The 121896-nt window shown below is 28.5% G+C and overlaps 12 protein-coding genes across 21 annotated transcripts; 7 read left to right on the top strand and 5 right to left on the bottom strand.

Moving 5' to 3' along the window:
* Positions 1 to 3831: 3831 nt before the first annotated feature.
* Positions 3832 to 7207, bottom strand: LOC114121750 (exonuclease 3'-5' domain-containing protein 2). 2 transcript variants are annotated; one of them, XM_027984200.2, is made up of 8 exons: positions 6858 to 7207; positions 6633 to 6789; positions 6246 to 6557; positions 5942 to 6192; positions 5668 to 5864; positions 5458 to 5603; positions 5215 to 5399; positions 3832 to 5094 (listed from the first exon to the last, which is right to left on the bottom strand). In XM_027984200.2, exons 1-8 carry the CDS (start codon positions 7001 to 7003, stop codon positions 4929 to 4931), a joined length of 1560 nt encoding a protein of 519 aa, XP_027840001.2. In that variant the 5' UTR covers positions 7004 to 7207; the 3' UTR covers positions 3832 to 4928. The 2 variants fall into 2 exon arrangements, with proteins under 2 accessions (XP_027840001.2, XP_050057373.1); XM_050201416.1 differs by having other exon boundaries at positions 6633 to 6757; positions 6858 to 7003.
* A 3606-nt stretch (positions 7208 to 10813) lies between these two features.
* On the top strand, positions 10814 to 29074 carry LOC114121751 (serine/threonine-protein kinase Warts). Its single transcript, XM_027984201.2, has 7 exons — positions 10814 to 11420; positions 13524 to 14021; positions 24829 to 24943; positions 25041 to 26775; positions 26844 to 27019; positions 27087 to 27376; positions 27445 to 29074. The coding sequence occupies exons 2-7, from the start codon at positions 13728 to 13730 to the stop codon at positions 27874 to 27876; spliced, it is 3042 nt and encodes a 1013-aa protein (XP_027840002.1). The 5' UTR covers positions 10814 to 11420; positions 13524 to 13727; the 3' UTR covers positions 27877 to 29074.
* On the bottom strand, positions 29020 to 29351 carry LOC114121746 (small lysine-rich protein 1). The gene has a single exon (XM_050202373.1). It carries the CDS (start codon positions 29349 to 29351, stop codon positions 29091 to 29093), a length of 261 nt encoding a protein of 86 aa, XP_050058330.1. The 3' UTR covers positions 29020 to 29090.
* Positions 29352 to 30943: 1592 nt separating this feature from the next.
* On the top strand, positions 30944 to 34439 carry LOC114121726 (mitochondrial folate transporter/carrier). Of its 3 annotated transcripts, none has more exons than XM_027984173.2 (7): positions 30944 to 31251; positions 31472 to 31702; positions 31779 to 31929; positions 31996 to 32242; positions 32682 to 32795; positions 32926 to 33071; positions 34123 to 34439. In XM_027984173.2, exons 2-7 carry the CDS (start codon positions 31495 to 31497, stop codon positions 34253 to 34255), a joined length of 999 nt encoding a protein of 332 aa, XP_027839974.1. In that variant the 5' UTR covers positions 30944 to 31251; positions 31472 to 31494; the 3' UTR covers positions 34256 to 34439. The 3 variants fall into 3 exon arrangements, with proteins under 3 accessions (XP_027839974.1, XP_027839975.1, XP_050058329.1); XM_027984174.2 differs by having other exon boundaries at positions 31515 to 31702; XM_050202372.1 differs by lacking the exon at positions 30944 to 31251 and having other exon boundaries at positions 31275 to 31702.
* Positions 34440 to 43020: 8581 nt separating this feature from the next.
* Positions 43021 to 60744, top strand: LOC114121733 (NPC intracellular cholesterol transporter 1-like). Its single transcript, XM_027984181.2, has 21 exons — positions 43021 to 43286; positions 46273 to 46432; positions 52404 to 52592; positions 52781 to 52928; positions 53077 to 53200; positions 53261 to 53435; positions 54992 to 55108; positions 55245 to 55462; positions 55525 to 55623; positions 55692 to 55879; positions 56774 to 56974; positions 57043 to 57331; positions 57454 to 57756; positions 57827 to 58045; positions 58111 to 58274; positions 58337 to 58598; positions 58692 to 58870; positions 58936 to 59167; positions 59244 to 59357; positions 59604 to 59766; positions 59836 to 60744. Exons 1-21 carry the CDS (start codon positions 43215 to 43217, stop codon positions 59925 to 59927), a joined length of 3708 nt encoding a protein of 1235 aa, XP_027839982.2. The 5' UTR covers positions 43021 to 43214; the 3' UTR covers positions 59928 to 60744.
* A 9431-nt stretch (positions 60745 to 70175) lies between these two features.
* Positions 70176 to 74231, top strand: LOC114121749 (S-phase kinase-associated protein 2). Its single transcript, XM_027984199.2, has 9 exons — positions 70176 to 70501; positions 70570 to 70693; positions 71794 to 71866; positions 71929 to 72152; positions 72213 to 72303; positions 72376 to 72553; positions 73291 to 73418; positions 73539 to 73704; positions 73772 to 74231. Exons 1-9 carry the CDS (start codon positions 70461 to 70463, stop codon positions 73986 to 73988), a joined length of 1242 nt encoding a protein of 413 aa, XP_027840000.1. The 5' UTR covers positions 70176 to 70460; the 3' UTR covers positions 73989 to 74231.
* Positions 74232 to 76045: 1814 nt separating this feature from the next.
* Positions 76046 to 77394, bottom strand: LOC114121737 (eukaryotic translation initiation factor 3 subunit G-1-like). Its single transcript, XM_027984186.2, has 3 exons — positions 77197 to 77394; positions 76628 to 77133; positions 76046 to 76555 (listed from the first exon to the last, which is right to left on the bottom strand). The coding sequence occupies exons 2-3, from the start codon at positions 77131 to 77133 to the stop codon at positions 76216 to 76218; spliced, it is 846 nt and encodes a 281-aa protein (XP_027839987.1). The 5' UTR covers positions 77197 to 77394; the 3' UTR covers positions 76046 to 76215.
* Positions 77395 to 77532: 138 nt separating this feature from the next.
* LOC114121735 (calcium homeostasis endoplasmic reticulum protein) lies at positions 77533 to 84148 on the top strand. 2 transcript variants are annotated; one of them, XM_027984184.2, is made up of 16 exons: positions 77533 to 77857; positions 77960 to 78130; positions 78476 to 78702; positions 78778 to 79013; positions 79089 to 79163; positions 79232 to 79343; positions 79415 to 79630; positions 80023 to 80098; positions 81559 to 81804; positions 81876 to 82033; positions 82134 to 82267; positions 82327 to 82500; positions 82560 to 82727; positions 82791 to 82929; positions 83069 to 83209; positions 83956 to 84148. In XM_027984184.2, the coding sequence occupies exons 1-15, from the start codon at positions 77833 to 77835 to the stop codon at positions 83207 to 83209; spliced, it is 2298 nt and encodes a 765-aa protein (XP_027839985.2). In that variant the 5' UTR covers positions 77533 to 77832; the 3' UTR covers positions 83956 to 84148. The 2 variants fall into 2 exon arrangements, with proteins under 2 accessions (XP_027839985.2, XP_027839984.2); XM_027984183.2 differs by having other exon boundaries at positions 83069 to 83205.
* A 2438-nt stretch (positions 84149 to 86586) lies between these two features.
* LOC114121736 (acyl-CoA Delta-9 desaturase-like) lies at positions 86587 to 96037 on the bottom strand. Of its 3 annotated transcripts, none has more exons than XM_050198978.1 (7): positions 95873 to 96037; positions 95375 to 95408; positions 89579 to 89794; positions 89377 to 89507; positions 88932 to 89137; positions 88028 to 88213; positions 86587 to 87132 (listed from the first exon to the last, which is right to left on the bottom strand). In XM_050198978.1, exons 3-7 carry the CDS (start codon positions 89760 to 89762, stop codon positions 86796 to 86798), a joined length of 1044 nt encoding a protein of 347 aa, XP_050054935.1. In that variant the 5' UTR covers positions 89763 to 89794; positions 95375 to 95408; positions 95873 to 96037; the 3' UTR covers positions 86587 to 86795. The 3 variants fall into 3 exon arrangements, with proteins under 3 accessions (XP_050054935.1, XP_050054934.1, XP_050054936.1); XM_050198977.1 differs by having other exon boundaries at positions 95291 to 95408; positions 95873 to 96036; XM_050198979.1 differs by lacking the exon at positions 95375 to 95408.
* A 1135-nt stretch (positions 96038 to 97172) lies between these two features.
* On the top strand, positions 97173 to 102428 carry LOC114122825 (uncharacterized). Its single transcript, XM_027985596.2, has one exon. It carries the CDS (start codon positions 97173 to 97175, stop codon positions 102426 to 102428), a length of 5256 nt encoding a protein of 1751 aa, XP_027841397.2.
* Positions 102429 to 107934: 5506 nt separating this feature from the next.
* Positions 107935 to 113676, bottom strand: LOC114123594 (chondroitin sulfate synthase 2). 3 transcript variants are annotated; one of them, XM_050199735.1, is made up of 9 exons: positions 113470 to 113676; positions 110504 to 111153; positions 110290 to 110441; positions 109835 to 110233; positions 109583 to 109749; positions 109275 to 109455; positions 108918 to 109196; positions 108628 to 108805; positions 107935 to 108569 (listed from the first exon to the last, which is right to left on the bottom strand). In XM_050199735.1, exons 2-9 carry the CDS (start codon positions 111144 to 111146, stop codon positions 108226 to 108228), a joined length of 2343 nt encoding a protein of 780 aa, XP_050055692.1. In that variant the 5' UTR covers positions 111147 to 111153; positions 113470 to 113676; the 3' UTR covers positions 107935 to 108225. The 3 variants fall into 3 exon arrangements, with proteins under 3 accessions (XP_050055692.1, XP_027842429.2, XP_027842430.2); XM_027986628.2 differs by lacking the exon at positions 113470 to 113676 and adding an exon at positions 111935 to 112219; XM_027986629.2 differs by lacking the exon at positions 113470 to 113676 and adding an exon at positions 111950 to 112218.
* A 256-nt stretch (positions 113677 to 113932) lies between these two features.
* LOC114123595 (polycomb group protein Psc-like) lies at positions 113933 to 119991 on the top strand. 2 transcript variants are annotated; one of them, XM_027986630.2, is made up of 6 exons: positions 113933 to 114227; positions 114291 to 114453; positions 114889 to 115041; positions 115129 to 115289; positions 115363 to 115554; positions 115626 to 119991. In XM_027986630.2, exons 2-6 carry the CDS (start codon positions 114345 to 114347, stop codon positions 116829 to 116831), a joined length of 1821 nt encoding a protein of 606 aa, XP_027842431.2. In that variant the 5' UTR covers positions 113933 to 114227; positions 114291 to 114344; the 3' UTR covers positions 116832 to 119991. The 2 variants fall into 2 exon arrangements, with proteins under 2 accessions (XP_027842431.2, XP_027842432.2); XM_027986631.2 differs by having other exon boundaries at positions 114295 to 114453.
* The last annotated feature ends 1905 nt before the right edge of the window (positions 119992 to 121896 follow it).

A 121896-nucleotide genomic window follows, 5' to 3' on the forward strand; every position in this document is an offset into this window, starting at 1 on the left:
AATCACCTCTTTTTCGGTCTTCCTCTTCCTCTTTTTCAATCCACACTCATTTTCTTTGTCACTAACTGCCTCAGTTTTTTCTCTTCTTAAAACATAATCCTAGCCATCTCAAACTATTCTCATGCATTTTATCAACTATTGGAACCACTCTACTACCTCTTATATACAAATTTCTTATTCTATCCTCTCTCGTCACTCCACTCATCCACCTTAAAATCTTAATCACCGTAACACTCATTTTAATCTACATTGTTTCACCTGTAGGTCTGTAATTGAACATTCCGATTCATACATCATCACCGTTCTTAATACTGTCTTATAAAATCTACCTTTTAACCTGATTGCGAGTCTTCTATCGCATAAAATACCTGATGTTTCTCTCCACTTCATCAATCCACACTTAATACTATGCATAATATTTTCGTCAAAACTACCATTTTTTTTTAATACAGATCCTAAGTGCTTGAAACTATTCGTTCACTACCTCGCCCACCATATTCACTACATGCCTATTCTGATTTACTCTTTGGACTCTCTATCTCCAAAATGAAAATTAAACTCGATATACACAGTTTTACTCCTACTAATTTTTAACCCTTTACTCTCTAGTGCTTCCCTCCATTCTTCCAGTCTATAATTCACCTTCTCCAGACTCTCCAACCAACACTACATCATCTGCAAACAACATGCACTTCACTTTGTATACTTTTTGTAATTTCGTCTATTACTAAAGAAAACAAGTAATGACTCAATGCTGAACCTTGGTGCACTCCAACTCCAACTCAGTTTCACCAATAAGGCTTTTTTTTTAACTTTTGTGATCGCTCCTTCATACGTGTCTTCAATCATATTTACATATGCCTTAGGTAAACCTTTCTTCATCAATGCCCATTTCAAAACCTCTATAGGATCACTATCGTAGGCCTTTTCTAGATCAATAAAAATCACACATAACTTCCTTTTTTTCTCTCTATACTTTTCTATCATTTTTCTTACACAAAATATCGGCTCCGTTGTCGACTTGCCGGGCATAAAACCAAACTGATTCTTTAAAACAGATGTCTCGCCTCTAATCTTTAAATCAATTACCTTTTCTAAAATCTTCATAGTGAGATTCGTAAGTTTTATTCCTCTATAGTTTCCATATTCCTGTACATCTTCTTTTCCTTTGAAAATTGGTATCACATAATTCTTTCTCTAAGCGTCTGGAATTTTTCCTCCGACTAATAACCTGTTGAAAAATCTCGTAAACCAGTTTACTCCTAATCTCCCTAAAACTTTCCAAGCTTCTACTGGTATTCCATCTAGTGCTTTTCTATTTTTCATTTTTCTAACATCATTCCATATTTCTTCTTCTCTTATTAAATTGGCCATACCTAAGTTCAATCTTCATTGAACTCGCACTTCCTCGCTCAAAAATTTTTCATTTAACAATTTTTCAAAATACTTTTTCCATCTATTCATTATCTCTTGTCATTTGTTAACACCTTTTTGTCTTCGTATTTTATGCACCTCACATGTAGTGCATCTCTGATTTGTTTTTCTCTACTCTGAGCTAGCTTGTACACTTCAATTTCCTTTTCTCTTGTTCCTAATCTCTCATACAACTCATCATATTTATCGAATTTTGTTTTACTTACTGCCTAACATACATTTTTGTACTCAACCCAATCCTCTCCTAGATTTTTGACAAACTTTACCCCAGGTATTTTCTTTGAAATTATGGCTTGTTCTTCCTTTTCCCACCACCATGTTTGTTTATCTTGTGGAATTTTACCTCTGTTTTCACCTAATACATCCTTAGCCACACTTCTTATAATATTATCCGCTATACTTTCCCACACTTCGCTTATACTCCCTTCTAAATTCACTATACCTATCTCTCTTATCTTCTGTGTACATACTTTTTCATTTTCACCACCTAATTCTTGCTTCTTTATTTACTATTTCTCTTCTAGTCGCCCTTTTTTATTGTACCAGATCTCCAAAACCATAAGTCTATGCTGTGTTGTCACACTTCCTCATGGAATTACTTTGAAATCCTTACACTGTTTCGCATTACCTCTTCTCACCATAAAATAATCTATTTGAGACTTATTCCTTCCACTTTTATAGGTAACACAATGTTCTTCTCTCTTTCTAAAATATGTATTCACAATGGCCAAATCATACGCTGTAGCGAAATCAAGAACTTTTCCTCCTGCATCATATCTGAGACCAAATCCACACCCTCCATGTACTCTATCGTAGCCAGTTCTATCACAGCCTACATAACCATTCATTTCACCACCAATCACAATTTCCTCTACTCCGGGTATTCTCTATATTACTTCATCCATCCTCCTCCAAAACTCTTCTTTCTGACTTTCCTCAGACCCTATTTGTGGAGCGTAAGCACTAACTATATTCCATACCTTTTCTTCCACCATCACTTTCACAACAATTACTCTATCGCTTTTCATGAAAACCTCTACTAGTCTACTACTTTTCCTATTATGTCTTTATCTCATATTATTCCTACGCCATTCTTTGTATTTGTTTTTCCCGAGTAAAAGATTTTGTACCCTTAACCAATTTTCTTGCTTTTCTCCCTTCCACTTTGTTTCTTGCATACAACAGACATTCACATTTATTTTCTCCTCCTCAGAACTTCTGCTAATTATCTAGATCTACCTTTCAGCGTTCCCACATTCCACGTATCATACCTCACTTTAAACCTATTCTTAGTACTTAGGCATGGATCTATCTCCAAAATTTATGATGCTTTCCCTACACTGTTGACATCACGAGCATTGGATAGCCCCACACATAAGGTTGATTATCTAAAACAATAAATGTCGACCCATTTTGATTCTCTGAATTTATAATATGATGGGACCAATAATTTCTCAGCATCTACAACTTCACTTATTTCATTATAGAAACAAAAACATGCATTTAAATTCAATACTAGTAAGCTGGGAATGGGCGAATACCGTGCTATGACATAACTAAAATTATTTTAACCACCTTTTTACTAAATTTATATTTCGGTATTTATTTGTTTGTTTATATTACCTATACAGTATTATTAATTATTTATATTGGCATATATGATCATATGATCAAAACCTAATCTTGATAATATCTATATTCTATATTAATTATTATTTATTAAAGTCACGATTGGTGTTCACGCATTCTTGCTTACGATGTGGATTAGGCCTAATGGGGACACCACAATAAAAAAAACGCGCCTTGTGTAATACCTCATAAACGACATGGACGACGTAATAGTATGTCGTTTAACAATTAAAGGTGGTGAGGAAAATTACACAATACTGTATTAGAATTTTACAATAAAATATTTATATCTAAGGTTAAAAAATTCAACACAAAGTTTTCGACGAGGTTTTCGATTAGTTTTCCTTCAAATAGCTTTAGAGAAAACTTTAGTGTTATTATAGAAAATATGATACGAGCATCTAATTTAAAATTTTTACAAAATTGCGCAAATAACGATGATTTATACTTCAACGAATTTAAATATTTGCTATTATTCAAAAAAGTATAAGCCGTAGATATTTGAGAATTTTACCAGTCATTTAGATTGACCTTATCTTTACATACTTTAATTTTCAAAAGATTTCACCTATTTTAAGGCTATTTATAGAGTTTTTTTTTTATCAATGTTGATAAAAATTTTTTGGCTAAGTAAAAATACTTGAAATTTTAATTCAAAGTTTTTTTAAGTTAGTCTTATAGTGATTCAAAAAATTATAAGAATTCATAAGCACAATTTTAATTTTATGCACAAGTTCAAATATTAATAAAATTCGTCAAAATCATGAATATTTGCAAATAATTTTGTATAATTAGCTTAGAATTGAAAATGTAATACAAGGTTTTCCTTAAGTTTGGCTTACAATAGTTATAAAAGAAGTTGATCACTGACCAAATAAAAAAAAAATTATCTTAAGCTTAAATTTTCACAAAATTAAAAATTCACGGGTAAAATTACAATTTACTATCAAATATCTAATTTTAGATTTTTGTTAAAGGTAAAAATTACTAGTCGTAAAAACTTGAAATACACACCAGTTGTTAAATTGCCATTTTCTGTACATGATTTAATTTTGAGGTATTCAGATTTCAGGTCATTGGTCATTAAAACATAAACTACCTTTTTCACCACCCACTGGAATATATATCCGAGGTCCACTTGTTACCTACTGTACAGCAGAGCATTACACTTGACCGTTTTTTTTTTTTTTTGTACGAATGCAGTCAAACACAAGTTGACTTAAAAGTAAATGTATAATTTATCTATTAGTATTATGGTATTTAATTTTAATTTTTTCATTTTGTGTAGACTTAATATATTGTATGGTTTATTGATTATGTATATCTATATTTTTCAGTATTGTCATTTTAACATTAAATTGTATTTAGATTAAAATATATATTATATACTGTTATATATTTTTTTCTCATCAAAATTACTAATTAACAACGGAGGCGCAAACTAATTCAAATTATGGGGGGAAGGAAGGACAAAACAAAAGTATTCAATACCCACTTATTAAAAAAAAATTTTGGAGTACTCATTTATGTATAAATAATAATAAAATGTATCAAATACAAATAGAAAATATAATTTACATTGTGAGTTAACAGTATGAAGGGGAAAAGTTGCCCCTCCTGCTCCCCTAGATTTGCGCCACTGATTAACACTATAGTAAAGTGAGAGCAACAAGAACTTACAGAGGAATAAAAATTGGTAAGATAAGTAACTTAAATATCTTTTGCTTTTTTTCTTGTATAATATAGTAAATAATTTTAAACTGTATAACTAATTAAAATGTAAAATAAAACTTTTAAAAATGTATATACTTATATATTTTTAAATTTAAATTATTAACATTATCTTCAGTTTTGTATAATTTCTTTTACCCATCATAATTAACTGACCATAAAGGAGGTAAATGTTTTGGTTTCATTGTATCGAGGAAATGCTGTCTCCATATTGCTTTTAATTCACTTATTGCATCTCGTTCCAAAAAATGTTTTACTACTTTTTCTGCAGCACTGTTATGTTGGCAGTCATTTTCATACCTTTAACAGCATCAATTTAGTATTTAGGAAATATATATGTATTTAATTTAATTTAATTTATAAATACTAGTTCTCAGTATAATAGTAATTATTAAATATTTAAACTATTCTAAAACTGACTTTATAGATTTGATGGTGAGTAAAGTTTCAAGAAATGTATCAAACACTCGATTTGGTTTCATATTATATGTTTCTGCAATTTCCAGTCTTAATTCATTTGCTATTTTATCTGGTAATGAATGTCGAGATTTTAAAAGAGTTTTAGCAAGACTTTTTGATCTCATTATTTTCACATATGCTGGAATCTAAAATAAATAAATATATTGAGAGTATTGAAAACAACTTTTGGCTTAGTAAAATTACTTTTTGGTTTTCATTAGGATTTTGTTCTTCAATTTGACATATATTAAATATTTTTTTACGTATTATGAAATCAAAAGCATTTGATTTGATATGACACCAATAACACAAAAGCAATGTATCGTGAGGTATATGACTTTTGTATTCAGCTAAAATGAAAATTTATTCATGTTAGATAAAAAACTAAAAATAAAATTTGAAAATGATACATACTTGGCATATGTCGAACAAATTCTTTTGGTATGATACTTTTCTTGCGAAAATGTTCGGAACGACCACAAACTGTACAAATATTTTCCCGAGGAAGAACAGAAAAATCGTCTTTTCTATTTTTCAAGTCAGCTGGGAAGTTAAGTCTTATAGTTTTTGGATCATCATTAACCAATTTAGCTAAACCTTGAGATATATACCTATATATGACAATGCAAAGGGTATAAGTATCTACTGTAAACAATGGCTTATTATAATAATTAGTGCAATACTTAACCAATCAACTTTTTTATGACTACAAGTTGACATCACAGTTCCGTCAACATTTTCCATCAAGCAATTATCATACACTTTAGTAGATTTAATTGTTGAAGTTGAATATGAACGAACATTAGATTTAGGTTTAAATTTTGTGTTTCCATTACTTCGAACATTTTGATATGGTAGATCTTTATAATTAGAGTATATATTAGTAACCATATCCCATTTTTGTTTGTCTGATAAAAATAACCAATTCCACCATGATATCTATTAAAAATGAATATACATACATTGATTCAAATATTTTTCTGTAAAATTACTTTTTTATTTCTCAATTGTTCAAAAATCTTGACAGCTACATAAGCATCCAATGCTGCATATTCAGTTTGTCGATCATTCAATTCTTCAGCTTCCCAATCACTAGCTCGAACTTGCCAATCTTTATCCAATGTACATCCCAGCAATTTATACGCAAGAGCTGCCAAACTTCTTTCTTCTACACAACATTCTTGAGCTAAGTATCTTAAATCAATGCATCCAGATACATTGATATTATAATCGCTCATTAGTAGATGAGCATCGTCCATAATAGCAACACCAACTTTAATTATATTAGAGTTGCTCAGAATGTCCTAAGTATTTAATAAAAATGATCAATATTAGGTATAATGAGAAGTTTAAATTTAATTGTGCAGTATTATACCTACAGATAAAGATGATGGAATAGTTTTGAACTTAGACAATCTAATCAAAGAACACATTCCATTGTTGTCAGAAATTTGTAACAATGCCACAGGATGACGAATTCCATTTTGTGTCACCCATTCACAATCTAGTCCGAGAATTGGCAAGTAAGTGGTAGATCTAATTATGAGTTATTTTTATTAAATTAATAGGTAGATAGTATAATTAGTTAAGTAATATTTACTTACTTTTCAAATTTGACAGCTATTTGTTCACATTGTTCAATTGTATCCACAATATCAATTTGTCGAGCTCGTAATTTCATATATGATCCAAGTAATGGTACTCTTGTAATTATTTTAATCATTATTAATTTAAATACAGAAAAGAACATTTTCACTGTTACATGGCCATTAAAATTTGAATTAATAAAAGTTGATGAATTAGTATTTACTTTGCAGATGGTAGAAGCCTATGTTTATACTGTATATATATTTTTAAAAAATAGCAAGAGCTATGAAAGCTGAAAACCAAAATGTCCAATATCAACCATCGATATTTTTATTTTTTTTTTAACGGTTATCATAGATAATATATATTATAATTTGACTAGTGTGATGATAGAATAAATACACCTTGTCACATTCACATTGATAGTACCTACTTGTGATAATAATATTATAATATTATGTCACGGTCTTAACTCTTAGATTAATGTAGACTGTAGTCATCAGTCATCACAAATTCACGTAGTATAGGGACCAAAATGAGGACCGTTGTAACTGGTGTGTGGTATTTTTTGAACCTTGTACCTATATTACAATTATTATATTTTACTTTAGGCTTTTGACTATGGTATTCGGTAGATATTCACTATAATCAATGGTAGTCTGTAGTCACGACTCATAAATGTAATTCACAAGAGTCACAAGACACGAATTGAACACGACAAAATAAATTTGTTTTTCCAACTACGAAAGATTAATAATTAGTTTTCCATGCTGGTCTATAAAACAATTTGACTAATTTAGATATTGTAGGTGTCGTATATCTTTTTTTTGGTCGTACCTAAAGGCGTGAGTAGCAAGAGCAATTCATGTTCATTATAGAATACCATTATAGAATTATATAGATATTTGCATAAATAACTCAGTTTCCGACATTGCCCCACCATTATATTTTATTTTGTTCAATTATTGTTGAATTATCGATATCTATTTTAGAACCTATTTTATTTATTCAGATCATTTAAATTCTTTTTAACAATTTTTAAATTGTTGGCTTTTCAATTATAGTATTTAAACAACTATACAAGAACAAAATAATACTCTTATGTAAAGTTATAAGTATTAGTAGATTAACTATTAGTTTATAATAATTAATGTTTAATAAATAATAATAATTATCATTTATCTGAACTCTGTAGTGGACAATAAGTAATATTTGACTATTGAGTGTTTCACGTCATCTTTATGTACTAAAAAAAAAATAAAATATGTACATAGAATGCGGTATTATGATATAATTAATAAATAATAGGTATTTATAGAGACTATGGAATATAGATAGAGTATAGAATATTTTATAGTCATTATAGGTAAGGTAAGAAAATATTAGTCTTATACTCTTGTTTATTTAAATAGTTAAACAGGCAGTTGATGTGTAGTGCATAATATAAAAATACCAACTACTTACGACTCAAAATTTAATAACAGCTTTCTGTAAAAACTGTAAAACAGTAAAATAGGTTCATAGTGTAAATAGATTCATAATAATAAATATATATGTAAAACTTTTAAGTTCCCACGAATAATGTTTTTTTAATTATATAACAAAATAATTAATGTAGTTATTTATCCTTAAATAAGTAATTTCGTCAAAATTGAAATTAAAATGTCTATAAAAATGATTACCTTTATATTATATTCATTAGATTTTATGGTTTTAGTATGAACTACTTATGAAAAATTTTTTATTAAATATTCATCACTTAGATATAAAAAGAAAAGTATTTACGAATTTCTAACTACAAAATAGATTGGAATTTTTTGAATTTTGACCAGTTAGGAAAGTACCAACTTCAAATGCATATAAAAAAAATGTTCCATGTATTTCAGAAAAATTTTTGAAGCATTTTGTATTGATTTTTTAAAAAATTTAGATGAATAATTTTTATCAACATTTATAAGCAGTTAAAAAAAACTAAATAAAATTGAAAATTTGTTATATCTGTAATAACTCAATAAGAGTTGAAAATTCTGAAAATATTATCATAAAATGAAAATTTTAATATGAACATTTGGTGAAAATTTCAAGTGATACCTACTGTTACTTTTTATTTTGAATATATCAAAATTTGTTTAATAAAAAATGATTATTTTACGGGAAAATTGTGAAAAATGGAAAGCTGCATTATACATAATGTTATTGTTATCTAAAAGTTAATAAATTACTATTTATTTATATAGATTATAGATATTAATCAATTTTAATACATACAATACTGATACTGAATTACTGTGGTACCTATCGTACTTATCATTTGTTAAAAAAAAAAAAAACCATTAGCTCATACGACAAAATATTACATTGTCATTATAAACTATTTTAATGTCGTTACCTATTACCATTGATTATAAATAGTATAAATACTATTTATAGCCGACGCTATTTACCTATATGAATCGCGCGCGGCCGCCCGGTGTTGCCGTGACGACGCCACCACGAGAGATGGGCTCAACTGTTGCGCCAGGGCTTATCGCGATTGCGACGGCGATCACGTGCGTTTCGCCATTAGCTGGCGGCAAAGACCGCGCCGAAATTTCGCCATTTCGAGTGACGGCGGTGGCGAATGGTGAGATTTTCGCTCTCGGTCTAGTTTAAAAAATCAGATACCCATGTTTACTTATTTTTTACCTCTCTCCCGTATAGGTACTTTATTTCCCAGTTTCCCGCCGGTCGCGCTCTCATTTACAAAACACCTCTATACGTAGGCACACAAACGTATAACATATTATAATGAAATATTATATATATATAATATTTTATATGCACACAAAATAATATATTATATATTTTAATATTCATAAAATATCTGGTGCCGAGTGCGTGTACATGGATGTGCGCGCGTGTATCGCGTAGTTGTCGTCGTGTACGAACGCACACTTAAAGACGGGAGCAATGCATACGAGTATATACGACTATATACGAGAGCCGAGAGGTTGCACAATATAATAGTAATAATAATAATATTTCGTATATATCGTACGTTGGTTTCACGTCAACATTCCCGTCGCAGCCGCCGGCATTCCGCGCATTCTTCGACATACATATATACATATTATAATACGAGGCGGAGCTCGAGCCGTAACAAAACATTTTAATATATAATACATATATATATATATAATACGAACGTCCGGACGGCGACGATCCGAGCGAGCCATCGTCCGAGTGCATAATAATAATAATAATAATAATCGTAATACCGTGGTGATACACTGATACACACTTAAAGCGGATCGGACTTGAGATCCGGTTCTCGAGATCCGTACGACGACGACGACTTAAAGAAATATTTCAGGTATCGCATTGGATGTATAAGAAGATATAATATCATTATTATTATTATTATCATCATCCTTACTACTATCATAATACACGCGAATACACAATATCATACCTAAACCTATACGTCATATAATATTATTTAGTGTCACGGCGAGGCTAAGCTGGTCCGGAGATACTATTATCTCAAAAGTCTCGGGTTTAGGTAGTATATTATAATATGTACGTTCGGTAGACGGTAGTTCTCGTCATTTACTGCAGGTCTACAGGAGAAACAATGCCCAGGTGGTCCAGGTGAAATCGAGAAAAATAATTACGTTTTTGGGTAGTAATAATACCTATATACGGTCGCGCGTACACCCTACCTGTCTACCTCTAAAAAAAAAAAAATTATTTACGGTTTTAGTTTCATTTTCCTATCATCCCGTTCAATACGTTTGACCGTTTTTATATAGTTTGTTTACTGTTTGGATTTGAAAATAAAAAAGAATGCGCGTCTCTTCTTAATCGAAAATTTTCCGACTCCCATTCGTGGTCCCGGATTTGTAGCCCGTAGGCGACACCGTCACACCGACGTAGCGGGTACGTGCACGCCGCACGGTGCACCACTCACCACACACACACACACACACACACACATTCACTCGGCCGCCGCAGAACGATACGCCGACACCGCAGTGTGATATTATTGTTGTTGGATTTTTTTTTTTCGGTAATAAAAATACGAATTTATTAATATATTAAAACGATAAAGAAAATACCGAAAAAGGCCGGGACGTGAGAAATGAACAGAAAAAAAATGAAAGAAGATTTATTTACGATCGTTCTTGTGTATTTGTGTTAATTAACCGTGCAGTTATTTTTCGACTAGTTTTAATTATCTCCCGTTGGTGGGGGGGACATCGGAATGTTGTAGCAATATGGCGGCGGCCATGATAATGGCACATTCGACAACGTAGACTCTTTGTTTTCGTTTCTCGATAATACTGTTTTATGATACTTTTTATTATTTTTTTCACCGCAACCGTGCCCACCAACTCGACGTCCGACGGTCGCCTTTGCGCGAGCCCCGCTCGTGTGTGCTTCGTCCCGTGGAAACGACGATCCGCATTCGTTCTAAATGTGCGAAAAGTGTCGCGAGTTCTCTGTTCATCGTCCAAAGGCTGCATTGGTGGGTACGTGCATTGAACACGGACACCGAAGACCCTCCAATGACGGGTTAACGATGCGCTGCCGGTCCTGAGGTTAGTACCCACATGATAATTCGTACATAGGTAACAATTTTAGGTGCCCGATCATGTTCGGGTGTCCTGCTATGGTAATCTGTCTTATTCCAATTTTATCTTGAGTCACGGGTAGGCACATCCGACATTTCAAAAGTTTTAGACATTTATTATGTATCATGTAGTTTGTAGATACTAGCCTTGTCCGATTTAATGATTAATGTTATACTATTGATAAATCTATTATTCAATGGTAGGTATACATTGAAAAACATTTGTGATCGACTGACAAGCATGTTAATTATCGGACCAAATCATGTGTGTTTTTATGAATAATTTAGGAAGGACATTAAATATTGTAGGTATGTTGGATAGGTTGATCTTTAGTATTAATTACAATTATCTGTATGTGGTTACTTTTTGTTTGTATTAATTCGTTTAGATTTTTCTAAGTATTTTTTTTTTCCTTTGAACGCTGAGTCTTTATTTGTTTATTGAATCTGAATAAATATATTTGGGTACATTATTATCTATTCAAGAAGGTTACTTTAGGGTTTTTATTATCATTCCACAGTAAATTTGGTAAATCCAATGAAAACATTAATAGTGTTATATTATGGAAAACCACCACTATATTTTGAATTTGAAATTTAGTAATTTAATAATATTTACCAACTTGTGTAAACTATATCGCTATTTACTACATTTACTAAACATTTTAAGGGGGGATATTTTTTAAGTTATACAACTCAAAATATTTAAAAATTGGAGAGAAATAAAATCTTTTATGCATATATAAGTAGTGTTCCTGTAATAGGTCTTTACTCTTTATCATAAATTATTTTTTCATTGTCCAATATGTTGTTGCTATCATAAAAATTAATTATTTATGTGTATTACATTTAAGTTTTTAAATTCTGATAGGTATTACCACATATTATGTCTATAATATTGTTTGTGGTCATTGAGTTATTTGGTAATTAATAATTAGTCTGTTATAAGTGTGTTATTTTAAGTATCTTGTCTACTAATTTATTTATATGTATAGGTACTTAAGTATAATAGGTATGTGGTATGTCACATATTATTACCATAATATTGATTATACAAAATTTCAAAGTGTTTAATCACTAGTGTACATAGTGGTATAGGTAATCCTTTATTTAGTATTAATATCACTAAAATATTAAAAGATCAACATTTTAATTTCTTTATTTTAAGAAATAATTGTATTCAAATATTTAAATTTAATTTTTGTTGCTAAGAATTTAATACAGTTTTGAATTTTATTGTTTTATTTAATTACTACAAATTATTATGTTAATAAAATATTAGGTATCTATTACTTATCATTTTATTTAGCAGTAAATTAACTAACTATCTATTTTTATTGATTTATTTTACTATTTAAATAGAATAAAATTAATAGGCTTATTATTGATAGAAATTTTAATTTGATATATAAATATAGCACGTATTTAATAATTTATTGTATATTAAAAAAATAGTACCTAACTAACTTAATTATCTAGGTAGATGTTTTAGATAGAATTTTATAGAAATAATTATTGTAGGTATTGTACCTATTGTAGAATATATTTTATTAATCATACAAAATATTTTATTTTAACAGCAAGATACATTTAATTTTTAAATATTATAAATGTTATTCTATTATTACCTACTTAAAAAGTACCTAGCAAAATATAATAAAAGTATTTTATAAATTTAATTAGCTGTGATATGTAATTATGATGTCTTAAGATACTCAAATAAATGTGGTATTAATTTGTAAGGAATTTGAATATAGTATACTTCGTATACTTAGTTTGGTCACATATGAGGTACTTAGATTTTAAGATAAGAAATCAATAATTTACCTGTAGGTATATAAACTTCTTTTTTATCTAACTAAATTTATATTAACATTTTTTGTTTTAATGAAACCATTTTAATCTTGTACTTATTTATATTTTAATAAAAGTTTGCTTTTATTTCATAGTATTAATAATATTTATACAATATGAATATTATTAAAAATAATATTAAAGAAAAAGACATTCCTAAAAGTTGCACTATTTATTACTTTAGCATTTATCTTTATAATTTGTTTTTATATTTCAGGTGTTTATTTTCATCGGCAAAGATTTGGATATTTTACTTTTTATTAAGTAACTTCAGTTGTTTGTACCAACCATGTGATTGTTATTTAAGTTGATCTATATACCAACACATGTTGTGTTCAAAATTGCCATGTGTGTGAGTGTGTAGTCTGTGTGTCCTCGGCCCCCAGTTAGTCATGGGCCGCCCGAGGAAGCCGTCGCCAGCATGAACTCTGCGGCGCCTGCATCGGGCAAACCATCTACCCGATCATCATCTTCGGGCTACCGCCAGAAGGCATTGGCAGAAATCCGCAATTCACTATTGCCCTTCGCAAATATTGGTGGCTGCGACAGCAGCGCTGCCAGCTGCGTGTCAAGCATCTCAAGTGCTTCAGGATCAGCCACCTCTGGTATTGGGTCTGTATCTGGCCTTAGTTCTCTTTCGAATAACTGTGTCGATAAAGAACTTAACGCATTACGGCAGACACTTACTCAATTAATCGCAATGGGGTACACTGAAGTAAGAACTGTTTGAATTATTAATTTAATACTTTAAAACATTTATCTAAAAATACTAATAAATAAAATAATATTATTAATTTATAACATAAACCTTAATTCTTTATGTTATTATGATTATATCAAATCTACATAGATTATTTTTTTATAAAGAAAAATATTTAAATATACTAAAAGATTTGAATGAGTTATAGATGTATATTATTTATATTATTGCATATCTATATTAAATCATTTAAGTGAGTCACTTATACATAATTTTTATTATGAAACATGAATAGCTTATTATTGCTAATCATAATTTAAATATAAAATCTAAACAATTAAGCTCAAACTTTATTGCATTCAAATGTGACTAAAATGTATTGTGTTATTGCTCTGAAAATATCTTAAAATGCATTTAAAAAATGTCCTGTTCATTAAATATACGATAAAATTTAATGTTTTTAAAAAATATAAATTTTGTATATAATAGTTTAAAAATGCATTAGTTATAGTTAATAGCACATTTAATTAAAAATTTATCTAAATTTGTCAGATTTGTCTGTTGTATTGTAATACAACATTTTTTTAAAGTTTTTGAAATATTTTTAAAAAACATTTTCCTATCTTTTTCCTTTTGAAATAACACAAGTTAAATATTTTTAAAAACTATAAATCTATTATTTTTATTTAAAATATATTTTAGTTTTTTAGTTAAAACTTTAAGTGGTGTGTTTTATAATTTATTGAATTCTATTTATTTTACAACGTAGTATGAGACAAATTGCCATCTAATGTCACTGCTTGCCATAAAAAAAAATTATATTTTTCATTTATTGTCCATTAAAATGAGCCTACTTTAAAATATATAAAATTACACTAAAACCTAAATTTTTATTAAAATGTGTGTATTATCAAAATATTTAAACATTTTTCTTTAAAAAGTAAAATGTATAAAAGCTATAAATGTTGAGCCTTACTATTTAATGTTCGCTGAAAATTAACCTTTTAAAATGTTTATAAATTAATTAAAATTAGTTAAATGAGTATAGTTTGTACAAAAAACAAACCCTCGCAAGTTAATATTATATTTTAATTTATAATAGAAGTGATAAAACAAAATACATTTTTTTTTCTAGTTCATATTAATTTAGCATTTTTTAGTAGGTATTCTTTTATTAAAAAAATAATGATATTTATTGCATTGTGTCATTGGCACTAAACATCAATTTTTTTTTTTTTTTTTTTTTTGATAGCAATGAACATAACTTATACTCACTTACTTTAACAGAGTGGTAATCTTAATGGAGAGGAGTAAAGCCTCTCACATCCCCCATTAATTTCTTAAATTACAAAATATTGCATAATGTTTGCATTTTAACTTTTTAAAACTTAAATATAACCAAAATATATACATAAAATTTCTAACCTCGCAACATTGTATTTATAAAAAAAGGAATTAGTTAAAAAAAAAATGATATAATATATATATACAAAATATAATTTCTTTAAGCAAAATGCAGTCAATGGGTGGCCTCTTATCCAACATTTCATGATTTATTATTACATTTACTACATGAATTTATTGTGCTTAAACTGTGTGATTGTTTACGTACCTATTTCCAGTGGTGTTACTAGGACTACTCTGTGGGGGGTGATATAGATATTTTTTATTTGTAAAAAAAAAACATTTATAGGTACCTCACAAATTATAATTCATTATATCATAAAAAAAAGGTCTAGGGGGTGATATATCACCTACATCACCCCCCATAGTTATGCCACTGACTATGTCTAATAAAAACAAACAAAAAAATAAATAATAAATAGCATTATTTAATATTTTAATACATAGCATTTTAATTTTTATAAATAGATACTATATTTTTAATTAGCATGGGAATTATTTTTAGGATCATTTAAAAGTGATATTAACAATGACTATTTTTTTCTACATTCATCATGTACTCAAATATAAGTATAATATATTTTATACAATCTTTTTTTGTTTAACATAATACCTTTTATTAGATATTATTGTTTATTTATTGCAAAACTATTAATTAAGTAGTTATTAGCTATTTCTAATGCAATCACCTTTTAATGCACACTAGGACATTTTAAGAGAGACCAATTGACATTATTTGTAATGAATAATAATATTATACTAGTGGCATACCAAAAAATATAGGCCCCTAAAATATTGTTATACCAAATATAACCCTATAACCAAAGGCCCCAAATTACTGCTCTCCGTACTGCTCTTTATTTAAATTATTACAAGTGTTAGGATCATTTACTAATGCTTAGGGGCTATTATAGTAAATGTACCCTAACCCACCTAATATAGTAATATATAAGTTCAGCGACATTGACTTACCTATGTTAAAAAAAATGGACAAATAGACTAAAAATACTTACACAATTTATTTATGCTGTATTATTCAAATAATGTTGTATTATCCACAATCAAAAATCCTTAAATATATTTTTTATCTATTCAAAATTATACTGTGCACATAAACTATTATGATAACTACCAAATCAAGTGGCTTTAAATTCATCAACTCTTGTTGAAACACAAATGGTCTTTAAGGTTCAACACTTATAATATCTAATTTCTATTAAAAATACATTTCTCTTGTGTTAGAATATCTAGTGGTTAAGTTATTTACAAGTTTATTTAATAATACAAAATTTTAATTTCATTATTGTATACATATTTATTAAGCATTTGTTATTATTTATTATCATTTATATACAGTACAAATTTTCTATAATGAATCTTAAGGGACCAACATTTTTTTTTCATTATAATGAATTTTTTTTTAATAAATAGGGGTTTAAAAAAACAACATTTACCGAGACATTTACTGATACAAAAATTATACTTAGATGGAATTTATTATTTATCGGTTTTTTATATTATACACATCTTATTATATTATCTTATGTATGCAGTAATTATTTAAAATAGTCCGTCATCTTTGTTTGAACTTGTTTGCTAGATCAATACTTTTTCAGTATTTTTCTATGAATTTTGTCCATTAATTGGCCATGTCCTGGGATTATTTGGTATCATATTTGTGAAAAAATAAAAATTTGTACAATATACTCATTGGTTATAGATACTTAATGAACTAAATGTATCATAGTAAATAGATTGTATAGAAAACCAACAATTTTCAATTACATTTCACATTATATAAAGTTTTTCATTAAAAATAGTTTTGTTATAGACTATTAGACTATAGAGTATTAACTATAATTTAAATTTTAGATAATAGAAGTTACTATCACTGTTAGGATATACGTCTGTCATCAATATAGGGATAAGTACATGAAATTGTACTCCTTGTTTTTTTTTTGAAAATATGGGCTAATACGGGGGCTAATACATGTTAATGCTTTTTTTACAATTTGGTTATTAATTTATATTTTATTGTTCTACCTAATGCATTCTGGTTGGTTGGTAGCATGGTAAAATAATAATATTTATTATTTACCCATACTTAAGTTTAAGTTAACTTTAATTTAAAAGTATTTTAATCATAAAGATACATGCCAAATGAGTTGACATTATAATTTAAAAATAATAAGTTTTTATACCTCGTTTTATATCTAATAGATAATAATAAAAACGAAAAAAAAAATTTTTATAGAGGGAGATCACCTATGAGCAAAATGAGTAACAGTATATACATTGGGCAATTACGACAAAGGACTTAAGTTCTACATAAAAACGTACTTTTTTAAAAATTATATCTGGTCGTGATAATATTATATCCCACAGAATTTTAGGTGCACTATTATATTCATCTAAATTATACAATAAATACCTAATTTATATATTATAAAAATACTAAAAAAAGAATACTATAAATTATAGAATCCTATTAAATACTTTGTATTAATAAATAAAACTATTTATGCATGATCAGTGGCGGCGCGAATTTGTGGAAGCTTTAAAGCACATTGTATATTTTAAATATTTTTACCATCACCCTTAATAAGTAGCAGTGGCCAAAAGCTTAAAGCAATTGCTTTAAATAATCCTACATCCCACCGCCACTGTTCATGATACTCAATACTCATTATATCTATATGTGATAATTTTAGAGAAGTATTCTGTTATATATATATAAATATATAAATACCTATTTAAATCTTTTAACAATAATTCCCTGAGAAAATTTTATCCTCGATTATATCTAAAATAATAAGTTTAGGTAGCTAGAAAATAACAAGATAAAACAAGTCTAGTTGAATTTAGAGTTATTGGAAATCAGTAATCACATTGTCTCTTTTATGTGAATTATTTTCAGAAAAGTTACCTAATGGACTTTCATTAATTGTTGAATTAATTTTACTAAGTATCATTTCAATATCCAACCTTTTCTGACTTAAAAATAATCCAAGTCATTTTTTTCCTTTTTAGAGCGGTAAACGGTCCTTTTATTTGTGTTGGGTATATATTAGTACAATTAAGTTTGAATATCACACATAAAAAATATTAATTTTAAACAAACATTGTAGTTGTTAAATTGTGCACTTAGATATTATATTAGATACTAGGTTATAGGTATATAATATACTACCTTTATAGGTAGTTTATTTAATACTCTGAAGTAAATTCTAGACTGATATAATTATAAAAAAAGTTAATATTTTGAATTTATAGAATGATAATGTAACAATACAAGAATTTGCTTTAGGTCATCATTAAAGATATTATTTTTTAATATTATAACGGACATAATTTATACTACTAATAAATTAATAAACATCTTTAGGTATTACTTATTATTCTCGTTATTATTTAAATAAAAATTTCTTTTTTAATTTTAGGCTGAACCAGTAATTTAATTAGTCTTACACCCTTATACTACAACGTTTTGTCTCAGTCTTACTGACATAAAACATGGAAATCTTACGTTCAGAATAATCCATTGAACTGTTATTTATTAGAGTATATTAATTTATTGACTATTATTAAATTTAAAGATTAGTATGTTAGTTAGGCCTTGTGTAAGTTATTTAAATTTTAAATTTACATATGTTGCTCAAAGTGAAATTTAAAATTAAAGTATAAAAAAACCTTCATAAGAAATATTCTTACATTTAATAATAGATTATTAAGTCAATTTAGTCTTATATTAAAAATAGCACATGTTAAATGGATAATTTATTTTGGTGTATTATTACGTTTGTAAGACAAAAGACACGTCATGCAGGTAATATCTCATTAGTTAATATTGAGTATTGACTATTGACTAAAGGAAATTATCCAATATTCTAAAAATAAATTTTAATTTTATTTCCTTAATTTTTCCCATCTATTTTTGATAAATATTAAGTACTAATTTTATAATATTATATAATTATTATCAAAGCTAATATTATTATTTTATTATTTTTGTTTGATGAATTATGAAACTTACTACTGCAGTCATACTTTCAATTATAGTGATCATACAAAGCTACAAATAGAAAAAATAGTCTTCTTTTTTTCCTGACCAATTACTTTAATAGTTTTAGTTGTTATCAAGAATATTCTGCATCTTTTATCTGTCTTGAACAATTTTATACTAATTGTGTATGCCAATTGCTTTCATATCCTTCGTCAATTCTTATTTTTGGGTAGTCGGTATGAACCTAACCTCTTTATTGTTCGTGCTTAACATTCATAATACTCGTATGTCATTTTAGTTCTTAACATTTTCATATAATCTGATTTTAGATCTAAAATAATTGAGTAAGTTATTGTAATCTATGTTAATTGTTAATTTTGAGTATCATTGCACTTAAAAATGATTCTGTGAGTGGGTCTCAGCCCATATTACTAATATATATTTTATGTCTTACTACTTATTAAATAAGTTATTTTACTATTGGTATTACAACAAAGCGATATAATTAGTGTCAATGCCGAAAATATTGCATTTATTTAATTATTATGAGTATAATATTATCGAGAATATTATTGACGAGATCATTGATATTAAGTTTTGAGTGAGGACCGCCCTACCATGAATAGAGACGTAGTTTTATAAATAAGAAATAACATAAAATAGTTAAGTAAATCTATTTATTATCAAAATGCCATAATGTAGTTGTAATAAAATTTAATAATTTATGTAAATTTTTATAGATAATATTTTTGAATTAAGGTAAAACTTAATTAAAAGTTATTGTTATTCATTGTTTAATATTTAATTTTGTCAACATTTGAAAATTTCAAATGAAAAGAAACGAGTATAATATCTAACTTCAATATTTTTAATAGCTAAGTAACTACTTCATGAACGTTATACTTAATTATCAAGTTATTTGACCTAACAATAATATTATTTTATTGATATATTATACCTATTTAAAAAGAAAAATTGAAAATTTTTATAAATAACTAAAAAAAATAATCAATATTTTAATAAATAGCTTGTATAATATAGAAATCATAAAGATGACTAAAGATATAAGATTTTTTTTTATCGAAAATTAATGAAAATTTCTTGAGTTATTCACAAAATTAAATAAATTGTTTTGTCAAAAATTGCTTTTACGTAGAAATTATAGCTTTCCTATTTTTTTTTTTACCGTTTATTTAGTGAAGTATAATGGAAATATTTACCTTGACCTTTCAAAGGTCCATCTAGATTCTCTTCTAGATGAACAAAAGTATTGATATTGAAAATTGAAGCAAATTTTTTTGCTGTAAAAAGTAAAACCAATACATTCATCTTTTCCTCGATCTTTTCTCTCAGAATATAAAATTATTATTATGTACACTATGAATTAAGTATATAAAAATATTGTTATAACTTCTAAAATTTTAAGATTTCACATTTAAACTTGGAAGTACCTATATAATAGAGTATATCCATTTTAACAAGATCAAAAAACTATATTTTACGATATCTTATGACTCAAAATTAGTATTTTACAGTCTAAATCGAGGTATAAATATAAAATAATATAATGATATACAAAATAAATAATTAATGTATATATAATAATTTGTTATGTATACATAACATGTTCAATCATTGAACTATTCTTATCTTTTTTTTTTATTATTAGTATTTTGTTATTTTTTATGTAATATTTATCAATAAATCTAATTTTTCGTTTTGAACTAAAATATTAACAAGCCAATACATTTCTAGTTCGTTTTTTTTTTACTAAAAAATTTAGGAATGTAGAAAGTAACCTTACTTAATCTACAAACTTATTATAGTTATTAGTTTTATGGATTCGTTCTAGCTTGCATTACTTTAGTAACCACTGTTGGATGAATGCATAGACACATGTTTCTAGAATGTAAGATCCAATAAAGAGGTGTAAATGACCTTGTTCCAATCCTCTGAGGGTGATGTCTTACTGAGACCTTTCGAACGTAAAAAAAAATATGAACAAATTATAATCATAAAATATATTTTTCTAAATTTTTATAAAGATATAATAATCCGTTTTTAATTTATTTAATAGGTATTACCTAATATTATAATTATTAATTTTTATACTTTTGCCACATTTCTTGAAGTACCTACAATTAACTATATTTGTATACTTATATACCTAACCGTTTTTTTTTTTTTTAATGTAAAATATTTAAGTATATCTAAATTATGAAGATTTTATCATAATTTGATAAAATGCAAACTTGATAGTTATTGTAGTTTATATAAATTATAAATGCATTAATATTTCTGCACTTGGTAAACCATGCAAATGGGTAAACCCCGTTAATACCAAACAGGTTTACTGGTTTACATGAATTTTTATTGTAAAAAAAAAAGATAAAAGATTTGATTATAGTTTAGATTTTTTTATGTATATTGAGGATCTCCGGTAAGGTAATTATATTCCCATGAATTGGTACTTTGTATAGAAGTATGTGTATTATCCTTGTTGTTATTATGATCGATCGAGTTAGAAGGATATACGAAACCGGTCCGTGTAATTGCAAAAGTATAGACACGTTTTTCGAGTTTAATTACATTTAATTATAAAAATCTATTCGTCTGTGTGTGTGAAATTGGGTATTTTGGTATGTTCGCGTATTTTTAGTTTTAGATTAGAGCTGCTTATTATTTATTATTACACGACGTCGCGACATGTGCTGAAATGATATGGGAAAAAATAATTCTGATTTAAATTGAAATTAAATTTTTTTAGATCAAGTAGAGGGACCAACCCAGTATTACCGTGCTACTTTCACTAAACATCATTATATATTCATTAATATTCTTGGTTTGGTTAACTCGATGAATAAAGCCCCTCTAGATTCTAAAATAAGGCCATTTTAAATATTATTCTCTTCAAATTTTATTTGTAATTATATTGGTTTAACATTTTAAAGATATTATGATAGACAATATCATTCAGTAATTTTCATTCAAATACGTTCGGAGGTTTGGAACACCATTTTGGCATATCGGTTGTAATCTTATAATATATTCATTGTTTTTATTTTATTCATTTGGTAGATAATTTATTGGAAATTTCATATATGAATTTAAGATTTATTGGATAACATCTATGTACTAATGTTTTTTTTATTTTCATTGTGGTTTCTATATTTTTAATTTTTTCACATTCGATGAAAAGAGCTTAATCAATTCAAAAATGAATAAATAATAAATCTAAAAAACATTTTATTTTAAATAAAAATATTTTAGATACATTGGTAATCTTTTACCTAAATTAGGTAGGTACTAATATTATGGGGTATATTATAAATCAGCGGTTCCCAAACTTTTTTTTCCGTTGTACCTCTTTTTGGACCAAATTCTACCGTGAATACGATGAATGACAAAACAAAAGGAAATTCTATAAGTTTTAAATTATTTATTATGAGCCGTAGCCTGTAGATCGCGGTGCCCTTTAAAAGTGTTCGCAGTGCCACAGTGGACCACGATGCACAGTTTGCGAATCGCTGTTATAAATAGGTACTATTTGTTTACTTTTGATCTCGTATACATTTTGTAGAAATGCGATCGCGCATATCTTATTTCCAAGCATTAGATGCTAAGCTCAATGCTAAGCCTTAGTCGACGAGAGTTTGCTAAAATAATAAAGCTACCAATCATGAAAATATGTGATACTTACTGTACTTACTGTTTACTGTATCTATTTTTAAGTTATGTTAAGTATTTGAGGTGATAATGATTTTTTATAAAATTGTAGAGGGTAAAAAATTGATAAGACTAAAAAAAAATACGTAAACACGTGCAAACTATATAAATTAGTAATTATAAAAGTAAAAATATACCTAGTACAGTAGTAGTATTGTAGTAAATATGCTATGCCTATAGTGTGATTGCTGATAATCATTATAATTATTAGTTAAATTATTATTCATGATATGCGCGCTTCACACATGATAATAAAGTTAAGTTTATAGACTGAGATAGGATGGAATAGTCCGTGGTTTATAATCTATTTCGAACCAATAATAATCAGTATAATTACTAATAACATGTAGACAATTTTAAAAGAAGGTTACCCATCCCCTTTAAGATATAGCCGGTGTTATAGAAACATAGTACGAGGGCTGATCAAAAACAACGGATTTTCTTCATATACATTTATTTTTAATAGTTAAAAATTACTAAACTGTAGTTCCTTCAAAGTACTCTCCTTGTGTGGCAATACACTTCTCCGGTGATTTTTTTTTTTTAGTCCATAACATCGTCAAACTTTCTCTTTTCATGGGCCTTTTTATTTTCGGGAACAAAAATGAGTCTTGCTGTTTTTCTTTGAACCTTTTAAACCATTCGTGACACTTTGAACTACTTAAACATTCATCCTCAAAAGCTTTTGTAACATCTGAAAAGTTTCAGTAAACGTTTTCCCCAACTTGGCACAAAATTTGATTCAAACGCGATGCTCTTCTTTTCCTTTCATCGCAAACAAAGCTACGAAATTACCCTGTTTTTTTTTTTGATTCTCTGTTATTCAAAAAGTCCCGGAACTTTTTGATCAGCCCTCGTTTGATAATTATTTCGCACTTTAATAATTGTGTTACCGTGACTTAACATGATATTAATATTGTTTCCTTTATCTCTAATTATTTACCTCATTATTTACTTTTTGGTGTATGGTATTAAAAGACAATTTTTATAGGCAAATTTTAATGTTCAAAATTGTTGTTTTTGTATTTCATAAGGTGGTTATTAATAATGGTTTGGTTTACAATTGAAAATATATCTAATGGTTGCATTTTCTTTTTGTAAAATTATTTAAAAATAACAAAAACGCATTTTTGTAACTCTTATGTATGTAAGTGCAATTAAGATGCAACAGAGACATATTTTAATCAGGCATGAAGCAGTATACTATTTTAGATATGATATTTTATAACCTAAAATATTAATAATAAAATAATCAGTTGTCTGTGTTATTAATTTAACACTATAATAATAGTTGTTTGTGTGTAATACAAGAACAAGGTAAAATAGTCCTTAGCTATTTCAATTACTGTTTATTTTATTAAGTTATTCCAATGAAATATGAGATACTACTTAACTTTTAGTTAATAGACTTTTATATTAACATGAAAATATTTAAGACATTTTTTTGGTACTTGTTGCTAACTGAATAATTAAATAATTGGTTCAAAATTTAAGGTGTTAATTAATTTATAAAAATTTTAATTGACTATTAAAAAAATCTTTTTGGTCATACCTAGTAATGAATTTAAAATATATTACATTTATTTACTTTAATTTGGTGTTCCATCATACTTTTCAATTTTGGTATTATACCTAAATTTATTTTACATAATTTAATAAATTATTTATTTATTTTTTTTATTTTTTTAGGAAGCATCATTAAGAGCACTTAAAGTATCTGGAGGACGGTGTGAAGGAGCTCTAGATTTTTTAGCTAAGCAACAGCAATGTGAACTGTCTAATGGATGCAGCAAATCTTCATCTGGTTATTATTATTATTATTATATCATTATTTTTTTAAGAACATAATAAATAATTTATAATACCTAGTACTTAATTATATGCATACTATTATTTTACAGGATTATGTGGTAGTAATAAATTGATCAGAAAATCAAGTTTAGAAAGAAGTGGAGTTGGTCCAAGGAGCAGTCCAGGTCAAGATAGTGGTGCAGGAAGCTCAAGGTCAGATAGCCCAAGACAATCGGACCTAGTCATACACTCTCATCCACCTTTATCTCGTCAATATTCTCCTTCTGCTTATTCAGAAACTCCTCCACCACCTCCGCCCAGAAACAATACTACACCACCACCTCCTCATGTACCGACACACATGCAACAGTTGCTTAAGCGCATGTCACCAGCCCCTGCTGTTCCTTCAAGGCCACCTGCCCCTACACCAGGAACTTCATGTAGTTCCAATCAAAGAGGTACTTCACCAATGGTTGTTCAAAATGGTCCACAAGCACAACAACAATTATCTCAACAGATGCAAGCCTTAAGTATGACTACCACCGAACCCCCGCCGCCTTATCCAATAGTCGGAGCTCCACCACCACCACCCTCATACTCTGTTTCAATTCAAGAGTACCGGAAATCGCCGTCTTCTGGAGTGTTTTCAAATGCAGGGTCATCTAGCCCTATATCTGGATCAACAAATGGAAGTATGTCATCCTTAACTCGACCTACACCATTACAAGCTTGGGGAGCTAGACAAACTAAGACTCAGTCACCAATTATAATGCAGTCTGTACGAAGTACTTTAGTCCAAAAACCTATACTTCAAACTGCTGTTGCACCGCAAGCTCCAGTACCTACTTCTCCCTCCCCAGTTCCACCACCATCTTATGCATCGTCTATTCAACATAAACAACAAGCTCAAAAAGCAGTCCAACAACCTCAGCAAGCGTCATTGTCTTCACCCTCTTCACCCTCTGTTGTACCAACAACTGAACCTCCTAGCTATGCAAGTACTATGCAAGCGCTTGCTGCCCAACGAGTAATTACTAATCCATTACCACCACCACCACCATATGCTGAGGACCATCAACATAGGAAACCTACTCCTCCATTACCACCAATCCCATCATCATCCATTGCTAAGAACAAAATGATGAATTGCATTAATTATCATCATCCTTTTAGTAATAATAACAATAATAATAATAATGGCATTACTAATGGACATGATGAAGAAGATGATAATCAGTCTAAAATTGATCACCAGTCCCCTATTCCAGAGCGAAAACATATTAGCAAAGAGAAAGAAGAAGAAAGACGAGAGTGTAAAGTAAAAAATTATTCTCCTCAAGCTTTTAAATTCTTCATGGAACAACATGTAGAAAATGTTATTAAGTCACACAAACAAAGAGTGTTTAGACGTGTTCAGCTTGAAACGGAAATGGCTAAAATAGGTTTGAGTGAAGAAGCTCAATGTCAAATGAGAAAAATGTTATCACAAAAAGAATCAAATTACATACGTCTTAAACGAGCAAAAATGGACAAATCAATGTTTACAAAAATCAAACCGATTGGAGTTGGTGCTTTTGGCGAGGTTACTTTAGTTAGGAAAATTGATACAAACCATTTATATGCCATGAAAACATTAAAAAAAGCACATGTACTTAAGCGTAATCAAGTTGCTCATGTAAAAGCTGAAAGAGATATACTAGCAGAAGCTGATAATGAGTGGGTTGTTAAACTATATTATTCGTTTCAAGATAAAGATCATTTATACTTTGTTATGGATTATATACCTGGTGGAGATTTAATGTCATTGTTAATCAAATTGGGAATATTTGAAGAACATTTGGCAAGGTGAGTTGCTTTATTATATACTATGATTTATTTTATACTTATTATCTAAATAATATAAATGTTTTTAGGTTTTACATTGCTGAATTAACTTGTGCTGTAGAGAGTGTACATAAAATGGGTTTTATTCATCGAGATATCAAACCAGATAATATATTGATTGATAGAGATGGTCACATTAAACTCACAGACTTTGGATTATGCACTGGATTTAGATGGACTCATAATTCAAAATATTATCAAGATGGTAAATATTTAAGGATTTTTCACGTATTTAAATATTTAAAAATTCTTATTAAAAAAAAATATTTAAGGTGAACACTGTAGACAAGACTCCATGGGTGGTGGTGAAGAATGGGGTGTAAATGGTGCAGAATGCCGATGTCACCAGTTAAAACCTTTAGAGAGGCGACGTCGGCGAGAACATCAAAGGTGTGAAGCCCATTCATTAGTCGGAACACCAAACTATATAGCCCCTGAAGTATTACTTCGAACTGGTTACACACAATTATGTGATTGGTGGAGTGTTGGTGTCATCCTTTATGAAATGTTGGTTGGATCGCCTCCATTTCTTGCTAACACCCCCGCAGAGACTCAATACAAGGTATATACATCATTTTTTTACAAACTATGAAGTGATATTTTGTAATTTTTTTAATTAATTTGTTACAGGTTATACATTGGGAAAATACTCTACAAATACCAACATCTGCTAACCTATCACCGGAAGGTGCTGATCTTATACTTAAGTTATGCACTAGTAAAGATAATCGCTTGGGTAAGAATGCTGATGAAATCAAAAATCATCCATTCTTCCAAGATATAGATTTTGAGAGAGGAATGAGACGTCATAATCCTCCACATGTACCACGTATTCAGTTTTCAACTGATACATCTAATTTTGATCCTATCGATCCAGAACGTCTTCAGAACTCTGATTCTTCTGATCCTGACAATAGGAGTTCTGACTCTGATGGTAATCGTCCATTCCATGGATTCTTTGAGTTTACCTTTAGGCGTTTTTTTGATGATGGCGGTGGACCATCATTCCCTACTAGAATCAGTTTGGATGATAATGATGGACAAGGCGCTGTCTATGTTTGATCTAAGTAAATTCTGTGATGGTTGAACTTTGGTATATGTGGGGACATTAATGAATGCTCAATTAAAGCCATTTTAATAGTTTAAATAAAGCATTCATAGTGTATAAGGAAAGAAGTAAATCTATAAAAATTTCATTAATATAAAATAAAAAAATTTTAATCATGATGAAAACTAGGAATAAGGTGATAAAAAAAACGAAAGGATAAAATAATGTTCATTAAACAAAAAGGTATGCCACATATTGTACTGAGTATAGCTTGTTTTCAGCTTTTTTATTGCAACACAATTATTTGTGGCCAAAAGCTCAGTTTGAGGTGTTAGCCTCCCTTAGAACATAAGCTTTATTTAGTTACCAAAATTGTCTTTGTATTTTAATAATTTTAGTTCCCTGCTATTTATAAATTAATACCCTTTTCCAAATTCTAACATCCTCTTTTCCTGTTATATTTATCTCTTTTAAAATTAAACTACTTTTAAGTTTATTTTAGGATTTAATGTGTTTCATCAATCATCTTATTATTATTATCTTGAAAAAAGAACCAATTATGGGCTGTGCAAAATGACAGGGATTAACTTACTGAGCTTAAAAACGAATTTAACATATTTATATAAATTTATATATTTATACAAATTTATCATCTTTCTACGCAGTTACCAAATTTTATTTAAAAAAAAAAAAAAATAATAATAACTAATTTTTTTGTAATTTCAAATAACTTAAGATACCTGCTCTCTTTATTTCTCTCTGATTATTATTAATACTACTATTATTATAATTATTATTATTATTATTATTATTATTTTTGTTTGTTTGTTTTAATGATCTAGTTGAATTTGCTCATTTCAATAATGTTTCGGCGTCATTTTAGTTGACTTGTCTGTGATAAACGATTATTTAGAGAAATAAAATCTAAAAACAATTCGGCCAAAATGACGCCAGGCTTGTTTATTACAGATCTGCTTAGTGTTTTTTTTTTTTTTTTTTATTATTATTATTATTTGTAAGTAATATTGAATTCATTGTATTATATTATACTCATGTGTATTGTACAAGTCGATTTAAAGTTATACTTTTGTCACAGTGTATATTTTATTATTATTATTTTTTTTTTTTTTAGGAAAAGTGATATGTAAACATAAATGTAATGTATATTTTTTTATTACAAAAAGTCAATAACATATTTTTATTGCAATTTTACTGATCCATTTTATTCTTATTTGCCTTTTTTGCCACCTTTCTTTTTCTTCTTCTTTTGCGCCTGTGGCCATGGAAAGCCTCGACACTTCAGCAGATCTTGTACATTATGACATGTATGATATGCATTATCCATAGCACATTCATTGAACACATCCACTAAGTTCCTCGACTTTTTACCCTCTTTCCGCGTCTTTATTGTTGTTGGTGTCTGCTTCTTTGTTTTTTTGTCATCTTTAGAATTTATCTCTTTTTTCTTTTCGCTTCCTTGTTTGCTCATTTTTCCTGAAATTCACTTTGAACACCTAAATTTTAGTGTATAAATATTTAAGTTGAAATATTCATTTAAGATTAACCGTTAGTTATTATTCAGTGATCTGTGTACAACTATTGATCAAACATCTAGTTCCATAGAAACCATATTACATCACATCAGGGTCAGGGCACCATGTTCATGTACAAGATCAATAAAGAAGACCCCCTACCTTCTTACTTAAAAAATATTCGTATTTATCTAAGTTTAGAGGGTATCTAAAGACATATTTAGAAAGTTATTATTTTTTGAGCTATGGTTAGATTAATATACCCACAGTTTAAATTTATACCATTACCCAATTACTTCAATCTACAGCACTGAATAACTTGGTACTATGGAGTAATCATGACAGATAGTACATTTACTTTTTGTTTAGATGATTCTGTCCACTCATATTTTAAGAAAAAATGCTCCAGGTTTATATTGATAACTTTTTCTAAATTTAAGTATGTATAACTAAAACGTAGCTTAAAACAATTTATTTATTCATTTTTTATTAACTTTAAAGAAAAACCTTCTTGAGTAAATTATAATTTTATTAATAATACATTATTACCTTATACCTATGTCCTACCTGTATAAGTTATACCTACTGGTTAATGGACATTGGTGGACTTAGGGTTTGAATTTTTCAGAGGTCCTTAGTTAAATGAGTTAATGAGTATACAGTAATTCGCCGACTTTGAGGATAGGAAATATTAGTGAAATTTTATAATAGATATGAATACATGATAACTTTTATTTATATATAATACAGTATTCCTAATGTTGAGAGTTGTGGCTATCTTAAGTTCACAGTTAATAGTTTAAACTTGATATAATACATTGTAGGTACTGAATTACTGTTTAATATTATAAGTGAATTGCTTCGCTGAAAATCAATCAAGAGAATATAGGTTAATTCTGTGGTTCTACTTTTTGTAACCATTTTCTTGAGTGTGATTAAAATGTATTTAAATAGGTACCTATTAATTATTTTCTCAGGAATATTATGTGAGATAGTGAGACACCCATAATATGCAATTATTACCAGTAGGTACTATTTTACATATTAGATTATTTATTAATCAAAGGTTAAAAGGTCAATATTTGCTTCGCTATATTATAATATTGTGTACTATAGTGATTAGTAGGTAGTTATGAATGAGAAGAATAGTCAATTTACTCAATTAAATTGAGTCTATTTGTGAATTATGTATGTTGCGGCGTTTTATATTATATTCTGTGGTTGTAGTACATCGGAGTACAATATTATTGTATATTCACCGACCGACCGTCCACGCATCCAAGGTTAATAGATTATCTATAAACCTAGCCGATCGTCGTCCAATTCCCATACCTAATCACTTTTCTATGCCTGAGCCCTATACCGTTACCGTGGAAAGTGCCGAACGTGGAAAAGCTCGACAGGACAACAGCCCAACTGCCCTATGTCCGCGGAAAACTGGAAACCGCTGTTAACCAGCATTGCCAATAGATAAATTAGGGGAAATTGTATAGTCTGAAAGTAGGGTCGCACTGGTGCCGCTGGCCTTGTGATAAAAATAATCTGACGAAATCAATTTTCTCTTTTGTTCCCTCTAATACAAGTTAAAACGTTTCTCAGTTTCTCTAAAGTTTTAAGTTTATTCACTCAATTTGCTGTGCGGCTAAGATTTCGTATTCGATTAATAATTTCGTTCCTGAAGCTCTTCAATTAGAATAATGTGGACGTCATTCAAACCAGAAAGTTTTTTCGATCGGTAGAATACTAGAACTGGTGGAAGGCATCGAATACCTTCACCCTATACTTCACCATCAACGACATGTCGTCGAACAAAATCCTATGTGATAGTCAATTGTGATAAATACCTAATATCTATAAGTTAGTTAATTCAATTATTTATAATATATTATATTTATTTTGTTATTATATTTTATGCATTAGAATATTATGTACACAAATAAACATTCCATTAATTAAGTGTTTGAAGAGTTTAATTTAATTTGGTTAATACACGGTAGCTTTTTTTATTTTATCAATTTATTTCTTCATCATACAACTATTCTATACAATTTCTTGAACCGTCCGTGTGTATTAAAAGTTTGGCCGTATAGCGGTGTGACAATGAACGTTCTTGGCTCTAGAACAGCAACAACAGTCAATCGTGTACCTGATATGGGACAACCAACCAAGCCGCTGACAAACAGTCCTCCAGTAAAAAAGTCTTTGTTTCCACATGTAAAAATAGAACATTTGGTGGCTGGATTTTCAGGCGGTGTCGCATCTACACTCATACTTCATCCCCTAGATTTATTAAAAATTCGATTTGCTGGTGAGTAATTGATGTTATTTTCATCTTTATTCAATTTTAATTTTAATCTAATGCATATTTATGTCTTATTTCTCAGTCAATGATGGACGAAATGCAATACCAAATTATGCTGGATTGGGAAATGCTGTCACTACAATATTTAGACAAGAAGGAATTAAAGGACTTTATAAAGGAGTTACACCAAATGTTTGGGGATCAGGAAGCGCATGGGGTTTTTATTTCCTATTGTTAGCAAATCTAATATTAGAAAATAAAATAAATATAACTAAAAGTCTATCAATTTTTATTTTTAGTTATAATTCAATTAAAGCTTGGATTCAAGGTGATAATACTAAAAAACCTTTGGGTCCAGCACTACATATGACAGCTGCAGCAGAAGCAGGAATTCTCACATTAATGATAACCAATCCAGTGTGGGTTGTCAAGACTCGTTTGTGTTTGCAGTTTGATAAGCCCATTGACCCAACCAAGTCATACAGTGGCATGTGGGATGCATTTCGCAAGATCTATGGTGCTGAGGGTGTACGAGGCCTGTACAAGGTATCTACAATACCTGACCATTTGATGAATGAATTAAAAAACATTTATTGTGTGGGCTAGATTTATATATTTTGTTCTTTTTGTTCTTCTTAATTTAAATTAAAGATAAATTCATTAGATGGAGTTTAATATTAAAGTCACTAAAGTAATATAAAAGATAAATGGAAATATATTTCACCAAATTTGAAAACTAGGAAACTATTTTAAAAGTTAAAAAATTTAAGCTAAATTGTTTAACGTATACTCACTGTTTATTTTAAATTTCTAAATATGTATTTTAAATAAACTTTTAAGTATATTTAAATTTATAATCTAATTCCATGTGGTTTGATAGATGATGGGTGTAATACTTTTGTATTGGTTTAAGTAATAAATAACAGATGGGTGTAATAAATACCCTTTCCCATAAAGAAGTAGTTGGTCATGTACATTATTGTAGGGCTTTGTTCCTGGCATGTTTGGCGTATCTCATGGTGCTCTGCAGTTCATGACTTACGAAGAGATGAAGACTTTTTACAATGAATACAGAAGATTACCAATTGATGCTAAATTGGTAAGTTATAAATAAAAGGTGATTGATTTAACATCAGGAACTTGAATTTAAGTGTCTTTGTTAAATCAATCATTCTTTGTATTCAAGGTGTAAATATTTATTACTAATTACGTTTAATTATTTATCACAGGAAACATCCGAATACATTGTATTTGCAGCATTTTCAAAATTAATTGCAGCTGGTCTGACATATCCATATCAAGTAATTCGAGCAAGGCTTCAAGATCAACACCGTGAATATCGAGGCACTTGGCATTGTATAACCCAAACATGGAGGTACGAAGGTGCTGGTGGATTCTATAAGGGATTATCGCCATATTTATTACATGTGCTTCCAAATATTTGTCTTGTGTTGTTGATATATGAGAAATTTACAAACACTTAATATTCTATTTCATCAATATGAGTAAATAATATAAACAAAACTTATCAGTCCTGTGTTAGTTTTTTTGATTCCAAGTATTTTTATTTTCTTTATATTTAGTATTAATAAAATGTTTTATTCTATATGTTAAAAATAAAATTATTTGCCCCTTATATTTATATATTTTATATAAATATAAATATGTATATATTATACACATCAATTGTGCAATATTCAAAATTATAATTCTCTAATTCAAAATTTAATGACAACTGAATAAGTTAATAAAAATTAACAGTTATCAGTCTACATTTATTTCATATTTGATTTTTATTCATATAACATGATTATTGCCTTTTGACAAATACTTGCCCCTGTCAAAACTATTTCTCTTGTAGACAGAATTATACTATGACAATACTCCTCTTAGTTGTATATGTATTAATAGATGTAATGTAATATATGTTATATTTCTTTGTTTTCAATATTTTTATTTCTTGACAATTAATCCTAATCGCTCAAATTTATTTCACAGTTGATATTTTGTTTTGTTTTTAATATATTATACAATTTCAACGATGTGATGAAATAATATTATATTTATTTTATACCGTATTATGATAAAGTAATATTTTCCGAAAGTTAGTTTTTAAAGTTTGTTCTGTCGTCGCGATACACTGATAATTGCAGTTAAAATAAACTAAGTTTTTTTTTTATTGTTTCTATTAATTTGGTTTACGTTTAAAGAAATATTTTGTACAAATATATTCTTTTATATCATGTTCATTGTTATTAACTTGTAAAATATAAATATAGATCACGTGATTAATATATTTGTAGTTCGTTTTAACATGTCATTTAACAGTGTGTTGCGGTGCTGCCAGTAGCATAACAAAAAAATTGGTAAGATATATTTGATTATGTATTAAATGTATTGATTTCAATAATTTTATTTATTTTCAGGTATGAAAGTATGCGAGGATTTTATAAAGGAATTGGGCCTAATCTATTGAGAGTTATACCGGCAACTATCATCACATTTGCAGTTTTTGAAAACTTATCTTCATACTTAATTAAGTTGAATAGCATACCTTAAATAGGTAAATTTAAAAATAGTCATTATTTATTGCCATTGATTTTGTGATATTTTATTTTACAAACCTCATTTGTAATATCAAACAATGTATACAATATATTAAGAGTTAGTAATTAGTAACTGTTGACTACTATAGTACTTAAAAATGTTAATTCTTGTTTGAGTAAATGAACTTGAGTTATAATATTTGTGTATTTTATTTAATTAATTTTTTTATTTTGTACAATTTATTGCGTTATTAATTCCTAATGAAATGTACATAACACTATTAATTTAAAGTATAAAATATTATTTAAATTTACTTTGGACCAAAAATATGAATTAAGAGTTAATTTATATAATATTGTATAATGTATTGTATATAGTATATTATTCAATGTATTAATTTTACTTTCGATTAGGTTATGTTAATTCTCATAGTTTTATAACCCTAGTTCAATGCAATATCTTAGTTCTTGTAACCTAACAACCAAGTTATTAAGACTGTATTTATTTTGGACAAGGTATGTTACTTGTTGCTACTTGCTTGTGTTATTGAGTGAATGCGTTTTATAATTGAAGTGACTGGTGTTTTCACCAGTCTCCTAAGTTTTATATTTTCTTTTAACTAAAAGACTAGAGTCGAATTCTTATTTAAAATATATGAAATGATGCCATACCATTATAAAAGTATTAATATATTATACTATATTATTGCATACTTCTCAAATGATGAATGTGCTTTAAGAATTTCAAGATATAAACAGCACTAGTATAATATGCTATAATGAGATACTTGTTATGTGGAATCTTTTTGATATCATAACAGTTAATTGGTATAGTAACGTAATGTTAATCTATATTTTCCATTTAATCAAATTCAAAATTATTAATTTAGTATACTTTTTACATTTATGCAGCTGTAATTATTTGCCTTATGATCAGATTTCAAATCTTAATAATTATAAGTTGACTTCGTTTCTTCAATTTATAGAATTTGTTAGAACTCTGATTAAAACAGTGTGTGTTCTTGTTTAAATGTATAAATAATTAAATGAATTGTAAAAACTAATTTTGGTTAAGAAATCATGATTTATTTTTAAGCGTAGAAGGGATAGCACTAATTATATGTTGTTAGCATAAAAAATTATAGTGTATTGATCTATTATCAAAGTTAAGATTGGTAAGCACATTATTTATGCTTAAACTTTGGCTTTTTTTTGATATAATATTAAACTATATAATATATAATACGAGTATATACTTATAATCATTAATCATTTTAGTTTGTAATATTTTTAATACTCATAATATCTTGTTTAAATATTTAGAAAAATCAACGTTTAAGCATAGGTACTATTTTACTTTTGGTAGTAGAGATCAATTCTCTTTAAATATTAAAGCTAACAACATGCAATTAGTTCTACTGAATGCAAATTTACTACACGTATTTGTGCGTGTAGACAGAATGCGTGCGGGAGTCGATGACGGAATTGCCCCTCTGAAATTTTTTGTAGGAAGCAAAGGACCCTTCTCAGCACAAATCTTTGAATCTTTTTGAATCAAGTAAGATAACTATATATTTAAAGTATTATTAAAATATGGTAAAAAATAAATATATTTTTCCTCAAATTATTTCATAACAGCATGCATTTATTTCATGTTTCTTCTGTTGTATACATTATCATATTATCAGGATTAAATAAATCCTATATAAAATATTGACAATCCCTTAATACTTATTATGCTAGTGTAAATATAAATCGGATACAAAATTCGATAAGACTTGAACAAATGAAAGAACATTTTTATACTTAAAAGTTAAAACGTTTAAAAAGTTATTTAAGAACCAACTTAGGCCAAGAGTATTTAAGTAACTTAGTATTAATTCAACAATCAGTCGATCACCGCCTATTGATTTTGATAAAATAATTGATGAATTTGTTTTAAATGAAGTAAAACTAAAAGGTAATAGAAAACTAATATTAAAATTATAATATGTTCTTTAATTAATTTTTTAAGCGTAGGTATAATAAATACGTGTATAGTGTATTTAAATAATATTTAAAATAATTCATAGTTAATTTTTTGTACAATTATTTATAGAACTTTTTTATTCATGAACTCGTGTTCTGCTTTCATATAATAAGTGTCTTATGTTAAATAAATCATATTTTATCAAGTAGTTCAACAATTAATGATGTGCAATTATTACCTACAGGCTAAATGTGTATGTGTTTCTTTTTTAAATAATATACAGGCATGAGTCTATAATTTTAATGAAATGTGTTATGGGTACCTGCTATTTGTTCGAACATAAGATCTTGGCACCTTTCATTAAATATATATAAGGATTTCTATTTTCTAACTTAGTACCTTAGGGTGGAAAGTAAACAGGCGATTCACTGTAAAATATTGTAGAGTACCTAGCTGGTAGTAGATACCACTAGGTACCTATAGGTTATACCTAAAAATTCTTATTTTTCTCTTACATTTTCCATCGGCGTCCCTGTGTCTAGAAAATTGGTTGTGAAAGTACATTTTAGATGAATGAATATTTAAGTGAAAATATTTTACAAGCAATTAAGTAGGTAATTCATGTGAATAAATACGTAATAACTAATAAATTTAATATTATATTATTGGTTTTTATTTTTAGTGATTAACTTCGAATGTAAAGTACCTATAATCAAGGCTGGGCAAGTTAACTATTTTTTTTAACTCGTTAAGTTAAGTTAATATAGAAAAAAGTAAGTTAAGTTTAAAGTTAAAAGTTACTTCCTATTTTTTTTTAACTTGCAAAAGTTACAAGTTAATTAGAAAATAAAAGTAACTTAACTTAGTTAAAAATAAGTTACTTTTTTTTAGTATAAAATTAATAATTATTCCTGCCTACCTTTTTTTAAGCTAACAAATAACATATTAATGAAGAGGTTACCCCTATAAAATTTCTGTTTATAATTAACTTTATAGTTATATAATATTTTCTGTGAATATGCAATATTATTTCATATGATAATTATTTTTATAAATTATTGTCTAATAATTATTAATTAATATATTTAAAATTTCAGATTTTTTTTTTATAAAATTAATTTGTACAAAATTGAATTTCTTTTAAATCTGTGGTTTAGGAAAAAAATTAACTTACCGTACCAATAAAATTTATTAACTCGCTAGTTACTGAATAACTTCGGAAAAAATGTAACTCGTTAAGTTAGAAGTTACTTCTAAAAAAAAAAGTAACTCGTTAATTAACTTAGTTAAAAGTAACTTAACTTTTTAACTCAACTTTAACTTATTAACTCGTTAATGCCCAGCCTTGCCTATAATAATATTCTATAGGAAATAGTTATAGGTAGGTACTAATTAACCAATGACGATGATGTTCATTTTTTAGTTTTTACTATACATATTATATTATTATATTATATACCTAATACCTATATAAATATTACCTACCTATTAACTTAGCATTTTCTAAGTATAGATCAAGTGATCTAAACATTTCTTATAGCTGTTAAATATAGTTTAGAAATTGATCGCAACTCATCATACATTTTTTAATCTACTATTTTAGATTGACTTTATTTTTAATTTTCGGAAATCGATAAGTACTTAGGTGGCTGGGTACCAACTACCAAGTTGAATCACTGTATTACTGTAATTATAACTAAAGTGTATCAATTAATTCTTTAAAACCAATATTTACGTACTACAAATAAGCGAAAAATATAATTGGGCTGGTTTTTCAATCTGGTACCTATATATACTAATACTAATTGGTAGGTACCTACCTATTGTTTATATAATATATTGTCAAAAACTCGCAATAACAATATATTTTGTTACTAAATTGGTAATTCAAATATGTGAATTACGAAGTAAGAAACGGAGATAATGTAGGATCTACGAGATGTAAAAATATGATTATTTTGTTTGAATTTATTCAATCTATCAACTACCTGTATAACGTTCAAAATCAAAAATGTTGTCGATTTATGAAATCAAGGTTAAAAAATTCAATAAAATAATAGCCATGATACTCAATGACTGCGATTAGGTACTTATTCCTTATATATCTATATATATTTATAAAAGCTTCTATATAGTGACTACATTTGTAAATCGAATACAATTGTATAATAATATGTATTTTTGTGTTATGAATTATTTAAATTTAATAAATTCTCAAATGTTGGTATATATTATAGGCATTTTAATATGAGACTAAATTCTAGGTACCTACTTATATATAATAAAATAAAAAATTATGAAATCGCATTCATATAAATATTTATTTTTTTAGTTAAAGGTAACCTTTAAAAATTAATACCTATTCATTTATTATTTTACATCCATAACAGCAATGGCTCTTAATATTTTGGTCCAAGGCTATATTTCTATTAGGTTATTATAGAAATTAAAATTATGTATGTACGATACTACGATGTACCTATTGCTTACATTCCCTATAGCAATTATACCTATCCAAAGAATTTGACCTGAATTTGATAGAACTACATAATTTTGTAATCTCACAGTTATTTTTAATGCAATTATATTATATACCTATTACTTGCTTATATTGTTATTTCTTTTTAGATCGTGTATAACACTAGTATAAAATATTTTAATTTATTTAACTGATATACTTACACTGAGGTGCACACATTATTATTGTCGAATGCATAAATACTTATCAGTTATCATACACGTCAATCCTTAGATGTAAGTCATTTGCTATTTATTTAGATGACGAAACATTGAAAATAAAATCAAATAGACTTCAAATTTTTAAATTTAATAGTACTGAATAATTCATTGATCGTATTATGTAAATTATTGGAAAATCCATTACGTTATTCGTAAAACACAAATCAATGTATATAGACATAAAAAATGAATATTTTAATAGTCATAAATTGTCTGGAGAAAACAATTTGTACTGTATCTATAATATCATCACTTCTATTAGAATATACTGCTTATTTACTAATCTAAATAAATAAATATGTTTTATTCATAACACAACGTAATACGTTACCTATGCTTTATTTTTTGTTTTTACAAAAATAATAATATTTACCTATGTTTTAGTTTTACTTTTAACGAATAAAAGAATTTTGAGCAGGTTTCGTTTTCATAGCTTCTGTTCTAGATTTCTATATGTGTATCTGTATGTCGTATATAGTTATAAAAATTACATACCTACCCATTTTTTCTACATAAGCTTTTTATTAAATAGATATACTAGATATTTATGTAATTATAAGTCATTTATAATAGGTACTTTTTGTAAATATATCTTCAAAATAACGTGAATTATCACCTGTATAATTATTTAATTATAATTAGTGCAAATACTAATTAATTGTTAATATGTATTATAATCTTATGCATACAAATACAAAATTTGTGTATCAAATTATTTTATACAATTTTAACAACATAATTATAAATAATAATTCTAATTAGTTATTTCTAATATTCCTATTTCTTAAACATAATTATTGTATGTATAGGTTATTTATTTGTTATTATTAACCTATATTAAACAGCCATCCATACTGATCTACTATGTGTCCAAATCACGTATATATATATATATATATACATCAATTTGAATTATTTATATCTATCTAACAAAGTTTTTTGGAAGTCTTTAATTTTTCAAATATATTGGGAGGATTTAACTTTTTTAGCTCTTCATACTATCAATTATTGATTCCATCTTCCTTGCTCTTAAAATATCCAATAATTATAAATTTATTTATTTGTTTATTTTATTAATTTTAATAATTTTAAATTTGTTTTTTAATGATTTGAATATTTATCTTCTATAGTTTTATATAAGTATTAAGTATACAGTTTTTCGTTCGTCCCAAAAAGATTGTATCACTGTAAGTATCTCTGTGACACATTATATTATATTAAAATGTAGATTTCTTTTCGCAATAATAAGTAAAAAAAATTTAATTAAATAGCACATTTCCAAATTCTTTTTTTTTTTTGATAATTCAAAAGTTAAAAAAATAATGTTACGCAGTTTTGTTGCTTTAATTTTCATAACAGCCATTTTCTTATCAAATTGTTTAAAACAGTGTAAACAGTGTATTAGAATTGAATGAAAATTTGAAACATATCATTCAATAAGAATTATCTTACTTATTACTGAAAAAATGATACTTAAATAATGTATTGATTTACCACGGGGATGCAAAGAGTAATTATACGAGACTTTGGGGATGTACGAGTATAGGTACCTACTTGTTACTGTATATAATTATTTTATAATACCGCGTATTGAATACATAAACTATATTATTATAATATATTATCATAATATTGAAGCAGGTCATTCTCCGTTTAAATTTTGTATTGCACAATGGTGATGGTTATTGGTTAGGCTTATTACTTATAAGGACATTAATCATTGTCCACTTATAGTATAAAAGGTATACATAAAATGAGATATTATATATTATTAGATATTTACATAATACGCTCTCTTTATTTGTAATTTACTAGTTATCTATAATTATCATCTAACGACTAGTTATTATGTTGAAAGTTGATATTCAAAAAACAATATTTAAACTCTGAGGTACTTGCAACTTTCCGTCTCTGGTGTATATTTTATTTTCTATAGATATTAGTGCCAATGGGATATTATAATATTATATTCTAATGTGGTTGTGTTAATAAAGGTTTTTTAAAAATGACATACTATTGATACTTTAACGATTTCTTAGTTTGACAACATCCAATTGATCGACAATTAGTATTTACCTTAATTCGTTTAAATTTATTGAAAATATTCAAGTGTAAATTAAATATTTTCTAAATATATAAAAAAAAATCATTTCTACATAGGTAAATTTAAGAATCATTATTTTGAATGATTAAATGGCCATTAAACATGTTTTAAAAATGTTTCTTGAATAAATTATAAACATTATTCAAGTAGATAAAAAATTTGTTTTCATCTTTGGCGACTCAGTAGTTTTTGAGCACACTGCAGAGGACAAAGAAAGAACATTCTTTTATATAGGTAGATATTATGTGACTTATTATTTGTAAAAATTGTACTAGTAATACAGGTAATAAAATATTTAAAAAATATATAAATGAAATAAGTGTACCCTCAAAATGAATCAATGAAATTCCACTTGGTGTAAGATTAAAATAAATTCAATGCGGAGAGATTAATATTCATTTTTATTTAGTTATTATTTCGGTACACCTACCTTATAATTATCTCTATTTTATAATATAGTACACACTACATCAATTTATAAAACTATTTTTAATTCAAAAACATCTTATAAATTATAATTTATATCATATTATGCATGGTATTAAATTACATATAGTTAACAAAAACTCAGCAGGGCAATGTCCCTTTTAGCCACGTTCCCCCTGTCCAACAAGCGCCCTTGAAACAATAAGCTGACAAGACATAATTATTATTTTTTTTTTTTTTGTATACAATGATTAAAATATTTCATTTTATTGAACTCAAATTTAGCACAATTTTGATAAGGTTCAAACGACATCTACTATATAGCAAAAAATACTTAACATTTTTATGTTTTACATTTATTTATTTTAAATTTTGTATCCAAAAATTTTTGAAGTAAAAAATTTGATCCGATTGCCAACATTGAGAAAAAATTAAAAATTTAACATAATGTTTTGTATAAAATGTAGGTATTAGAGGTTAGGTTAATTCTTCGAAGATTTTTATTCCTAACTACCTATCTAAGTGTTCAAAGTTTAAATGTTGATATTGGATATTAAAATTTTAAACGAACACGGAACAATAACCATTTTTTCTCCAAAAAGTTTAACTAGACAATTATTTTGTAAACTGCAGTAATTCAATAAAATATATCACTTAACACTATTATTTTCGTTATTAAATGTATTATTGTTTTCTATACAATGTGCAGTTTTAAAATATTTACTCCAAGTTACATGAAAAACTTATTAGTTTAATGGATCATTTATGGGTATCTACTGGATATCAAAATAAATTTGTCTACTAAGCTCTTCTTCGTCACATTTTTAACATTTTAACAAATCGAAACTTGCACTGGTTTTTCATAAAAATTGTTTTTTTCTTCTACACTTGACGTCATCATACAGTACACTACGCGATATCGCGTTCGTAATTGTTTATTCACGGGGTAAACTGGAGTAAGAATATTTATATAAACATTAAAACATTATTATCGAGAATGGCATTTTACACAGTAGGTACATAGGTAGGTAGGTATATAGTCTTTCAGGGCTCTATTCAAAGGTTTTTCTTTAAAACCTGTGATAGTTTTTATCCCCGTTTAATATTATGTATTGTCGATGAGCAAGAGGCGTATGTTTTATTTTGATACGCGCAGACTGGCAGCAGGTACCTTGTTATTTCACGCGGCGTGTATAGCCGGTATAGGTACAAACGGTATTACAATGAGTGCGTGAAACGTCAAAACACTGAACACGCATCTTAAGCCGACGGTCGGTCTCGCCACACACGGCGGGAGAACGGTCATCATTAATATCATTCCGCACACATTATTGTCGTTACTCGTTGGCGTCGACCGTCGTGTATTACACGCAGCACAATAATATTATTACATGACGTACGATGTATACCACATAGGTATAATACTTACGAGGCCGCCGCACAGGACTGTACAGAGCGCGTTTCCGATCGGTTCGGTCGAAATAATAAAATATTATTATCTCGGCGCATACACCTGTCGTCGTTGCCCCGAGATGGCGGTACTTGGCGCTTGGTAAATCGCGCACTACAAGAGCGATACCACCCGACTCGCCGCCCGAAAACGTTCGTGAACATCTCCCGACCAGTCGTGGGACCGGTTGATCGTCGTCGCAGACCGCGTTCATTGTGCCCGCAGACACTGCACGGGACGCACGTCTTCGCGGCCGCCTCTGTACCGCTACCGTCTTCGCGGCGATGATAATGTCGCCAATAATGCTGATCACGACGACCGTCGCCGTCGTCTTGTCCGTCATCCCGTCAACGCGGGTGAGTATCGCGACGACCAGCGTCGATCGTTTTACGCATTTTATTTTTTATTTAATTTTTTTTTAAAAACGTCTCGAAAGTTTTTATATTCGGCAAAATCGCGATCCGCCGACTGCGCGCATAGATATCAGCTATGTTATACATCGTTTTCGTAGATTAGGTATGCGCGTATATTATCTCTCGGCGTGTTTCTGATCGCGCCTCCCTCAATTAGCTGCCGGTACACCTACCTATATTATAATACCTGTCCGTTAGGTACACCGATTCACTCGACCCGCACCGCATATTTATTATAAATATAATATAATATAATTGGGAATTCGTTTTGTTATTTTACCGTATAACTTCGTAGATATTATAATAAATACCTACAAATGCAAATATAGACGGTATGCGGTAATACTGTAACTACCTATGTATAGATAGGTGGTATCGTATTCTTGATGTGGTATACGGCATATTAGAAGGTATATTATTATAGATTGTTTATCTCGAGAGTTTGTCATTGTACAGCTGTTATGTGCATAATATTTTTAATTTTCGATGAATACACCACTAGGGTTTAGATAAGTCGATCAATTTGTTCTCAGTGTATTCGTTGTTATTTTAAATCCTAGCTTGCTGTGGCCTATAGGGGAACTGCGAGATCCCGTTAGTGATTTTTTTCTTCTCTTAAAATGCACTAATATTCGTAACTACACCAGTATTCGTTGTATGTTAGGTCGTTGTAAAGTACCTATTATACAAATTTACCTGTCTAGTATTTTAAATAATCTAATAAATAAAACATAATTATATAATACCTAGGTTTTAAAGAAAATTGTGTTTTAATATTTTGAATAAGAGCCTTGATTCTTGAATAATTTGAATTTTTGATACCTTGATCAAAAAATGGAATATTCCGAGAATAGTGAATTGTCAACAATACAATATACATTCTATATAGATTACTTTTTGTAAACAAATAATTATGTTTAAGAAATTGGTGTTATTACTTGTTAACTCTGCAAAATGGTTTTAGTATGTGAAATGTATGTGTTTTTTTCTTACGTTTTTGATAAAACTCATAGTTGAATGCTTATTTTATTTATTTTTTCTACGTAAATGTCAATTATATATTTAACGTAATAATCTTATACATGGGTATACTGGGTGATTCATTTAATACAAGATACTCATACTCATTATATTAGGTATATTTTTCCTAATATAAATTTTCAAGTACGTATTTTTTTGCTTTTTTAATGACAATATGCATTTGTAGTTACTATTATTATTCTAAATCAGTATAGTTTTTGGAGTATTTCTTTATTGTGTAAAAATTGAATTTCGGTCGAATAATAGTTTAGTTTATAAGATATAATAATAACTAATTATAATAGTATTAAACGTTTTGATGAACGAAGTTAAAATTATCATAAATAGTCATATATATATATGATTTTTATATTTTCAATACTCCAAATAATATTCTGTTACAGACAGTTACAGTAATGAGATTAAAAATTATTATTGTTATCAAAAAGAATAAAAAGCTTAAAAAATTATAACGAAAAAAATATTTTTTTCTAAACGCATAATTTTGTAAGAAAGAAATTAAAATTAGGTAAAAGAAATATTTTTTAAAACTTAAGTGTTTTTTAAAATAATTAGTCTTAGATTAAGAAGATCACCCCGTATATTTTAAAAAAATTATAATGATTCATAATAATACGTATCTGCAGTGAATCTAAGAACATTTTAAATACCTACGTATTATTTAAATAATTTTGTAATCATTATTTTTAATTTGTATTTTGTTTTATCTAAATTAAAATAAATTAAATAAATTGTATATTTTAATTGCATGTACTTTTTTTATTTTAATGCTGCCAAATGGCGAGTTTAGATATTATGACAATTGTTAATATGGCATCAACTACTTTAACGGTATTATAGAATTTCAAAATTATAAAGTTATATTAAACTTAATTTTTTTTGTCTTAGCTGTGACTATTAGGCCCTATAGTTATGAGTATTAGGCGTATATTGTTTTCACAAATATGTAAATACTATGAATATATATAATATTATAAGTGTGCATTATAACTATAGTTTTATAATTGTAGGTATATATTTTAAAATTGAGGTTTGTGTAATGTTGTTTGAATAATATTTTTATGGAACGGAGTATTATAATAGTGTTTTTACGCCGTGAAAAATATATGAGTTAATTTCTTTTTCCATATTATGTTTGTGAACCTGTGAAGAAAAACTTTTCATATTATCATGTATTTTAGTATAGCTTATTTGGTTATTAAATACGTTTGCTTGTAAATTTGTTTGTAATTTAAACTAAACATTTTTAGTACACTGAATTATATAATTGATGGTCTAATATATAGTATCTACTACTTAGCTAGTTGTTAATATTCAAAATCAAAGTTTATGTAAATCAAGTGTATGAAATAAATAAGTTGAAAAAATTAGAAACATGTAAAACTGTTTAGTAATAATAATTGACCAAAATAAGTATTAATATCATATAATATCATACTATGTTAAAATACAATAATCAATTACCCACTACACAATTCTTAAGTAGTAATTTGTATATTAAAATGTATATCTATTGGTAATTTGAAAATTAAATTACAATAGGTAGTATTGTGGTAATCATTTACTATGCTTTTCTGTGGCTTATATCCAACATTTTACATGGTTTGTAGTATCATAATAAATCGTTTTTTGAAATTTATGTATATTTTAAACGCGCAATTTTTTTTTTTTAATGCATTGTATAGATTACCAATAATTAAAACATTTTTACATGTATATAGATCGTAAGTACTTAAATTTGTAAAGGGGTGGATAATTTAAATTTCACCACGCACCATAATAAATTATATCCTTTTTATGGTGTACGCGCAATGGATAGAAAACACACACATAATATATGTATTATATTTTTATCTGATTGTTTCTAAATTATTTTTTTTTATTTTAGGCTAACGATACTTGCATATGGTACGGTGAATGTGAAAAAGAAAACGAATTTCGTGTATTTAATTGCCCTTATAATGGACCTCCAAAACCGATGACCGACCCTAAGTCTATAGATATTCTTAAAACGTGGTGTCCTGATTTCATACAAGACCATTCCAAAGGTAAGTGGTATTATTATTGTTTTTAAATATTTAATTTATTATTTGAATTTATTTATTAAAATTTGAAACAATGTATGCCGTAAAATATGATTCAAATAATTTTAATATATGTGTCAAATTTTGTAAATCTACCTAAAAAATAAAAGTTATATAGACGTCATAGATAATAATATTTTTCTAGGTAAAACATTTATAGGTATTACAAAAAAAATTGTTCTTACAATAAAAAAAATAAAAATGATTAGGAATATACGAATAATAAAAAACCTTGAAACAAATAACTTAAGTTTATATGTACAAACTATAGAAGCATAAGCCATGAGTATATCTTTATTTGTATTGTGTGTATCATACCAAATTATTAGTTAATTAGATATACCATCTTTATAAACCTAACCTACAGTTAAAAGAAACGAATACTCATTTAAAAATATTTTTTATCTAATTAATCATCTATATACAATAGGTATTTATTGTTGTTTGAAGATTTTTTAATTAGCTATATTTTATATTTAAACACAATAAAAATATTATTAAATAAATTATTCTCAAATATAAGTTATTTTTCAATATAGATATATATTTCAATGAAATTATTGAATTATGCAATTAATAGTAATATAGTATTGCTTAATGAGTAATAAGTAATGAGTAATGACCTATTAAGTATTCAGGTTAATTTTAAAGATTTTTTTCATAAAACCAGTTACTCTTTTATAATAGCGAACAACTTTACAGAAGTAACTACCTAATTTAGATATTTCATAATACATTGAAAGTACAATGTAAATTAAATGGCTTAATTTATCTATTTCATAGTTTCATACTATGGATAATATACTTGTATCCATAAGTATAAACAAGTCTGGAATTAATGCTGTATACTAGGTAGAATATTGTTGTATTTATGCAGGTTCGGATGGATCAACACTGGTTGAAAAATGTACCAAGGGTTAGGTACCTTTTGTCTACAACAAATCCAGTTATTATTATATACCTCAAACTTGTTTAAAATTAATTTCATACCCTTAGAAAAAAAATGTATTTTTATTTTATAGGTCTAAGAAGGGTAGCTTAAAAATACAATTAAAACAACATATATATACAAATATAGGTGGCCTTCAATAAAAACAATGGATATGTATTTTATTTTACTTTTAACCCTATATTATAGTATAGTTATTGATAAGTATTAGTTAAATTAGGTTAAGATTTTATTTTACATTCAACATTAAATTATACCTTTAATTTTAGAATTTAATAATTTAATATTACTTTATTGGTGCAAGATATGAATACTATAAAATATATTATAGTCCAATAAATTAGTTTAATAAAATTATGAGAATTATAAAGTATTTGAATTTGAATAAGGTGAATAAGGTTATATAAGGTGTTAATTTTTATTAAATTTTTTTTTTTAAATACAATTGGGTTGTATTTGATCAGTAGTTCTCAACCTTTTTTGATTTATATCACCTTTAACCACTAGAATCAAACACTGCGTCACTCTAACATCAAAATAATAAACAATTTTAGTTTTATATTTAAAAATTATTCTATTATTAAAAAAAAAAATAATACAGTACACACTAAAAAGCGTTCAAAACGTTGATATTATGAGTGTATACAATATGATTTTTTTCGCAAAATGTTATTTATTTTTAAATTTTTTCTAGGACCCCAAGCTGGGTCCATGTCACCCCGGTTGAGATTTCACTCTTATGCAATAGCGTATATACTATATAGGTTTTTATTTTGAAGGGGGTCGATTATATTTTTGAATTTCTAACTTTTGGGAAATGTTAAGTCGTTCCATGTTAAAAATAACAATTTTTAATAATTGCGTTTTTCATCTCGGGAGGCACCCGGGCCCTCTCGGCTACCCTATAAATATGCCCCTGCCCCCAATAAATACACCCCTGCACATAGGTGACATGTCACCTCGGTTAAGAACTACTGTATTAGATGATAATCAATATAATTAATCATTGTTATTTTTAGTTAACTAGATAAGAATAAGATTTAAAGGTGAATATTTTTTAAGAACTTTAGATTTTCAAAAAAAATTGAAACTAAAGTTCAAAGAATATGCTTGTTGCTAATATAACTTAAATATGTTCAGTCGTTCAAAGAACGAAAAATACTTAGTATAGAAACTTTATTACAATAAAATTGTCTTATATAGTTTAAAAATCATATAGATTATTATTTTTACTATTATAATGGACCTTATATTTATCTAGTACAGATGTCATATTGTCATTGTAAGTATTTAAATATTTATGTATAAATGTATTATGTATGAAATGTTTAAAGTAGGTACGGCTATAATAGGTACCTGTATACATTGAATTCAATTTTAATAAATTCACTTGTTGTTTATATGACATAAATATTAAATATTACAATATGAATTCTATCCATAATTTAAGGCTAACATTTAATGTATTTTAATGTTTTATGATAAATTTAATTTTATTATTATAAAGCAAATATTATAATATTATATGCATCCCAATTGAAAATAATGTTTACTTGATAATTTATGATTTTTCAATATAAGACAAAAAAAAATGTGTTGAATTTCTGAAAAATGTATTAGAACTACTAAAAATTACAAGTATACCTATACTTTATGGCTTACTCTTACTTTAATCATGAAATTAAATATATATTTAATATATCTATACATACGAATTTTGATAGGTATATTTGATTTTGTATAAAATTTTAGCTTCCTCGCAATTTTCCAAAAATAGTTAAAAATGTTAACTCGATAATATTTGTTGGATAAAGTAAGAACTGTTATTGCAATTTCAGACTAATACAATTATACATTTATACATCGCATATTTATTCTTGGAAATATAATATATTAAAAATGTCGAGTTCGTAAATGTGTTATGAAAATTTATAATACACACATTAGTATAGGTATCATATTACTCGTTTGAGAAAAGTTTCCGTTGAAAAGTGAATACGTATTAATTCAATTAACCTATTTAAATGGGATTATTTATAACGATTGATGTTGCAAAATGTCTATAAAATTATTTTAATTATAACTGATCAAACACTTGTTAATTATTATTAATGAAATATATTCAACAAAAATACACGTCATAAAAATTGACATTTTAGCTAATTTACATCATAAATTTTAAGTTATTAATGTAAATACAGTGGCTAGTACCGGCTGTGCCACCTATAGACATTATGAGACACGTGTTTATTTGTCAATCATCGCGAGGTATATTAAAGATATAAATACTCAAGTCTATAAGTTACACTTAGCCACATAGGTAATGCATATACTTGAGCATTCATTTCTGTTGATATCACGTTAAAAATCAAGTGTCAATGTCGTATTTTAATTTATTTTGAATTTTAGCTTATTACATTTAACTTCAGTAAAAAATATAGAGTGCTGATGAAAATACTTTTTAACAACATTAAAGTAAAATATTATTATTTGAGTACATTCTATTACATTATTAACTATTCTAAATAGATCTTTATTAAAAAGATAATCTTATTATTTTCGTTTAATTGTGTTTGAATTTAAGTATAGATCAAACTAACAATGCTTTGATAAATAGTAATTATAGAGGATTATTATGCAAATATTAAGACGTTATGGGCGATATCTATATATGTTTACGACAAATATTAACACTGATTTAATTTAAGTGCCTACTAACTGATTTGTGTGATCAAAATATAAGCTATAGTTTATTGGCTTTAATGATTTATCCATAAATACTCAAATAGACATAGTCAATACTACGCAGTCATATATTTTACCTTAGAACAAATGCCATTGTAACTACCTATATTTTTCCTATTTTAAAATTAATTTACATAATTTGAAATTATTTCCAAATATTTTAAAAATCAATTGTTTTGTACCTATGGCTATTGACTACTAATAAAAATTTGATTTAGTATAAATATAGGTTGATAGATTATATAGGTATAATATATTATAAGGGTCCCCATTGATCCATTTGTTGGGGAATGAGCCGAAAATTGAAGATATAAATTTTTAAATTGCATGTTATAAAATATGATATTATACATTATATTTATATTTATATTTTTTAAAGGCATGTATACAGTATATACTTTACAGGATGGCTTTTTTTATCATAACATGACTAATTATTTCAAAATCTATTAACGTTTTTGAACATTTTCCTTATAATTTCAAGTCGATTTCTCCTTTTTTGAATAATGACATATATTTAAATTTAATTTTCTAATATTATAAAATATATTTATCTTTATAAAAATATATTTTTTACGTAATTTCAGTCAAAATAAGAAAATATTTCTTAAAAAAAGAAATGTATTTTTATTGCTATAAATTTATAATGTTTTATGTTTTTTATCTTTTTTAATGACAATAGGTATATACATTTTTAATTTCATATCCTAAACTTCAGTAAAATATTTATTTGGTGTATTTCGATGCATAGAAATTGAAATTTTGAACAAATAGTTAATATATAACTTAAAAAGTTATTATAAATGTTTAAAGTTTAGGTGTGCGGAGTGGACTGATATGAGGATGCCCTGTAAAATATTAGCTTACTACTCCCATCATTTAAATTTTGATAAATAATGACTCATAAATTATCTGTTTGAATTTTGATTTTTATGTCTCGAAGTAGGTACTCCGAAAAATATTATACTTCAGGATATGAAATTAAAAATGTTTATATTGTCATTCAAAATTGCAAAAAAACACATATAAAATATTATATAATAAAAAATTATTACTTTACATATGCATTTATTTTTTTTAAAAATATTGTCTTATTTCGACTTATAATATATGAAATATCTTTTTTTATATTTTATGAGTGTTATTCCTGCATAAAAGAATCACCAGCTATAGGTTGTTACTTATTATACTTAATATATTGATACAAAGTATATTTTTAAATTCAAATTATTAAATTTATACTTAAAATCACAAAACCCATACAGTTAATTTTGTATTAAATTATTTATTGACTAAAGTAATAGAAATTAAAAATTGCATAGTAATAAAATTACAAATATTCTATGATTAACACTAAAACTATCTCATTATAGTTAATTTATTTTGAAAAATAAATCACGGTACTAAAATTGAATGGATTTTTTGTAATTTATTACACTTCGTATTTTTTTTTTTTTTTATATAATCATTTAGGTATAATTAAAAAAATTGGGCGATTACTTCTTTAAAATACCAATTAAATACAATTTTCAATCTTTATAGGCAGATCAGTAAGTTCTAAGAGAAATTTTTGAAGAATATTTGTTATTTTTAATCTTTAATTATTAATAGCAACTCTTCCTAAGGAATAAAATAACTCACTTTTTATAGTAATTTATATTGAAATGATTTTTTGTCATAATGGAAAATTATGCTTTTAAGCGTTTTTTATAATAAACTAATTTATTACCTGATATGAATGTAAAATAATATTTAAGACACCATGTAAGCTTTTTTTTGATATTTCAATTTTGAAGGAAGTTGTGATGATTAATTTTTTTATTTTTTAAAAAGAAAAAATTCAAAGGGATATTGTATTATCATAATTTATTTTTTCTTTGGTTATTTTAGGCTTTTCAGATCAATTACCGCAATAACATAAATCACCTCAACTTCTTTTTCTTAATCTTCTTGCACTCCAGACTAGTGTTTTTCGATGTGTTATTTTTGTTTTTTTGATTTGAATAGTAACATATTATACATTTATTTTTAATTTGATTTAATTATGTAATTTATCAGTGGTATGGCTATATATTTTTTTTTATTTATTCAGTATTCAACTTATTCTTAATTGTATTCTAATAATAAGTAATAACTAATAACATAATTACTTTATTATAATAATTACATAATTACTATAGTTTAAATTCATTATACATATTTATATTTTTAATCAAAATTTATTTTGTTTTGATTAATCAGATGGACAAACTATCAGTACGTGTTGTGGAGCCGATCAGCTTTCAACATTAAACACAAATATTGTACAGGCTGCAAACTTCTTACACAGATGTCCGTCGTGTATGAGGACATTTGGAAGATTTATCTGCGAATTGGCTTGTTCACCGATGCAGAGCCGATTTATGAACGTCACCAAATTGACAAAAACAGGTTAGTTAAATTTCAAGATCGTTAAAATTTGCTTACTACGAAATTTTATACGAATTCATGAGTTGGTCGTTTGTTGAATGCAATTTCCATTAAATTTTGTTGACTGCGAGATTTGTCGTTGACTATTATTATGAACAACTGCGCCATTACTGTTTCACAATCACGCCTTATATTAATATTGTATCTAGGTACTTCAATACGAGAGTTGGATTTTTACATTTCTGATTCATATATGCAAGGCGTTTATGATTCGTGTAAATCTGTGTCAAACCCGGCTACTGGTGAATTAGCAATGGATGTTATATGTTCAGGAGCAATAGACTGTTCTGCACATAAGTAAGTGTGGGATATTATATTTATTTGTACTATTTTTTGGTTAATCAGCTTATAGTATAAACCTCATATCTACTCAGAAATCTTATTGAAAGCAACGAATATTTATAAATCCCTGCTTAGTTGTGTACATTTTATATGATTTTTTAAGGTGGTTTCGATTCTTGGGAAAAAATCCATATCTAGGTTTCATCGTCAATTACATACCAGTTGTAAAAACTGATAATCCTCAACAATTTATAGGTCCTGTAATACCGTGTAATCAACCGGTTGATGTGAGTAATGTATAATTATTATGAATAATAACATGCTATATTAAACATTTCGACTTTCAGAATAAAACTACTGCTTGTAGCTGCATGGACTGTGAAGAAAGTTGTCCATTGCCAGATAAAATTCAAGAACCTCAAAAATTACTCAATGTAGTAGGTATTGAAATCATAACTATATCATCAACAATTTTATTTTTTTTCATTATGTCGGTATTCACTGGATTCGTGTGTTTTAAAGGTAATTTTATGATTTAATCAACTGTATATAAGTTATATTATAGGTTTACATTAATTATTATGCTCAAATAATCGCAATGTTATATTTGATAGCTATAAAATAATAATTAAAAAAAAGCGGGTAAGTGGGTACCGCTCTGCTATACATTAGGTGTCGTGTAGATCACTATTAGGTATATATTATAAGAGTGTTAAATTTGAATCCAATGATAGGTATCATTGTATACGAAAAACGATTCTAAAGAAGATGATTTGTCAGCCTAGGATATAATTTTCAGTGGTTGGTGAAAAAGGTGGTTTATGTTTTAATGTCCTGAGCACACCAAAATTTAAGTTTTTTATAATTATTGTATGCTAAACTTATAGAAAATCTTGTATTAAATTTTCTAATCTTAGCTACTTATACAAAAATTTGTATAAATTATAACTACAAAATAATTTGCAAATATTCATGATTTTGACGAATTTTTGTCAATATTTGAACTCTAAATTCTAATAAAAAAAAATTTTGCCTATGCATTTTTATAATTTTTTAATCACTATAAGAATAACTTATGAGGAACTTTGTAGTAATTTTTAATTTAATTTTGAAAATTAAATCATGTAAAGAAAATGCCAATCTAAATAACTGGTGAAATTTTCAAGTATCTACAACTTATACTTTTTGAATAATAAACAAATTTTTAAAACCGTTTGAGAATAAATCGTTATCGTTAGGCTATTTCGTAAAAAATTAAAATTCTAACGCACTTAAAATTTTTCCTATAATGATACTTTGAGTTTTCTGTACAGCTACTTGAAGGAAAACTTATGGAAAACTTAGTGTTGTATTTTCAATCCTTAGATGTAAACACAAACAATTTTATAATTTCTTAACTTCAAAATTACTTGCAAATTTTCGTGATTTCGACATATTACGTAAACATTTGAAGTATAAACGCTAATAAAAAAAATTGTGACAAACGATTTTTGATCTTTTTTAACTACAATAAGAACAACTCATAAGGAATTTTGTATAAAATTTTCAAGTTTTTTTGGCCATCCGAAATTTTTTTATCGACACATCAAAAAAAAAATTCTCAGAAAAATCGAAAATTTCTATGGTCTATAAATAACCCCAAAAAAGTCAAAATATTTTGAAAATTTAGACATGTATTAATAACAGTAACATAAATATGTGGTGAAAATGTCAAGTATTTACAGTGATTAGTTTTTGAGTTGCAACCATATAAAAAAATCGATTTGGTCGAAAACTGGTTTTGCGTAAAAATTCCCGTTTTCCGTCACTTTTTTTTTGTTTTTCTCGATTTTTTTTATAACTGTTGGAAAATGTTTACTTTTGACCTCTAAAATGCAAGGATATTCACTTTGCAATTGGAAACCACCCTTGAAGTTTGAAATTGAAGCATTATTTTGACTAATTATGCTGTACACAAACACAAAAAAAAAAAAACACTCGTCATTGTAAAATCAATACATTCTTCACTTAGTTCAGAATCTAAAAGAACTATTGTTAATATCATTTTTTGTTCATTTAAGAACTTAATTATGTTTCAGATATATTAATGGATAGAAGGAAGAAAAAAAACAATAAACATAAATATATAGTTGCAGAACGTACTAAAGCTAAACATAAAAATATATTGGAAATAGTTTTTTATAAAATTGGAAAATGTAAGTAAAAATGAACAACAATGTATTTATTGTTTCAGTTATTTATTTAATTTACTGATATTATAAGTTCTATTTAAAGTTATTTTTTTATTTAATACATTTGATTGATTGCGAATTACTTATTATAATATTGTAGATTTCGCAAATAGATCACATATTTCACTTATGGTGTCAGTGTGTCTAATTACTACATTAAGTCATGGTATTATATACATAAAGATCACAACCGATCCAGTAGATTTATGGTCATCTCCGAATAGTCAATGTCGGCAAGAGCGTGAATATTTCAATACAAACTTTAAACCATTTTTCCGAACCACACAAGTCATTATCGCGGCAAACGGAGTTTCAAATGTAAATTTATTTCAAAAATCGATTAATTGGTATTAAATAAACGAATATATTTAATATTTTAGGTGCTTTATAATACCTCTGAAGGTTCGTATACATTTGGACCAGTATTCAACCGTACTTTCTTGCTGGAAGTTTTAAAATTACAACAGCAAATTGAAGTTGTAAGTATTGCAATTTGCAGTATAATATATATACATTATATACTTGATGTTGTATTTTCTACTAATAGTTGGGCAGACCACATAACGGGCTAGAAAAAGTGTGTTTCGCACCACTTGTATCTAAATTCAAAGGTTCCCCAAATGTTTCGGATTGCGTTGTTCAAAGTGTTTGGGGTTACTTTGATAACAAACCGTATAAAATCAACCGACATCTTAACACTAACAAATACTTAGATGCATTGAAAATGTGTTTTCAGTAAGTGAAATATTTAAGTATTTTAATTATTAAAACTATTTTTTTTTAACATGCTCTATAATCTGTACAATATAATATCTATAAAAAAAAATTATTTAATTTATGATATAAAATTTTTATCCACTTGGTTAGGCTAAGATGTGTAAAAAATTCGATGTATGTATTAAAAATTAAATTCATCTCTTATAATATTTATTTTATCCCTTCATAAAAAATTTTTTCCGCCAAATGTTGAATAGTTCTATGTAATTCTATACTTTCAATTTCATTTAATTCCCGCTATTTATGTATATTTTTTTATAGACCATACTTATTTGGAGGTCATGATATTAAAGTAAAATATCCAAATTTTCACCAAAGATGCAAGTACCTTTATATTCTTTTGAATACAAAATTTAAAGATCATTTTTTAAAATTAAGCTTTTTACATTTTTACACAAAATCCAAATTTTCTAATAAAAAACAATCCTCTTCAAAAGATGTGTATTTAACTACATTTCAAATTACGCTTTACATTTTACATTCAGATTTACATATAAACACCATATCTCAATACCTTAATCATCTGAATACGTTTTCAATTACTCAAATTATGCAAACTCCTGTATTAAAAATAAATTTAACACAAATAATTATCCCGCCCAGACGTTTAGTGGTAACTAGCCGTCGGTGTAGTTATAGGTACATTTTTTATACGATTTTCTTTTTCCGAGTCAAACTATAACAATAATTGCTCGCACATACGTTTATCGTAAAACATTATAATTTAAATATTATTACATATTATTATAGTGTATTTTTAATTAAAGATTTCAGCTAGCATTAATAGTTAAATTACTTATTAAATAAATTATTCATTGATTAAAATAAATTAAACTATCATTATTTTTACAGGAATCCATATAATCCACTTTGTTTAGCACCTTATGGGGGTCCAGTTGACCCGTCCGTTGCTCTAGGAGGTTTTTCCAATTCCAGTGAACCGATAACCAAATTATCTCCCTATGAAAAAGCGACATCTTTGATATTAACATTTGTACTCAACAATCACAACAGCAAACCGATGTTGAAAGATGCGCTCGAGTGGGAAAACAAGTATAGTGATTTGTATTATGTTGTACATTTTTCTCGATTGATATGTGTAAAGCGTGTGTATTTAATAGGTTTTTAGATTTTATGAAGAACTGGACTAGAGATTCGAAACCACCTTTCATGGACGTAGCTTATTTTTCAGAACGTTCGGTGGAAGATGAGTTGGACAGAGAATCTCATTCAGATGTGACTACAATAGCTATGAGTTATTTAGTCATGTTTTTGTACATAGTTTTTACTCTTGGATGGAATAAAATCTTATTAAGTTTTTTCGGAATAGTAATCGTTATATCATCTGTTGTTTGTTCGGTCGGTTTTTACGGTTTAATTGGTTTACCGCTATCATTGATCGTATTAGAGGTAATATTCTACTATACTCTATATATAATTATTGTTTAGTAATTTACGTTTTTATTTATTCCTATTTAAAAAAAATATTTAAGTACTTTTCTTAAAAAAATCTTTCTATGTTAATTTTTTAGGTCATACCTTTTATTGTTCTTGCTGTTGGAGTTGACAATATATTCTTAATCATTCGAACATATCAACAAATGGATATGAAAGAAGACGAACTGGTTCCCGATTACATAGGTCGTGTTTTAAGCAAAATAGGACCGTCAATTTTCATCACTACGCTTGCAGAAATCACTTGTTTCTTTATCGGCAGTTTGTCAGATATGCCTGTTGTTAGGTCTTTTGCATTATATGCCGCGATGGCTTTAGTGTTCAATTTTTTATTACAGATGTCTTGTTTTATAGGATTATTAGCATTAGATGCTAAACGAGTAAGTATCCACTTCGTTTTAATAACATACATAACCTAATTATAACGTGTTTATTATTTTGTGAATTAAGAAAACAGTTAAGCAAGAAATTAAAAAACAAAGTTTAGTGTATAGCACGTTTCAAAAATTGTATGTTCCGACTTTAATGAACAAATGTGTTAGACCATTGATTGTATTATTATTTAGTGCTTGGCTTTGTATGAGCATTGTGGTTATTCCGAAAATTGATATAGGTCTGGATGTTGAACTAACTATGACCCATGATTCGTATGTGCTTAAATATTTCAAAGTAAAGTACCCACCAATATTAATTAGTATCAACTAATTTAAGTAAATATTTATTGTTTGAAATAGTTTATGAAACGTTACTTTTCGACTGGACCTCCTGTTTATTTTGTGGTCACCGACGGGTTGAATTTGACCAATGCCAACGACCAAAATCTTCTCTGCGGTGGTACTTATTGCGACCCGTATTCAATCACTAATCAAATTTATAGGGCTTCAAAAACGGCAAATTTGTAAATTATTAATGAAATTATTTCATCGGATATTGTCTAATATTAAATTTATTAATTTTTAGAACATATATAAACAGGCCTTCAACGTCATGGATTGACGATTATATTGATTGGGCTGATCTTCCGAGTTGCTGCAAAGTTACTCCAAACGATAATTTTTGTCCGCACAGCAGTGATGATATATATAACTGTACAAGCTGTAATATCATTAAAAATAATTGGGGTCGACCGAGTGTTCAAAATTTTTCAACGTTTTTACCATATTTCCTCCAAGATAGTCCAGATCCAAAATGTTCAAAAGCTGGACATGCTGCTTATAGTGATGTAATTACATTAACAATATGCTGATATCTAATTATTAGTTCATTTTTTGTATTCAATAATCGTACTAATTCATTTATCTAACACACATGTTAGGCTATTTCTTTGAAAAATAATTCAACTGGACCTAATTATTTTATGACTTACCACACTGTATTGAAAACATCCAAAGATTATTATGAATCAATGCGCTCTGCTAGATCAATAGCAAATAATATGACTAAAACGATTAGGAGAAAAATTCCAAATACGACCACTACTGTGTTCCCATACAGGTGAATTTTGACTAATATCAATATTTATAATTAAAATACCTATTTATTTGTTATTATATTTACAGTGTTTTTTATGTGTTCTACGAACAATACTTAACTATATGGCAGGTATGCGTTCAGCATTTAGTTTTGTCATTAGTAATGGTAACATTTGTAATGTGGACGTTTACTAATTTTAAAAAATCTTCAGCTTTTATTCTACTAATTATTAATACAATGATAACAGTAGACTTATTAGCGTTTATGTACTATTTTGATATTTCTCTTAATGCAATATCATTGGTAAACATCGTAATGGTAAGTCATACAGCAGCTTAAAAATAAATGATCTAATTAAATATATTTTTAAATTGTATCTATATTGTTTGTTTAGTCAATAGGAATAATGGTTGAATTTTGTGGGCATATCATTTTTCATAACGCAAAATCAGTTATCTCTTGTCCAATTCAACGTGCTTCTCATTCTTGTGTAGAAGTTGGGAGTTCGGTAAATACATAAATTATAATGATAACAAATAATATATTTATCTAATATACTTGTCCTATATACTGTGTGTGTAATGTACTGTACACAGAGGTATGTACATTTCTGACTTTATGAGTATAAACTATTCTTATATATATTGAATGAGTAAAATATACACAAGAATGCTGAATGTGTTAGGCGTATATTATATTAATTTATATAGTATATATAAATTATAAATACATATTACATATAATTGATTAATAGGTGTTCTCCGGGATTACTTTAACAAAATTTGCTGGTCTTGCCGTACTTGGTTTTGCTAACACACCAGTGTTTAAAATATTTTACTATAGAATGTATATGGGTATTGTTATTATTGCTGCCTTGCATAGCTTAGTGTTCCTGCCTGTTTTACTAAGTTACAAAGGTAATTCTGAACTAATTGTTTTTATTAATAAATTATATATTTTTTTAAATATAATTATTAATGTTTTAGGTACACATTATGTGTTAATAGAAAAGACTGATAGTTCTAAGAAAAAAACTAAAAGTCGTAAGTTGCAACTATTAGAAGTGAATGTGCTTTGATGAAAGAAAAATATCAAAACGTAATCAATTGTGATTTTAAGTAACTAAAAATTATTACTACTTTTATTTTTTCTCACTTGTTGGCACACCCAAGTTTTTTTTTATTTAGTTGCCTATCATTGTTAGTGAAAGCTCGTGTTAAATACTTATTATGTTTTTACAGATAATCAAAACATTTTAATTTATTGATGTTGAAAAAAAACAATTCTGTGATAAATTTTTATATTTTTTTTTATTTTAGGATAATGAAAATTTAGGACTTGAATGTTAACTGTGTTATAAATTAGTATATTATGTCTATGATTACCTTACTTTATTTGATTTGTTTTCAAAAAGGAAATTTTTAGTTTGTTTACAATTAAGTAAATAGTAATAATAATAAAAAAAAATGTTAGTTTAGAGTGTTTAGACAATGAACCATTATAGTTGATCAAACTAAGTTAATTATAATATTATATATCCAATTATAAACTATTTGGCTGTTTAAAATTTTAAATAATATATCAGATAAATGGTATACATACTTAATTAATTTGGGAATGCTTATTATTTATCTATAATATATGTCATGAAAGTATACTGTTTAACTATTTATTTATTATTAGGTAAGTTTACATTTTTTTTTTTATCAATTGAAAATGAAATAATATTGAATTATAAAATGTGTAAAAATATAATATGATAATTTGTTCCTATTGTGTCTTTTTCTTGTTTGTGGGTTTTAAAATTATATTAATAAGACATACAAATGTAATTAAGAAAATGTAATATTTTTTATATGTTTGCTTTAAAAATATATTACAGATTAAATCTGTGTCTAAAATTTGATTGACTTGTTTTCTTTTTTTTAACTTTTAATTAAAATATGTCATAGCTTGAAGAACATGTTAGTTGTTATTCATAGTTTGAGTTGACAATTAGACATAGTGGAGTTTATTTTACATGCCTTATCATGTAATTGCCATTATCATCTACATAAATAGATAAAAATTAAAAATGATTCATTATTAAAAGTTAAAATTAATTGTGGATATACTATATTTAAAGAATAAATTCTATTAGCTCTGAGATCATGAGTTCACAGTCTTTAGATATTTAAAGAATATAGTATAGGTATTAAATTAAAATTTTACTAGTGTGTGGAATGTAGATCCATAGGTCCTACATCAAATAATGGTGCCGAACATGTATGGCTAGCGAGGTAAATACCTCACAACTGTTTTAGGTGGTGGATAGGTAGTTATTGGTAGGTTGACATGTTATAAGTATTATATAATATTATATAGTGTAAGTACTAAATAGTATATAGAATTAAAGACTTACAATATTTGCTGTATTGCACCAATTAACTGAATTCAGTTTGCAAATATTTACGCTGAATGCATCATGGGTTGGTGAGTACCAAAAAAAGAGTTTACTCCAGTGATTTAATAAAAGTTCGGCGCCACTGATCTCGGTGTTGTATTTACAATTTGTAGTGTTTACGATGTTTCAACTATTTCTTGATACATATAAATGTAATACGTATGTGGTATTAAAGTGAATGCACGTGGATACATCGACTAGGAACATATTCATGTAACTCTTTATACAAACGAATCTTCTGTGAAATATAAATTTTCTTCTCTCAGCTTACTGGTTCGTTAAGGACCATTACTACCTTTAAGAGGTCTTGATATCCATCTCTATTGTAAGTAAACTTAAATGTCACATTCCGGTCTATCTCCTTCAAATCTCTGGCTATTACGTTAATCCATTAGGTTCTAGATCTTCCTATGGGTCTTGTTTTGTTTGTTTTTCCAACTAGTACTTTCTTTATTAGTTACCCATCTGCTCTCCGATTGTGTCCGAACCACTCCAGTAGTTTATTCCTGATAAACCCTTAGATATTTGGTCTGTTGTACAATTTCTGTAATTCCTCGTTTCTTCTTCTTTCATAGGTATTTGTTTCTTGGTTGACTCGTGGCGGCGTAGCCCATAGATGTTTAGGAATATTTTTCTTTCAAATATCATTAGTTTTCTCTCATCGCCTTTTGACAAGGACTAAGTTTCGCATGCATATGTTATTATTGGGCGCACGTAGCTATAATAAAGGCGTATTTTTTATGTTTATGATGGTAGTTTTGATTTTAGTAGTTTGACTATACTATAATAACACATGTTTCCACTCATAATTCTTTCATTCACGTTCTGGTGAATATCATTATTATTATTATTGACATTTACTGCCAAGTACTTAAAGTAATCAACCACTTAAAATTTCATATTGCTAATCAAAAAGTCATTTGCGTTCTGATTGTTCTTTGACATTGTCATGTACTTAGTTTTATTTTCATTTATACATAATCCCATTGACTTTCTTGCTTTCGTTAGTTTTTCAGTTGTTTAGTTGTTTGAGCAATTTCTTCTTTAGTTCTTCCCGACACTTCGATGTTACCTATAGGCGTATGCCAAAATCACTGACTCTCCAATAATATTCATTTGCATCTCTTACTATTTTTTTCAGAGCTATATCGAATAATGTAGTAGAAAGGATATCTTCTTGGAAAAGACTAGATTTTACCTTGAATGCTTCCTAGTAATTTTTCAAACATCGTATTTTACAAATTGTCTTAATATTTCACATATTTTCATATTTTTATTAGATTTATATATTTTTTTGATATTCCGAGTAGTTCTAATCCTATTCATAGTTAATTTCTGCTAACGCCATCATACTCTTGTCTGAAGTCTATAATAATAGACGTATTTCCTCGTCGAATTCATAATATGTTTCCAGAACTTGTCCTAACACTGATAAAACACCAAAATACAAGCTGTTTGTCAAACATTTAAGATGTTTTTCGTCTAAATGCAATATTTATTGAATTTAATGAAAAAAATAGGAAAGTAACTTGCATTTTTTTGTATAACTCAAATGCATCGACCGTCATTACGCAAAGCGAGGCTCGATTTTTGTGACCGCGGGTCAATGGTTGACCATGATGGAGCTAATGCGTGAGTGTCAACATTATTGTCATAATATCAATATATCATACGATATATTGATATACTATATTATAATATCATAATGTTGGTATATGTTTAAGTATTATTAAATATTATATTCTCGTAGTTACACTATTTACATTAAAATAATCTTGTAAAGATTTGAATCGCCTTTTAAATAAACTATAATATATAATTACGTTGAAGTATTTTAATCAATTATAGTCTTATTAAATATAAATTATATGTAGCATTAAAAATATTATCATTGACTGTGTAAATAACAAAAGTATAAAATATAATTCACGTCAATGTAATATTTACATTCAAACGATTTGGACGATTTGACCTTTGAAAAATAACATAAAACGCCCCTCCAAACAGATCATCGGCCAGAGCGTTTTTGATATCAACTCGCGTGTACATCGGTCGCTGGTTCATTCAAGAGTGTCATATTCGGTAGGCCACATTTGGTCTATAAGATCAAATCGTCTCTACGCCAGTGTCAATAATAAACAAAAAGTTTCCATTTATTACGAATATACAATTTCCATTCGTATATACTCCTGAAACTCAACAGTCGATACACTGCAGAATGAGTGAAGAATTTGGAAGTTCACGACAGGTAAGAAGTTACATTATTAAATCATTTGTCTCTATAGCATTGAATTAATAGGTAATAATCAGCTACATATATGATTAGTAAGTTTGATTTGTAGAGGAATTATTTTTTTATGGACATTTGCGAATCCCTCGATAACAATTCCTCCTCTAGGAGAAGTTAATATAAATAATGTATTAATGTCTTTCTTATGGTTACCTAGTTTTATTTTTATCACATAGTTGATGACGATTTTGGCGACGGAAGGCGAAAAACGTAACACGGAACGAGCGAACATTATTATACTATAGTTTGGTGCTACGGAACCGACGACGACCGCGGTGGTGAGGCTTGTCGCGCGGGATTGCCACGAGACGAATAAAAGAGCGTTAACCTCGGTCCCGATATTTTCCAAAGACTCGCCGTCTTGTGGCATCTCGTCGGCCGCGTCTGCGTTCGTTGACCGCTTGCAGAGCCACGAGCCGTCGAATCCTGAAACGTCGAGTTTCTTTCGGGCTTGGCTGGCGCTAACGTCTGTATTCCTAACTCTATAAATTATAAACTCACCCCGTGAACCGAATTTCCACCGCCGTCGTTACCAGTCGTCATCTACACTGTCATCTTCGGGGCAGAATCGTCCCCCCCCCGCACCACAGTATACGATAATAGCTGCCGTGTCGTCGTCATCATTCGTCGTTCCGTGCTAGCGAAATCTATTTAATTTTTTAGTAAATTTTGTAATTACTTATTTAAATAAATTGAATGCTTTTTTTTGCCTTTTTCAAATTTTAAATGTTTTTTTTTTTTTTTAATTGGTTTTATTGCCTTACAATCCAGTGAATCCGAATTCTACATAATATTATATTATATAATATATAATATATATCATAATTACGATCCGTACGATTGGACGTCGTTTTTGTTTGTTTTATATCAAGGAACCGAACAAGGTCTTATTATTTCTAAAATTTATCGTCGGTTTCTAGTTTTTTCATCTAATACGTGCGTGCCGTAGTTATACCCCATAGATATACAATTGTAAAATAAAAAATAATATGGATTCACTATTTTAAAATACTATTTATCTAATCGTATCTTAAAATCTAAATCAACTTATAATAATGTTAACTTCGAGGTAGATAGGACGCCAAAAAAATTTACTCAACTAATGTCACAAACTTTTATACACAATATAATGATGCACATTATGTTCTCGTGTATTCGTATAGACGGGGGGATATTATTAGTGTAGTGTACAAGGTTGCAGTTTTATGTAAAGTAGAAGCCAAAATCTTTAGGTGCTAATATTAAATTAAAGTTAAAGTTTGAAATATTTCATAAAAATCAGGTATTCACAAACACGATACTTAAAAACAATTTGGTCAGTTACTCTCTAGAATAAAATAATTTTTTTTGTGGACTATTATGAAATGCCTAACGACCTGAAATATTTTCTATCCAAGTAATTGCTTGTATCGATATGTTATATATTTTGCCGGCGTTTTGGATAGGCATTTTCTGGCTACATTTGAAAACAAATTAAAGCTATACTACATTCTATATAATATTATCAGTCAGTATATAACTGTTAAGTACATGTTATACTCTCCGTGTATATTAAAAATAACTAATCATTATCTAAAGGCTATAATAAATGTATTTTTTTTATCTTATACTTATTTAAAGAATGTAAGCTCCCTCGTTAAGTTTGATTAAATCATCGTTCATGATTTGTCTATAATGCACATAATAAACAATAATTAGTAACTGCATGTATTGGTACTGCAAACATAAAAAACATCTATTGCAATGCGACTTACCTACTTGCATTATGTAAGTACCTATATAGTACGTGCTGTCTATTCATCAACTATCATAATTATCTAAGAATGTCATTTTAATTCGTGTCTTTTTTAAATTGATTATTTTTATATGTTCATGAATAATATTATGGTATTTCGTTGTAGCTATTAATGTATTTTAATTTCCTATTTATATTATATATTAGCAATTATTAAATCGAATGTACTAATGTACGTACGTACTTGTATGATGTATAATATATATATATCTCGAATAATCATTTGTGGTTTTTTTATGTTACAATGTAAATACCAAACACCTACGACCTACCATTAAATATTGTAATTTATAGCGCTTTCCAGCTTCCGCCCGTTAAACTAATGAAATACAATTTATAGTCCATACCTATAATTAACTGCTATATCTCAAGGGCTCAAGACTCATTTCTCAAATTTGAACTAATATTAAGTGAAACTTTTGGTTTCTGAGTCAATACAGTCAATATGAATGTCTAATTTAGTACTTACTATTATATTTTACTATATATGACTATATGGTTAATAATTATAATTTATATATATATATTTAATTATAGCCAATATATACTTATCTGGTATTCACTATATATATTATTCAGTGTTCATGATTAAATAATGTCTTTAAAAAGCTAGCAAAATTTGGCGTAGTACTTATAAGATCAACTCGTGGTGGTGTTAATATTATAATTACATCACAAAATCCTCACCGTCGATTAAAAGGGGGGATTCACGGACGTTTCGGCGTTTCGCCCCCATTGTTTCGTCTCCGCCAAAAAACTAATCCACGGATACGTTTTGTCCCCGACATACTTTAATAATCTAAATACATATAAGAAATAACCCATTAGTTTCTATGCTTTTATTATTGTCAATTACAACACATTTTCAGTAATTATAAAAACGTAATGTCTATAGTGTATATTATTTATTTATATATTATAATCGTACCTACGTACACAATACGAATATGGACGATATTGATAATTAGTTTGAATACAATTGTTAGTAGGGCTATGGACGTAGTACCTATATCTACAGGCCTTTTTATATACATTTATCAGGCTCGGCACAAGAGGTAGGCGACATAGATTCACGCCTACAAAGCGACATTTTTCAGAGGCAGCATTTAACATTATTGTATTATACCTAGATAAAAAAAAATATTTGATGTAGTATTTACATATGTAAGCGGTGGAAAAACTCAAGTTTACCTAGGTGTGTTTAAACACTTGAGCCGGACCTGTTTTAGGATGTTTATGATTATCTATTAGAAATTACCAAGTACAGTTTCTAAAAAACAAAACAACAAATTTATAATACCTAAGTATTAAGTAATAAACTTTATAAAAAAAAATGAAAATCAATGAACATCTTAAAATTATCAAGTATAAATAATACTAAATTATATTAAATTAATAATTACGTAAAAATGACTTTTTAACGCCTTGACACTACCGAAAATATAACAAAATGTAAAAAAAACATAAGCTATCTACATTTTGAAAGAATCATTTTCATTTAGAGCTTGCGATTTTGACCGAGTATTAACCAACACGTGTACACGGGTGCAGTGTGCACGTATATTAAACGTATTAATACCCGTGTAATTACACGAGAGTCCGTGTATCTTAATTACACGTGTATTTAAATTTTGTATTAAATAAAAGTTATAATTCAAACTTATAGGCTCCAAGTATAAATTTCATGGTTGTTCTACCTATATCTTAACAATAATACATAGTTAAACGTTAAATCTAAAAACCCAAATCTATTATGACCTAATAAGTGTATAAAATATAAATATTATACTATTATTATATGTTATATTGAATATATTATTAAATACGTTAAAAGTTTAACCGTGGTCTTATTATTGTAACTTAGTGTTTGTCTCGTTTAATTTTGTTATCATGAGTATTGTGTAATTTGAACCTACATAAAGTTTTGATTGTCATTTACAAAAAGAATAGTTTCGCATTTCCATCCGACGCGACGTTTATTTTAGATTGTCTTAAAAATCGTATTTTTTATATAATATTTAAAACACGAGAATTAAAATGAATAATAACCGCAAAAGTTGGGTATTGCAGTATGCTAATCGGGTAGAAAATAAAGCATATTGCAGTTTATGTTCCGAAAACGAAAATAATAAGTTCTGTTGTAATGGTGGATCCACAAGATCTTTAGGAAGACACTTAGTAACAATTTATAATACACAGCCGATATCCAATAATTCCAAATCAAAAAGGTATGTACATACTTATTATAAATGATTTTACTTTAAAGAAAAAACGAGTAAGTCAATCGCTCTCACCTAATGCCGTAAAAAGTGAAACTAAGAACAGTCGTAATAATTTTAAGTTATTTCTTAATTTTTTATTTTTTCATGATAAAAATATTCGATATTGTATAATATAAATGTTAATAAAAAATGTTTAGTTGAGTTAAAGTACTTGAAAATTAATTTAAAATTGTTCATAAGTTGGTTTTATGGTAATTCTAAAAAAGAGAGGTCAAGTGAGTCACGCTCTGCTGTAACCTGAATAAATCTAAATTTAAGTTCTTTTATAATTATCGTAAGTCAAACTTATGGAAAATCTTGTATTACATGTTCAACTCTTAGCTACTAATACAACGATTTTTATTAATTTAAAGTTACTATACCTATAATATAACCTAATGGGGGTGGATAGAAAATATACGGAAATGATCTAGTGTTTTTAACTTGTTGGTCGAACCAACATGCAAAAAATACAACAGCGTCCAAAGCCCTCAAACACAAGGGCGCCCGCAGAAATTTTCACCGGGGGGGGGGGAAAGGTCTATATTATACATATAATATATATATATATAAAATGCTAAGTTAGGTTAGGTAAAATACTGTAATAGGTATACAAACATTAGCAACAAAAGCGGGGAGGGCATGGCCCTTCCCCCCCTATGAGCGTCCATGCTCAAACAAAAATGCAGTATACATCAGACCTAAAAATTAAAATAAATAAATAGCTTAATTCCCCCATATATTATTGTAATCAAATTGTCATCATAAATAAGTTAAATCTAGTGTATATTATGTACAATGTACGTATCAAACAAAATTCAATGATTTTTAAAATAAAATATCGATATACATATTTTTAGTAAAAATAATAGGTAATACATTTTTTGATATGAAGTATTATTCAATCCTGTGCAGTTGATACAATTTTATTATTTCCAAAAAATAGTATCTATATGGCTTTATGAAATTACCAATGTACCTATAGTTCATGACAAAACAAAAACAATTCTTCAAGACGCAAACGCAAACACAACTGTACAATTTTATGCAACATGCATAGGTACCCATAATAATATGATCAAATAGGTTTCAAAATGGTTTTTCCTGTATACAAGTTTTTGTGCAAAAAAATGCGTAATAAATTTTTAGTCAGCAGTGTCATTGATTAAATGTGTGCGATATCGGCTTTAAAAAAGTTGTGTGGAAACAGATTTATCGCCTCCCTCCTTCACTAAAGTCGTTCTAACGTAAAGTAGAAGATATTGAAAAATATATAAAGCCATATAATTAATTGTATACTTTATCAATGCAATCAAAGCTATGTCGTTTTTCATATCCAATGTCTTCAAATTAAATTTTAATTTAATACATAAATAACTTAAGTGCTCTATATAGGTAGGTAGGTACTTATGAAGTGATGACTGACGAGTAGACTTAGCGATTACAATCCCGGGATCCCGAGATGCAGAATATACTTTTTGGTACTGAAAATTCCGGCACCTGTCTAATAAAAATAAAAATACCGGCATACTCAGGACTATATAACAGCGATTCAATAATTTAATCGATACCCAGTGATCCAAAAACACAAAAAGTAACTGATTTGGTTTAAATTATCAAAAAAGAAATTAATTTGTTTCGAAAAATTGGGGAATTCGCGGGCATAATTTAGAGCTATCGTATAAATATTTAAAATCTTATTCCTACTACTACTTACCTACATAGGAAATAAGCTGAGAAGTAAAAACTGGGAGATTGAACATTAAACGCTTAAATATTCTTGCGTTCATATTTTTTATTTAAATAGAAGCAATAGAGCATACAATTTATGCAAATAATAATATTTTTGGATCTTTTCTGTTTATTCATTATCAGTCACTATATACGCGTGTTTCGGCACTCGTCGCTATGCAAATCAAATGTATCCTTCGACTTGCTAGTTGCTATGCAAATCCACCTCAAGTAAGTAACAGGGTACCTACCAACCAATGTTGAACAGCTACTTGGTCGAGTACCAAAAAAAAAAAAAATAGTGGTAGTGAATTAACGGAAAAGGTCCTAATTTGTTACTATATAAAATGATTAAAATTAAATTAAAATACAATTTTTGCATAATTCTTTCAAAGTTTTTTTCTACATTTCGGGATAACTCTGGCTCAGCTGTACATCGTCAAAAGTCAAAACACAGTAAGTAGTAACAACTCAGTAATCTTTTTTCTATGACCCATAATAAATAATATGATAAATAATAATATTATAATTTATAATACATATGATAAGGACATAAGGACGAGTCAGCTGCTAACTACTGAAGCGGTGTTACCTTGTATTTTGTATATTAGGTTCGTTCTTACTTCAACATGTTTTTTTGATACGTTTTGAAAAAACTAAACGTTGGAGATGAACTAGGTATTACCAATGAACAAACGTATTACAAATTATAATTGTCATCTACATTTTAATTTGTATTAACGTCTCTTTATCCATGATTATATTTTTATAGGTTAGGTATTTACTATTATAATGAACCGCCAATTTTTTGTTTTACAGTCAATAGAGATTACCGCCATTAGCGGGCTGAATCTAAAATAGTTAATTTTTAAGTGGTGTAATGAAGTGGTGAATTGCCAAATACTGAATAGTAGTATGCTTCGGAATTAATTTGATGTGTTGCCGCGTTGGCATATGCCTTTTATTTACGTAGCCCAGATTCTGCATACATATTTTTACGAAAGAACAGAAATCCAAAGGTCGATTCCAGTAATTCCACTACACCCGTCAAGAAATCTATTTTCTCGATAACTTTCCTATTCCTTTCAGGAATGGAGGACTTACAAGAGTCGACTCTAAAGAAGGTTGAGGTGTAAGTACCTGATGGATATTTATATGCAAATGTTGTCATTTAATAAACATATTTTTCGACTCTCATAGGACCGATAGTACAAGTTCATCAAGTTTCTTTGAGGGCTGTAAAGATCTAGGCGTTTATACTTTAGAAAACACTCGAATCTCCAAACAGTCCAAACGCAGTCGATACTTGTATCCTGATACTAAGGTATTAGTTACATTTCTTTTGGTCGCTCTAAAAATTTTATTGTTGTTCAAGTATTATTTATTATAAATAACAAATAGATTAAAATTGAGAGTTATAGGTTTGGTATTTTAGAAATTAAGTTTTAAAATTGTTTAATGCAGTGGCGGCTATCTTAGAAAATACAACAGGTGCTCACTAAAATAATTAGATACCCACCCACATTGTCCTCAAATAATAAAACAATTATAAAAAAAAAAAAAAAATTTTTTTTTTATATATATGCGTATTATATGAATAATATAATACAATAATATAGTATTGTTACCAACCAATACCCATTACCCAGTACCCACCTACCCACCCGCCAAAATGACGAAGGCGTGCTTGAGCACCTTTTCATTTACTAAATAGCCACCACTGATTTAATGTATCATTATCGACATATATATTTGTTACTTTGTTAGACGTGTTTAACTGTAAGCTTGTATATGTATTAAGGCACTAGTTTTATTTTAATTAAAAAAAGAATAATATATAAGTAAAACTTTTTTTAAAGCGAGATGATTTTCTAGTTAAACAATCATATTATATAGTAGTGATAGTAATATTCTCCTTCTCCGAGTTATTTTAATAATCGTCAAAAACCATTTATTAAAATTCACTTGTCTGTACTTAACTGTATGGGATTATCAGTATTTATTATAAATATGTTCATATTTTCCTGTGACCAGTGGTTATTAAAATAAAAATAGGAAAGTAGTTCAGCTATTCTCATTTTAATCATTCATAAAATATTACTGTTCTGAAATTGTCATTGGTTCATTTATATTTTAAGTTCTTAAATCATCCATCAACATTTTTTCTTATGAGTTTTATTTTTAACTCCATACTTGTCTAATAAGTGAATTTATAGTTGTATACTGTATGATTTATTTTTTTCTTCCAGAATAGTAAACAATTTTCATTTTACCTTTTAAACCTTATAATTAAAAATTAATAGGTTAAGATTGGAATATAATATGATAATATATATAACTTGATGTTATAGTTATAAATGTATTGATGATATTTTATTTTTTTGATTGATTTTAAAATTTAATTTATATATTTTGTTTATTTAGATTTGGCCTATGGGTTATGGATTAAATACTTATGCATATAAACGTAAGCAAAAAAAAAGTCAAATGAGTAATGGTAAGTCGAACTTTAATCTAGAAATAGTTATATATTCAAATTGTGTAATTTTTTACTTGCAGACGATTTTGATACATTGCCAGAAGAAATAGTACTAAAGATATTCCAAATGATGGACAAACGCACATTACTAAAATGTGCATTTGTATGTCAAAAATGGCGACGTATTTCATATGATGAATCCTTATGGCAATGTTTAAACATACCTTCTCGTCGTATGAGCATTTTGACTTTAGAAAATCTTCTTGCACGCAATATCAAGTACTTTTCTGCTTCTCATTCAAATGTATGTTACTCATTTTGTACTTTTATTATTTTTATTAATATGATTTTAATTGTATTTTAGTTCTATATTTTTGAAAACCAGTGTTTATTTAAAACACAATTTCCCAAATTACAGTATTTAGATTTGAGCTCTGTGTTTATACATGTTAACAGTAAGTAATATATATTAATGAAAAATTGCTAAATTTCAATATACTTATAGATATATTTTGTTTTATTTAAAGCACTAGGTTCATTACTAAGTCAATGTTCTAATTTGATCAAATTGAGTTTGGAAAACTGTTCTTTAGATTCTTCATGTTGCCAGTACATTGGGAAAAATACCAATTTAAAAGTACTTAACTTAGCCTCAACAGTTGGTCTTGACCGCAATGGCTTGGAACACATAGTGTCTCTCCAGAAGTAATTATATTATGTGTTTGATATTCTTAGATTAATTTTATGTCTATTCTCAAGTTAATGTTGTTTAAGATGTATAAGCTTATAAAGTTAAAACTAAAGTAGATGATCATATCCTAATAGTAGAGGCAGAGAAAAAACTTAATTTATAGTCTATTGCTGTTGTATTGGCCACAAGTAATTAAGAAATGGATAGGACAGCAGTTACATTTTTACATAATACCATGGTATCTAAGCTAATTTTAGCAGTTTTATTACAAGTCACCTTTTTTAGCTGTTATTCTGACCATAAAGTTTCATTTGAATTTACTTTAACTTATAAGCATTTGCATTCCTCGTTTACCAGTGATGTTTATAGCAGATGAAATTTGATTTAATAAAAAAATTAAATGTTCTATGTATTAGATTATAATTAATATTGATAAAAACCATATCATTTTGAAATACACATCATCAAGCTCTATCCCACCATATGAATTATAGTGAATTGTGGTTTATATAAAAAAGTATGCAAAATCATATTTTTTTTTTTTAATGAATGGTTATTGGCAAAAAGTCCTAGTATTTTGTGCGCTTCCATTGTAATTTGTCAACTTTGGAAGAAGTGTTTATTATAATTGTTTTAAAAACTATTCTGTATTTTCTTAATATGTTAAAAAAAAATTATGTTTATGTAGAACTTCTCTTCAAACTTTTTTTACCGCATTGGTTTAGTATAATTTTAATTATTAATATTTTAGTTTAGAAGAATTGAATGTGTCTTGGGCAGAAATGGAAGATGAAAATTTACATTATTTAATAGCTAACATGATACCAAATATAAAACGTCTTAATATAAGTGGATTTTTGAAACGGTTAGCAGATTTTGGTATGTTCAATGTTGTTTCTAGTAAATTTTTTAATGTTTCCTAACTTATTAATTATTTTTTGCTAAGTTAATATTTGTTTTTTTTTTTGAACAGTTTAATTAATATTGAAAAAATTTCAGATTTGTCAAGGTTGAGTAGCCGTTGTGTTAAACTAATTGAATTAGACATTAGTGATAGCTTAGCTATTACTGCGAGTAGTTTGGATAAAGTCTTAGAGACAAACCATGAATTGAAAGTGTTGTCTATTAATCGCTGTTATAATATTGATCAGCCCAGACTTTTAAAGTAAGAAATCTTAATGGTCTGAAATAAAACAATATTACCTTTTACAATAATTACAATTATGTTTCAGTTTAACGGAACTTAACAGAAGGAGAAACAACTGTATTATGAAATTGTACGTGGTGAATTGTATGGGCCTACAGCCTGGCCGAATATTGACTGATATAGCTTATAACCCAGATTTGATTTTGGATATTAATCCAGGGGTTTTCTCTGGTATTAGCCGTCCAAAACTGGCTCATAATGAAAATACTATTTGGGAAATCCCTGCTATTGTAGACTGTTAATACTTTATTCAAGGTATAATTATTAATGTTCCATTGCCAATATACTGTGATTTAAGTTGTTACATACCATTAGAATAGTTATATTCATCTTTTTATTAATTCCAATAATCTTGGAAAATTAACTATTATTATTATTAATTATATAACTATTAATATTATTGATTATGTTGGGTAAATATTTATGTCTTATGATTTTTAATTTGGATATTTAAAACATAAAAATACATCTTGACTGATTGTTTTTTTTTAAATTATTTAGTTGATAAAACAAAAGGATTTTATCATTAAAGTGTTTAATTTATAAGAATGTTATTTTAAATAAAACAAATTTAATTTACTAAATTTATTATTTAATTGATTATTATATTTGTATACTAATTAAAGTATATAACTTATGATTTTAATAAATTATATTTATCAATGAGAAATTGAAAAAAAATTTTTTAATGTTTTTTTATTTTATTATTAGTTTTGTTAAAATATATATGTAGGTATTCATAAATGTTATTAAAAAGTTAGAAAACGGTTATGTACACGGGTAATTTTTAATTATTATGTGTTTATCAGTTATTAATTAACTTTAATTTATTTAAACCATACAGATAGTCTAATAACAATATAATTTGTATACAAAATCATATATGAATTTAAAAAACAAAACTTTATTTAAAAAAACCATCAACGTCATATATTTATGCCATTTTCATTAGTTAAAGACTATTAATGAAATGGTTGTTTTTAAAAACAATTAAGATAATCCAAAACATCTTAATTTATATAAAATTACATTAATTAATATAATTTATTAGTATTGACAATAATTAAAGTGCTATCTGTACATTTTTTTTTTTGGTTAACTTTATAAGTTATTGTCTAATAATTTCTTTCTTCTCTCTTAATATATATAATAATATATCTAATTAAAAAAATTATATGAAAAATAATAGAAGTTCTCTTAATAGTACTAAATTGTAGTCTTTATTTCTACCAAATTGATAGAATAGAATTTTATCATATTCTAAAAAAAAAAAAACTATCGATGGTAGTCTTCGGATAATAGAAAGTAAGGATTAACTGTTATTCTAATAATGTGTAAAAAGCTTCCAAGATTTAATGATTATTTTTAAATTATTGCGTAGTTTGTAAATTTTGGATGAAATTAGGGTTTTTTTTTAAAAAAAATATCACCAATAAAATGTTTATATTAACATTAAATGTATGGATACAATTGTTGTTAATATACATTTTAAGTTCAAATGATATGTAATGAAATTATATTTCGTTGTTGTAATTCAAAATACATCATTTTTAGGGGTTTTAAATATTCTGCACATAGAACTGCAATGAATAGTAAAATTATCAACACTTATATACAACTTTAAACTATTTAAACTTAAATGTGATCACACTGTTCTACAATATATTGGTGTTGAATTATAAGCTATTAATTTGTTGTTTTTGGAAAAAGTTAGTTCAACCTACAGTATAATCAATAATATTGATTTTATGATATACATAATCACAATAATAATATATACATACAATTAATAATATTAATATATCTTTTCATAATAATTATTAATAAAATATATGCAATTTTTCATTAAAAATTAGAATTAACTCAACCTATCTTATGGAAAATAGTATGTTAAATTCCTAACATCAATATAAAATTTATGTATAATAATTAAACAGACTAGTAAAATAATTTGATAGATTATTTCCACAAAGAATCATTTTTCTTTAATATATACAATGATTTATCATTGAACTTAACAGATTCAATATAGTATACATATTATACAGTAGAGTGGATTCTACAATAATTTTTTTGGTTTCATTTAACACTTATCAGTCAATTTAAATGTTTTAAAATTCTTTAATTGTCTTTTATTGATGTATTCGTGAAACCAGAAGTTTTGAAAAATTGTAAGTTAAATTGTCAAAATATTCAAATACTTAACAAAATGTTTGGAATTAGAATAGAAGTAAAGAAATTTGGTAATTATGTAATCATTTAAATGAAAAAAAAAAAATAAAAAAAATATACTATGTAATATTAAACACAAAAAATGTAATTGCCAATATTTATTTAGTTGTAAATTGTAGCATATTATTAATTTATTGTTAACAACCAAATAACTGATAGGACTTTTTTAATTGTTCTTATAATGTTATATAACAATTAAATATTTTCTAAAATCCATCCATCATATGTATGAGGATTTTATGCAGCTTTATAGTTATTTGTTGACCAACCAACATTCAGGATTAAATGATCATAACCATAACCATGCAAGCCCTTGATGGCTCTTTCGGCATCTAGTTTAGATTTGAAATTCACAAACGCATACCCTTTACATGCGCCTGTAACCTTATTGGAAGCCAAGTAAATTCGAGCAATCTGCCCAAACTTGTTGACTAGTTCACTCAAATCTGCTTCAGATGTGCTCTCTGAAAGATTTTCAATACGAATGGCTGGCACCTCATCATAACCTCGCGAATATGGATCTCGTTTTCCTGCAGTATTTGTAGCTCCTTCTCTTGCCGAAGGCGGAATATAAGGCCTAAACAGTACGATGATTAAACAAAAAATGATAAATGTACAATGTGCATAAGGCATAACTAAATCAACTAACCTGTTAGTTCCGGTATTCTTTTCGGGTTCAGATATCTTCTCTTGCACTAATTTCTTGTCCTCAACAACCAACCCAGTCCCTTTGAGATGACATGAGAAAGACCAATGTTCGCCGCCGCATGTACGACACTTGATGTTCATGTTTACATTCTTCAGTTTGTCTAATGGATTTTCCTCTGCTTTGTCACCGTCTTTGCCAGTCAAGAATTGCATCTGTATCTCTTCGGCAGGTATAGTAGTCGCAATATTTGGCCCAGGCTTGTCATTGCGCGAGTCGCCGAACTTGGGCCACGTCTTTCGCTCCGCTATTGTTTTAGAGACCAGCCGTTTTTCAATTTTGTAGGTGCGCACCACCTTTTCTTTCTTGTCGTCCTTGTTCCACCGGTATTCTGTTATAATACGGCTGTTTCCCACTTGTTCAGTTTTTGACTGCGGCAGCGTCGTTTTCTCCAAGTGATCCTCGACCTCATCCGCCCAACTTACCTTGATCAAGTCTTTGGTGTGCATCTATAAGTAATAACAAAATGCGACGATTAGAATAGCGCGGCGAATAGTTTTCGCGATACTTACTTTTCTGATACGTTCGATCGGAGATAGGGAAATTGATGCCTATCGCACTCTGCGAGAAGGAAAATCAAAGTCGAAGACTTTGACGAAAAACGGAAAAAAATTAAAAAAAAGTAAAGAAAGTAAACATCGCGTCGTTCTGTTATCAATAGAACGCTCCTCGTGAGTCGTGGATCCAAACCGGGCAAACGCGCCTTGGTTACTAACACTGCACCACTGACCACTTGTCGACGGTTGGCGACGCTGTGATTTCGAATTTATCGCGATTCCTGACGGACCGACGAAGGCTGACGAATGTTTTTGGACGGTAAAGCCGATGTCGTAATGGTAGGGGGAAATACTTCCCTATACCCTAATCCCAACGAAAATTAATTTTGTAAACAAACCGCGTCTTGAACTCCGAAGTCCGGTGATTCGAGCGACGAAGACTCCTCGCCAAAGAGAGTTAATCGATTTATCTTCTAGAATTTCTCACTGTGTCGACAACGATTGCACTAAAGAAGGTATACGCATTGGAACATTTAGAACCACGCAATCGAAATTCGACGATGTGCTCTCACCGAAGTCGCCGTGTCGCATTCAGTTGATTCTTGTAGACGCGAACTCCTCTTGTGTCGATATTTGGCTAATTAGCCGATAATGGACGTACCTCCACCTCCAGAAGGTAAAATCTCGACAGACAGTGATGAAAAGGAAGCGGGACAACTCGTTTTATTTTTTTTCGTTTTTTTTTTTTTTTAATTTTTTGTTTAACTACTTCTCGTAGATCAGGAATTGCGCACGATCATCGACAAGTTGGCCGTGTTCGTCGCGCGCAATGGACCTGATTTTGAACAAATGACCAAGACCAAACAAAAGGATAACCCGAAGTTTGAGTTTCTGTTCGGGGGCCGTTACTATGATTATTACCTGCGTAAAGTGGCTACAGAACAATCGAGTGAGTAGTGTTCGAAGACATGCCAACAAGCTATTACTAGTTTTAGGCACTATTGACACTATTATCTATATACAAGCAGTTTGTGCAATCTATTTTTTTTCTTTTCAAATTTTTAAAAGTCGATACCCAAACACAAACAGAGACACTGTTTGTAAATGACGATTGTTTACACTTCGTTAGTTATTGTGTGTACCTAGTAATTCATTATTAAGGTGTCATCTTTGTGGATTTTATTACTGTAGTTAATGACATAGTTTCGGTTGAACTATTCACAAATTTAATGTCGTTATTTATAACCTAACAACCTAACTTAAAACACATTTTTTTTGTCTTGAAATTATTTAGTATTAAATCAAAACAGTGTCAGAGAAATAGCTCAAGCCGCTGTAGCAAATAATTCAGTTAGTTCACAACAATTAAACATGGCTGCTGCAGCAGCACAATGGTTAAATTTAAACCAAGCAAATGATTGTCAGCCATCAGTAGTTACCATGGAATCTTTGAATGCTCAACAAGCAAATCTGCAGCAACAAATTGCTCAGGCAGAGCAAAATTTTAACTCTCAACTTATGGTAAGAAATGAAATAAAATATATAATATAAAAGATTTTGAATAATATTTCAGTACCTATAAATTAATGTTAATAGATGCTGGCCCAGCAGCAACAAGTAGCTACTGAAGATAAAATACTCTCTGAACAGCGAGAATATATTAATTCTGAAGCTGCAGCTAATGATTTATCACTGGTTGAATTGTCGTCTGTACTCGAACCAATTATTAAAGGATGTACTAAAGATGCGATAGCTAATGGTAAATCATGGATAATGAAACAAACAGCTAGTGAACGCAAAGTTGATGTAATCACCCAATATTTACTTATGGAGTAAGTGAAATACCATCCTTATTGACCATTTATCTATAATATAATTGTAATTTTAAATACTGTTCTTTAATGCAGAGTGATGGATCCGAATGCAGAATTTTCAAAACAATTACATTTAATATATTTAGTAAATGACACAGTTCATCACTGGTAAGATTAATTGATTGTTATTTTAATTAATAATTAAAACTTTTTTATATTTTTTATAAAAACCAAAGTATTCGCAAGTCAGAAAAAATATTGAAAACATCACTTGAATCGATCATTGTACCAATGTTTTGCTCGGCAATGATGAGGGCAAATGATGATCAAAAATCTAAACTTAGCAAAGTATAATTTTATCCATTAACGCTTACTATGATAATTTTACATAATATTTAAATTTGTATTATAATCAATAGCTATTAAGTTTATGGGAAACAAAAAATCATTATTTTCCTGAAACTATAATGGAGCGATTGAAAAATCCTGATAGATCAATGGTAGAATACAAGAGCAACCTATTGGAAAAGCATAGAGATGCTGTCAATCAGCTCAACATGATCATGAATAGTACATTACAAAATTATCGTAGCCAACATCAATCATTTCTAGCACATTGTAACAATCAGATACAGGTAATACTATAATTATTAAAAATAGAATATCTTATAAAAACTTCACTACCTGGTTCACTTTAAACATTATGTGCATACAAAGTCACTGATGTAGGTAAAACAAAGTAATAAACCAAATCTTAATCGAGAAATGAAAAAAATGTGTTGTAGCTTTTGTTAAGTATTTACAAAACTATTCGTTGGACGTATGAGAATTTTTTTTTTTTATCCAAAATTAGTACCTACAACATGACCATATTAAATTAAATTTTTTTAATTCCTATACAAGAATAGTTTTTGTAGGTATATATTAAATTTATATTTACATGTATATTTATATTAATTATTTGTATAATATTATATTCAACCTTTCTTTCATAAGTCATTTTTTATTGGGAATTCGATTATTTTAGAGTATAGAAAACCAAAAACGTTCGCTAGAACAACAAAAACAAAGGGTAACTCCTCTTTCAATTCCTCCAGCTCAAGGTAAGCGCACATCTGATTTAAAAAATGGACATTTTACACATTTTATGCAAAATAAAAGTTCAAATATTTACCATAAAAGTTTATGTTCAAACACAAGGTTTCAAAACTATATATTTTAAAACTCATCACTTGAAACTTTCATTTTATTTTAACAGATTAATTAAGATTGTGTTTTTATTAGATAAACTGTAGATATTTTGATAATTTCTTATTTTAGATTTGAAGTGTAGTATGATCTACCTACTTTAGATAAATTTGATTAATTTTCCCCATAACTGATACATTTATTTTAGTACTCATAAATGATGATAAAGATTCTTTTAAATATATATTTTTAAGCTTTACTTTCTTATATAATAAAATCAACATCAAGAACCTATTTCTCAACATTTTTTTTTAACTGTTTTAAGTTTGAATTTTTTTTTTTTTTTAATTAAGAACATTTTTCTGCTTTTTTTTACAATTTTCAGAAATTATCTAAATTCTTAAACAAATTAATAGTTATCAATTGATTGATTAGTGATACTAGGATATTAGAATAATAGTAAATATTTACTTTTTAGTTTTTTCTCACATAACTATCAAATACAGTACCTTATATTATAAATGTAACTTATGTTGGACATATTTGTCTATTGATTGCATTATTATTTAATGATAAACAAATAAACATAATATATATACACACACACTTATATAAATTATTTTATTTATATATATAATATATATTGTATATTATATGTATTGGATTTATTAGTTTTTTCTTATTAATTTTTTTTATACATTTTTGTGGCACATTTGTTCTAGTATGTGTTTGGTATTTTTTATTTTACAGTTTAAATTCTATTTTGTACTTTTAGTGTTAAAATAGGTATTATTTTACAATTTTTAAGGATTGTTAAGTTTATTCATTAATTATTATATTTAATATTTGATAATTATTATATATGGGGGTAGTTAAATTCTCATATTTAAAATATAATATCAATAATTTTCGCAAATTTATACATTGAATTGATTTTTCTTTTTATGCTATATAATATTAAATAATTTAATCATATATTTATTGACTATAAAATTCTAATTCATTTTAATATTGATATGTATTTTTGGTTTAATAAAGTTTATAGTACATAGATAATAAAGTATTCTTCTACAACTAATGGTATTTATACTTTATCGTGATTTATTACTTAATAATCCCAAAGAACTATATCAACATAATTTTAACGTTTGATTGAACCTATAATAAGTTTTTTTTACCTGTTATCCTATAGGTTTCATTTTTCTTGAAATTTGTTTAATATCTCCTAATGAAAGTAGTAAATGTATTGTATTTATATATAATATATATATATATATATTATAATCATTATTGTAATGGAAACCTTGTGTACATATTCTCTTAATTTTATATTGTTTCCCCTTTAGAACCATTTCTCTTTTGTTTTTTTGTTTAGACGACACAAATCGACAGCATTTTAATGAAGGTCGTTTACCTTCACCTCCTCCATACCAAAATAATATGTCTGGGTATATGCAAGCGGACCAACAAAATTATTCTCATCAAACAGATAATGGATATCAGCAAGATGATCACTATGGACAGCCTATGCAAAATTGTATGCAACAACCTCCCTCTATGTATAACAGACCTCCGCCACCATTTAACCAACCTCCGCCCAATATACATTTGCAACCTCCACGTAAGTATAGAAATCAAATATGAAATAATTTTCATCACTGTATACTAACATAAAAATATTATTCACTGAAGCTTCAATGGAATTACCTGATCTGAGTCGACCACCACCAAATTTTATACAAAACAATTTTCCTTTACCACCTGTTCAGCCAGATATTACGGCAGATGACTTACTTCCTTCATTGCCATACTATGAACTTCCAGCTGGCCTTATGGTGCCATTAGTTAAAGTTTGTTTAAAATAAATAAATATAAATATATGTATATTTAATATGTTAGTATGTATGTATTTAATTGTATTTTACTTATACATGATGGTATTTCATTCAGTTGGAAGATAGCAATTATAAACCTTTAGATCCAGATACAATTAGATTACCACCGCCAGCTCCACCTACAGATCGCTTGTTAGAGGCAGTCAAAGCCTTTTATATGCCTCCAGGACATTTTGCTCCTCGTGATAGGTAAATATTTGTGTACAAAAAATTTAATACAATTATTCAACTTGTGATTTTTGTATTAGTGATGGTTGGGAAAAACTTGGTTTATATGAATACTACAAAGCCAAACATTCTGCAAAAAAACAAAAAGAAGATGATATTGCCGATAATATAAGAGAAAAATCAAAGTCACCATCTCCAATTGTATTACCTTCATTGAAAGATAAATCGCCAGTTCGAAAAAAGCGTTATAGAAGGTTAGATAAATTAAACTAAAAATAAAAACCATAAATCATTATGTAAATTATTGCTTTAGTCGTAGTCGAAGCCCAAAACCACGCAGTCCAACAAGACGTGTTATAAACAAAAAAAGCAGTCCACCACCAACACCTAACCGTAGTCGTCGAAGACGTTCTCCGTCTAGATCACCATCACCTTCTCCACCTTCATCTCAACGAAGTCCTACACCGCCTTCATTTGGGGGGTAAGTAATATATGAATAATTTTATTTTTAAATAATATTAATTATTTATTTAAATCATTTTAGAACTGGTTTTGGTAAAACTGCCCAAGAACGCCTGGATGAGTCAAATAAAGGTCATCAGCTTCTAAAAAAAATGGGTTGGGGTGGTGCTGGATTGGGTTCAAAAGAACAAGGTATCGACACACCAATCAGCGGTGGTGACGTAAGTAAAAAGATGATAGAAAAATGTTTTGTACTAAATGTTAAATTATATATTTTTATTGTTATTGACAAATCGGTACTTAATATTACATAAAATTATATTGATCTGTGGCTTTGTGTTGGTCGTCATTATAAATTAGGTCCGAGATAGGACTGATCAATATAAGGGTGTGGGAATCAGTTTGAATGATCCATACGAGAACTTCAGAAAGAACAAAGGCAAGGCGTTCATACATAGGATGCGTACGAGAGCAGAAGAACGAATGGAAGGAAATGTGTAGGTATAGAGTTTATCAATTTGATACAGTAATGTATATAATATCATTGATTATAGTTAATCGTCAATGGTAATATTATTTGTATAGGGCATTTTGGAAATATTTAATCATTTAACTTAAAATCATAACAATTCCATTCAAAAAAATCACTAACTTTTTTTCTTATTAAATAATATAAATTATAGTGACTTTTATAAATGTTTAAGCCAAATACCATATTTCGTGTTTTTCCTAACATACTCATAACTCACTTTAAAACTGAATAATCGTAAAAAAACAACAAACATAGATGTGTTACCATCAAGTTTTATAATTGGTCAATTCATTTTAAATGTGATCAGCTTAGTGTTAATTTTCTATATACTTGTAAGACGAAGGCAACACATACCAATGTTGCGTCCTCTTAAAATTACTAAAAATTAATGTTATAAAATTGGATTTTTATTATTTATTTACCTGTGTAGTATAACTATCAATGGTTTATGGAGTATATGATTTAAATTATACATTATTTTAAATTCATTGCTTTAAGTGTTTGAGTAGGTTAAATTAACCTTAAATACGTTAAGTTAGCATTTTTATTAGTATAACTGATAAGATATATTTTTGGAATCATGAATTTATGATTCAACTAATCTTGAATTTAATTCTTATTAATAATTATTCCTATTGTTTATTTACTATAAATGTTTTTGTCTACCTGTATTTGAGATTTGTCTTAAACATCTCACGCCAGTCTATTGTTTCAGGTGAACAATGTCCAGTTTATATTATTTGTTATTGGTAAATGTTATTTGGTAAAATGCCTTTATGTCTGTAGAGATATGGCTAAAACTCGTATTGCGAATATATATATATATTTTTAGTAATAACATTTTAGCATACGGACAGAAAAACACCGTAAAGAACAACATTCAGAAATTATCTACTACTTTGTGAATATTATTATTTACCATATCTTATATTTTATTTATAACAAAATCAATAAACCAAAAAAAAAAAAATATTATGTTATGTTAAACATTATTATTGATAAAATACTCACGGAAACATTCTGAGTACATTTAATAATAACTGGATTGAACTGTAATAATTGTATAAAATTTAAGTAAATGACATAGACTTTTGTTAAAAAACCATTATTATATTAATGAATTGATAGACTATAGATGTACGATTGTTTTTTCAATAACTGTTGTGCATCTCTTGTCAAAATAATTTAAATATTTATGTAAAATAATATATGTATGTATATATATATATATATATATTATTTTATATACATACACATATGTGTATTATTTTTTTGTTGTTTAAATTGAGTTACTACAAATAGTGTTTTCTGTATAGCTACGATTTTTATACAAAATGTAATAAACTAAATATCAATTATAATTTTTGATATTAAAGAGAAAATTTGTTGTTTCATTCTTGTTTCAGCATACTCTATTAAAATCGATATTTGAATGTTTATATTAAAACGTATTAATATTAAATAATGTTTGTGTCAGTTAATGTATAATACAATTCAAAATATCCATTCATGGAGTATGTGGTTAGTTTTTTGTTCTGGTATTTGCAAACACTCTGGCATAATATACATTTAAATGTGTAAATGATTTTATTTTTGTTCATTATTATTTTTTTAGATTTTGACTGTAACAATTAATGTATTGATTTTACAATGATATGTTTTATAATATGTCAGACTAATAAGTAGTTATTTAACTAAATAAATGATTTGATCACCTTTAACATTGGATAGACAATATTACTATAGCAATTTGTATCTAATTAGTACTTTTGAGAGGTAAAAATTGAATACCTTTTTTTTGATTTTTTTTTTTTTTTACAAAATTTAAAGTTCAAATTGTTCAACATTTCAAAAATTAGTTAGTTATTTTATCGTAAATATTCATATTAAAACTTAAAATATGTTGACACAATTTTTATTGACTTTTAAAAGCACATAATATATTAAACAGACGATAAGCTTAACGATTTTAGTTTTGATGAAAATGAAAATGTTTTAGTGGGGAGTAGAAACTAGGTATAACCATTGATTATAGAATAGAATTCTATTCTATAATCAATGCTATAACGTATATTTTATTAAGTAAGTATAATTTATGTGTAAAAAGTCACTATGACTTTTCATAATATTTAGATTAATTTGATGCTTTTGATTATATTTTATGCTATGAAACTATTCTCACCGTTCTTCGGCAAATCAAAACTAATCGACAGTAATATTAAATGATAAAATTGCATACCTAGTCCCGCGATAACCGTCATTGGATACACACGTGTTCCATGCGCTGCCGAAAATTCATTATCCCATTAATTAATTTGATTAAACTTTTTATATTTATTTTCTATTCCTATACTAATATTTGTGTTATGCATTAATGTAGAATCATAGAAATGTATTTTATGAGTTGAAATAAAAATCAGTATTTCACATTTTCAAGTAAGTTAATAAGACGTAGGTGCAACATGATTGCGAACGAATGTCGCTTATCAAAGAATTTATTTTTTTTAGTCGAGAAACGAATAATTTCGAACTACTTTATAAGCAACGTAATATAATAACGTGTAATAACGCACGATTGAGTGATGTAATAAAATTAAATAAATTGAGTAGGTAACTAATGTAATAACATTTTTTAAAAATTAAGTAAATAAATATAAAATCCAATCAATATATAAATCAAAATTTAAATTTAACGTTATGGGCAATTTCAACAATCGTTCATCGTAATCCGACGCTCTTATCTATGGCCGTCAAGATAAGTCTAAAATAAACCTACCACCTACGCACTTACCGTATTACTAATAGTAATATAAATATACTATGACATTTTCTTAGCAATATATACTAACAAATTAATTGTCGAATTCGAATTTAGCACATCCTTTCAGTACAGACGTACTCAATGCAATGACGTACACTTCAATGTATTAATTAACACTTACTGCAGCAGAGTAATATAGTTACTATAATGTAGCCGAACTGTTATCAGGTAATGGTTACTTTACCACTTTTTCTACCGTTAATTTTTGTTAATTTTTCTCAAGTATTAAAAAATGTTTTACACACCGATACTTTCAACGTGAATAGGTTATACTAATACCTAAATCGAAAAACATTTAATTTGAATGAAAACATTGTTTTAAGTAAAAAGTAACACGGCGCTCTAGATAGGCATTTTAAGTACATCGCTCTCTCTGTAACAATAGGCCGCCTGCCGGTATCCTATATTTCCATTACGTCATTACCTGCACTGATTACACTTAGGTACAACTGCGACTTACGATGCTTTTATGACTTTTGCGTATTTTTTGTTCGTCTCATGCTCATTGCAGATGAAAATCAAAAATTAATTTAGTATGACATATAGAGTCAATTTATTAAATTTAATTCTCCATAGTTTTGCTAACGTTTTATAGTTATATAAATGCATTTTTTTTTTTACATTTAAACATTTTTCTTAAACTTTAGATCTCAAAGAATATTCTTTGAACTATTCGTTTCATACATATTATCTACAATTGTACAGACATACAACAGTACGATCGTATATCGCGATCAACCCTGTTTCCTGTTTACGATCGTGGCCTCCATGCGGTCCGACTGAGGGCAGTCCTTGTCGTCCCAGCCCCACGGCAGTGGCACCGGGTCCCCCCCGGAATCGACCAGGCCGGTGCGGGAGGCCCGTTTACGCACGAGCTCCGTTGATGTGGTCTTCAGGTCGTACGCCCATCCGATTTTAGCGAACAGGTGGATGAACGCGGTGGTGTAATTGAAATGGTAATTGCCCAGTTCCGCTGTTTTGTAATCCCACGGGAACACGTGGTGGTAGTTGTGCCAGCCCTCGCCCACCGACAAGATGGACGCCACAAGGTTCTCCGACGCGTTGATAAACCTGCCAAAAAGGTGCACAAAACAAACGAAAATCATGTTATTTTACGTACCATGTGTGCTTATTGTAATACTGCTTAAGTAGTAATTTAAAGTATTTTTAAACGATGTTCTTAATAATTTTGTATTCGAATAATTTTTACCTATTTAGTTATAACTAACTATATAGTACATAATATTATGTTATAGTTATTAATACCACATATATTTCTATATGCTAAAGACTGTATACACTTAAAAAATACAATATCGGGATTAGATTTGTCTCAAGTAAAATTATCATTACCTATTTTAGCTATACGATTAAGTTTAAAGTTTCATTAACACGCAGAAACGAGATATAAATTACATATACATTTGTATATTGAGTATTCAAATGTAAAAATAAATAAATTCTATTCATCTAAAAATATTGATATTATTCCCATTAGAATAAAAATGGATAATATAATAAATTGAAGAGGTCCGTTCAAGAACCAGACAGCTCTATTTTTCAAAACTTTTCAAGAAATCAAAAAAACTATTTTTTAAATATTGTACCCATTAATAAAATTAATTAAGGTATCTCACCTACACTAGATAGTTCTGGAATTAAAAAAAAAACAAGGCAATTTCAAATACGATGTATATTTCTAAGTACCTACTGGTTGTTGGATTTGTCTCGTTTTTATACAGAATTGAATCTCAATAAGTCTGCCACTCATGCTCCGACGATTAAAATAGTTTACTGATTTTTAACATTTAGTATTTACTATTTACGTATAATTTCGTATCGTTTTACTGTCATTTTTACATCTATGTCATAATATTATATATATTGTTATACTCATTAGTCATTATTTTATAATTTATTTTATACCGATCGATTACAGTACATGAATTCGCTGTTACAGTTTTACCTATCGTATGGTTTTCCTCCCCACGCGTGTGCGGCGCTGTTGACCAACCAAATTGCGTTGAGTGTGAGCGTGTACCGCAACAAAACGGCTACGTACCAAGAATTTCTCCATGTTTCTCCCCAACAGTACACTGGTATAAGTGTGGGTATAATGAAACAAGCCCACGTTATCAGGAACCAAAAGTATCTGCGAGTTTAAAAAAAAATTTGATGAAATCCACCACTGTAAAATATGTATTTATAATACGAGTACAATATATGATAAATGATAATATTTAAATACCAACATGCATATTATTATTATTATTAAAGGCAGCTTTTATTTTTCCAGCACAGAAAGGTTTTTTTATGATCATGTGAACGAATGAAGATATCGTAATTTATGAAATTAGGCATAATCAAACATTAAAATCTGTGAAACTGCAGTGAATTTGGTGCGTTAAAAAGTATACACCAATGTTTGTTGTATAATATTCTTAACAGTTTTACGTACAATTAAAATACAATTACTATACTAGAAATGTACCCTCATTATAGTTCTGTGCTCAAGCATAAATGTGGTATATATAATGATATAACTGCACTGTCTGCACTGGAAGTCTTAAACATGTAAAAGTGTCTTGCTTATACTGTTTCCAGTATATTGTGTTTAACATTTCAACAAATATTTGACATATAAAACTTATAATATTACTAATCTTATATTATCATGCATATTATCTAACAGTTGTATTATAACATAAAAATAAAATGAAAATAAAAATACGCAAGTGGGGGAATTTTACTGTAAAATTCCCATCAGCTCCGTTACGGTTTATTATACGTTTATACTTCTAAGTGTTTTTGCAGACGTTTTCTTCGATAAAATTCGTAAAAAATTAAAAAATAATTGCTAAATGAATTACTTTTTTTGGAAGGTCACGATTGGATCGGCCAATAAATCGCTGGTGTCAATGGTGCGACCTTTCTCGATGACATCAGGATGTTTTCGGCACAATAGCCAACCTACGTGCGAAAAGAACAGCCCTCTATTCGAGTTGTGCGGGTCGGCGTTCGTGTCACAGTACTTGTGGTGTAATCTGTGATCGCGGGCCCATTCATAAACTGAATTCTGTAAAATGTGACGATCAGTTAAGCCCCGGTGGATAGCCGAGTATATTATTAGCCATTTGCTAGGGTATGTTGGAATTATAATATACTAAATACCTTATGAATTGTTTTTGTACATAGCAATTTGCAAAGAGAATGTATTATACTAAACTGCGATAACCCGTAAGTTATAAATTTCGGAATTATGATCATACAAATACTGTTTATGTACCTATATAAAATATAATCAAAAGAATATACCTGAAATGCTATTGTATTGAGTGTAATAATAATTAACCGTAATTGCCATTTCGCTTTGTACGCCCTGTGCGACCAAAGCCGATGCGCTCCAGCGGTTATGCCAATCGCAGAAATTTGATACAGGCCGATCGCTGAATTAAATAAAAATTAAAATGTAGGTAGTTTATTTATTTTATGTTATGATTATTGACGATAAACTTACCGAAAATAGTCGTAGTGATTTTTGCAGAAGTAAACGCCAAGTAGACGCCGTACAGTGCACCCAAATGGATCAACGAGCACAGTATAACATTACGCCAAACAATCGGTTGATAGGGTTGTTTTTCAATCGGTGCAGTTTTGAGTGTGGTGCTGTCGCCAACTTTAATATCTGCTGAGACGTGCATAATAATTCTAATCAGACTTCAGCGCGTAGTTACTGTAATAATAATGTAATAGTGAGTGCACTTCAAACATTATAAAATTAGGTTGTACTATAATGTAGGTACCTATGATTTATTTTAGTTCAATAATTTGGCTTGATTATTGATTTGCATTGCATTTAAAAAGGACTAATTGGACGTATACGAAATCTATTAATGAACAATGCTTTGTTTAAATTTACTAAATTTATTAATGATAACTTTGTATGCAAAAACGGTTCTACCTCAAAAGATCAAATGCAAATTCGAAAATAAAAAAGAGCAAATAGACGATAGACAATACTGCCCAACTGCCCAAATACTGGCAGTGAATACTGATTAATAATTACTGATGAAAATACAGGCGTGCTACTATCAACCACGTGTTGGCGTCAATACTCGCGTATAACTGAAATAATAATACGCTTTACCAGTGCTGGTATTCCTGCATTATCTAAGTACTGGTATAGTTACAAAATTTAGTAATGTTATAATACTCCCAATTAATGCTGGAATTATACAAACAATATAGTACCATGTATAGTTGGAAAAACATTTAAAAAAGTGTAGGGCTGTAGAGAGTTTACCATCCCAACTGATACTCACCATTATGGCATTATGATAATTACTAATTGCCTTAACTATAAATAACTAAATATATCACAATGTTAGAAAAATGTATAACACTGTTTTATTGATATTTAATTTCCACATAATATCACGAATATAATAATTTTATTATATAAACTGATAATTCAAGTTCATTAGGAGTAAAACTAAAACATTCAAAATAAAAATTAAGTATTTTGACTGTCAATAAAGAAAAAATCTAAAATCAGAATATGATAAATTCAAAAGTTGGCCAAAAAATATACTCAAATTAATCAAAAATTTGGATATGATCCAGTTTTTTAAATTTTGAAATACATAATTTAAGTAAACTTTATATACTTTTACATTAGTTAAATAATTATAAACCTAAAACCAATACATTAATCAAGAAATAGCACACATACATTGAATATCAGAAGATAAATGTAAATCTAAAATAATATATATAACATAAAATCAAATTATATTCTAACAATCTAACCAATCTAACCTATGTGTTGCAGTTCAATACAAGGACAACTAATGCTTTGCCTTTCATAATTATTTTATTTTATTCAGGAAAAATATAAATATTTGTTTATGTTTTGTATAGAATTGTTTTTGGTCAATCCAGTATTTATTCTGTATTTATACAATTTTGTATTAAGTATAAATTTAATATATTGCATAAATTTAACTCATTTAAACATTTAAAAAAATGTTTATGTAATTATATACATTAGATTTAAATAATATAATCATTAATTAAAACTTTTAGTATATGCAATTATTTAAGAAGATGCCACACCCTCATGTGTTGTCTTCTTCTTACATATATACCACATAATACATTTTTATTCAACGGAATCAATTTTATGCTTTTGGCTATAAAAATAGAGTAAATTTATCCATTATTAAACTTAAAGGTAATAATTATTATATAAGTCATCTCATAGGCATTTATTAATTAAGTGAGTTACAAGCATATTAAAGTTAAAATATTTTAAATAGCTATAACTCACTTAAAAATTAAATTATCAATAAAAGCCTATGATGTGCCCTAGATAATATTTTTACTTTTAAGTTTGATAATGGGTAAATTTATTCTACTATTAAAGCTAACAACAAATTGATTCCCCTGAACGAAAAATTGGCAATGTTATATGTAGGTAAGACGAAGATAATACATGCAAGAGTGTCGTCCTTTTAAATACTTGTTTATTGTTCTAATTAATCACTTACTCTGTAGTTTTTTTCGTTTTTCGTTTTACTTTTTTTATTTTTTTGTTAACCTTAATACGGTTAATAATTATATGGCAAAATATTATATTGTACATACTAAATTTAAATATTATCATTATTGATTAAAAATAATTAAAAAAATTTTGTTGAAATTATTTTCATAAATGATCCGGTTAGTACTTAACATTTTTTAGCAATCCTAATATTATAGACTATATAATACTAAGGATATACGCTTTGCCATCGGAAACCACCCCTGAAGTTTGAAATTGAAGCATTATTTGTACAAGTTATGCTGCACACAGGCAGAAAAAAAACACATATCATTGTAAAATAAATACATTTATCACTTCGTTCAAACTTCAGAATCTAAAATAAGGTACGCTGCTTAAGTTTTCAGTTAATATTGATTTTCAATTGAAAGCAATTTAATTGTACATTATTTATTATAATTTTATGGTATTATTTCTTATTTTTTATATACTTTAAGAATTTCAAAACTTTAAATGTTGACTGTTTGTACAACAAAATATAATTAGTAACAATATTCAATCTCAATGAAAAAAAATTCTCATTAAAATACTAAATATGAACCGATAAGGAGTGGATTACAAGTTTAAATATGGTCTGTTCGAATTTAAAATGACCTAATGGTCATATTATGATAGAAATATTTTATGTACGAATGATCGTGAGCGATCAAATATTTTAAATAATATATTATAAGATTATAATTTATATTGTACAGTTTTATCGTTGTATTAATAATTAAATAATATCAATAATACTGACTGGTATCTCCTATAATAATCTTTTAATTATCATATTATCGAATTCATACAACAATTAAAAAAGTTAAAAATGAAACTGAAATGACAATAGAGATGTTAGTTTATAGGAGACTAACGTAAAAAAAAAAAAAATAAATATCGAATCAAATTTAAGATACAACCCAATAGGTACTTAAAACATTTCCTACATTATATGGCCATTCAGCCAGTTTACATTCGAATACATTATCTTCAAAAACGCCATATTTGAACTGGTATAACCCCCTCCCGTAACGAAGGACACGTGCCCAAAAAAATTTAGAGATTAGTTGAAGTAGTATTTTTTAAAAATACGCAGATTCATTATAATATAGAGTATAGATTATAGATAAATATTATAGAATTATAATACACTATTATAGAGCTTCTGTAAACGATATGTACCTAACAAGTTTTTAAAAATCCGGTTTCAAAAAACAAGTTTTGCACATGAATGATTCGAAAAATTTATTTATTTTGCCAATAATACAAACGGAAATTGTTTGTTATAATAATATGCATTAGTGCATTACTATATATGTATATAAGTATAATAGGTATACTCGTATGTTAGTTATGATATTAAATTGCAAAAATTGAACTATTGAAAAATTTCTGAAAATTTAATAATTTAAAAATATTAAATTAATTCAATATAATTAATAATGATGTATTGATGTATAAAAATTATTTAGTATATATTGGTTAGTATATTTTATATAGGTATTTAAATGTACTTGAATATTTTAGAAAAATTTATATTTTTACAGATATTTCTAAATGTAAAATACCTATTTATATATCATATTTGGATTGTAGTTTAATATTTATCAATCAAAATATCCTTCTGTTATTTACGAATAAAGATACTAAATTATAATTGATTATTCTTGATTTTCAACAACATCCTTAGGTGTTTTTTCTTATAACATTAATATTTTATATTTACTTGTAAAAAACGTTTAAAAGTATCATCTCTTTGTGAAAAATCCCATTTTCCTATTCTCTTCCTTCCTCGCCTCCAATGTATAGGTATTTTATTTTATTTACTCGTGTTTGAATCAAAATGGTTGATACTAAATTATTTTATTCTGATTCAAATCCTAAAGAGTATCCAAAATCATTTTAACCTTTTTTAGAGTTAGTTTTTGAAATTGAGAATTAAAATTAACAAAATTAAATTTACTTATATAACTTAAGCGTTCAAACCTCATGAATTGATTACAGACCAATATGACAATACCAACAGACCAATTAAATATCAGGTGATGAACTTAGATAAATAAATCATGTACTCACATCACTACATCAGACCAACAACTAAAGTGTTAAACCTTAGACTATACAAATTATATTTTTTGTTAAAATCTTAACTTTCATTAAATTATATTTTTAAATTGCAGTTATTAAATTTCAAGATGTAAAAGATGGTGAACCTTGGGTCATGGGGAAAAAGCCCCAAAGAGGTCAACGTGTTCAACACAGGATATTAACTCTTTTCAAGGATGAGCCAAGCAGGCAAAATGCAAAGTTATTAAGTTGTATATAAAATATATTGTATGTGATTTATAAATTAATATCAAAATCATTATAAATATTGAGAATGGGACATTTTAGCGTGGCCGGTTAGACGTAAATGTTTCAGATTATATTAAAATATATAGCTATATTAACCAGTCGATACGTATTTTATTTTTGTGTTAGCTCGGTTATCTACATTTTTGGCAATATGTTGAGTAATTTTCGTAATTTTTTTCGAAAATCCTGTCTTACAATAAGTTCATCGTTAGTTGCATTTGAACGTCGCTCGCGTTTTATCGTATTAATTTATTATATCAAAACTAATCGAATCTGCACAAGAACAAGATATCTTAGTGAATATTGGTTGTATGTATTTATTTCAAATATTATAATTTATGATTAATTCTTTCATCTCACAATAAATTTCAAAAACGAAATTGATGGATTACTTCTTATCATATCAAAATATAATAACGTTGGAGATTTTTAATTTTAATTTTAATTTCTGTTAAAACGACAATTGCAATCGATTTATTTGCATCAACATTATTCACATAATAATTAACGCCTTGGATGATGCATGTTTACTAAAAGAACTTCAACTCTTGTTTGAATGGTTTCAGGATAACCATGTCAAAAAATTCAATTGAAATTGACGTAGACGGAGATCCGGTAGATTTTCACCATTAATTTGGTATTTAAATGGGCGAGTCCTATAATATATTACACAGCCACACAGGACAAATAATCATGCAGACTACAAAAGTCTTTTATAATGTTTTCAAGAAAGATCCAAGCTGGAAGGGAATAGTATTCATTTCAATTGGAATCAAGAAGAAGTCCCCTTAAAAAGCTCAAAAAATATAATGATATGGACAAAATATTATTAAAAATAGTTATAATATTATATAAATAGATTTTATCATATTTAACAGATAGTGTAGCTCACAATATTTCTATTTATATTAATAATGTTTATTCGTGTAATTTTGTTAGCTAGATTATTAGTTATACATTTTCAATTGTATTTTCTTTAATTTACTGAAATCTTTTTTAAATTACTAGTAAATAATTTTTAAAAAAATCATTTGAGTTAAAACTGATTTACATCAAAACGGCCACGCCAAAATGTTCTGAATCTTTAAATGGAGTCTATTATCTTTTTTTTCTATTTGTTACAATGTAGAAAAATGTTGACCACCCTTGTATTAAGTCATAATAGTGGATAGAGCCTCCAAAGGTAATTTTTTTCCAATAAAATAATTATATTATTAGTATATTACATTAGTAATGTAATTATGTAAAAGCTCAATCTAATTAGTATATGTAATAAATTAATAAAATACTCACTTAAAATCTCACTTAATCACGACACTAATAATGCGATACCACTATATTTTAATATATTATATATATATAAATATAGTTGTTTACCACTGAGTTCAGAGTGCTGAGTTAGATTGTTGATCTAAAAGTAAAATAAATTAAATCAGTCAATATTTAAAAAAAAATTAATCTGAATAAAATTCTGTTAAAAATTCAATTTTTTAAATTTTTTAATGAATGAAGGAAATAATAGAAAATTTTTTAAGTAATTTAAATTACTTATTCGAAATAACAACAAAACCCAAAAATACTAAAATTTTTTTTTAAAACTACTATCCTGTTAACATAATAATATACTTTCATAACAACTCGTATTTCAAATATTTAACATTGATATTTTTGAACTAATATTGTACAAAAACCACAAGAAACAAAAAATGCAGATATCTCTAAAGTACAAATCACATTTACCGGCAATAAAAATTTCTATAAAAAAAATTCCGGACATTTAAAAATTTTTACTAAACAAATCCTTAGTTGTAAAATGATTAAGTGCATACATCATCGTTTAGCTCAACACATTCAAAATTAATAAAAAATACTTACCCGTGTTGTCCATTACATGCGAAACATCCAATACTGACCACATTGTTCTCCCTGTTTAAGTATATATATTTTGCTCAAGGCAAGTTATATATTTTGTTTTGAGATTCACAGATACCGGTTTGATATATTTTATTCTTTGAGTGGCGTAAATTAATTTTTTTTAATCTGAAATAAATTATTAAATTATGCTCGTATATAGAAATTATTAACTATGTATTCTTGTGAATAAATAATATCTAAACGTTTTTTAAAATGTACAGAGTGATACTAAGCTAATTGTTCGAACGCGGAACGACGAATATTATCTACCTATATCTATTAACTATTCGGTTCGGACACCACGGTGTAGCGGGATGGAGGCGCCCAGCAAGTTCCCCCCTCCAGTGTCCGGCGACAATTCGTCTGCCGCTAGCCAGACCGTTGACCGACGGGTGACACCTTTGCTGTCTTTTCCAAACGGTTGGGCTTGACATACGTCTCTGTCCGCCCACCGTTATTTGGTGTGCTTTTTTTATTTGTGCCGTTACACTACGTCGTGTGATCAACTCTTATATTACAAAGTGTGGTCAGTACACGGATACGTCACCACAATTAGTGGACTTGTTGGCAAGTTGGCCATTATTCTGTACTCTGGTGTCAACGTGTGCGAAGTCGATTACTGTATTTTGCATCATCGGGCCGCCGGTCAACTGTTAAGGACCACGTATATCACCCGACGAGTTATATAAAACCAGGTCGTACCTCTATTATTATTTGATTGTACCTACCTACCTTATGATTTTGTATTTTTTTTATATTCTATTACTATATATTATATGTTAGGTGTTATTATTATTTATATATTAATTATTGTCAATTGACCCCGGGGCGCCCTATATTAGGTCCATTATATTTATTAATATTTAATTTATTTGGGCTCATTGTTTATATATATTTTCTAACCTGTCATATTATACAAAGACGTTGTTACTAAAAAAAAAAATATTATTGTTATTATTGTATACTTGGGGTAACCCACTCCGCTCCTGTCTACGATAGCACATGCGAGTCGTTGCCGACAACCGCCGATCGTCGTAGGATCGGTAACGGCGCATCATTTTTGGTAGCAGAGCGTGGTTTCCGACCTTTGGGGGATTCGGAGTGTGTGTGTTGTGACACTAGTGTTTTGTGTAGTGTGAGTGGGTTTTAGCATACATTGTTAGGTTTAGGTACGAGTGATCGGGTAGTTACGCCGACCGCTGCCATAAAGTATAAATAGTGTGAGCGTGTGCGATAAGTTTTGGTGGTTTTACCCGTCATTATGGGTGACGAACCGAAACAAGAGATAGACCGTGTCACTCGATTATTGGCACGTGCGACGGTCAAGCGCACCAGCATTATCGCGCAAATTCGATCCATCCACGATTTAGGCGTGCGTGTGGCAAGTGAACCAGAGGTAGCCTCCGCGTTTTCGGTTATCGCGGCCGATCTAGACTCATTATGGACACAATTTAAGACCGAAGACGATGGTGTGTTAGACTATTTAGTCATATTAGATAAGCTCGCGGATTACTCGCCGGATGCAATTGCTGAGGTGCGCCGGCTTATCACCGACTCGAAAGCTGTGGCCAATTCTTTAATACCTAAGGGAGTGGAGGCCATTGACCTCTCTTACATACGAGATAAACTACCGTCTCATACCATCTCGGCCGATGATACCGGTAATACATTTTCGCGACTACCAGAAATCCCTTTACCCACCTTTGACGGTGATTTCCAAACTTGGCCCAACTTTCGTGACCGATTTACGGCAGTAGTGGACAATCGTCCTAAGTTGTCTAACATCGACAAAATGTATTATTTGATAGGTTGCTTGAAAGGTGCTGCGTCGGAGGCTGTGCAAGGTATACCGGTTTCCGCAGATAATTACGCGTTAGTGTGGTCCACGTTGTCCGGCCGTTTTAATCGACCACGTTTAGTAGCTACATCGCTCGTCGAAAATTTATTACATACATCGACGATATCGCATGAATCGCTTCGTGATCTCAACAAATTTGTGGGTACGTTCAATGAGGGTAATTCGTTGCTAGAGGCGCTCAAGATTCCGGACTTAGGATCATTTATTTTATTCTCGATCGCATTTAGATGTTTACCGATGTCGACCCGTCAGTTATTTGAAGCGAGCAGTACGGCGGATTATCCGTCTTTAACTCAATTATTAGAGTTCGTACGAACACGCGTAGCAATATTAGAAGTTGTCGGGGAGTTACCTAACAAGGCAGGGTTGTCAGCGCCGGTCAAAATTACCAGAACACCTGGTCCGATCCGAAAGGGGGGAGAGTACTCCGGGAAGTCGCAGGGTTCTCGCTTGACGGCCATGGTAACATCCAAAAATGATAACACCTGTCCATGCTGTACTGGATCTCATGAGCTGGTGTCATGTACCCGTTTCAAAGCTTGGGAGGTTGATGAACGGGTCAGGTGGACGCGAGAACATAAAATGTGCTTTAATTGTTTTAGCCCCAAACACTGGGCTCCAAAATGTAAAAATAAACCGGGCTGTAAGGATTGTTCGCGGAGACACCATTCGTTATTACATGTGTCTACCGGCGAGCGATATGCTAATGACGACGCGCAACCCACCCAAGTTATGTGCGCGTCAGCTCCACAACCGCTATCCCTCCGCCCCGCAACTGTCATGTTAGGTACGGCGCTCGTTCACGTGCGCGATCGAACCGGGTCGTGGCAAACTATGCGCGCGTTAATAGATTGCGCGTCGCAAATTAGCGCTATTACGGTCGCATGCGCCGAACGGTTAGGCTTAAAGCGCTCGCGTTGGACCGCCCCGGTAAGCGGCCTGTCCGGCGTATCCGTTAACGTTCAAGGTCGTGTCGAATGTACGGTACAACCACGGTTCGCGACCGAGCCTGTATTATCAGTACATGCGTGGGTGCTACCCACCATAACAGGCGATCTGCCCGGAAAGTCGTTACCCGCAGATATTAAAAACCGGTTTTCTAATCTGGCATTAGCCGACCCGTCTTTCTACGTTGCGTCGCCGATCGATATGCTATTAGGCAGTGACGTCTATAATTCAATCATGGACGGACGTAAATGTTCAGTCGACAGCGCGCTACCGTCCGCGTATAGTTCAATTTTTGGGTGGATATTAATTGGCGCCGTATCCGAGCCAGAGGCCAGCCCGTATCAGTCAGTACTGGTTTCAATGACCGTTTCTATCGAAGGGCTCATGGAGCGGTTTTGGCATGTCGAGGAGCCGGAGATGGCACCGGCGACATTCTCGAATGACGGAAAGTGTGAACAGATATTTAGGGACAATGTTGTACGCTTATCGTCCGGACGTTTCTCAGTACCGCTGCCTTTTCGTTTGCCGGCGTCGGAAGATGCGTTTCGTGGGTCCCGCGAGGTGGCGCTTCGGCGTTTCGACGCTCTCGAGCGCAAATTGGCCGCGAACCCGTCGCTAAAGGTGTTGTACGATAAATTCATGGCTGAATACATTTCGTTAGGGCACATGTCTGTCGCCACGTCCCCGGGGGCGTATATCATTCCGCATCATGCTATATATCGGCCCGAGATTGATGCTCAGAAAATACGGGTAGTATTTGATGCATCCGCGCGTAGTGGTCGTGGACCATCGTTAAACGACTGTTTACTTCCCGGCCCTAAGTTACAGCAAGATATTGTCGATATTTTAACACGTTTTCGCATTCATAAATATGCCTTTACTACGGATATTTGCAAAATGTATCGGCAAATATTAATTTTGCCAGAGTACCGTAGGTATCAGCACATACTATGGCGCTCGTCACCGCACGACGAGTTGCGCGAATATGAACTAAATACAATTACGTACGGCGTAAATTGTGCGCCGTATCTAGCGTTACGCGTCCTACAAACTATCGCTCATGAAGACTGCGACGACTTCGAGTGGGTCCGTCATGCATTGACATATCAAACGTATGTCGATGACATTTGTTACGGGGCGGACACCATACCCGAAGTGTTAAAGCTTCAATCTGACTTGATATTCGTTTTAAATAAATCTGGTTTAGAGCTCAAAAAGTGGGCGTCGAATACACCGTCCGTTCTGGCAGCGGTCGCGGCCGACGATCGCGTAGGTACCCCTATGTCGTTCGAAGCAAGTGAAAGGTTGGGCACCAAGGTGTTAGGCATAGAATGGCATCCGGACGGAGATTATTTTTGTTGTGCGTTACGTATTGAACAGTCGCCCATATTTACGAAGCGTGGCATTTTATCGCTCGTAGCTCAAATTTTCGACCCGCTTGGCGTCTTCGGCCCGGTAGTATTCTTGGCTAAATCCATCATGCAGAGGACCTGGCAACGCGGTCTGTCCTGGGATGAGGCCCTCCCAACCGATATCCATGATGAGTGGGCCGCCTTCGTATCCGATTTGCCGTCACTTTTAGCCATCCGTATACCTCGGCATATTAACGCTAGCTTAGGCGCGTCGTGTTATTTATTAGGTTTTTGTGACGCTTCACAATCGGGTTATGCAGCGGTAGTTTATATACGAATAACCAACGGTCCTGCCGACACGTCAGTGTTTCTTATCGGCACAAAAACAAAATTAGCTCCATTGAAACCGTTAACAGTCCCGCGGCTCGAGTTGAACGCGGCGTTATTATTAGCTCGTTGGCTAAATCGAATTCGTCGTACGTTAGCGGCGCAGCTTAATATTATCGGCGTACGGGCGTGGTCGGATTCGACAATAGTATTATCTTGGTTGACTGTCTCTCACACATCGTTCAAACTTTACGTTTCGAATCGTGTGCATCAAATTAGGACCTTACTCCCGGACTGTCATTGGCAACATGTCGAGTCGCACAATAATCCCGCCGATTGCGCATCACGCGGAGTGATGCCATCGGTATTATCACAGTTTGAATTATATTGGCACGGTCCGCCGATAGCTTATGAAGACCCATCGATCTGGGACCAATTTTGCCTGCCTCAACCTTGTCCGGACTTACCCGAAATGCGTCCCGTGTCATGTGCGGCGCGTGTTAATGAGTTCGACGAGGAATGGTGTACTCGTTTTTCAAATTACGATCGAATGCTCCGTGTGGTCGCATATGCACGTCGCTTTATTGCAGCCTGTCATCAGCGCGTATCACACAAACGAAATAACACGACACAAAGGTCAATGCCCCGACATCCGGTGAGGGTAGCTCCCGCGTTTTTATGTAAATCAGAAATTGATTGTGCGGCCCGCATATTAGCGGCCATGTCACAACAAATACATTTCGCCGAATTAGTACGAGAATTATCCGGTGGGGAGCGCGTATCGTCTAAGCCTCTAGCTCGGTTGGCCCCGTTTATTGACGCCGAGGGAGTAATACGCGTGGGGGGTCGACTTCGTCACTCATTATTGACATATGATTGCAAACATCCTATATTGTTATCAAAGCGGTCTTATTTTGCACTTTTGTTATGCCGTCGATGGCACCTATTGACCTGCCATGCCGGCCCGCGTGTGTTGTCCGCGTTAATATCTCGCCAGTTTTGGGTGATTTCACTTCGTTCGGTGTTGCATAAGGTCATTGCAAATTGTTCGGTATGTGTGAGGTTCGACGCCAAACCGGCAACGCCTTTGATGGCTGATTTGCCAAGTACACGCGTGCAGCCGCGGCAACCGTTCGAGCGCGTAGGTGTCGATTATGCGGGTCCCCTGCAGATGCGTGAGACACGATTGCGTAAATCACGTATTTTTAAAATATATATCTCCGTATTTATATGCTTTTGTACCAAGGCTGTCCATTTAGAAGTTGTGACCGACTTGTCTGCGGATGCTTTTTTAGCGGCTTTCGATCGCTTTGTTGCGCGTCGGGGTGTCCCCAGTGACGTGTTCTCCGATTGCGGAACCAATTTTGTCGGCGCTGACAAGCAATTGCGCGCAATTATTCAAAGTCCGGAGGGTCAGGTGGCGATTGCGAACTCTCGGACCATGTGCCAGTGGCATTTTAATCCCCCCAGCGCGCCGCATTTCGGAGGGTTATGGGAGGCGGCCGTCCGGTCAACAAAGCGGTTGTTAATACGTACCATAGGTACACACGTATTTACCTACGAGGAATTCTCTACGTTATTAACACGCGTCGAAGCGATTTTAAATTCGCGACCGCTTACGCCAATGTCAACGGACCCGCACGACCTGGATTATCTTACACCCGGACACTTCCTCATCGGTCGACCGCTACTCGCTATTCCGCCTAGGTCAGGTTCCGAGTCGAATCGTAATTTGGTGAACCGGTGGAAACTGCTAGACCAATGCCATCAGGCTTTTTGGCGTCGATGGTCCGCGGAGTATTTGACTACGTTACAGGAGAGATCCAAATGGACAAAAACAGTCCCCAATATCAAAATAAATGATATGGTTGTAATTATAGACAAACAAAGTCCTCCACTATTATGGCGTCTCGGTCGGGTAACGGAGTTATTGCCCGGGATCGATGGTACCGTCCGTGTGGTTCGAGTGCTTACACAGTCCGGTGTGGTCACCCGACCCGTAGTCAAGCTCGTACTGATACCGCACAATTAAAGTAAAAAAAAAAAAAAAGGGGGTACTATTCATCTGAATGCGTGAGACCTATAATTAAGGTACTTGTATACCTGGACGCTACTGCGCACAACACCGCACGTCGGCTTAGCCTTTTGTCGCTACCACGCCTGTATACCCTTTTAATTCTTATTTTTTTTGTGTTATGACTCGAGCGGTCTAGGTACCCAATAAAGCTTTGATTGTGTTTAATATCATATTCTATTATACTGTTTTGTATTAGTCATACGTCTATCATTTTTTTTTGTTATTATTTTTATATGTCAATAATTCGTTACATTATTATTTTGTTTTTTGTTTTGGTCGATTTATTAACATATTATTTGAAATTTATTATTGGCAAATTGCTATTAGTGCATTTTGTTACCTTGTTTAGTTATTATCATTAATATGAGACCGAATTAAATGTTCATAAAATTGTAAACTTTTTTTTTTTTTTTTTTTTTTCTCTTTTTTCAAAAAATATGAGACGACCTAAGGTTAGATTGTGCCTCCTGCAAAAAAAAAAAAAGGTCAAACTTCATACAATAAGATTATATGGACATCCCTTTCCGGCTCGACCCAGTGCTTGTGTGAGAAGACTCTCACGGCGGGGAGGATGTTCGAACGCGGAACGACGAATATTATCTACCTATATCTATTAACTATTCGGTTCGGACACCACGGTGTAGCGGGATGGAGGCGCCCAGCAAGTTCCCCCCTCCAGTGTCCGGCGACAATTCGTCTGCCGCTAGCCAGACCGTTGACCGACGGGTGACACCTTTGCTGTCTTTTCCAAACGGTTGGGCTTGACATACGTCTCTGTCCGCCCACCGTTATTTGGTGTGCTTTTTTTATTTGTGCCGTTACACTACGTCGTGTGATCAACTCTTATATTACAAAGTGTGGTCAGTACACGGATACGTCACCACAATTAGTGGACTTGTTGGCAAGTTGGCCATTATTCTGTACTCTGGTGTCAACGTGTGCGAAGTCGATTACTGTATTTTGCATCATCGGGCCGCCGGTCAACTGTTAAGGACCACGTATATCACCCGACGAGTTATATAAAACCAGGTCGTACCTCTATTATTATTTGATTGTACCTACCTACCTTATGATTTTGTATTTTTTTTATATTCTATTACTATATATTATATGTTAGGTGTTATTATTATTTATATATTAATTATTGTCAATTGACCCCGGGGCGCCCTATATTAGGTCCATTATATTTATTAATATTTAATTTATTTGGGCTCATTGTTTATATATATTTTCTAACCTGTCATATTATACAAAGACGTTGTTACTAAAAAAAAAAATATTATTGTTATTATTGTATACTTGGGGTAACCCACTCCGCTCCTGTCTACGATAGCACATGCGAGTCGTTGCCGACAACCGCCGATCGTCGTAGGATCGGTAACGGCGCATCACTAATAAAATGTTTGAAAATATTTATATATAATATTTTTATTTAATATTTTGAAGTTGAATAAATTTACAGTCCTACCACCCCATTCTCAACAGCTATACCTGAATAAAATGATAAAATGAACTTTTTATACACCTATACATCAAAATTCACAAGAATATATTATGTTTCGGAGTACCTATATAAAATATATTATTTTGTCATTGAAAAATATTAAATGTTATAGACTGACTGCAAAATTTAAATAGTGTTAAAAAATATCCTTCATGATTATATACTTATTATATAAGCATACCTAATATATAAATATACTAGATGGCAAGCGGAACAACTTATATAATAAATCAAATAAGACAAACCCACATTCTTTATTATCACGTGTTAGGTACCCAGTTACCATATCGTATACCTTAATATACTACAATACAGCGCTTTGGTTGATGAACTTGCAATACTTGAAATGCAAATATTTAAACCGGAGCGCTTATAAACTAAATACATATTGTAGGAACGGATGAAAATAATAAGATCATTATTAGTAAGAATTACTTATTCAATTTCAGTGATGTGATAAACGTATTTTTATTTTACGATGATGAAAGCTTTTTTAAAGTTATTTTTATATACATTTTTTTTTTTATTGGATCCATAAAAAATGTTCTGATCTACAACTTCCGAAGATGGCAATTTTGTGTAATTGAGTTTTAATCAGAAGTATACCAATATAATTTTACTATTACCAAGGTACCTTGACTATTACAGTATAATACTGATTGGTAATTAAATAAATACCTGATAATAATAATTGTTAAATTGATTAGACTTAACTGATCTAACATCTATGATGGGTCAAAATATTATATAGTTTTAGGAAAAATAACATTACCTATTAATATAAAACATAATTATTATGCTTACCTAATTTTATGTCTTATGATACAAAACGTAATGTTGGTTTATGTTTTTAGAATCTAGAGCTATGATTGATTTATTTTAGAATGATATGCGTGTATTATTATATTGTTTTTAAAAAGTTTCCGTTTTTCGTGGAGGTTTTGAGTTAAAAACGATTTTTTTTATCGGTAATCTTCAACCTAAAGGGTGATTTCTGGTAGAAAATTCATTATTTAAGAAGATATAATATACCTATGTATATATATTATATATTTTTAGTTTATGATGCAAATTAAAGGAACTTTTGATCTAGGGAAGAATCTTTCACGTATAATATTCATATTTATAGTATTTAACATTAAATCATGAACTTAAATCGTCTTACTTTGTGTATGTTGAATGTTGATGCATGTTGATCGTTGTATAATATTTTATAAGTTTTATAATTAAGTCTATCAGTACCTATAGTCACAAATTGTGCGCAAAAAAAAATTATCATTTCAATATTTTTACCAAGTTCAGAATGAGTTTAGATAAGTAATGAGTAGTTTTTCCTGCATAGATTTTTGAATGATTCTTCTACTACATTTCATGATTGTATAGTTGTATATTTAAAATGTTTAAATTAAAACCCAGTTGCTTGTTGCAATACTATTATATTACGTAACATGTACATTGTACATATATAACATTAAGTGTCTCAATAAAATATATACCATTTATTATTTATTAATATTATATTAATACGATACGATTAAAAAAATATTTCTTGGCGACTAAGACGGAACAGTACATGTATAACAACGTTACAAACTATACTGTACATAAATCGTTAGTAAGATTAATTTCGATTGTACGTAGGTATCTATATTCTATATATACCTACAGTGAAACTTCTAAATAGGTAGGTACTGGACACTCGGTCATTAGCATTTAAATTTTAAACTTTGTTAGAAAGGACTTTAATAATTTATTATTTAGTATAATTTGTTTGTTCCAAAAAATAAAATCCGCTATTTAGAGGTGTCTGTCTATTTATAAAGATTTCTTTGTAGGTAGGTATATATACCAAAACTAACCATTGAGACAATTTCATAATATTAACTAAACATATTTTTAAAAATAGACTGAATAATAAAACAATAAAGAATTATTATAATCATTCATAGTGTTAAGATTTTATATATCTTAATTTAGTTATATTTTTTTTCCAATCATTCTACGAAAAAACAATTTTCGTTTTTTTTCCAATGTCGGAGTTTAACCAAATTATTTATTTTTAAATTATTACCCGTTGACTGTCATTAACATGTATCGAGTTAAATTATACACATTCATAAATTATAATTTATATGTTTAAATGTTCAATACATTTTACACATAGGTATTTACGTAACTTTGGCAACTGATGTGGCGTTTGTTCGATAGTCCATAAATAAGAATAATAATTTCCTTATTCAAAACGTTTTCTACTTTAAAATAAATTATTTTAAAAATTAGATACTTATAAATTCAACAAAGTTTGAATTTTTATAAAAATGTGGTTCTGGAAGGTACCCAGATGATCTTAAAAATATTGTGGGAGAGGATGTATAGTAACTATAACGATTACCTAGATTTTAAAATGACCAATTTTTAAATGTCCAATAAATTTAGAGTAGCTATTGTCACCTACACAACCACAAATCCCCAACCAAGACTCCTCTTTGGTTTCTCCCTGTAAAACCTGCAAGCTTGCAAACCGAAATTTACTAGTCTCTATAACATATTAACATAATATTTAACTACACTGCACAGTTAGAATAGTATAAAAAAATATTGGTGAACTAAATGTCTAAATGTGTAGATATTAGCTCAACTGTAAAAATAATTTATATTTTTTGAAAAATACTCACATATAATAAAATTCATAATTTTCTTATGTAAAAGTTTAAGTAAACACGAATTATGTTTTTTAATAACTACAAAATAACTAAAATCATTATTTATTGTTACAAATTTCAACTAAGTAAAATTTGAAATATCTATATTCTATAAGAAAATAATTGAATTTATAAATTTTTACTATAAAATAGTATATAAGTTTTCATTTTTGGTGGAATTTTGTTAAAATTTGAACTTTAAATGGATATTTAATTTCTTATATAATATATAAAAAAAAAGTAGGTATACCATGTAGTTTTATACAGCTATAAGAATAACTTATGAATTAAACTTTAAAGTTATTTGATTCAATGGTAAATTTTTTTATCAACAATAGTTTAAATTTTAAATTTTAAAAAAATCAAAAACTTCTCATACCTTAGAATAGGTCTAAATCCAAATTTTTTTTAAATCTCATCATATAGTCGTATAAAAAATGCAGATATTTGTAACATTTAGTGAAGATATTAAGTACCTACAATAATTATTTTTTACTTTTATTATACTGCAATAAAAAATAGATTATGTTGAAACTGTGTTCACTTGAAAATTCTCATGTTCCTTAATTTTTTGTTTGTTTTTATAATTATTTTGAAAAGTATTGGTAATTTTTCTAAAACTAGATCCAATTTTCAATCAGAAACCATGCTCAAAGAAGTTAAAAATCAAAGTATTCATACATGGTATAAATAAATAATAACACACATCATTGTAAAATCAATACATTAATTGCTCTGCTTAGAATCTAAAAATATATTAATTAATGTACATAATATATCATTTCACAATCAATTAGTATTCATGTCAATTAAATATATTTTTAAATCAAGTCAAGAAAAATTATAAATGTGTTTTAATTTTTATATAATATACACACCTTACTTCCCAACTCCACCAATAACTATAATGCTTGGCTATGCAACATGATGGCATTCAATATTGATCACAAATATGAAATAACATGATTTACAAAAAATGATTATCAAGAATCATCAACATCTATTTGCACAAACTGTAAAAGTGTAATGCAAAAAAAAGACTTCATCTAATCTAATCTGGATATTATACTGATGAGAAATCAATAATATTATATCTTAAATTTTTATAGTATTTTATTGTATAGTGTATATTTATTATTACTGCTATTAGATTGGTAGGTACCTAACTATAAATTAATATCAATAAACCACAAAAAAGTATCAATTGATAGTGTATTATTATGTATAATAATACAAATTAAATCAATAACAACTATTTAACACAAATAAAAATTATTTTTAATAATTCATACTTAAAATAGTGTACAATACAAAATATAAAATATTTATATTAAAAATTCACAACAAATTACCTCAGTGATCATTATCTAGTAATTTATTATTCTAAATAAATAATATTAAGTAATTAAAATAAGTTAATATAAAAATAATTTCTTTTTGGCATATAAAATTAATAGTTTAAATTTAGTCTTAGAAATTTGTTTGAGCTAGGAAAATAAACCTCTCATATCATATAATTTACTATTATGTTTATATATTTACTCAATCACTTTAATTGGTTTTGATACTCTAACACTAGTCTAGCCAATTGTCCTTTGGAACCAGCGTTTCGATTTCTAGATCTTATACAGTTTCCATACAAAGCAGCGCTTGTATGATCTACAATGTTACCTTCATACATTTCACAATGTCTCTGTTTATGATGCAATCGTAAACCAGATTCTACAGCTCTGAATATATGACAATCACTATATGCCACAAACATAGAATAAACTGATGGATTAGTCATATTGGCTGCTTTCAAAGAATGACTAGTGGATTCTGACACCAAACGATGTATATCACGGTCAGCTCGAATAATAGGAATTAATAATTCTGCACGTTTTCTAGCTAAAAATTGTAATCAATAAGTTATTTTGCTTTAATTTAAAAAAAAATATATACATACAAGTAACATAGTCTTTTGCATAAAATGATAAATGATCATAGTCAAATGGATCAAAATGGCCATAATACTTATTTACATCTAGAGTTGCTTGTCTTGGATATGTCATGAGATTAGGATCATATTCAGAAAATGGCAAAGCACTAAATATCTGCCATTCCATTATAGTATTCATTCTTACCTAAAAATTAATAAACTCTCAAAATTATTTTTCAAAATACTATATTATATAACCATTTTAAGATAAAAATTATTTTTATAGAAATATTATTATTACGTAATACAATACTTACTCTATTCAAATAATCTTGACGAACTTCCATTTTTGGTCTGGCTAACATCATTAGAGCATCTGGAGGAAACTTTTTGATTGCTAAATCTATGACTGCAAAATCCAATAATGCGTCTCTTAGTGCTAACAATTTGGTATTTGGTATTCTCACTGATAACCATGCAACTTTAGTGCCATCTTTTTTATGTGCATTACTCAATGATGTTGCCTCATCTTTTAGCTGTTTAAACACATCATCAACAGCACCTTTACCTGGGGCATTAGCATCATACAACAAAACCTAAAGATTCAAAAATTTGATTACCAAACATTTAAACAGTTTTTCTAATTTTACTAGTGCATTAAATATTACACTAACCAACATGAGCATTGTCTTTTCTTTTTTATCAATACAAATTTGTTTATATTGTCGTAGAAAGCGAAAGGCGTCTTCTCTTTCATTTGTACGCACAGGTAAAAGAATATGTACACGAGTATTTTCAGTTACATAAGGAACTGACAACATTTCAACTTTACCAAGCAACTTGCTGACTTCAACTCTAAACAATAATATATATAAATTAATACATATATTAATAAAATATAATATATCTCTTGAGTTTATATATTAAAAAGAACAATTTATTTTTAATGATGATTACATTTTAGCTAATTAATATATTATACCTTTTTTGTATTAATCTATTTCCAACTATATCTTTAAAAGTTAAGTCTAAAATATAGTCTAATCCTCTTGATGGATCAAATCTTTTGTATCCATTAACCAAATGATCAAATTTTAAATTATTTGAATATTTTGATTCCAAATATTCAATGCTAGTATTTAAAACATTCTGCAAAAATAATATTTTTTACTATATGTAGTTAATTTTTTTTTTAGTTAATTGTTTAAATTTATTTAAATTATTATTTCCTCACACGTATATCAGTATTTTCAGCTTCATTTAATGGTCTTATATTGCTTATTCTAGAGTCCAAATATAAATGTGTTTCAGTAAAATGTTCCCATTTCAATACATCAAAACGAGTGGATGGAGTACTTCCATATTGACTTCCAACAGGCCAATTTACTTTTCTAAAATTAGGTGGCTCTAAACTTGACTCAGTCACAATAGAACGTCTTAATGCTTCAATTTCCATGTTAGATTTTTCTAAATTCATTTTACAAAATGCTAAATGAGTTTTATACATTGTTTCAGCATTTGGCATTGGATAAACTGTCAAAGCACGATTAAAACTTTCTTGTTGTTGTGGTTGATTGAGTAAATTAATAAGATCTTTGGCTTCCCATAGATGATAACTGCTTATAGATTGCCCCTAAATAAATATATTAAACTGTGTATTTTGGATAGAACAATTTTGATACTACTCACTTGAATAGATGTCTGACATGGAAAGTTAATTGAATGTAATACGCATCGACCAAAATTATCATCATCTGAAGTAGAGAATGCATTACGTACACACCAATCAACATTCGGGATCATTTTACGAATAACAGAATTACTTAAAAGTATTCCGGCATCTGAAAATTATTATTTAATAAAAATTAGAATTTGTTAAATAAAAATGTGTCTAATTTCTTACCTAATGAACAATAGTTAGTACCAATTACAGTTCCACTAGCATAAACATCTTCACTGACACTAACTCTTTTAACAATATTCATGAGCTTGTCCGCATTCAAGTATGTACTATCCTTTATTAACATAAAAAACTCATACTCATCCAAGTAGTTGTCAGCAATATATTTTACCATGTGAAACGGTTTCAATACACTTCTACTGTCTGTGAAACCAACTATACCGGGTATTTTCATTAACGTTACATTTAGTTTATGTCCACCTGCTGCATCAACGAAAAAAATTGTCTTATCCACCCAATGTGTGACAGTTTTGTTGACAGCAACTGCTAGACCATCTACAGATGCTTGGTTGGCCAAAATTCCAACAAATAATTTCTCTCGAATTCCAAGCTCTGTTGAATAATATCTTGGACGTAACAGAGTTTGTGGAATTTTTTGTGCTCGCTGTGGTTTGCCAGCCAAATTTATACGAGGTTCGTATTCATCATTGACAATAATTAAGCTTGAATCACTATCAATAGTTGATATTGAAAATAGGCAACCAGTTTCTAATAATGGGCCGACAATAAGACTAAAAAGTAGCCCAATTGTGACACCAATTATTAAATAAAAATTTTGACGCAAACGTGCTGATGAACACAACATATTGATTCTAAAAATATATTAAAAATTAATAAATAAGTTAAGTATAACAAAGAAAAGATGGTTAATACACAGATTTAAAATAAGACACAACTTTGAAAATATAAATTAAATTACTGTCTTTAAGGTTTATCTCTTTGGAATACCTACCATTAAAATCTAGGCCACATTTATTTTTTATTTCTTATGATATAAAATGTTAGTAGTTTTACAAAATAAATATCAAAATCTATACTGTCAATAAACTAAAAATGTTATTGTTTATTTTTAATTAAAAAGAAACATAGGAAAATTATTAATGGTGTATGAGTAATATTACTAAGTAATGACATACTCAGTTATATATTGGATGTGGTTTGGTTAAATTAAGGACAACTAAATTATTTTCTAAGTTTAATATAGAAAAACATTGGCACGAACAATTATTATTATTAATAACGAAACATTCAAACCCGAGTTCAAACCCCTATTATAACGATTTAAGGTTAAGTTGCACCTGTTGATTGTCATTACGTATTTTTTATTCAATTACCATCAGACTGTTACGTTATAAAATCAAAATGTAAGTACCAAGTACCTGATCGCGACTTTAAATCTAATAGCGGACGCCTACTCATTTTACCCAAATATTATCGCTTTATATTCTTAAATAAACTTGATCTTGAGGACGATCAATTACTTGGCTCTTGAGTGCTAGTCACTCAGCAGCAAGTTATTATTATAAATTGTAATACAATCAACCCTGACAATTTTAATTTAAAATACAAGAAATAAATATTGGTGTTTCGTACTGTTTAATCATTTACTTTTTTCAAACAATGCTGCAATAATGAAGTTATATCCACTAACTGCCGAAGTGCTGAGCGCTGTCGAACACTCGACTACTCGAGCGCCGAGCTGTCGACTGTCAATGGACCGGTCACCGGACTCCCGGAGTGTGGACTGTGCCACGACAACGGCCTGCGACTACAGAGTACGGAGACGAGGACATAGACGAATAACTGACGAACACCAGATGTGTCCGGGACACAAGGACTGAATGACAACTGACTCTTGTCAGAATACAGAGTTATGTCTAATCAAATGAGTACTAAACTACTTAGAAGTTAGAACATAATATGTTATCTTAGATATTATCATGTATTTTATCTTTCGTAGTTATTATTGCTCTAAGCATTGATTATAGAACATATTATTCTACCATCTTATATCCACCTTGATTCCAATATTCTATAATCAATGCTTCTATCTAGAGCATGATTAAAGATATCTTTAATAGTTTAATCCACGAATTGAGATATTTTAATCCGTGCTTTAATCGTTTAATCTCGACTCATGATCTTAACTCAATAAATCCCAGGTGGCCAGGCCCCCAGAACAATATTATTATGGTCTCAGACTCAGTATTCGGCACAGAATGATATATTCTAAAATAGTATCTAAACGTCCGTGCCTACTCAATTGTGATTTGTAGCCTACAAAAAAAAAATTATTATTGACATTATTCAATAGAGGAATACCTTACTGAACAGCGCCTTTATTTATATGTTAGATGTTACAGGTACCCGATAAAAGTAATCCACTAGGCCTTTTAATATACCATGTTACTGACAACATTATTGAACCTGTTGATACATTTTTTCGCTAGTTTTATAAAAAATTTCTCGCATTACATAATTATAATCGGTACTATAAAACCCTTTTTTAATCTATGTCTAAGAACTCCCCGCACTCGCACTCGTCAAGTATTTGAGTATTTCAATATAGTTTCCAGTTTTTCTGCAAGGTATTGTAGTAATTTCATGATTTTGTTTTTCCACGAGTATAGCTGGATTATTAAGATATAGGTTGTCAATAAAGTTTACTATAATTAATATTTAAACCCTCAGAAGAAGTCTGATAATAATTTATATAATAAAAACCATGGGCGCAGATAAAAAATATAGTTTCTATAGACACAATTAAAACTGAGTATTATTTAAAGAAATGAAAAAAAAAAAATTAATTAATACCATTTTGATCGTACTAGTAGACAGTAAATTCAGAAATTTGAAATTGGCATGAGGAATATTTTTCTTAGAAATACGTCCATATTTGTGAAAATACCGATGTATTTTCCATGTATCCTAGTTTAATGAACATCATCACTATTAGCAACAACTAATGTCACTTTTTCCTGACATCGATGGGTATATAGAGCACAGCGGCCACTGCACTACCAGTAGGCAGTAATCATTATTTACTAATGTGATGTCTGGTGTCTACAAAAGTACAGTAACCAAGGGCTGAAGGGCCGGTGGGCCGTGAACTCTTCCTACAAACTAACCTCAAACGGCTAAAACGAGTGAAACGTTCCAGACGTTCCAGTTGTAGGTAGTAATCCAGTTCGAATCATGAGAGAAAAAATGTCACGGCACGCTGGGGGTTTGCTTGATAGTATTATGAGAATGCGTGATCAAAAGTCTACACGTCGAATGGATTCAACGAACAAATTTACATATTAAAAATTAAAACTTAAAACTTATAACCATTGATGATAAAACGTACTAATGTACCATCTGAAAATTCAGCTAAAATAATCAGTGTCAAATGTGTCGATAATTCTATAATCGATATTTGAATATTTCGATTTTCGATAATCGTCATATTTGTAGGCGAAGGCACCATTGCACCAAGCCGCCAACCAGAATTCTCAATATCGATTTGTTCCACTTGAGAGAAGAGAAAAAATTTCTCATGGAACAAACGAGCTAGGTCGTTGCTGTTAACGCCTTGTCAACGGACAACTTGTTTTTGTTGTTTTCGTTTCGCAGACCGCAGTGTTAGTGTTTATCCGCGTCTGCATTGCGGACGAAGGTTTCGTTTACGTTTTTCTGTTTACGTTTCAACTTACAATTCAAATCCGCTACAGTTTCGGTTCGTGGATGACCAAATTGATTTAAAAATTTTTTTCCTGGATACCCGCTAGTACCGTTGACTGATTGTTCGAGAAAACCTTCGCTTCTCCGAGTCCCGTTGTTGACCCACAAAATATAAATAGAGAACTTGGAAAAATTTTTACCCCAATGGCGGTAACGATCCCGGGTAAGTTTTATAGTGGTGCGAACACAATAATCACGTCTAACTCCTGTTTCCGTTGGTGTCCAGGTAGACGCGAATGCGTCACGGTAACGACGTTATGATGAACACAGCGACGACAATATGCAATCTTGTAAGCCGAAGGTCACCGACCTAAATCCACATCTACTATGTGTTCTGTGCGGTGGATATTTCGTGGACGCCACGACAGTGATCGAATGTCTGCACTCCTGTAAGTAATTTGATCGTCTAGTTATTTCCAAACAGTTGACCTTATATTGTAACAGTGATGCATGTTTGTTTTGCTATTATATACCTTATCAACATTTACCTCAATTGCGCCCATTTTTTGTTGAAAAATATGTTTATCACTGTCAAATTTGTCTACCGAAATAAAAATTACACTTCCAATATATTTAATGATGTCCCTTTTTCATTGTAAATATAGAAATTTATAAATTTAATTGTATATATCCAAACATTGTTATATAATTACTTCACTGTCATAACATTTTATGATTAGGTATACTATAAAGCTTTTATTTATACCAATTAATATATATTTATTTCTATTAATATGTAGTTACTATTTTATCTACAAGTATCAAAATAAATTAATTCATTAGTAAGTTAATGTTTTATTTATCAAGTTGATTTATAATTTTAGTTTGTCGAAGTTGTATTGTCAAGTATCTCGAACGCAACAAGTATTGTCCAATATGCGATGTATTAGTCCACAAATCAAAACCTTTATCCAATATCCGGCCAGACCATACTCTGCAAAATATTGTTTACAAACTTGTCCCACGTTTATTTCAAAGTGAGTTATAAAATTGTACTTCAAACTTTATACTAATTCAAAATTTTGCTTTTACTATCATTATTATTACTATTATTATTATTATAGAGGAAATGATAATGAGAAAAGAGTTTTACAATCGAAACAAAGTATACTTACCCAGGGACCCAATGAGTCGCGGTGTAGTACCTGATGACTATCATATATTTGCTGCCAGTGATGCAATCAGTATATGTCTTTATTATGAATGCGAAACGATTGATAAAAAAGTAAAGTATATTTATTCTTGTCTTAAAAAAATATATAAATTTAACCATTTTTTTTTTTTTTTTAATTGCACAGAATGTACAAGATAAACATAAACGATATCTGTGGTGCCCTGCGTCATTGACAGTTATAAATTTAAAAAAATTAGTTTACATTAAATATGAATTAATACCAACTGACCATCATGTTGAGTTTTTCTACCAAAATTATTTACTAGAAGATCACTTAACCTTAATGGATGTTGTTTACATGTTTGATTGGAAAAGGGTGAATATTTAACTTGATTATTTATTTTTAATAGATATATTATGGAATTATATTATATTTTTTAATTTTAGAAAGATCCACTTACAATAACTTATCGTATTCTTAAAATTGAAATTGAATCTCTTACAAATGATGAAATTTCAAAAGAAGAAAGTACAGTTGAATCCAAAAAGGATGATGAAAAATCTGAAGAAAAACAAAATGATTTGCAACAAAATGTAGTCAACACAGAGTTATGTATTGAAGAAATACTTCCAAAAATAGATGAAAACGTATTGGCCAATGACAAAATAACAGATTCTAAAGAAGTACAATTGGAAATAAGTGAAAATGGTATTATGAAAGTTACAAATATTAACCAAAGTAGAGAAAAAATACAAGCTAATGTCACTATAGAGCCTACTGATATAGCTAAAAATGAAAATCCATCTAAATCTAGTGATATTAATGATGAAAAAGATGATGATAAGAAAAAAGCTTTAAAAGTATACCCCGGATCAAAAGTAAAAAAAACCAAACCTAAGTTAGATACTATTGTTGAAAAAATTAAAAAGCAAGGAACTAAATACAAAACATTGACATCCCCGACGAAACATTGGAACCCAAGTATATCAAAAACTTCAGTTTTAGCCAAAAAGAAAGAATTAAATGGTATTGATAAAAAGTGTCAAAAATTTTTTAAATCAAGAGATGATAAAAAAGATGATGACAAGGCTGAAGACAGTTTGAAGAGGTTAGCTGAAGTACCTCTAATGAAAATTAATCCTCAAACATTATGCCCAATTATGCCTTCTACTCCTGCTAAGAAACCCAAAAAACCTATTCCTAAAAAAAATACATTAGCTCATTCTTTGGCTCTACTACCTGTTCGGCCAACAAACCATAATCCATTTACTAATCCATTGAATCCATTCATGTATGGAACATTTCCAAACAATTCAAATGGAGATCCGGCATCTACAAATGGTTTTCTTAAAGCCATGTCTGAGTTATGTCCACCATCTTCAGCTTATCACAATTCTTTGCCACCGTCAGTTAGTGTACTTTTCAACCCCTTATATACTCATCATAGACAAAGTCAGCCAAAGAAGGCTACTTTAGCTGTACCTCAATCGCCTGATGTACAGAAATTACCTGCCAATAAAATAGAAGAAAAATCTGAGTCTATAGAAGATAAAACCAATGACAAAGGTAACAATAAAGATGAATGTACTAATAATAATAAAGGTGAAGAGAAAATGGAAGTTGAGAAAGAAGTAGAAAAAGAAAAAACTTAATACAATAACTTTATGATAGGTAACACAAAACTAAAAATTGAAACCTATATGGCTATATAACTAAAATCTTTAGATGATGGTAGTGATAGAAAATACTTTAAAGATATTTGAAAGTTTTATATTGACATATTAATATATTTTGTTATATTAACCTCTCCTAACCTAATGGACAGTTATTATGTTCAATTATTTTCTAGATATTCTATACAGTTGATATATTTCTAAAGAATTTTTTTTACTTTAAAGTTTTGAGCTAAGAATATTTAAATGTAGTAAAATATGATTTTTCTATCATTCGCTTGTATGATTTATAGTATCACATGTCCATGACAATATTCTTTGAAACACAAATATGGAAATTTGGAATTTATATGTGATTAAATCACTATAGGACATGGTTGACCATTGTGTTGGAAATGTGAATGACTATTTTATTTATTCAATTACTTAATGTTAATATAATATTTTAGATAAGACAGTTAACTTTGATTTATGCATCATATATATATATATATATATATATATTTATATATACGACAACTAATCTTCCTTTATCCTCCATATTTATATAAATTAATATTTTAAACATTGTCTTAGGTATCGTATCTACCTTTTAGGTCAGGTTTAAACTTAAAGCAATAATAGTTATCAATAGAGAACGGATTTATATGCACAACAATTCCTCAAAAATACTGTGATATGCTACTAAATATGCATTTATTTTTAATATGCACTTAAAATAAGTAATGTAAAAATAAAGTATTAAAAATCTGTGAATACATTTTTGTGTATTAAAAAACTTAGCTCAATATTAGAAGTATTTATTTCTACTTTATACATGCATTCAAATCTTCATCTAGTTTATTTTCCCTTTTAAAATCTTTGAAAGTATCTTCACTTTTTTATTTTTAAAACCAATTTTTATTTTTTGTACTATCGTTAATTTGTCTTTTATTATAACACCAATTTGATTTTTACACTTTCAATTTTGATAATTTCTTCTTTCTTGAAATAGTCTGTACTGTTCGATAAAAGAAGTATTTCTTTATTAATTTCTAAGTTTGTATTTCTTTTACAAAAATATACATTATAAAGTCACAAAATAAAAATATGCAAAATAAGAGGAAAACATTAAAATATATGAAATAAAATTTATGTTATTTTAATACAAATGGTTTAAATCAAACAATTTTTATCAATTTTCAATTGTTAATTTTAATATTATAAATATATTACATATAATCCGTTTCTTTGTTATCAACGATCAAATATACATGGAATCAAACATTTTAAATTAAAAATCATGTAACATAGCAAATATTAAAATTATTTCTCTCCTAATAAAAATAACGTACTAATATTATAAGTGGGAGTGAAATGTAAATAAAAATATATTTAGTTTTTCACTTTTCTAAAAATGGTCACCCTATTCAAACAATAAGCCTATGACTATTAGACGGCTTAAATATTTATGTATAGCCAAATATTAATATTTCGTGTATTTCGAAATCTTATTCATTATTACTCTCAAATTCTAGTCCTAGATTAAGGTGTATATTGTGTTTAAAAAAAAAAAAAATAATAACAATTGTTTGTATAAGTGCCTTCAGTATTTAATTATTTAAACCTTTGTTCATATAACTAAGTGATATAAATATGTTAGTATTTTACAGCTCAATGTTTTAAAATGTGAAATATATACAGGGTAAAAAATGCACTGTGCTCACTATGTTTTTGTGACCAATTTATAATATTTTTGTTACTCACTAACATTACATCTTGATTGTGTAATTTCTGAAGGAATATACATATACTCTATTTGATAATAAATCAAACTACTCTTATACACGGAAGCTCCAGTGATGTTTAAACACTGTCCTACTTAGTTGTCAGATTTTACTAATCTTTGCAGTAGGAGCTTTTTACAGATTTGTCATGTTTGAACATGATCAGTTTTCATTTATTGAGCATTCTTATCCTGAATAGATTACCTAATGTTATTAATCGTCCTATAATTTGAAATGTTAGAACAAGTGTGTATGTACCAATAGTTAGGTTAATGGACATTATCACTCATAAAGTCTTGAAGTATTTTTTTTACAAATATCGGTCTCAATTATACAAAACTTAATATAAGAATCATATTATAACAAATAAAAATAATTAGCTTTTTATTTTGATAAAAATTTACTTGGAGGGAGTTCTTTAATATCCATTTATGTATGATATAATTTTACTAACTTGTGATATTATTAAGACGTTTTTGAAATTTAATTTTGAAAGTTCATTTATTGAAAATTTGGTGCCAAAAACTATTAAATTTTACAATTCTAAAATGTATACTTACACTTATAATTTAACTATTGTTATTCATAGTTGGCACAGTGCACATATTATTAAGTATATAACATTTAGTATTTTATTTATAATTATATACAATTTATTTTAAATTTATATTTTTATAGAGAATTTTACTATTTGTTTATCGCATTAAAAAAAAAACTCCATTTTATATATAATACATTATAGTATTCTTAGTTATTGATGGTCTACTTTTTTATGATGTTATTGTTAATTTTTTCCTAAAGATCAATATCGAAAAGTAATAAGATGACCTATAAACGTTTTATATAAATAAATCTCAATGTTGTATGTAATTTATAATCTAAATTTTATGAGATTGAATATTTTTTAATAATTTATTAGAAAAAGACCAAATAATATATTTTTATTACTCTGTATAAAATTACTTGCATGCCTAAAATGTTTCAAACAAATAATATATCCTTATGTTAAGAATATATTAAAGTATTTAAACTTGGTTTCATTTGCATTAAAATTGTTGACATGCATGTATTTTTACTGATTATTTGATTCACAAAAATCAAATTCAAAAATTAAACAGAATATTTATAAATAACAAGTCATCTCAAGTAATCTATACCTACTGTAAACATTTATATTTTATAAATTTTAATTTATTTTATTTTTGTACAATTATTGAATTGTTATTTATGTAATTTTTTTAAGATAATTTATACACAACAATTATATTTTTTAATTGTTAAGAATTGAAAAGGTGTAATGAGTTTTATAAATAAAATATTTTTGTGGTTTTTTTTTTTTTTAATGTTCAATAAAATCAGTGTTTTGTATTTTATGTTAAAATTATTTTTTTATTCCTTATTTATTTATCTTTCTTCACGATAAAATAAATAATTTTAAAGTCGCATCATTTTTCAAGCTATGAATTGAAATATCAAGGTATGATAAAATGATTACTGCTGAATCGGAAACAAACCTATGAGCAACAACACTAGACCTGGTAAAAAAAGGAAGGCCATGGTCCCTGGGTTTAAATGATTTAATAATTAACGAAAACAAAATACACGATATTATTACGTAAGGCCAACAATTAAATGAAATTAGAAATAAGAGAAAAGAATAAATTAAATTTGAGAGACTTAAGTATCTTTGATTAGAAATAGACATGGATGGGTGATAGCCATGATAAAATACAGAGAAAAATAAGCTCAGCAAATAGACATTTTAAAATGTTAAATCCAATTTTTAAATGTTAGATTCTATTAAAAAGTCAAAAATATGCCTATGAGACGTAACCTTTAACAAAAACCGATGGAAAAAAATGAGCAATATTTGAAAAGAAAATATTGAGACAAATATTTTTAGCCCCAAAAAGAATAGGAAACCAACAAATAATGATTTGATAGTTTGTACAATCAACCAGAATTACCGGATATTATATTATATTATAGTAATAATGAAATGCGAAATAATTTAATTGGATTAGGATGTGCATGTAAGATTAATGTCTAGCGCACAGAAAAACATAGTTATGTTAAATAAAATAACTTTGTGGGTACCGGATTGGAAAAAACTTGGGACGATAGAAACTATAGTATGACCCTGCACGTCTTCAATATCTGAATTAATTAAGTAAACATGGAGAGATATGGCAATAGATAGAGAGCGATGCGAACAGTGATAGTTGCGGCAACTGGCAAGTGATCAAAATATCAAATGCTTTGTATTAACCCCTCCGAAAAAAATGTAGGACCTGAGACTTTTCTGTAGGTAACTATTAGGTATGATGATTATTTTTTTTTTCTATACACAATAAAGTTTTAAAAATATTTAGACTAATTTATAGTCTTTTTTCGCCACGAGCATATTCACACCGTTACACTGTAGGACAGTTAGATGAATTAATAGCAATAATGTATAATATGTAATAATATTTATGAATTGTATCTATATACGTGACATTTTTGGTAAAATTTTAAACTTAAATATATCATACTATTAAAAAATAAAAAAAACAGTAAAACGTAATGTATCTACATACTAATAATTACTTGATATAAATTAATTATAAAATATCTAATTACTAAAGTCTAACACAATTGTTCAGACAAGGGGACGTATGAAATAATGATGGTTACCCTATAGGTACACTACGATCGTATAATACACTCATATTTCATATCCATTTATATTATATAGCGTGTTTTCATTCTCGTTGTTTTAATAAAAATATTAAATACACATTTTAATCATAATAATACTGCGAATCTACATAATGACATTGGAAACAATAAAAAAAAAAAACAACTCAATGATAATAATTAATAAAATCGCGTTAAATGTGGCGCGGTAATGTCATAATACGTACATTATCAATGCATTTCAAAAACACGCGATTATTGTATACTATAATGTATATAATTAGGTACCTATACATGTAAAAATCGTCTGTTGCGGTGTATTACCCGTTCACACATTACGCATTTTCGCATAGATGCATAGGTAAGTAGTATTATTTATACACGTTACTTACATAATATTATACATTAAAATCTTCAATATAGACACCATCAATACCCAACCAAGTACAAATTAATGCAGGTGCAGACAACGTGGCATTACTGGCCATGTCTTTTTTTCATTATTGAATTCAATAATATAAAAATAATATACTGTTAGATATTGTTAGGTATTAAAAATAAAATTGTCCTATACTATATTATATTACATTTTTTATTTT

The sequence above is a fragment of the Aphis gossypii genome, chromosome 2 (assembly GCF_020184175.1).
Source record: "Aphis gossypii isolate Hap1 chromosome 2, ASM2018417v2, whole genome shotgun sequence".
Classification (NCBI taxonomy): Eukaryota; Metazoa; Arthropoda; class Insecta; order Hemiptera; family Aphididae; genus Aphis; species Aphis gossypii.

What these genes read in the sequence shown, in the direction of transcription:
- LOC114121750 (XM_027984200.2), bottom strand. Translation starts at nt 7,003, where the DNA reads ATGTTCTTTTCTGTATTTAAATTAATAATGATTAAAATAATTACAAGA. An exon ending in CTATTCCATCATCTTTATCT is followed by an intron (nt 6,558 to 6,632) that starts GTAGGTATAATA and finishes TTAAATACTTAG; the next exon opens with GACATTCTGAGCAACTCTAA. An exon ending in AGTCATAAAAAAGTTGATTG is followed by an intron (nt 5,865 to 5,941) that starts GTTAAGTATTGC and finishes TGTCATATATAG; the next exon opens with GTATATATCTCAAGGTTTAG.
- LOC114121751 (XM_027984201.2), top strand. Translation starts at nt 13,728, where the DNA reads ATGAACTCTGCGGCGCCTGCATCGGGCAAACCATCTACCCGATCATCA. An exon ending in TCGCAATGGGGTACACTGAA is followed by an intron (nt 14,022 to 24,828) that starts GTAAGAACTGTT and finishes TTATTTTTTTAG; the next exon opens with GAAGCATCATTAAGAGCACT. An exon ending in TTTGAAGAACATTTGGCAAG is followed by an intron (nt 26,776 to 26,843) that starts GTGAGTTGCTTT and finishes AAATGTTTTTAG; the next exon opens with GTTTTACATTGCTGAATTAA.
- LOC114121746 (XM_050202373.1), bottom strand. Translation starts at nt 29,351, where the DNA reads ATGAGCAAACAAGGAAGCGAAAAGAAAAAAGAGATAAATTCTAAAGAT.
- LOC114121726 (XM_027984173.2), top strand. Translation starts at nt 31,495, where the DNA reads ATGAACGTTCTTGGCTCTAGAACAGCAACAACAGTCAATCGTGTACCT. An exon ending in ATTAAAAATTCGATTTGCTG is followed by an intron (nt 31,703 to 31,778) that starts GTGAGTAATTGA and finishes CTTATTTCTCAG; the next exon opens with TCAATGATGGACGAAATGCA. An exon ending in TACCAATTGATGCTAAATTG is followed by an intron (nt 32,796 to 32,925) that starts GTAAGTTATAAA and finishes TATTTATCACAG; the next exon opens with GAAACATCCGAATACATTGT.
- LOC114121733 (XM_027984181.2), top strand. Translation starts at nt 43,215, where the DNA reads ATGATAATGTCGCCAATAATGCTGATCACGACGACCGTCGCCGTCGTC. An exon ending in TATCATTGATCGTATTAGAG is followed by an intron (nt 57,332 to 57,453) that starts GTAATATTCTAC and finishes TTAATTTTTTAG; the next exon opens with GTCATACCTTTTATTGTTCT. An exon ending in TGTTTTACTAAGTTACAAAG is followed by an intron (nt 59,767 to 59,835) that starts GTAATTCTGAAC and finishes TTAATGTTTTAG; the next exon opens with GTACACATTATGTGTTAATA.
- LOC114121749 (XM_027984199.2), top strand. Translation starts at nt 70,461, where the DNA reads ATGGAGGACTTACAAGAGTCGACTCTAAAGAAGGTTGAGGT. An exon ending in ACTCTAAAGAAGGTTGAGGT is followed by an intron (nt 70,502 to 70,569) that starts GTAAGTACCTGA and finishes CGACTCTCATAG; the next exon opens with GACCGATAGTACAAGTTCAT. An exon ending in ACTTGTATCCTGATACTAAG is followed by an intron (nt 70,694 to 71,793) that starts GTATTAGTTACA and finishes TTGTTTATTTAG; the next exon opens with ATTTGGCCTATGGGTTATGG.
- LOC114121737 (XM_027984186.2), bottom strand. Translation starts at nt 77,133, where the DNA reads ATGCACACCAAAGACTTGATCAAGGTAAGTTGGGCGGATGAGGTCGAG. An exon ending in AAGAATACCGGAACTAACAG is followed by an intron (nt 76,556 to 76,627) that starts GTTAGTTGATTT and finishes CGTACTGTTTAG; the next exon opens with GCCTTATATTCCGCCTTCGG.
- LOC114121735 (XM_027984184.2), top strand. Translation starts at nt 77,833, where the DNA reads ATGGACGTACCTCCACCTCCAGAAG. An exon ending in CGTACCTCCACCTCCAGAAG is followed by an intron (nt 77,858 to 77,959) that starts GTAAAATCTCGA and finishes TACTTCTCGTAG; the next exon opens with ATCAGGAATTGCGCACGATC. An exon ending in ACACCGCCTTCATTTGGGGG is followed by an intron (nt 82,728 to 82,790) that starts GTAAGTAATATA and finishes AAATCATTTTAG; the next exon opens with AACTGGTTTTGGTAAAACTG.
- LOC114121736 (XM_050198979.1), bottom strand. Translation starts at nt 89,762, where the DNA reads ATGCACGTCTCAGCAGATATTAAAGTTGGCGACAGCACCACACTCAAA. An exon ending in TCAATACAATAGCATTTCAG is followed by an intron (nt 89,138 to 89,376) that starts GTATATTCTTTT and finishes CACATTTTACAG; the next exon opens with AATTCAGTTTATGAATGGGC. An exon ending in GGAGGAAAACCATACGATAG is followed by an intron (nt 87,133 to 88,027) that starts GTAAAACTGTAA and finishes CCTTTTTGGCAG; the next exon opens with GTTTATCAACGCGTCGGAGA.
- LOC114122825 (XM_027985596.2), top strand. Translation starts at nt 97,173, where the DNA reads ATGGGTGACGAACCGAAACAAGAGATAGACCGTGTCACTCGATTATTG.
- LOC114123594 (XM_027986628.2), bottom strand. An exon ending in AATAGATTAATACAAAAAAG is followed by an intron (nt 109,456 to 109,582) that starts GTATAATATATT and finishes ATTATTGTTTAG; the next exon opens with AGTTGAAGTCAGCAAGTTGC. An exon ending in AAAAGACAATGCTCATGTTG is followed by an intron (nt 109,197 to 109,274) that starts GTTAGTGTAATA and finishes TTGAATCTTTAG; the next exon opens with GTTTTGTTGTATGATGCTAA.
- LOC114123595 (XM_027986630.2), top strand. Translation starts at nt 114,345, where the DNA reads ATGCAATCTTGTAAGCCGAAGGTCACCGACCTAAATCCACATCTACTA. An exon ending in GATCGAATGTCTGCACTCCT is followed by an intron (nt 114,454 to 114,888) that starts GTAAGTAATTTG and finishes TTATAATTTTAG; the next exon opens with TTTGTCGAAGTTGTATTGTC. An exon ending in GCGAAACGATTGATAAAAAA is followed by an intron (nt 115,290 to 115,362) that starts GTAAAGTATATT and finishes TTAATTGCACAG; the next exon opens with AATGTACAAGATAAACATAA.